The 139,054-nt window shown below is 39.7% G+C and overlaps 1 protein-coding gene and 1 long non-coding RNA gene across 2 annotated transcripts; both read right to left on the reverse strand.

Annotated features, from left to right (window-relative positions):
- Positions 1-35,749: 35,749 nt before the first annotated feature.
- LOC121848142 lies at positions 35,750-115,667 on the reverse strand. The gene is made up of 3 exons (XR_006084871.1): positions 115,583-115,667; positions 41,686-41,757; positions 35,750-36,324 (listed from the first exon to the last, which is right to left on the reverse strand). It is a non-coding gene; the product is annotated as an uncharacterized LOC121848142 (long non-coding RNA).
- A 9,100-nt stretch (positions 115,668-124,767) lies between these two features.
- On the reverse strand, positions 124,768-130,408 carry irx1b (iroquois homeobox 1b). The gene is made up of 4 exons (XM_007902990.2): positions 130,018-130,408; positions 126,004-126,973; positions 125,636-125,705; positions 124,768-125,277 (listed from the first exon to the last, which is right to left on the reverse strand). Exons 1-4 carry the CDS (start codon positions 130,243-130,245, stop codon positions 125,223-125,225), a joined length of 1,323 nt encoding a protein of 440 aa, XP_007901181.1. The 5' UTR covers positions 130,246-130,408; the 3' UTR covers positions 124,768-125,222.
- Between the last annotated feature and the right edge of the window lie 8,646 nt (positions 130,409-139,054).

Consider the following 139,054-nt stretch of genomic DNA (forward strand, 5'->3'; position numbering starts at 1 on the left):
AAGGATAACTAGATACTTGATTAGAAACAATATAACGTATAGCAAAAGGGATGACATTCAAATTAAAAGATCTGCCAAGATCTAATAAGCTGAGAGAACAGGCTCTATGGACTGAATGATCTGCTCCTGTTCCTATTTCTCTATCTTCCTAATATTCTATCATGATATATTTTTTCTTAAACAATCACGTTTGTGATTGTACTTTATGGAGAAGAGAGACATTATAAAGTCAAAGGAAGTTCAGGAGAGAAGTTTGTCCTCTTCTCTCCTGAACATGTGTTGAGGAACCAATATTTCCTGAAGATCCTCACAAACAAGTGGAGAGAGACCATATGAATGTATTGAATGTGGAAAGAGCACATGTCAGGCTATCACCGAGGTGTGTGGCTGCTGGAGAGAATAACAGAATGGCACAGTGAGATACGAGCCCTCTGAAACAAGCTGTGGCTTCCAGTATCGGAGTTCACGTCACTAAAGTAGTGTGGAGTCCTGTAGCTCAGTGGTTAGAGCACTCGCTTTGTAAGCGAGAGACCTGAGTTCAATTCCAGGCAGAGCGAAACCTTGGGCAAGTTTCCTTACTCCACAGGCCTAATAATAATCCCTCCAAAAACAATAATAAAAATTGGTCATTTTCAATCTACGACTGTTTGTGGGACATTGCTGTGCGCAATTGGCTGCCGCGTTCGCCCACAAATATAAAGTCAATTCACTTTAGAGTGTGTTCTGTGAAGCGCTTTGAGACGTCCTCCCGACGTGTAAAGAGCTATATCAAATGCAAGGATTATTATTATTATTATTATTATTATTATTATTATAAAGGGGGATAAGAGTTGAGAAATAGTTTAGAGTAGGAGGGGGGAAGAGGCCAGAGAGTGAAAACCCAAAGACAAAGACATCTGGAGAAGTGGTTCTGTGGCAACTTTGTGACAGGTCAGATGACAATCTGACTGGTGTTAAGTCAGTAAGATTGATAATTACAGCGATGTGCGTACCGAAATTCACAATCTTTCATTTCTTTAGTTTCTATTAACACTAAAGAGAATCAGGAAACACTAGGGTTTACTATACCATTTAAAATTGAAAGAATGCCATCTTGAGCTGATCATGCCATGAATTTTCTCTAGCTTAAGCCTTTCCATAGCACTAGAATTTGAGCATTGACTCCAACCCTGATTGAAAAGAATTTGCCTGTAGTCTCTCCTCAGGCAATGTACTGGATTCCGCAACATGCTCACAGCAATCCTATCTCTGCTCAGGGGCATATGCAGTATGGTCAATAGTCTTTCTTATTTTTTTTAGATTTTAATAACCTTTCTTGAGTGGGTAAAAGCACTGTTGCTTTATAGTTCAAAACTAACATAAATGTTAGTTAGCCCTGATCAATCTTAACCCGCCAAAAAGTATTTCTTGTATATTTCTTACCTTTAACAATATTGCTATTGACATGAATTCCTGTTCCCTTGTTCTTGAAGATGCCATGAAAGCAAACAAGTGAACGATCTTTGGGAATGTAAACCTCCACAGTTCAGACTGAATTACACAAAGGTCCATTAACGACAAAAACATTTAATTGCGTTTCCCTTCTGGCATTCAGATTTTCTAAATAACTTTAACTATTCTTCCATTTCCTATTTTCATTCCAGTAGAATTTTCTCTTGAGCATATTTGGCGCTGCACTACTTTAGTCACACCCAGCACATTTGTATTAAAATCTTCAATTTACTGGACAAAATTCAAGCTATTTTTCCTATAAATAACACAGATCAATCTGGCTTAATCAATTCAGATGTAGATCCCCTCAGTATAACAGTAAGGATGCCTGTGGCTACAATTGAGTCTGATCTTAAAACGGTAATAGATCTTCATAGCTGATAACAGAATTTAGTGGCCCCCATCAGAATAAACGTTTAGCTTATTATTAATCATATTATTTATGGCTAAACTAGAAAAATAGGAATAGTCAGTAAGAAAATCGGAAATGTACATTTCTTGCAGGAGCAATAGAATTCATTAATGTAAGATTAATTAATATACAGACTTCTGACTTTATCACCTGAAGAATACATTTCTAATAATTTATAATCAATATGGGTGTATTTTTCCATTATGAGCTCATATCATCAACATCTATAAATTTAGGGACAAGTGAAGAATAAGATTTCTCATCCATTGGGTTCGTAAATGTATTGACTCCTTGAAAATTACCTTTATATATACATATGTTTATGTATGTAACAAAACAATGGATTTAACATTTCATCTCTTAGTGAATTCTTAAGGTTACAGATTTGCACAGTTATCTTAAGGTAACTGTCTACTGCCTTACACAGAAAAGGCATGCAACATCAGTTTCATTGTGAAAGTGACTAAAGTGAACAATGAAGTTGCAATAGTTGGATGCTGCACAAATGGTATGAAAAATAAAAATAAATAAAATAAATAGTAATAATGGCAGAAAATAAAGACACTCTCCTTTTATGAACATCTAACTTGTATTACAAAACACACATGTCTAGTTCTCTTTTGTAAATGCGGAAGACAAATTTGTGACTAAGGCACAATAGTTAAACTTGGATGTTATGTTGTTGTTATACTTGGATACAAAGTGACCTACATAATGTCACAGCAATAATGAAAATTGTACAATGACTTTACTGTATTCACTTTGACAGGTTGCAGGCTGTGAGCAACCCACAATAGCCTTCCAGGCAGCCAGCAGCAATGGGTTGGGAACCATCTGTATCTATTGAAATGCTCTTCGTTTCAGATTCCACACGTGCACCAAGACCCTCTGCACCAAAACAAAAGTATTCTCTCTGAATCAATATGATCCAGTCATTTTGGGCTGATCCTTTTTAACATGTTGGAGATAAGGTTATTATGTTAGAACTATGGGATAAACAAAGACAACACAAAACTATTTATAAATTAGAAACACAAATAGTGATTCTAATAATTTTGCCAATCCAAGGCATATCCAACTGCAACAGCAATCATAAATCCAAAATAGATGAAATAGATGATGTGGAGTCCTGTAGCTCAGTGGTTAGAGCACTCGCTTTGCAAGCGAGAGACCTGAGTTCAATTCCAGGCAGGGCGAAACCTTGGGCAAGTTTCCTTACTCCACACACCTAATAATAATCCCTCCAAAAACAAAAAACAATAATAAATTGGTCATTTTCAATCTACGACTGTTTGTGGGACATTGCTGTGCGCAATTGGCTGCCGCGTTCGCCCACAAATATACAGTCAATTCACTTTACAGTGTGTTCTGTGAAGCGCTTTGGGACGTCCTCCTGACATGAAAAGTGCTATATCAAATGCAAGGATTATTATTATTTTTTATATATTCCAGGAATTTGTGCACAGCAATATCCCACACAGCCAATGAAATGAATGACTGATTTGTTATATTTGGGGGATTGTTGACCAGTGCACTGGAAGAAAATCCTTTCTCTTTTCGAATTCTGCCATCTGAAGATGCAGACAGAGGCCTCAATTTAACATCTCACCCGAAAGATGGTACCTCCAATAATGCAGCATGCCCCAGCACTACGCTGGAGTGTCAGCCTAAACTGTGAGTTCAAAGTCCCATGTGCGGCTTGAACACACAACTTTCTGACTCAGGTGTTGAGTTTACTGAGTTACCAACTGAGTCGGGCTGACACCCAAGATGAAGACAATCTCTTCAGTTGAATCAGATGCCTATGGCTGGAAAGTTGTAGTCTCCCTCCTGAGATTACATAGAAAAAAATTCAATTTTAAAAAGAAGAATATGAAAGGATAAAGGGAAAGAGCAGGGAATTTGGAGGAGAATGGTTAGCTGCTGTGGATAAGTTAGCATCAATTTAAGCTTGAAGGCTAAATGACCTGTGCTGTAATTTCTATGATTCCATGATTAAGTAGTTACAAAACAAGACATTTTGTGAGCTTGTTAATAACATGTATCACTATATGCCAGCTTCATTAAGCAACCAGGCATTTAAAAGAGTTAATGTAGCTTTCGATCGCTTTGACAAAGAAGATTTCATTAAGTTTGTTGAAGGTTCTAGGAGGTGGGTTTTTGCACTACAAAGCTTGGAGTCAATATTTATAGTCTTTGTGCATTAGTACACAAACAATGAGCGAGCTACATCAATAATTCCATTGACAAATTAAACTTTTCATTATTCTTTCAGAGCAGTGATGCAGTGAGGCTCAATCAATGTTTCCAGCAGTGTTTGGTATAAGCTTTCCCTTTTTGCAAAAATAATCATCAGAGATACCTGAGGCCTGAAATTCCACCTAGTCTTAGTCTGTAAAACTAATTTATCCTAAAATGTAAGATTAGAGAATTGGGAAAAAATCTTAAAATCAGTCTTAAATTGGAAAGTTGGTTTCTTTGTAAGAAATACAGAAAAAATACTTTTTAAATTAAGCCTAATTTAATAATTTTCCACAATTCTACACAAATTGAATTTTAGGACAACAACAACTTGCATTTATGTAGCACCCTTCACAGTGTCTTGGAGGGTTTGACAAAATGGTTTTATAGGCTAAGACTTGATGGATTTCAGGCATTAAGTAAATTTTGACAATCTGTCTTGTAAAACGAAACAGCATTTGGGAGGTGATCCTTCAATCCTACCAAGCACCGGAATGTCATGCAAGAGCATTACCAAACCTCCAGATGCAGATGGCACTGTTAAGCTAAATGTCCACTAACAAACTGATATTCAGGACTGATGTGCAGAGAAACATATCATATACTCCATTGTAACTAATATAGATTATACCAGGTTTCAGTGGAGACACATTGCAGAGTGGAAAGCCTGGAAACAATTACAAAAACAATTACAAATGTGGTGGTAGTGTTTGCTCTTCTGGCAAAATAAATCTGGTTTGTTGTAAATGACACAGTCACTACATTTTATATTGAATCCTGTGACTCGCTATGAGACATCCTCCTGACCTGAAAGGTGCTATGTCAAACACAAAGATTTTTTATTTATTTATATATGAAGTGTGTGAATGCACAGGAGGTTACTCATTGACCCCATTAACCTGGTTGAGTCCTCTTACCCTACATTCTTTTCTGCTCCCCACCCCATAGACTATTTACTAAATCGCCCACTCCTTCCACCACAGCCCCTCCCTACACTCCTTTCCTCAATTACTCTTCGCTTCCTCCCAACCACCATGTTCCAGATAAAGCCCATCATCTGCTGCCTCGACCCACTCTCCACCCAGTTACTGATCATTCAACTCCCCCTCCTCTCCCCGCTGCTGGTTGACACAGTTAACCAGCCGCTCTCCTCAGGTTCTGCTCCTCTACCCTTAAATCATTGTTATCACTCCCCTCTTCAAAAAAAACCCACCCTTGACCCCTCCAACCTCACAAATTACCATCCCATTTCCAACCTGCCCTTCCTTGCTAAAGCTCTAGAACGTGTTGTCGCTAACCAACTTTGCTCTCACCTCTCCCTCTATTCCCTCCTCAAGCCCCTCCAGCCTGGTGTATGCCCTGCCCACAGCACAGAGATGGCACTTGTCAAGGTCACAAATGACATCCTCTCTCTCTGTGACCAGGGTTTCTTCTGACTCCTCATCCACCTGGACGTCTTGGCCGCTTCCCGACACAGTCGATTACGCTATCCTCATCCACCACCTCTCCCCCCTCATCCACCTTAATGGGGACGCATTAGCCTGGTTCGAGTCCTACTTAACAAACAGCTTTCACTTTATCTCTTCAAATGGTTTAAACGATAATAATTATCCTTGCGTTTGATTTAGCGCTTTATCACATCCTCGAGACATCTCAAAGTACTTCACAGAACATACCGCAAAGTGAACTGAAGTTAAACCTTGTGGCTTCATTCTATAGTTTCTCCTCCCACTCCAGCCCAGTCACCCAGGTCTTCATCCATGGTCACTCCTTTTCCTCATCTATGTGCTCCATGCTGGTAATGTTATCCACTTACACGGGTTAAACATCCACATGTATGCGGATGACACACAAATCTACTTCTCCTCCTCCAGCTATGACTCCAGGTCCGCTGATATTCTCTCAACTTATCTGGTGAACATCAGGGCCTGGATGAGCAAAACATCCTACAAAGTGTTTCTAGTATTTATATTTGCTCAGCTGCCTCTACCCATCCACTACACACGCCCCATCTTCCCCTCACACCCAGGCCCCTACCCATCCCTCCCTCCACACCTTAGAACCTGTCTCCCACTCCTATCTCACCACCACTATAACCCGCATGAAACTGACCATCTCTCCCTCGACCCCATCCCTACCCCTCTCATTACCTTCCAGCTCCTCCTCCTCGCCCCTCTACTCACAAACATCATGAACCTCCCCCTGTCCACTAGTACCATTCCCACCCCTTTAAAAACAGCCGTCATCACTCCTATCCTTAAAAAAATCACCCTGGACCCATTCCTGCTCTCAAACTACCTCCCCATCTCCAACCTCCCCAAGGTCTTGGAATGAGTTGTTGCTTCCCAGCTTCGCTCTTTCCTCTCCTGCCACTTCTTTCATGAACCCCTCCAAAACAGGTTTCCGCCCTCAGCACAGAAGCAGCCCATCCTGTCCATTTGCAACCAGGGCTCCCTCTGCCTCCTCATCCTCCTTGACCTCTCTGCTGCCTTCTATACCATTGACCACTCTATCCTCATCCACTGCCTCTCCTCTCACCTCAACTTTCACAGTTCTGTCCTTGAATGGTTCAGATCGTACCTCTCACATCACATCCACTTCATCTCCACAAATAGTTTCTCCTCTAGCCACCACACTGTCTCTTGCGGCGTTACTCAGTTGTGTGTCATCCACATACATGTGGATGACATGCAATTGTACCTCTCTGCCTCCACCCTTGACTCCAGGACCACTGCTGTCATGACAGAATGTCTGTCAGGCATCAAATGCTGGATGAGAGCTAACTTTCTACAGTTGAACTTCAACAAGACCGAGGCTCTTCTGATTGGTTCCCGTCAGTGCCTCCACACCTCAGGCACCGACAGCATCACCATCCATGGTTGCACACTCCACCTTGCTGAGCCAGTCCGGAACATTGGCGTCTTGTTTGACCCTCAACTATACTTTCTACCCCACATCCGATCCATGACCTGCTCTGCCTTCCCCCACCTCTGCAACATTGCCCGGCTCCACCACTGTCTCACACCGCAGGCCGCCAAAACCCTCATACTCGTATTCATAACATCCAGGTTGACTATATAACTCGTTGCTTGTCGGCCTCCCCAACTCCTCCCTCCATAGGCTGCAGGTCATCCAGAACTCTGTAGCTCGTGTCCTCTCCCGCACCAGGCTCCGTGAACTTATCACCCCACTCGCCCCTCCATGGCCTTCCTCCCCCTACCTCTGTGACCACCTAACACCTTACTAGTCTGCCCACTCCCTCTGCTCAGTGGGCTCCGGCCTGCTTCACTTCCCCTATCTCACCCGCCCCACCATTGGCAGGCATGCTTTCTGGTATTAGTTGTGGTATCAAAACCAATTTGAGAAATACTTTAAACCAAAAAAGTCAATTGACTAATATTCACTTTAATACAAATAATGGTTCATATCTTATACTTGTTAATGCAAAGGGTTGACTACCATAATAGAGATACAGCAACGCAATGCCTCACTTAAAGGGGCAACTCTTAAATTCATTATGCTTGTTAAACTTTTGTGTCAAGTGATACTTAGGTAAATACACAGTTTGAAGCAAACTGTAGTTGCCTGCAGAGAATGTTTATTTTTTGCCTGCTTTATAGTTCCATATGCTGGACTTCCATTTTTCTGCACTGCTGAGTGTTTTCAGGCTATTGTGTTGATTTTAGACCTTGTTAATGAAAGAATAGGTTTTTAATCTTAACATGGATTTTTTCAGAATCATTCCTCTTGGTGAGAAAGTTAAACAACCCTGAAACCTAATGCAATTTTTCACACTAAGAATATGTGAAAGAAATTGTTGATCAATGAGATATGGCCTTTCTATGGATTTTGAAGTTCAATGTGATAAAATAAGAAATGCAGCTGAATAATTAAGGTTGGTCGAGCATTTGCCTTCTAATGACTGGTCATTACCGGATTACAACAAAACAGTTAACGAACAACGATCAAGCATTTATTAAATCATATGAATGTCATTTCTGACAAATCAATGGGCAGAAGTCAGCCTTTGACTGATGCATTATGTTTAACTCTGAAAATGGAAATTATCGTGTGCTGTTCCCTTTACCTAAAGGAATGTGTTGTAACTTATTCCTGACCTCTGCTTCCATAGATACAAGATGCTAAAAAGAACTTTTCCTTGGGTTCCGCCCTATCACAAAAATATCTCAAACTCCCTTTGGACCATGGTGTTATGACTTCAAATTTACCTTTGGCCTTAGTTGTGGGACCAGAAAGAGTCTGGGATGAGCATAACTGTCCAAATGAAGGCCTATTAAAATAATAAAAAGAAAATAACTCTGAATTGATAAATTAAATCTAACCAAAACCACATTGAAAAAGCATCCCAATCCATTTCTGCCAATGTGCTGGGCATATAATAAAATTTGTTAAAAATGTTACGGTGAAGAAGTCTGAGGTGAGTGTTCACATCGCTCCTGGGTAACTCTCAACATTTGGTATCAATCTCAGTTCTTGTATCTGTAGCCTATCCATCCTGTGAAATCTTTGTTGAAAAATTGCTACAATCTGATATGAGTTTTGGAAATCTGAACACAAAGTGATCTGTGTTGTTATATTTGTTTTTAAAGCTCTAGAGTTGAGGCTTAAGGCCCCTCTAAATATGCCCTTCAAAGCATAATATATGAGAGAAAAATGACCACCTGGGATGATTGGGTGCTGGTAAGTTAGTTGACATTCTATTCATTTCAGGATCCTGAGTTTATATCCAACTAAGATAGACAAGATGAAAAGTTTCCTTCTTCTAGCTGCAAAATTATGCAATTGGCACAATTGCAAATATTTCATGTTAGGTGCAATTTCACAATACAAAAATGTCCATAATTCAACAGTGATGAAAAATACAATTCTGTGGATTTTACTGTTAAGTGAAGTGACTGTATATTTTGTGGGCGAACGTAGCAGCCAATTTGTGAGCAATTTTATTTGGAGGATTGCTGACCAGGACATTTGGAGCCATTCACTTCTCTTTTCGAATAGAGCCATGGGAAATATTAAAGTCCACCTGAACAGGTAGCTGGGACCTTGGTTAAACATCTCATCCATCTCCAACAATGCAGCACACCCCAGCACTGAATTGTCATCCTAGCCTGTGAGCTCAAAGTCCCAATGTGAAAGTTGCATGCGCACATAAGCCACATGGGTGGCTGGACAGGAGAAATCAGTATGGTAAGCTGGGCCACTCTTTTGAGGTTGACTTTGCACTCCATCACTCCATTCTATATTGTTAACGTTTCTCTCTTTGTTGAACAAAGAAAAGCATAAAATAGATAAATATAATAAAAATTGTTCCATTTCCAAAACAATAATCAATAATTCATAGAAAAGATAATTCACTTAATAACCTTCATCCTGCATCAGAAATAAATTAAGAGGGACTTCTGGTGACTTAGATGGGACTCACTTAGGTAAAAAGGCAAAAATTATGTTCAATGTTATTATACTCCTTCAATCTGAGGTAAATATAATGATCAGATGCTTAAGAGAAAATGAATGACAATCATGGGTGAAAATGATTTTGATAATGCACCTGTTTCCAGCTGAATCCAAACATCAGAATTAAAAACACAATCGTAATGTAGAGCCATAGAAAGTTACTGATCAGGCCAGGCTATTCAACACATCAATTGTGCTGGTGTTTTTCTTCACTTAAACCAATCTAATCCTGCCTTCCTGCACACTCCCTATAGGGTTTATTGTACCTTTTTTTGAAGCATTTATCTAATTCTCTTTTCAAGGGAGTTAAGATGTTTACAGAGTTTCTGGTTTACACCACAGCTTCGGTCACTGAGGCATAAGGATGTTGTCCAGACCCTAGAGGCAGTTCAGAGGAAAGCAGTGAGGATGAATCCTTTTGTTAGATGAATGCACTATGAGCAATGATTAGACAAGCTAACGGCTCTTCATTCTTGAAAGGAGATGTCTCAGAGGAGATCTTGTTGAGGCGTATAGGATTTTAAATGCAATTGTGAAAGTAACTCAGACAATACTTTCAAATGGACTGAGACAGCAGAACAAGAGGTCAGAGGTTTAGGTTGAAAATAGCAATTTCAGTACAAACACCAGAAAGTATATATTTACCCAGACTGTAATTAATGATTGGAACAGGATACCATTGGAAGGAATTACCAGTTCCAATCGTTGATTCCCAGTTAGAGGGGTGATTTAAGCCAAGACACTGGATTTGAAGCTGTGGTGCGAGGATGTTAGGGTAGGTATTCTGATAGGATGAGATCAGATGGACCAAACGGTCTTCTTCATCCAAATTTCTCTTGTGATTTTGTGATTTGATTCCAATATAATTAAATCTGAAGTTCTAATCTAATTCTACCCTCCTTGAAGGGCTGGGGTGGGGTGGTGGTAAGCAGAGTCTTTTTGGAGCTAAACAGAGTTCACTCATTCTGCTGAGCCATGTTCGTCAGGCAATGTAACTAAACCTCCTCGTTGATAACATATTATATCCAGCTTTGATCTTTTGATGCATCCGTACATCCGTGTTTATGTTGTCATCCTGCAGAAAGATTAATTCTGAGCTGGGTGCTCAGTATTTATGTACAGTTTAATGGAACACTAAAAATACAGTTGATTCCATTCTTCTCCCATCTTAAAAGTATATTCAAATCTTGTTTGAAGTGTGTGCTTTTGTTTCTTTAGAACAGTCAGCATTCCCATCTAGAGCCAAAGACGTTCTTTAGAAGAGAACCAAAACTGTCACATCTGTGTCTCTCTGATTATCACAGAAAGACTAAGAAGTTCTCTAAACCATTGAATGCACACAGCTTTAAGTAAGAAAGGGGTTTTTGAAAGAAAAACATAAAACACAAATCTTGTCAGCAAGGCAAGTTCTTTAGTATATCTGCTCTCATATCATTTTGGATGTTTAATACTCACAGTCCTGTTATTTTGTTATCCTCACAAAATATACAGTCAATTCACTTTACAGTATATTCTGTGAAGCGCTTTGAGACATTACGAAGACGTGATAAGGTACTATATCAAATGCAAAGGTTATTATTATTATCCTCAAATAGTTCCAAACTACAGGATTATTGCTGGGATTATTCTCCTTGGAGGAGAGAAGGCTAAGAGGAGACTTAATTGAAGTTTTCAAAATTATGAGGGGATTCAATTGGGTGAACAAGGAGAAACTATTTCCAATGGCAGGTGGGTTCGTAACCTGAGGACACCAATTTAAAGTAGTTATTGAAAGAACCAGAGGGAAGGTGAGGAGGAATTTTTTCACACAGCGAGTTGTTTGGATCTGGAATGCATTGCCTCAAAGGGTGGTGGAAGCCAATTTGATAACTTTTAAGAGAGAAGTAGATAATTATTTGGAGAGGACAAGTTTGCAGGGGAGAGTGCGGGGGAGTGAGATCGATTCGGGTAGCTCTTTTCAAAGAGCTATCAGACAAGATGGGCCGAATAATCTCCTTCTGTACTATATAATTCTATGATTCTATGTTTCAGTGGTTCTAAAATCTATTGACCTTAGCATCCTAAAAACAGTTATAATAATAATTATTATCCTTGCATTTGATATAGTGCCTTATCATTGAGACATCTCAAAATACTTCACAGAATATATTGTAAAGTGGATTACACTTTATTTTGCGTGCAAAATCTGGGACTTTGCTGTGCACAGCCAATTGAGCACAGCAGAGTCCCACAAAGATTCATGAATTGAGTGCAACATTTTTTTTTGGAGGGATTATTACCCCTGGAAAGCGATACCCGAATCGCAGAAAGACTAACAAGTTCTCTAAACCATTGAAAGCACACAGTTTTAAGTAAGAAAGGTTTTCTTTTCAAGAAAGACATAAAACACAAATCTTGTCAGAAAGGCAAGACTGCTAGTTAACCAGAGGGCTATTGAATAAGGAAACTTACCCAACGTTTCGGCCTGCTCGGGAAGTGAACCCAGATCCTCTTGGTTGTGAGGCAAGTGCTCTGACCACTATGCTACAGGCTCCACAGTTCCAGAAAAGGTTCACCTTTGTTCATATCACTGTGAATAATAATTCTTACATCTAGCATATCGCCTTTCACGTCGTGAAGCCGTCCCAAACTGCTTTGAGGATATATTCTAAAAGGCAGGGACAGTGTGATTTGTGTGATTTGTGGGTGAACATAGCAGCCAATTTGTGCTCAGTAAGGTCGCACAAACAGCCATGAAGTGAATAATCACTATCATTTGGGGATTGTTGGCCAGGACAAGAGGAGAAATTCTTTTCGCTTTTTGACTTTAGTTGCGATTATCTGTCTTAAATAGATACAGTAGGTCTTATAGAATATTTTACATCATAAAAGGCTGCCATTTGATCAAACGCCTCAATCATTTTGCTCAATCTATCTGATTGGAAGCTATCTTCTGTGATCTTTCTCCTACTCTTTCTCCTTACTATTTGTCTCTTCTAAGCATTGCCATGAGTCAGCTTCTACAGCCATTGTGTTAAATCATTCTCTATTTGTTCATGTGTATGTTGCGCTTAGATGAGCATATTCACTGTGTCCAGAGAATTAAGATCAAAACCAGAACTTGTTGCTCCTGAGCTCGGTATCTGTTTATGTTCTAATGCAAATCTGTATCTTTCTGGAGATCTGTCCCCTAAAGAATCAAGTCATAGTTCAGAAGAATTTCACCCTCCTTCAGCAAACATGTGACTTTCAATTAGACAGTGCACACAACTTTGTTTAAATGATAGAAATGTTTCTTGCTTTATTGCTGAGTCTCTTTCGCTACAGTAACCTACAGCACTGTACTGTCTGTGATGCTGGAGCAAACACAGGTGCTTCTCTGTAGTTCTTTTGTTAGAGTGGAAGACAGAATACTTCACGGTGGAACTCTATCCTATGAAGATTAACACTGCATTCATCTATTTTCCCTTCTGCTCCCTTAAAGAAGGCTTGGAAAAACTTGTCTGAGAACGTCATCTTTGGAGTTTGTCCCCTTTGGAGAGGAGACATCAAATCAATGGCTCACAGTTGCTGACATACTTCAAAGCTGGTACTATATCTTTAAGCTTCCATTTCCAGGTCTCATAGTCAGGTTCTGATAGACAGTCATTGTACTTTTAGCTTCTCTTGACTGGAAAGGTGACAGATAATTAAAAATGGCCAGCCAGGGACAGATTGCAGAGTGGTCAAGCATACACCAGGTAGCTCCATCATCAAAGAGAAGCCAAATGTGATGAGAGAAGATATTCTGTCTAGGGAGAAAAAAACTTCTGGAAAGATTAATTTTTCTTCACTCATATATTCATATATCTTACAGATCTTTATTTTTCATGATTATTTTTAACCACATTCTCGCATGGGCCCCTCCACTCAGCCAGTGTCAGGGGTCCATTCACAACATTGAGGACCAAATATATTGTCTCTCTCATTGTTCCTTTTTATATTTTTGCCATAATTTCTGATAATAATATAATAATAATAATCCTTGCATTTGACATAGCGCTTTTCACGTCGGGAGGACGTCCCAAAGCGCTTCACAGAACACACTGTAAAGTGAATTGACTATATTTGTGGGCGAATGCGGCAGCCAATTGCACACAGCAATGTCCCACAAACAGTCGTGGATTGAAAATGACCAATTTATTATTGTTTTTGGTTTTGGAGGGATTATTACTAGGCGTGTGGAGTAAGGAAACTTGCCCAAGGTTTCGCCTGGAATTGAACTCAGGTCTCTCACTTGCAAAGCGAGTGCTCTAACCACTGAGCTACGGGACTCCACAAAGACTCCATAAGACTATCAACCTTCTTGTCAAATATATATAAATATATAATGTCACAACATTTGCTAATTATCAAAAAGAGATTCTTCCACCAGTGTCTGATTTAAAAGTCACCGTTGAAAATCGATTGGGTAAAACATTAAAGAAGGAACTTGCATTTGTATTGCTCTTCTCATGTTGAAATGTCTCAAACTGCTTCACAAGTAATTATTGTCAAGTGTAGTGACTATTATTATAGGTAAACCCGGCAGCACTTTGCACTAGCAAGGTCCTGCAAACAGCCATGAGGTGAATGATCAATTAATCTGGAAGACTGATGTACTTTGATGAATTCCATTTATGTCAGGTGCTGAATAGTTTTATTTTTCAAGTGAGACTATCATCTGAGAAACAAGCTTGAAGAGAAAGTATTGAGACTGACAGAATGAGGGAGTGAACCTGACGCAGAGTTAAAATGGCTAGATTGAACCAGCTTCCTGGGCTAATAATGATTCTGTTTCCCAATGCAGATTACCCTGCCTTGCTCTGGTGGTCTCACTAATTCCTCTTTGCCGAGCTCAATACAAAATGGAAACAGAACTCTTGAGTTGAGACAAAAAAAATCAGAAAAGTTAACAGAAAAGCACAGACGAAACGAAACGGATGTTAAAATTAATATTTACATGTAATATGTAAGGCAAGCCAGATAAAGAGGTATCCTCATTAAAAAGGTAATTCCAATTTTTTGAAAGATTAATTTGGTTCTTTTGGAATTATCAGGGTGAAAAATGTGGTACATGACACCACACTTTCACCCCATTTTGTTTTTATTTATTATTAGCGTTCCAATTGAAGAACTAACATATCATGTCAGAAAATAAACTGCGAAGAATATTGGAAACAGGCAGCGCAAACCATAGATTTCACCCTGATGCTCAGATACAGACCAGAGTCGTTATGCTGATGCACAATGTTGTTTTTACTTACAATTTAATATTTGGGTAAAACTGAGAGTTGTGCCAGCCCTGCACTCAAGAGCACTTAAAACAATCTCACAAGCTTCGGTGACTTCAACAGCAGCATTTACATGATAAAATAACTCCATTTGGGGGCTCAGTAGGATAGGAGAATAAAATAAAGTGACACAAGGGTTCAGGTATACATCTTCATTAAATCCAAGTTATATTGTAGAGTCCCATAGCATAGTGGTTAGCTAGCTCGACTTGCAAGAGAGGACCCGGGTAGGGGAGTTAAGTACGTTTCCTTACTTCACGTGCCTCTGTTTACCTAGCAGTGAGTAAGAACCCGGTTGTTAATCAATTGGAGGATCACTTTCCGGGGGTGATGATCCCTCAAAAAAAATGTGGTCACTCAATCCACAACTGTTTGTGGGACACTGATGTGCGCAATTGTCTGCCATATTCTGTGTATTTCCCCCCACAAAATACACAGCCAATTCACTTTACAACGTGATAAGGTGTTATATCAAATGCAAGGATTATTTTAATATCATTGTATTTTAAGTGAAGTTTAAAAGCAAGAATATTCAAACAAAACAAGGGTATTTTTCTCTTATTGTTAGGCTTGCCATGAATCAATCTCTTGGAGCTGATAACAACCCCCCACCCCCCACAATGTTTGCAGCATAACCTGCATTAAATTGAGGCAACACAATGCTTTTGAATGATAATGTGCAGCACCTGCCTTTGGCACCACTGAAATCTGTTATACATCAGTGTTTAAATGCTTATTGCACATAAGACCTGTTCTGTCTCTGGAGCATCAGAAACTGCATTACTTTGAATTACAAAAATCAAAAGTTTATGCGAACCATTCCCCCACGAGGGTTCAGCATTTTTTTATGTCATAATCTCTCTATTATCCCCCACAAGCCTTATAACCATTAAGTTATTGAAATTTTTCAACAGATGTCATTTTAAGATGAATGTTTGCACTCTGCTGTATGCCGCGAATGGAATTTTGGTGTAACTACTTTGATTTAAACTGTCATAAGGTGAATTTTCAAGCTGTATAAATACAATGTCTGTTTTCTCCTTCTTAACCCTTAAATATCAGCCATTGTTAACATTTATAAGTTTCTGATTCCTTCATACGCTAAGTGAGTCGGTGTGCATGTGCAGTGCGTGTATAATAAAAATTACTCAGTAATTTTCAAACAAGAATAACATAAACCAGTTTTCAGAAACGTATTAAAATTTCTCTTGATGCTTGCTTGCAGAAGAGTTAGACTGAGGGAGTTGCAGACATTTGAAGGGAGTACAGACTGAAATGTTTTACTTCTGACATAGAGTCCTTAGTGCAGTGAGGTTTCATCTCTAATGGGATGCTGGGTCAGTTCCCCAGGGCTATTACAGAGACCTTTGAAACTTCAAAATATGATTCTTTTTCCTAAGAAGTGCCCAAAGCTGATTATTAACCAAGATTCATAAATTCTTTGGGTGACGTTTGAATTAGTTTCATAAATTCAATCCATGATGGAACACAGTTCCTCTGTCTCCCCCTCCCCCTTCCCCATAACAGTTTATTATAGAAAGGGAGGGTGCTGCAGTCAGAGTTGGATGATAAATAGACTGATTTCTCTAAATTCTGCAGGTCTGTCATCTGGGAGGCAAAACTCAAACCAGTGGGTGGGTAATAAAGGAAAATGCAGTGTTTATATCATTCACTGGCATCCACACTTCCTCAACCTTTTCTAATCCATCTTAGATACGGGTAGGTTCCATGTAAACAATCTGCGATTCTTGGTATCACCTTGACAGTTCATACCAGCAGCTATTTATATTGAAAACAAGTTGACTGGAGCTGTATAATTTATATTAATATCATTCCGTAATTTAATGTTTTCATCAGCCATTTCCAATTATGTCTTTACATGTCTGGAATAATATAAATTACTGAAGAGATGAGCCAAGAAGACAGTGCTTTGTGAAGCCTTTAATCTTCATTTACATCCTGCGACTTACTCCACAATTAATGTAACTAATTAAGGTATTGTGCCAGTGGAACTAGAAATGGATGACATGTTAACACTGATTCATGTATTTTATTGACATTTTACTCTGTAATTTCAACACTATTGACAGATTTACCAATTTAATCCCAGAAGACTACACAAAAAGGTGAGCTCTACATGTGAAAAAAGTGTTACTTTTGTCATTCCATAAAATATGCCTATTCACTAATGCTTGTGTGCTAACTGCCTAGTCTGACATTTTTCATCCATTCTTACGATTTGCATGTTCGTCTTTAAGGAATACCTTCAGAGCCGATGACCTCCATATTATTCTACAATGTGCTGTCATTGTTAAGTGTCTTTATTGCTTTCTTTCTCCTGTGGGAAAAAGAAATCCGTGAAGACACTTAACAATGGGTCAAAGCGAACAGAACAAGGGGTAGCCATGGTCAAGCGATGCATTCCATAGGAACATAGGAATTAGGAGCAGGAGTAGGCCATTGAGCCCCTCGAGCCTGCCCCACCATTCAATAAGATTATGGCTCATCTTCTAACCTAACTCCATCCCTGACCTATCCTCATATCCCTTAATTCAAGATCCTCATCCTCACCTACAAAGCCATTCACGGCCTTGTTCCCTCAACAACAACAAGATTCCATTTATAGAGCGCCTTTCACGTCGGGAGGATGTCCCAAGGCGCTGTACAGTTGGGTCAGGACCCGAGCAGGGGGGAAATGGTCAGGGTGAGGGGAGGGAAGGGAGGGAGGGAGCGAGGAGGGGGTAGAGAGTCGTGCCTCTCCGACCTATTATCCTCCTACTTACCTGCCCATACCCTCCATTCCTCTGGCTCCGGTCTGCTCCACATCCCCCAACCGCCCTACCATCATTGGACGGGCCTTCAGCCTCTCAGCCCCTAGGCTCTGGAACTCCATCCCCCAGTGCCTTCGCCGCCTCCTCCCTTTCCTCCTTCAAGGCCGGTCTCAAGACCTTTCTCTTCGACCGTGCCTTCAGCTCCCCTCTCGACTCCCTGCTCCCCTCTGAACACTAACACTATCTTGTCTCTCCCCCTCTAGAAAATGATCTGCTTTTCTGTTTTTACTACCTACGTGAATAACTTCACACTTCCCCACATTATATTCCATCTGCCACCTTCTTGCCCACTCACCTAGCCTATCTATATCCCTTTGCAATCTTTTTGTATCATCCTCAGAGCTTACTCTCCCACCTATCTTAGTATCATCCGCGAATTTAGATATTTTAAGTTATATGTCCTCATCTAGATCATTGATATAGAGTGTAAATAGTTGAGGCCCAAGCACTGATGCTTGTGGCACTCCACTAGTCACATCTTGCCAATCTGAGAAGGACCCGTTTATCCCTACTCTCTATTTTCTTCCCATTATTACTCTTCGATCCATGCTAATATATTGCCTTTAATTCCGTGGGCCCTAATCTTGTGTAGCAGCATTTTATTTGGCACCTTGTCGAATGCTTTCTGAAAATCTAAATATACTACATCTACTGGTTCCCCCCTATCTAACCTGCTAGTGGCATCCTCAAAAAATTGTAAAAGATTTGTTAAGCATGACTTCTCTTTTGTAAAGCCATGTTGACATTGTCTAATCATGTTATGGTCTTCTAAGTATCCCACGACGACGTCCCTAATTAAGGATTCTAGAATTTTCCCTACTACCGATGTCAGATTGACTGGTCTATAGTTCCCTATCTTCTCTTTCCCACCCTTCTTAAATAGTGGTGTTACGTTTGTGATCTTCCAATCAATGGGAACCGTTCCAGAATCCAGAGAATTTTGGAAGATCAAAAACAAGGCATCCACTATCTCAGCAGCTACCTCTTTTAAAACCCCAGGATGCAGGCCATCAGGTCCAGGGGATTTGTCATTTTTCAATCCCAACAGTTTCCCTAGTACTAATTCTTTACTGATGTTAATTTTCCTAAATTGCTCACTAACATTAGCTTCTTGGTTCCCCTCTATTTTTGGTAAGCTTTCAGTATCTTCTAAAATGAAGACAGAAGCAAAGTATTTGTTTAATGACTCTCCCATATCTTTAATATCATGTGCCTTTTGCTGGTCAATAATAATAAAAATAATCCTTGCATTTAATATAGCGCCTCATCACATTTTGAGACATCTCAAAGCTCTTCGCAGAATATACTGTGAAGTGAATTAACTGTATATTTTGTGGTTCAAACTCGGCAGCCAATTGTACACAGCAGTTTCCCACAAACAGTTGTGAATTGAGTGACCAAATGATGATTGATCCGCCAATCAACTAACAACCAGGTCCCTACTTACTGCTAGGTAAACAGGGGCATGTGCAGTAAGGAAACTTTCTCAACACCCAGCTCCTCTCGCTTGTGAAGAAAAAGCTCTAACCACTAAGCTACAGGACTCCACAAATGTACCTGGATGGTTTGAATATCAGAGGCCTGAAATTTTAATTAGTCTTAACTTTTAAAATTATTTTAAAGTCACATTTGTCCCCCGCCTTGCCCTCCCCACCATTGGCAGGAGGGGCTTCAACCATTCTGCCCCCACCTCTGGAATTCCATCCTGCAGTCCTCCTCCCTTGTCTTCTTCAAGACCCATCTCAAGATCTTCCTCTTCAACCTTGCCTTCAATCACCCTCCTTGCCCCCTGCCCACCACCCTCCCCGATCCCGACCCCCAGCTTGGGACTGAAACATTGATTGTCTAGCACCTTGGGATGTCCTCCCGATGTGAAAGGCACTGTACAAATATGATTTTGTTGTTTTTGTTTGTTTGTGCAGAATTTAGGAAGATTTTTTAATCCGTTTTTAGTTTTGATTAGGTTCGTTGTTACGAAATGAGAAAGTAGAGCTTCCAAATCAAGACTGAATGTAAGAATAAGAGATCTCTCTGTGCTTTCTTAATTTTCAAGGCTAAATAGCACTGAAACAAACAGACCTAATAATATATGTGGAGACCATTCATTTCACAGACTCTTCGGTAGCGGAGGTGAAAGAAAATTATACAAAAATGAGTGCTGTGGAAAATGTGTTCTATGTACTAAATTAGCCTCATCTTATACTCCGAGTATGATGTCAGCTTGCAATGGGAAACGCACATTGATACCGCTGCTTTAAACTTGTCAAGTTACTTCCACTTCTGTGACATCAAAGGATTGATATCACCTCCCTCTCCATTTCTAGATCTGCAGAATGTCAGCCACTGCGTGCTATCAGTGTCACATCACATAATGACAGGGTTATCAATCCAAGAAAGTGCTTTTCCATGACATTAAGATATGCATGCCATCACTCACCATTTGAATGGCAACTTGATACCTCAAAGTTTGGCATGTGGGAAGACTAAATCATTTTTCTAAGCAAACGTCTAATTATCGATTAGAAGTCTCCAAAAAGTCTTGATATTTTGCGGAACAGAATCGGTGAATTAAGGACCAATTCAGAGATATCAGCAATTTATTTTAGAACTATGGGGAACACAACACATACTTAATTTTCTCCCTATTATTTATCTTCTGATTCCAGAGCCACAAAGTTCACATCTTATTGTTGAATGTGTGTAAAGATGATCAAACATCACCAGGTTCTTCATATATCAAATGCAAGAAGAATCCTCTGCCTCATGGAAATCCATATTGTGGGAGTTAGTCTGCTGACAATGTATATCACTCTTAAAATAAATTTGGCCTTTGCACACTTACTAACACCTACATTATTGCGATAGCTAGTACAAATAGAAGGCTAAAATATCCCTTTAGCATTTGTATCAGGCGCATGCACCTCTTCATTGATGCAAATTATCATTCAATTTGTGTTATTCTCAACCATCCTAAATTCAATGCCAATGTTAGTGTATTTCATTCACCAAATTCAAGAAGAACTTTTAAATGCCTATAATGTCTATAATGTCAAAATGCTTCAGGTATAGTGGCATTTTGTGAGAATTCAGTATCAGAATTTTACTTTGACTTTCTACAAAAGTCTAACATTATTTATTCTGTGTTGGTGTAAATATATTTACTTGTTAAAGTTTTGTAATGCAAAGGCATGTTTCAGTTTCTGTAGAAATTGCCTTACAATGTGCATCCTTGTTTAACAACAGTGTGCTCCAGTGTAGTCAAGGTCTTTTTGTTATGTCTCTTCACAGCTACATGTCAGCATGCAAACACTACAAGTGTTATGAGATGAAGACCTTAAATAACTAGTTACACATCACTGAAAAATCTCTCCTCTTGGTTGCAAACTTACACTGCGAGGCAGGCACTGAAAGTATTTTTTATTAGTGGTTGACAAGCATGTACACTCATCAAGATGGAAAGTGCTGACAGATATCAAACATTAACCTAGTTCCAGTCTGTTTATCTTATGCCCAAGTACCCCATCACCATCAAGCCCAGTCATTAGTTGTACAAAAAGTGATCTAATAATAATAATCATTGCATTTTTTATAGTGCCTTATCACGTCATTGAGACATCTCAAAGTGCTTCACAGGATATATTGTAAAGTGGATTGATTGCGTATTTTCTGGGAGAAATGCAGCAGATAGTTGCATACAGCAATGTCCCACAAACAGCCATGGGACTGTTTTAAGAGACTAATTTTATTTTGGGGAACTGTTGGCCAGGATATTGGGAGAAACTCCATTCTCTTTTAGAATAGTGCCATGGGTCTTTAACATCCACCAGAACAGGCAGACGGGACCTCGTCACCTCTGACAATGCAACACCCCCACAGCACTGCAATGGACTGTCAACTTAGACAACCTGATTCCAAGACATGAGGCTTGAACCTTCTGACTCAGAGGTGAGAGCACTACAACTGTGTTAGGCTGTCATACAAACCAATGCCCCCAGAAAGCGATGTGCCAATCGACTGACAACCAGGTTCCTACTCACTGCCTATGGTTTCACCCTGCCTGGGAAATGAACCCGCTTACAAGGCGAGTGCAATATCCACTACGTTGCAGGACTCCTATGTGATATTATGTAAAAATATCAAACCTTTGATTTTAGTGCGTATATGTTGATATATTGCACTGTATTTAAGTTTAGAATAAAATGTAGCTGTATATAATTATATAAGTGGTTTGAGCACCAGCCTCGCAAGCGAGAGATCTGGCTTTGATTTTCAGCAAGTCAAAATTTTGGGAGAGTTTCCTTATTCCATCCACATGCTTCTGTTTACCTAGCAGCAAGCAGGAACCGGTTGTTAGTTGATTGTCGGATCACTTTTCTGGGGGTAATAATTCCTTTGTGAGACACTGCTGTGCACAATTGGCTGCCACTTTTCGCACACAAAATACACAGTAAATTCACTTTACAGTATATTCTGTGAAACACTTTCAAACGTCTCGAAGACGTGACAAGGCACTATATCAAATGCAAGGATTATTATTGCTATAATTATCAATAAACGTAAATGACAAAATGCACCCAGCAAAGAAGACTCAAGAATTAGGATTTTGGGAGGGATTTATTGTATTTTCTTTTCTCATCACTTTCTTCTCCTGTCTAACACAAGCTGTTCAGCTGTTCACCATTTGTTACGTTATTCATTTCTTTCTTTATACAGTTTCTTTGTTTCATTTTTAATGTCTTTTTTTTACCCCCTTCCTCCACTCTTTCCTTTCATTCCTCTGTTTCTCGCTGAAACATTTTTGGTTTCTTGTAGTGTGCTCTTCCCTTTGTCATATATAGTCCCATGAACTTGGTTCCCATTTTTGGATCAGTATATGAAACTAATTATATAAATCACAAAAGCTTTACAAAAGCACTGTGTGGTTCCACTCTGTGCGGGATGCAGTTATCTTACTGATCACACAGTCCAGACAAACAGCATCATTCTAACTGTTCTTTGATTATTATTATTTTCAGGGTTTTTTTTGTTCTTGTTTCATCTCTCTGCTTGCCTTTGTTGTGATCTTTTATCTTTCCAGCATGCTCCTTTCTTATCTTCCCTTACCTTTTCAGAAAGCACCAAGCAGAACCTATTACACTAGACTCAAAGGACCCCACTAAGTTTCAGGTTCTGTGTGGTGCCCAGACTGAGCAAGATCTGTTGCTTCATTGCACACATCCAATCTGCCACATTAAGTGCAGGCCAAGATATAATTTGTAATTGAAATGCATTTGTGATATCACACAGTCCTGAATGCATTAAAATGCGAGTTAATTAAGATTCACAAGATTAATAGTAAAATATCTATTAATAGCTCTATTAATAAAACGCGATGCAGACTCATGTGCATAAATATGAATGATTTAGTGCACATTTGAATAACAATGGCAACACAGCAGAAGCAGCCATATCTAAAGAGGATCTAGGCAAAAGGTGCAAAATAACAGGACACAACACAAAGATATAATGTAACTCAGTAAAATGTTGAAACCACAGAGGATGGTGAGAATGTGAAATTTGCTGCCAGAAGCCACAGTTAAAAGCAAAAAATATCAATGCATTTAAGAGACAACTCGGGTATACATGAGGGAAAAAGGACATTGCTGTGTGCAAATTGGCCACCTTGTTTCCTGCAAATAAAGCTGTCACTGCACTTTACAGTTTATATTCTGAAGCGTTTGAGACATCCTCCTGATGTGAAAGGCATTATATTAAATGCAAGGATTGTTATTACTATTGTTATAAGAGGTGTATGGGGAGGGGATTAAGGGGGGTAGAACTTTGTGTGGAGTCTGAACAGCAGCATGGACTATTTGGGCCAAATGATCTGTTTCAGTGCCATAGATTCTAAGGAATTCTATGAAATACCCTGGACACTCATAGAGCTGTTCAGCACAACTGATCCATTCGGGAAAGCTCTGATTCGGCATCCTTGGAATTTCATAGTAATTGAATAATCCAATGTGTGGAGGAGTTTTTGGCTGGCTTCCACCCTGTTGCTAAGATTTGAAGCCTTCAGACTGATGAAAAACACTAATAATAATTTGAATAATGCTATACTGCTTAAGTTTCTTTGGATAAAAAAGCTGCTCAAATGTTTATTTACTATAAATAATTCGAGACATGGTTTAAGCTTGTAACAACTTGTCGTTTTTTCATTATTTTCACTGGCTTTAAGTCAGTTTGATCGAAAGTTTGTTGCAAAGAAAAAAATTGTTGCAACATGAAGAAGGAGTTAAGAATAAAAGAGGCACATTTCTTGATTTTTTTAATAACCTGTTCATAGATTTAGGTGGAATGTCCCTCTCTACAAACCAAAAGATCACACTGGCATTATACTGTTTCTTTATTTGTTTCACCCCTTCTCTTCTGGAGGCAGGGAAAATTCCATTCAGCTCCTATTAACCTTGCAAGCCAAAGACCTAATGGGTAGGGTGGTCCTAGCTGCATAAGCAGTGGGAAAGCTTGCCAGACGGTGCCCTGGATGGCAAGCTATGCAGTTTTAGCTGGTTAGACTCCAGCAGTTCTCCAACACACATTCTGGGATACCCAAGCTTTGGCTCTTGCCAACCTGCGCCTAATGCTTTCTGGAATTAGGTAAGCAGGATGCGTCCTTCCAGGGAGAGAATGTGCATTCCATTCCATTAAACATCTCAGGTGTTTTTATGTGCAAGTGGAATGCATGTAATTCTTTGTTTGGTTTGGATACTCTTAACCATGGTGATGGGTTTCAGCACGTGTCAGAGACGGGTTGGCCGACCCCAAAAAATTACCTCTTCCCCTCCTGAAAGATGCTGGGGATTTTCCTCACCGGTGCTGGGCAGTCCTCCAGTACCTAGCTCAAGTAAATCTTTGTTGCATGCAAGTCTGCACATTGAGTGTTGGAAAATATTTAACTGTGTAGGGTTGGGGGGGTGGGGGTTGGGAAGGGGGTGCTACAGAGGGAATCCTGCCCTCACTTGAAGCCTGCACATGTGTACTTCCCAGCAGCGTTCACTTGGCGATCAGGAGCACAAACATTATCTTGAGTTTACCAAGCCTAGACAAATTGACTTTCCAAATCTCAGTGCCATAGTCTGACTGCAACTGAGCACTGGGAGAGCATCCTTGAGGAATGCAATGAAAGATTCAGGCTCCACTTTCGAAGCTTTAAACCCTTCCCTCAGGTGTGATGTTGACTGTTCAGTATAAATATATTGGAACCTTGACAAGATATCGAAGGACACTTTTACAGCTAATGAGCTTCCAGCTGTTTAATCAGAGATACAGCACCTGAATATTTCTGTATACCTGTGACACTTACTTCAAAGCCTTCAATCTGAATTACTTCAAAGGCATTGCTCCGATTAGCATAGAAATGTTTGCAATTTACCAAAAAAAGCTCTCTTTCCCTCCCCCTCTGTAGATATGATACAGGAGAGGTGTAAACAACAAGAATGGTTTCTGTAGCGAACTGCTTTATCACAGAGGGTACAGAATATAGACAACAGTCTTTTAAAGCGAGCTGAAAAATCCAAGTGAGAACTGGGTCAATTTTTTCTGAAAGAAGAACCTTGGTGAATGAAAAGTGTTGTCTGGTACTCTTCTGCATGTCCCTCACCCCTTTTTCTCCACAATTGACAGCCGTGCTTTCAGCCACTTTGCTCTAAATCTCTGGAACTCCTTGACTCAATCCTTCCATCGTGTCCCTCTTTGCCGGTCTTCAAATAACACCTGAAGACTTTCCTCTTTGACCGTGCTTTCAGTCACCTCTGCTCTCTTTCCAGCTCAGAGTCAAACTACACCGCTTTTAAGCACTCTGAGACGCTACCCATGTGAAGGGCACTATATAAATGCAAGTTGTTGTTCAAACTTTTAGACCAACCATGTGGACTGCAACAGTCGTTGCTGGTCCTATGCATTCCCACATTCCTATGTAGCCAACCTATGAGACCAAGTGTTTTAAAATATCTATAGAAAGTTCGATTCAAGCATATAATGTAGGAATCAGTGATGACAAATTTATGGGCTAACCTTGGAAGTCAATATACTGCTTTTTGTTGGGGGCATGGGAGGATTTGGTCAGCCCGGCACCTGTTACATATGAAATGCATTGTCGTGGGCAAAATCATCCAAACAAACCACTGAGACTTCCATTTATGCATTGAAATCTGCGTGTCTGAAATGTGTGTACATTATCCGGAGCAAGATGCACCCTGCTCACCTAAAATCCAAGATAGCATTAGGCACAGGTTGACAAGAGACAAGGCTTGGGGAACCCAAAGTGTACTTCTCTGGCTTATGTGGCCTGGCAGGGAATGTGTCAATTCACAAATTATGACTACCATCATGCTGTCTAATTTTGCCTACATAATACATAATCTCTACACTTTACAGTAAATCCTGTGAATCCTGCCCTAACCGAATGAATATCCAAGTGTTTCAACCTATCAAATTCTACCCTTTTCAGCTTGTTTCTATTGTGTTGGTAGAGAGAGAGCCTACTGACATCTATAATATTTCCCAATGCACAATGCTGTATAATACTTTTGCTGTCTCTCTTTGTTTGGTTAAACTGAATAAATCATAAATTTAAATATCAGATAAACAAAAGAAATGGATGTCAGGTTATTCTGCTTTTGAAAGCTTTAAAGCGTTTCCACTTTTATAATCCAAGCAAAGTAGGGAACAGAATTGACAGATTAGTCTGATGTTACAACTCGGAATAATCCCCCAAATTCTCCATTCTCTGTGGTAAACAGGCAGTGTAATGTTAAACTTTAGACATGTTTTGTGTGTAGTTCACACAATTAGCCAAAAATATCCTTGAGTGCTTTTGCATCAATTACATTGAATAGATTGTGTGGCAAAATACCAATTTATCATACTTTGTTCACAAGCAGGTGTCAAAGCCAAATGGGTGTGATGTCTAGAATTACAGCATTACTGTACAGACACACATCACAATTAAAAATAGGACAAGGTTAACAAACTGTTATTTGTTCAGCTTTAATTGTCATTCCTCATCTTAGATTCTCTTCATCCACCCATATATTGTCCACCACATACCTCTGCAAATGTGAGCTCTTCCCTGAGGCAACAGGCACAATGGAACTGCATACCTCTAAGGTTTAGATGACACTCGACAGTATGGCTGGTTTGGAAGCATATGGAAGGGAAGAGCTATAATAATAATAATAATCCTTGCATTTGATATAGCGCTTTTCACATCTTCTAGATATCTCAAAGCACTTCACAGAATATACTGTAAAGTGAATTGACTGTATATTTGTGGGCAAAATGTGGCAACCAATTGCGCACAGCAGCCTCCCACAAACAGTCGTGGATTGAGTGACCAAATTATTATTTTATTTTTGTCTTGAGGGATTATTATCAAGCATATGGTATACCTGATTTGAAAGGACTAAGGTAGGTTTAGTAGATTGGAGGTATATTCCCCAGAGCACAGGAGGTTATGGGTAATTTGAGGCAAAAAGTGGCAGCCAATTGCACACAGCAGTGTCCCACAAACAGTCGTGGATTGAGTGACCAAATTATTATTGTTTTTTTTTAGGGATTATTATCCCCAGAAAAGCGGGGATAATAATCGATTAACAACTGGGGTCCTACTTACTGCTAGGTAAATAAAGGTGTGTGGAGTAAGAAAACTGCTCAACATTTCTCCATACTGGGAATAGAACCCAGGATTCTAGCTTGCAAGGCGAGTGCTCTAATTACTGAGCTACAGGATTCAGTGAGCTGCAGGACTCGTATAAGGATGACTCACATTCAAGTTAAGTCTCTCACGTATGTAGGCTTGTCTCAAAGTGAAGTACTCCATGCTCCAGCTGGTATGAAAGTCTCAGCCCACAGTCATATTAGAAATTCCAGGGATATTTCAATGTGTCAGATATTATTACATCTGCTGTCAACACTCCATCTGCACAAAACCTCAGAACAGTAAAATGTATATTTTATTAACATCACCTGAGACGTTCCAGTTACTAATTACAAGTACTACTTCATTTACATATATTTTTCGGTATATCTGACATAATTATAATAGGTGTTATAAGAAACATTGAAGTGCAAAGCTTATCTATATAAAATATGTATTGACTGGGTGATTTCCTGGTAATGAACTGCAGATTAACACTTGATAAACTTGGGCAGCTTCATTACACATTGGAATCCGCAATGGTTCATTGTACATCACAAGGGCTGCAATTTTGTCAAGTTAAATTATGGGGAAAATCATAAATTAGTCATGGAAAAATGTTAGACGGCATGGAAGTTGTAGCAAAACATCACAAATTTCAGACGTGAGTTTTACTATTTTTGTTTTGGTCAGTCGAGAGTTTTACACATGCGCAAACCTCTTGCTGTGCTTTAGAGTCTCCAGTTCCAGCCATTGGGAACTCACAGAAGCAGTGTTTCTGTTTGCCAGTTCAAGAGTGTAAAATTTCTCCCCCGAGGGGGATGGGGGGATGGGGGGTGGAAGAACGCAAGGAGGGGGAGATGAAAAAGTGGGCCAGATCACACTTACCCCTGGAGAACACAAATGCAGGTTAACATAAGGGCAGACATCAGGGACCTCACATTTTGCATGGGGCATTGCTGGAATTGAAGCACACAGCTTGCCAGTACAAGGTACTGCTCACTAAGCCCACCAGAAACCTGTCTAAACTCTGCTCTCTTTCCAAATAACATGTCACCATGGAGCCAGCTCAGCCCCTTTGAAACCCCCACTAACCTCCTCCCATGGAGGTTACTCGCAAGTTGACCTAATATTTTTCCAGTTATTTCTACAATGTTTGAAAGTATATGTAGTTACAGGAAATATAACTCTCAGTAGATTTTCCAACCATGTAATGAATGTAAAATATTGAAACAATTAGGGTAGTAAATACTCCTCACGCTCTCCACACATCTCTCAACTCTATTCCCCCAATTCCTAGCCCCTATACCTTTCAGTCTCCTTTCTATCACAGTTTTTGGGATGCTGGCCTTCTCTGTGAAAGTTTTATTTGAAAATATAGCTATCATCTTTGTTCAAGAAGGGAGTGGGAAAATCATACATTTATTTATTGATTTGGAGCCAGAATTTGAACCTGTCTTCCTGGATACTGGCTGGGTTAAGATGGAATCTATTTTAGTTGATGCAATACCCATGCTCCATGATAGGAACCTATCAGAAGCTTTAAGATCAGGAGAAGAGATTAGTAATACAAATAAATCAAACCTGGGTAAAAGCACCCTCATCCACATAGATTAGAAAGTGCAATACAGTAAAATAACAGGCACACAGAGCTACAACACTCTGTGATGAAAATAATAATAATAAAAATGAAAATTATATATTTTGCTTGCTCAATATTTTTTAAAAAATGAATCTTAATTTGAAAGCTTGTTTTTTGTAAAACTGTTGAAAATCAGATTCCAAATTAAAATTGTAATTAACAATTTTCCAGAATTTTGCGTGATATTAAACTTTAAGGCGAAGTGGTCTTATAGGGTAAGACAAGGTGGAATTTGAGTGCTATACCAGATTCCTTTAGACTTAGTGATGCTTTAATACTGTGACTCACTCGAGGGGCTCAGGTGACGGGATAAACTGTTCAAGTTTCAATGTCACGGTTCGTCACATCATCAGAATCCTCAACTATATCATCAGCCTGTACCACAGTCCTAGTCAGAGTCCATTCCCAAGGTCATATGCACTTGAAGGTACACAATAGGGATACAATATTTAACCAAATGGAGGACCTATTGGGATAAAGCATTTTTCAGTTCAAGCATTATGCCTCCTTTGTATTCATTCACAACATACCCATTATATCTCTCTTATAATTTGTTTATGCCATAAGTATGATACACAATGGAAAAGATCACAATATAAATTCAGATGAAGATGGCCCTTTGGCCTACCTGATCTCAAAATACTCACCTTAGTGTCCTCCCATCACAACATCAGCAGTTTTTTAAATGAGTCCAGCACCCTGGCCTCAACCATCCTTGCTGGTAACATGTTCCAGTTGTTATTTACCCTCTGTGTAAAAAATATGTTCCTGGTATTTGTCCTGGCATTGCCCTTTGCAACTTTAAATCAATGTCTTCTTGTTCAATTATCAGTCCACATCCATACCCTATCAAGCTCTCTTTGCAAACATTCTCTGCTTTGCTGCTTCCTCTGATTCCACAATTCACCCCAAACCAGTGTCAACTACAACAACAACAACAACCTCAAAATGACAATAGTGTAGTGCCTTTCACATCGGGAGGACATCCCAAGGTGACAGGCATTCAGAATATTGGACCCGAGCTGAGGATCGGGATCAGGGTGGGTGGAGGGCAATGGGGGAAGCATCGTGATCGAAAATGTGGATCGAAGAGGAGGGTCTTGAAATAGGTCTTGAAGGAGGCAAGGGAGGGAGCAAGGCAGTGGGAGAGCGGGATGGAGTTCGAGAGGGTGGGGGTAGAGTGGTAGAAGGCCTGTCCGCCAATAGTGGGGTGAGCGAAGCGTAGGACGTGAAGCAGGCCAAGCCCGCTGAGCGGATGGAGCGGGCAAGATAGTAGGGGGTTAGGAGGTCGCAGAGGTAGGGGGGAGCAAGACCATGGAGGGCTTTGAAGGTGAGGACCAAGATCTTGAACTCTATCCTCTGTGTGATGGGAAGCCAGTGGAGTTGGGCGAGGATGGGCGTGATAGGGTCACGGAGCCTGGTGCAGGAGAGGATATGGGCTGCAAAGTTCTGGATAATTTGCAGCCTACGGAGGGAGGAGTTGGGGAGGCTGACAAGCAAAGAGTTTGCATAGTCAAGCCTCGATGTAAGGAAAGCGTGTATGAGGGTCTCGGCGGCCTGCAGTGTGAGACAGTGGCAGAGCCGGGCTATGTTCCGGAGGTGGGGGAAGGCAGAGCGGATCATGGCATGGATGTGGGGTAGAAAGAATAGTTGGGGGTCAAACAAGACACCAAAGTTCCGGACTGGCTTAGTAAGGTGGACCATGGATGGTGACACTGTCAGCGCCTGAGGTGTGGAGGTGCTGACGAGAGCCAATCAGGAGAGCCTCAGTCTTGTTCACATTGAACTGAAGAAAGTTAGCTCTCACCAGAACTTGATGTCTGACAGACATACTGTCAGGACAGCAGTGCTCCTGGATTCAAGGGTGGAGGCAGAGAGATAGAGTTGTGTGTCATCCACATACATTGACTCCATGTCTGCGGATGATGTCATCAAGAGGGAGCATATAGATATTGAAGAGGAGGGGAGCCCTGAGGAATGCCGCACAAGATAGTGTGGTGGCTAGAAGAGAAACCATTTGTGGAGATGAAATGGAGGTGGTGTGAGATGTACGATCTGAACCAGTCAAGGACAGAACCGTGACGGTTGAGGTGAGAAGAGAGGTGGTGGATGAGCTCAACGTTGTCGAAGGCAGCAGAGAGGTCAATTAGGTCGAGAAGGCAGAGGGAGCCCTGGTCGCAGTTGGACAGAATGTCATTTGTCACTTTGACCAGGGCTGTTTCTGTGCTGTGGGCAGTGTACCTATTTTACACTGCATCTGCAAATCCAGGTCATTAATATATACAAAAATAAAATAAATACAATAACAACTTGCATTTATATGGCGGCCTTCGCTGGGGAACATTGCAAAGCACTTGGTTTGCTGAATACAATGGAAATGTGGAAATGCTGGAAACCAATTCCATTGGCATGAGTGTCATGAGGGAGGACAAGTACATCTGCTGCACATCTGGGTACACTTAATGCACTCAAATATTGAATATATTGCTAAGTTAAGTCCCATTGATGATTTTGATTCAGCAATGAGCTGAAGCTGAATAAACCAGAGTACTTTTGTTTGATACAATCCAATCTGTCAGCTATTTAGCCCTGTGGGGTTATCAAACCTCGTAGTAGCATTGTGAGGTTTAAAAAAATGCTTGCTTTTTCATCCCATCCACATGATGTACATGGTATGAGGCTTAGTGGTTAGAGTAATTGTCTCGCAAGCGAGAGACCTGGGTTTGATTCCTGGGCAGGTCAAAATGTTGGACAAGTTTCCTTACTCCACACACCTCTGTTTATTTAGCACTAAGTAGGAACCTAGTTGTTAATCAATTGGCGGATCGCTTTTCCAGGGGTAATAATTCCTTAAAAGTAACCTTTTTTAAAAATGTTGTCACTCCATCCACGACTGTTTGCGGGACACTGCTGTGTGCTGTCATGTTTTGCCCACAAAATATACAGTCAATTCACTTTACAGTATATTCTGTGAAGCGCTTTGAGATGTCTCAAAGACATAATAAGGCTCTATAGAAAAATGCAAGGTTTATTATTAATATATTATTATTAGGCATCAGTGGCCAAAATGATAGCAGTTAGCAGCAATAATAAAGCTTTGAAGTTAGAATTTCAATGGGAAATTCCAAAATGGTTTGAAAATTAAAAAGATATAATAATCCTTGCTATTTGTTTTTCTTTCAAATCGGGAAGACATTTCCAAACACTTCACAGGTTTTGCTGCAAAGTATTTTGTAGATGAACGTGACAGCCAATTTTCTAAAGCAATGCCCAGACAACCATGAAATGAACAATAATAATTCCTACATTTCATATAACGCCTTATCATGTCGTTGAGACGTCTCAAGGCGCTTCACAGAATATATTGTAAAGTGGTTTGACTGAGTGTTTTGTGTGCGAAAAGCGATAGCCAATTGCATACAGCAGTGTCCACAAAGTGACCAATTTTTTTTGAGGGATTATTACTCCTCAAAAAAAAGTGATCTGCCTGTCGACTAACAACTGGATAATAACAACCAAATACTCAACTTTATCTAGGGTGAATTTGTTGGCCGTTTTGTCTCTGTTTGGGGGTCAATTTCTTTCACAAGGAATCTGAGTTGTTGAAATTGAAGCTTAGTCCACCAACTGGAAGTATGTCACCCTGATCCGATAGAACTGTTCCGATGGCATTTAATTTTTCAGAGCAGTTACCGCGATCAACTGGAATGCAAAGGGGCCTTCTTCTTCTGAACCAATCTTATGATCTTGTCAATGCTAACAGAATTCCTCATTAATAAAACCTGTTAAGAAATGCCACAAAATTACAGAGTGAACAATGTCTGGAACGATGTCTGTTGAAACTTGTAACACAGAGTTCAGACGACTCCACAAAGGTGCTCAGGCTTCATCTTGTGGTTTAAGACATGCTACAGCTTCAAAACTGCTTCATAGAAACATAAACTCCAGATTGGCAGAAAAATAAAGTTCAAATGATATTTGAGATTTCAGGCTTTTTTCGTGTAGCAATAATTGAAAATAAAATGAGTAAATGCATCAATATATTACTAACGCAGTGCAGAGGGTCAACATACCCAGTGATGCATATTTTGATAATGCGCACTTCCTGTTTGGCAACACAAAGTCAAGTTTAATCTATTTTTTTGTTATCATTTCCAGTAAAGATCTGCGAGCTGATCTCACCTCTGTATGTACTTCTGCTAAATTTCTAATGATTAGTCACGGTTTTGGCCATTGAGATGGAGTGACTTCCAAAAGGTCAAAGGGTTAAATGCTGTTTGATTAAAAATGGACAATACGACAAGCACTGTTTGGGGACGGTTGCGGATCAGACGGGAACTTGGGGGAAAAACAAGAAGCCTGCAATGATTTCTCATCTGACTGTCCTTTAAAAAAAATCTTTTATATATATAAAATAAATGCAAGGATTATTATTATATATATTTTCTCTCTGGCAACAGTTTTGCTACTGTTTATCAAGGCAAAGCAAATCCAATTAGCCTGTGGCCTGCCTACCAACCTTTTTAACCTCCTTAGCTGTGAGAAACTCAGCCGCTCCTGCCAATATCTCATTTCTGTGGCAGCAGATAAGATCAGCTTGAGATATTCAATGGTTTCACTTCAGCTTCATCATAATGATCGTTTCTTAACCGCTGTCGCTGGATCTTATTTTCTCTCATTTACTACATGAAATGGGACAGTAGCTCCCAGCCCAATGGTTTGCTGGAACAAACACAGATCAGGCCTTCATACCATCTGACAGCAGGGACTGATTTTTCTTATCACAGCTTGTCCACAAAGGCATAGGCTGGGTTGGGATTATTAACATTCCTCGACGAGATGTGTCAGGACTATTTCTGTCAGAGAGACAGATTGAGCCTTTCACTCAGTCCCAGGAATGAGTGACACATGGCCTGACCGGCAAGACAACATTGTTATTCGAGTTAAGAAATCAATTTGTATCAAATGTACACTGTAATTTATTTGTTGGCTTTGAAGGAAACCTTGCTGAGATAAATGGAAATGGACTTCTTTTACCAAGCTGATATAGTTCTTGTGAAGCTACAGATAGTTACAGTCAGAGGAAAGTGACAAACATGTTTAAAGTTTCGCAGTGATCTTTAAATCTCAAAAAGAACACCTTGTTGGACATGATAGAACACTTTTTACCTTTTCCACTATCTGACAGAAAGCTGCTGCGACACACCGCTTTAGTATTTTTGCTGACATTTTCTTTATCGCCGGCATCTGTCTGGAAAGGATATGCGCTTCCTTTTGTCAGCCCCAGTGCAAACAGGGAAGCTGGAGAACCAGGATGGACTTTCATGTAACCAGAACCTTAAGTTCCTACCAATTTTAGAAAGAAGCACAAGAAATATTCATCAAAAATATAGTCATGTTTATACAAAATAAAGTGTGCATATATTTGCCAGCTTAGATATATTATAGCCCAGAGTGCTGTGTACTCTTCTGGTTACCCCTCTCTCCCCATATTTGTCGTTGGATTACTTGTTTTTTACTTTTTATCACATCTTTTAAATGTAGTCCAGACAGAACAAACATTGCTTAAGTTTTCATCTAATGTGACACTTTACAGTCTGTATTACACCCAAACTGTGTTAGAGTTTATTTCTTTTCTCATTATTTCAAGTTGCTCGACCTCCTTTGCTGGACTGCATAGACGGCTCTTTCAAGACTGTCAAAAGGTAAAAAATCTCGACAGCATTCCTGCCAGCGTTTAATCCAGACCACTGCCCTATGTAATGCAGCTGTAATATTCTATATCAATAAAGCTTCCCTCTGTGATATTCTGTTCAGTTCACAGAGCTCCCTCTGTACTGCACTCCACTGCTCAGGCTGTGTTCGGCTATGCTCTTGCTACTGTCCCGTGAAAGATTGCATTCAGTTTGGATCAGTGCAACCAGCCATGTTTACAGTTACTGGTGTTCAGAATCAGCTTCTGCATTGGGTGATATTGAAAGCTGCTTGACACGTTACATACTGACAGTAAACAAGGGACCAAGACATACTTTTTGTGATCAAATGTTTGGACACATTTGCAGTGTGTATGTGTGTATATGTGTGCGTGTGTATAAAAGGCTAATTCCCCTGAATGTTTTGATTCAGAGTATATTGTCGGTCAGCTTGAGAGCCCTATTTCTGTTTTGCCTGTATATTTGGGTGATATGCATGTAAACATACGCAATATTACACCTTTTTGTTTTGGTCAGCAGTATCTGACATGTGGAAATCCATCATAGTATCCAAATCAAACAGTGACAGTTCAACACATATGTGTGAAAATTGTCTGAATGTAAATGCACACTCTCTACCTGGAGGCCTGACCCTGCTTAATCCTTGCATTTTGAGCTTTGATAATAGTACCTTTCTTGTTGAGAGGAATCTCAAAGCACTTCACAGGATTTCCTTCAAAGTGTAGTAACTGCATTTTGCAAGCAAACCTGCTTGCCTAATCGCAGAGAGTATTACATGCATGGTTGAGAAGCCAGGGCTTGGAGATTCCACATTGTGATGGAGTTTAAGCAGCTAAACATTGTGAATGAACAGTGGAATCCTTCTCACTGCATGTCCAGCTCGAACTATCTTAGCTGTTAAGGCTTTTCTTGCAGAGGTAATAGAGGAATCCCTGCTCTTTCAAGACTTGCTGACATGTACCACCTGTAATGCCCTTTATTTGCAGATTCTTTACATCAAGTTCCTTTTGGTGAAATTTACAAAGATAATTGAGATCCAACCTTGTTGTAAGAATGTCAGAAAGAATGGATCACAAATTGTCATTGAGCCATCAAGCTCACAAATTCCACAGACTGTTGACATATGCCTGTCAGTTTCTCCTGTGTCAGCATCAGGCAAAGTTACCTAAGACTCCCTCTTAATCTCAGAACTCAAGTTGCCAGGACCAATTGCCCCCCTGAGCTAAGCCTCCTACTCCTGTCTCTCCACACCCTTGCAGTCACTACTGATATTGTGAACCTGCTGAGAATTGTCCAGGTTTGCAAATCCTTTTCACATCCTTAATGGCTTCTTGTTCTTTTCACGAAGGATTTAAACTGTTCGGTTGCTAGGATAGAATTGATTGTAGGTTCAGTCTGAGGCTGGATTGCTGTTGGTGCTGTCACTTCCCATTGAAAGCATGGTCTACGTATGGCCAGCACATCCAGGCAGCAATTATCACCTTGTTGTTCTTGTTGAACCAGGATCACGGCCTTGTTCTCAAAATGGCTACGTTTCTCCCGTCAGATTTTCTGCAAGAGAACACTGAAAAACTTAATTTTTCATCCAATAACAATACGATGCAAAAAATGATACATCACCACTGTCCAAACCCCTCTAGCACCCCGACAGAACAATTGATAATCAGCACATTGACTGGTCACTTATTTTCAATAATGTGTGAAATTGCACCATTAGCACATCACACAATCCAATTTTCATCGCAAATCATGTTTTCAACTGTTTCTTCCACTTCATATTTATAAGGTATTGCTTACTGAACAGTTGAAACAAAACTTTAAAAATGTAAGTGTGAACAATGTTCACACTTACATTTTTAAGTGTGTTGTTTCATAACAGATATGCTTTATAATCAATGTGTTGTTTCATAACAAATATGTTTTATAATCTGTTCTCAATCTCTTATGAAACTTTACGTTCCTTTAAAAGTTGTAGGAATGTATCAAACCTTCAGTTCGGGTTAAAGTGCTTTAATGTATATATGGCTTGCTTCAATAATTCCATACTTTCCATCAGTTTTATTTTATAAACCTATTACTTACTGGTTTCACATTATTACCAAACCATCAACAAATGTATTACAATGTGCAGCAATTTCTAATGTGATTTGTTTCAAAAAGGCATCTGCCTGTGGAACTGGTCTTGTAACTGGAAGTATGTTATGGCCCCAAATCTACCCAAATCTACCCAAATCTACCATTCCAAAAGTATGCTAAATTTACTATTTACATTTATATAGTGCCTTTCACATCTGGAGGACATCTCAAAGCGGGGCAGAATGGCCAAAAGCTTTCCCGCCGGCAGTGGAACAGATAGGTTGGGGGACATGAAAACAGGCAAATGTCACCGAGGGAACGTCTAGGTTGGCAGAGTTGTAGGAGGTATATGTTGTCAGAGCACCTGCAATTCAGCATGTCTTTCAATTTCCTTAATAAAGGACTGCCATTAGAAATTACAGGTATGAGACCTTGTTTTCAAGTCAATATTGAGACAATTACATGTTTAATGTTTCATTTTTCAGTGTGTAATCTGAATTTAAACATATTACAGCTAATAAACTCCTCTGATCGGATATTCCTGACCTAAATTCCATTGCTATGTAACATTTCTTCCGAAACCTGCAATAAATGTGCAGAAAGATCTGCGTGGATCGCACAGTCACTATTCAAAGCCGTTAATCCTGGTGTGTGTTGTTGATGAGCATTATGAGTTTCATTTGTAATCAATTAAAGCATTTCATTATGTTTAGCAAATGTCTTTCTCTCATTTTCAGAAGCACACATTCCAGGGATACTTAAGCAAGTTGGAATTTATATAATAATAATCTTTACATGTGATATAGCGGTTTTCATAGTGGGAGGACCTCTCAAAGAGCTTGACAGGATATCTGTAAAGTATAGTGACTGTGTATTTTATATGTCAATTGCGGCAGCCAATATGCTCACAGAAATTGTGGACTGGATTCAGAATAAATTGTTATTTTTATTTTTATTCTGTTGTTTTCCTTTCAACAATTCCACATTTCCTCTTTTCATTCTAGTTTTCATTAAGAGCTCAGAATGGGCCCCATAGTGTTAATATCTACTTCACTCTCCAGTCCACTCCAGCCTAGTGAATATCCAGCCTTGATAAATATCCCACAATCTGATATGCATTTACACCAGTCTGTTGCAAAATATGGCAATGTGATGTATGCTTATACCATTTATAGCAAACTGATGTGATTGTTCTGCTTTCCGCGGAGTACAATCAGATAGAAAAGTTGGGATTTATCACTGTGGACTGGATTCAGAATAAACAGGTCGGCTGTATTTATGCTCAGGTCCTGTCTGCCAGTTAGTTACAGATTCTCAGCACACATAAATTTGCAGCTGCGATGTAAACAGGGCTTCAGGCTCTCAGCCTCTACAGCTCTTTTGATGTCTGCAAGGTGCTTATAAGGAAATGCTGGAAGGACACTTGGAAGTTTCTGTCTGAAAAAAAACATGCTTCCGAGAGGAGTGATATGAAAAAGATGCTGAATAATCCACAGTTAATAAAGAAGTTCCCTGCGGTAAGTATCCAAATGTGCTTACACGGGTTAAAGAGTTAAAAGCATTATGTCTGTCACAAAGTTTTATGTATTTGTTTTGATAAAAATAAGTTTTTAGATGTGAAGTCATTTTTCATGGTCCCTAGGAATATTGCTGTCAAACAGTGCAATGTTTTTTAAGTGCTGTCATCATCTACAGAGTTTAAAATGTATAATAACTGTTTGAAACATTGCAGTGGGACTGTGTTATTCTCAGAGGAGATTTAGCCTAATACACTTTTGATGGTATTGGAATCAGCCTTTGAAGACCGACAAAGAGCTACTGATTTAAACAGTTCATATCACTACGCAATAAACAAAAGCAGATGAGTGCATGTTTTTTACTAGCAGAAGTATATTTAGATATTTTCAGTGTGCTATTAATAGAACATCAACTTCTTGCTGTGCAACTTGTTTAAAGGCAGCCAACACCCATCTGGTAATTAAACTAATTTAGGTAGCGATACGCCCAGCCTTAAAGGGTCACATGAGGCCCAGACTACATACAAATCACACCTTTCAGCAAATCTTTCCTGGTACACAAAATAGAGATGCTTTTGGTATGCTTGTCAGAATTTGCTTGGACATATGAAGGTGGCGAGACATAAATGGACTTTGGCAGTCTGGGGGCCGGGTCTAGCACCAGGGTAAATTGCCTGTCTGCATTCTCATCCAGCAATTGACTGTGCTTAGAGATTAGCAGTGATCCAAGAAAATATAAACTAACACTTCTGGAAGTGAAACTTTGGAGAATGATTGTTGTGTACATAAAATACCTTAGCGCTGAGGTGAAGTCGCTGCGTGGGAGGTGACCGACTTGATTGCCGTATTTTAAATGGAACTTGCAGCTAAGTGATCATAATCATTGTAATTATGATTAATACTTACATTATACAACGTGAAATAAATACATGTTGTGTATAGTAAGTATTAGTCATAATGAGAATGCAAATAAGAAATGTGTCTGTCCAACGTCTGGGCACCTACTTTCCAATGTGTCTATGTGCAGCCCATTTCACATGCTAAATTGTGTGAGAACTTCTATAATATTCGTGGAGTCCTGTAGTTCAGTGGTTAGAGCACCCACTTTCAAACGAGACACCCAGGTTCAATTTCAAAACCTTGGGCAAGTTTCCTTACTCCACACGCCTGATAATAATCCCTCAAAAAAAACAATGATAAATTGGTCATTTCAATCCACAACTGTTTGTGGGGCACTGCTGTGCGCAATTGGCTGCCACATTTCTCCCACAAATACACAGTCAATTCACTTTGCAGTCTATTCTGTGAAGCGCTCTGAGGTGTCTAGAAGACGTGAAAAGTGCTATATCAAATGCAAAGATTATTATTATTATATTATTATTATAATAAGATGTTGTACAAAAAACACTATGCAAATGATTGTCTATTGGCATTCAGCACGGCTGAACTGGAATAGTCTCTGCGGATAATTAGTAAACACTGCTGTAGAAACTCCATGAAGCCATTCAAAATGGTACAAGACACTTTAATATCTGGTCTTGGTTGAGCAGGCTGCAGTACAAAAAGTAATACCAAACTGAGATGTTCGCAAAGCAATAGTTCTTGTCTCACTGCTTTCCTGAAATGCTGCTTTCCAGCTGCTTTTGGTAAACCCTGGCCATAAATGGCATTTGTCCTTAGATGTAAAACCATTGCTGGGACTTTGAACTCATATATTCTAGGCTGGACACTCCAGTTCAGTGCTGGGGGTGTATCGCATTGTTGGAGGTACCGTTCTTCTGCTAAGATGTTAAACCCAGACTGCTGGTTCATGTGCTGTTAAAGATCCTATGGCAATAATCGAAAAGATATGGTAGTTTCCCCCAGTGTCCTGGCAAACAATCCTCCAAATAAAACTGGCTATTCACTTTGTGTCTGTTTGTGGGACAATGCTGTGTACAAATTGGCTGCCGTGTTCACTCCACTTCACAGTAAATCATGTGAAACGCATTGAGACGTCCTCCCAGTGTAAAAAATGCTATACCAAATGCCAATGATTATTATTATTATAATTATTATCATTACTGTATTCAAGCTTGTGCTAACTTTTGAAAAAGGCAGTCGCCACCTTAATTTTAAAGCAAATTTTCCACAGAGTCCTCTGGACCAATTTTCAATGGGGTGAAAGTTGTAACCTGTGGTGTATTAATTATCACAAATTCCAATCTATTAACAATTTAAGATGTGCCCCTCCCCTATTAATTCAGTCTCAACCCTCAGTCTCACTGCATTGGGAATTTCTGGACGGTAATCACAGGATTGGATTTGGGGTTAGCGGGATCCTGGTTTGCACTGAATTTTGAGTGATTCCCCTAATCAACACTAGGTAGGTAGCAAGTCAGCAAAACAAATGTGCACCACAGTTGTCTTTTGCCTAACCATTGTAATGGGAGTGGTTACACCCAATGGATTAGCTGATATCTTTTGTTAGCAATAGGGCAGACTTTTCAACAGTGCCACAATTAAAACCAGTGTTAAATAGTCACATCATCATTAGCCTATAAAATACAATCACAGCACTCAACAGTAAATCCTGTGAAGTGTTTGAGATGTTTCGATGACATGATAAGGTGCAATATGAAATTCAAAGATTATTGTCATTATTATTATTATACATTGCAATCCTTTCTTGGTGAAATTGTTTAATAAGCATTTGAATCATAAAAAAGGGGTTTCCATTCCAATAGAGTTTCTGTTTTTACAGGCTCGATGGGCTGAATGGCCTTCTCCAGTTCCTGCCAATGTTTTTTTTAATTTCAGTTAGGTAAATAACAGCCACAGGAAACAAATCATGATTTAGCTTTAGGAAACATTTCATATATTTAAGTATTTTTAGCTAAAAAAACAAAATTAAGTTGATTAAAATATAAAATAAACATATTTGGGTTCCAAATTAGTGTATTGCATATAGTTAATAATTAAATAATTTAGGAGTAAGAGAACTGTTGTTCAACAACAACTTGCATTTAAATAGCATCCTTCACATGGGGTAGCATCCCAGAGCGCTTGTCAGAGCAATATGTCCAATTTTGAGAATTACAAGCCTGGGATTCTGTCTTATCACTTCTAGAATTGTTGTTGTGGAAATAATGACAGAATAACACAATCCTGCTTAAAATCCAAGCTTATCCTTTAATATTTCACCCACAAAATACACAGTCAATTCACTTTACAATATATTTCGTGAAGCATTTTGAGATGTCTCAACGACGTGATCAGGTGCTATATTAAATGCAAGGATTATTATTTAACAGATCAACTTTAAGATCCTTGCCCTTACCTTCAAATGCTTCCATCGCCTTGACCCACCTTGTCTCTAGAGTCTCCTGCGAGTTAGGAGAGAAACAAGCAACTGCAGAAACAAACAAAAAGGATCACAATCAAAACAATAATAATAAATTATATAAATATAAATAAGCAAAATAAACAAAATAAGTAAAAATAATTTAAAGAGGCGAGAAATAAGAAAGAGCCTTGCAGTCAAGTCACAAGCAGAGCAGAACAGCAGCAAACCAGGGAGATGGAGCACAGCAAGATTCAAAAAGCATAGAAAAATATGAGTTAATTCAAAGTCAATAGCAAAAAAGGTAGAAGATCAAAGAGGGAAACACAGTAAATTCAATTGTTATATTCAATGCGTTATTATTTTATGTATAGGGTGTATTGGTGGAGCATTTCCTTGGTGGTATTCCTGGCGTAAAAATCCTCGGATCAAATAAGATCACAGTTGAATTGTATCCACATGTGCTTCTGTGTTTTCTCACTCCTCCACACAGAATGAGAACATTTATATCCAGATCCATATTCCTATAGTCTTAACTTTATATCCAGTAAAATTGTGTGATGCATCTGGGGGATGAATGATCCTATTATTCCATCATATATAGTGGTTTCCAATGATGGGTCCTGCAAATTATAGCATAGATTTCACAAAAATATTTAATTATCTCAACGAATGCATTTACAGTTCTGATAAAGTGCAAAAACAAAGTAATTTTGTACTTTGTAATAAAGTGTTCTCTGAAACAACCATCAATACATGGTTTGTTGCAACATGTTGTAATTTCTCTCCTGTATTGTGGTTTCTACACTACGAGCACATACTTGCACAAAATGGCAGCTAAACTATCCAAATATTTGTCTAAAAATTTCTACTTTAATCCCTGCAGTAACCCTTCAAGTACTTGTCATAAGATATGCCGTGCTGTGGGCAGTTCATGTTTATTAAACAGAGCAAGGATTCATTTCATCTTCAGGAGACTGATATGAAAGGTTTCATGCAGATTGCATTTTGTTGCTAACTACCACAGTGCAGTTTGCTTGCAGCTTGAAGCAGCTCCGTCTTCAAATGCAGTAGCAACAGTATAGCGGCTGGTGAAAATCATTTAACTCCATGTGCCGCCTTTGAAAAAGCATCTACAAAGATAAATTGACTGGTGCATTCAGTAAAATTGTATTGCCAAATGGTTCAAAGAAGCAGAAGAATAGATCTCACAGTGCATCCTGTACTGATTTCAAGAACTAGCGTTAAATACAATCACATCCAGAATGCCTGTGCAAAGCAATTGTATATGGAAAGGGCTTTGTCACCAAGCAAAATATATAGGAAGATTTAAATAAAGATGTGGGTGTGTGTTCAAATCACCTGCGCTAGCATGATGATATTAATCTAATTGAAGATATTGGGGTTGAAAAATTGCTTGTTGGTGAATATAGGCGTAAATGGCACCTCAACGCTGGGTAAAAAAACCTACAAGATCTAAAAATAATTCAAACCTATTTGTACTGTGCATAAAAAATTACATTTGGGGGCGGTGGTCAATGGTTTGGTGTTTAAGCTGAGTTTGGGAAGTGCTTGAAAAATGGCAACAGCCATTCATGGAATGGATGCTATTGAATAATGAACGCTAATGTAGCCTACAGGAGCCAGTGGACCAGCATTAATTTCAACTTCTGCTTTGCTCCTGAAGTTGTAAAATTTGATAACAAATTTGTCATAGGTAAAATTGCTATCCCAATCACTAGTTGAGTCCTGTAGCTCAGTGGTTAGAGCGCTCGTCTTGCAAGCGCTGGGTTCAATTCCAGGCAGGGCGAAACCTTGGGCAAGTTTTCTTATTCCACACGCCTAATAATAATCCCTCCAAAACAAATCAATAATGAAATTGGTCATTTTCAATCCACGACTGTTTGTGGGACACTGCTGTGCGCAATTGGCTGCCGCGTTTCGCCCACAAAAATACAGTCAATTCACTTTACAGCATATTCGGTGAAGCACTTTGAGATGTCTAGAAGACCTGAAAAGCACTATATCAAATGCAAGGATTATTATTATTAGTAGTAAAGATTGTTTTGTGATTGGCGTTTTACTTTCTGACTGCATTTCCTGTCCTTCTGATCATAACCACCAGTGACAATTATCACATCAGATAATACAACTCCCTTCTCCCAAAAACCAATCTGTTTGAGCAAAGAATAAATAGGATAGAGGCTTTAGTCATTACCCAGTTTCTTCTTTATTGTGAAGGCATCACTACAGAAACTGCATGTCACCAGTTGAGATAATATGTAACCAGAGTTCTCTCTTACATATTTTACGACTCTAAAACAATGGATCCATTGTCAGTATCATTTTGGAGGCGAGTTTCAATGTCACTATTTCTACGTATGAAAATTTATCACTGTTTACTGCATCCAAAAATTGTAGCATCGCTGTGCACATGGGACAGCAAGCAACTGTGCAGCAAAGCCTTGCATTCACAACCTCCAGAGAAGAAGCAACCTCAGCAACAGAATATTTACACACAAAGTCTTTGGTAACCATTATTTAACACTAATTTCTCTTCTCACTGTGTAATTGTGGACACTTATGTCAATAAGTTTTTTCTGCGTTTGGCCCATAAAATACAGTCAATTGAGTTTACAGTACATTCTGTGAAATGCTTTAAGATGTCTTAATCATGTGATAAGGAGCTTTATCAAATGCAAGGATTATTATCGTTATTATTATACACCCTGAAGGATAACATTTTTGTTTCTGGAGTGGTAACTTGATCCTTTTTTACATTAGTAATTGTCTTGCTTTCCACAGAAGTCCTAAAACATGTGTTTCACCAATAACCCTTCCTCGGGCATCATGATAGAGCTTTAATGTCATCAGCAGCTTCACCTACACTCATTCTATACACAGTCACTGCACTTTATAGTATATTCAATGTTGTTTTGAGACATCTTCCAATGTGAAAGGTGTTATATCAAATATAAGGATAATTATCATTATTATTATCTTGGCTCACCTATTGTGGGGAAGATTTTCTCTTTGAAAAGCAAGTGCAGGCACAATCAGAGCACTGCAAAGGCTCTTTGACTGCAGTGAGTCTGAAATCTACACTGATGTATTGATTGTCTGTTATACAAGAATATAAGCATTGAATAATTTGCTGCCATCAGGTTTGAGGCAGTGCAAGTTCCTGAGAATTGACTCCATAATTATCAAACAGGTCTGAGCCGAAGTCTCATGTTGCACCCTAATCACCCTAATCCGTGATGTCCAAATGAACATTCAAAAGCTGCAGGACTTCTGCAAAAAGGGGATAGGAAAAGATTGTATCGAGTCTTGCGACGTGAAAGGTCCTATACAAATCTAATTTGCTGTTGTTGTTGTTGTTGATAATTTAACAATGCTGCAAAATGGATACCACAACTAATAAATCCTTTTAGTTACCTCTTACCACACACACCTTCAACTTGGGTCCTTGTAGCAGCCCTTTACAAGACTGTAGTGCTGCAGTTACAGCACACTGGGCCATCATTGATAGACTTCCCTTTGAACTCTCTCTTTGTATTTGTAGTGCTCTGCAAATCTGCATTTCATAGTTTTAAGGCTGTCAATTTTGTTTTATTAATAACAGCTTGGAAGTTTGTTTAGTGGAATGAAATCCAAATTAACAAAGATTCCATGGTTCAACGGTTCCAGCACTGTGAGCAAGAAGTGGAAAAGCACCAAGTTGGCCCTGTTATCAGGAAGGTAATTTATGGCATTGTAATGATTGTGTAGCAATCTTATACTTACTTGGAAGTTTTGTCCTCTCACAATATACATTGCCTGTTTTTACGATACATACGGTACCGGAATCACATCATTTCAGCCCACAGGACCTCCGTATCCACACAATACATGTTTCTAGTGGGCTTCCCAAGGATTGGTAGAAATTTCTAACAGGATTCCTTAAATACTTCCAATGGACAAATGGTGCAGTTAGTGTTGTTACCAGAATTCTGTCATATAACATGATACAGAGTGAAGCTTATTGAAACAGGCCTCAGTGAGTTAGTTGATAATGGACATGCAATGTGGTGATATTTCCAGGAGCCCATGGGGATATTGGCTTAAAATGGTCAGCGTGCAACAAAATCCATGTGTAATGCTCTTCAGGGAGCTCAAAGTCCAATTGAAGAGTACATGGGGGTAAGATGTAACAGTCTTCCCTGTGGAACACAATAGTTCCATTTACCCTTTCAGTGCCTTTCCTCCCTTTAGGGAGTTCAAAAGCCTCTTATGTTTAAGCTGAATAAAATATTTTCAAATCAGCCCGGTGCCGCAATGTTACTCTTTAAACAGATTTAACTGTGCAAAATTGTATGTAGTTTCAAGCAAGCAAACATCAGTTCTGTATCCAGTTCCAGCTGATTTGAATTACACTGATCCAAATAACATTACTTTCGTCACATAAATGGAACGCTGGTATCTTCAGTGTGGATAGCTTATCCCAGATATTCATTCGAAAAGAAAACAAAACCTAAGACAGTTTGTTCAAACATGAGGCTATGTGAAAACTTTTTTATATGACAAGGCCATTAATGTCCAGTGCATCACTGCAGGAAAATGATTTAAATCATCCCATTTGTTCCTATTGGATCCTAAGCTACTTCAGATCTTTCCTTCTTATGGACAAATACTTGTATTGTCAATTTCAGGTAGAATTGTTAACATTTATAAAAAAAAGATGCATTAAAAACAATCTTTAAATACGCATGAAGGCTGTGGAAGGAAACAATCCTTCATTTTTTTGGTCAAATAAAAGCCTTGATCAGCCTTTTTCTTGAGCTACTGTACTGCAGTGATTGGCAGTACATTAAATGGGGCTTTGTGTCAGCCACAGATTGGCTCCAGAATAACCAGGATGTCGGATTACATCCTGCAGACTTAGTGACTCCACACAGCCCCTATGATAAATTTTGCAATATTTGGGGGAAAATTTATATTGAGCCTAGATTTAACCTTTTATGATGTTATTCGCCAAGTAAAATGTCCATCAACTGACCTAGTATATTAGATAACCAGAACTAAATGAACTCCTTTGTAAGAAAGCAGCACCAATTTCAAACACAAAAGCTGTACAAGTAATGTGGGGCTGCCTGGGTGGACCGAATGTGTGAATTCTACCTCTGTGTTAAGTGGACATCAGTAAATGAAAACTCACGACTCAATGAAAGGGAATAAAATTCATTGAAGGTAATATAAATACTGATAGAGTTACTGAATGCTTAATGGTGTTCGAATAATGATAGGTTTATACTGCTTAACCTCAAATTTAACCCTTTTTTTTCAAATGCAGAATGTACTGAGCAATGCTGTATAATCTAAGTACACCATTAGCAGCTTACAAACAGTAGTAAAAGCATAACCACATCTCAATTGTTTTCAATTCTGAAATATTTCACCTTTGTGGTGAAATTTGCAGCGTTTCACAATGCATTTGATGTGATAATTGTATGAAGAACTTTTAGATGTCCTGTTGCCTTGAAAGCGCTATAAAATTGTGAAATGGTATTGTTGCATTCATTGTTTAGATTCAGCATTATTTCAATGAGCATATGATAACCACCTAACAAACATATTAAACGTCTGCCGTTATTATGCTTATTTTATGTTGCTCTGAACGTACAATTATATTTTTCCAAATAGATTGATAAATCTAAACTCCAAATAAAACAATGATAATAATAATAATCTTAACATTTTATATAATGCCTTTCACATTGTGAGGATGTGTCAAAGTGCTTCACAGGATTTACTGTAAAGTGAAGTGACTTTGCATTTTTTGGGCGAATATAGACTTCCAAGCTTAGCATCAGTCCATAATGGTGCAAAGAATCAGCACAAAGACACCCAAATTTGAGAAAATTGAGACATGCAGAGAGCTTTTCATTCTTGCAGTGTGATGAAGAGCATCCATTATTGCTGCAGTAATTCTACACGATTTGCTTTGAATAAAGTCTTGGCGCTTGGTGTGCTTTCTTTGGACAGAAATACATGGTTAACCGACTAGCAAAAAGGAAAACAAGCAAGCAATTGTTTGTCCAAAATATTATTCAGAGATAAAATTGTCACATGAATTTGGATTTGACAGATTTTTTATCTATGCCATAGCTGATGTGGTGGAATGTCAATAGTTTATTGGAAAATATGAGGGTGTGCCTGAACCTCAACACCACCAAGCTGCAAGCTACCTCTACAATGGGCCCCAGTTCACAAAATCCCGCAGTGGTCAATAAACTATTTGTAGCGCTCTGTTTATTTTTTTATTTTATAAGCTCCTTTTGTAGCTGTAGGGATTATTTTCTTTCTGATGCTGAATGATGTCTCAGTGACCAGGCCTGACTGACACTGAAGAGATCCCTACATGCACACATTCTCTGGGTGATACAGTATAATGTTTTGTAGACCTAAGTCTGCTGCCATTGTTTTCAATGGGAAAAGCATAATTTGTGCCTTGCTCTCTGTGGGCTTATAAATTGCCCGTCCCTTTGGTCTAGTGAATCAGTGCATGCAACTTTCTGTACACAGAAATATGAAAAGCATGAAAGGTTGAGCAACAGACTAACCTTCATCCAAGTATCACTTTCCAGCCTCGCTGTGTTTGGCCATTATTGTATTACGTACCTTATAGAAGTGGGTCTTGTTTCACCCTCTCACTATTCTGACTGTCGATGAACGGATCTTTCAAACTGAGCTTCCAGGCAAATTCTTCAGTAGCCTAATAGAAACTGTTACAAACTCTTCTTGTCGAGAGTTACAGGCCCTTCTCTGTTGGCAGCTTGTTCTAAATTTGATGCCTGCTTAGGCTAGACTATGCTGCTGCACCTCATGCAACTGTCAAGTGAAGCCTTGAATTTTGACCTCTCACTGTCCAGAACCCTTTATCTTCTTAGTTGAAAAAAAACATTGACCTTGGTTTCTATAAAGAACCCTTTTTTCCCCTTTTTGCACATTTCATTTCTGAAAAGAGAATTCTCTCACAGGCTGCCACACACCTCACGTCTGGAGTGTTAAAGTTTCAAGAGGAGCTGCAGTTCCACCTCTGTATCCCATTTATTTTTATTATTTTATTTGGCGTTCATTTGTTTTTGTAGTATATGCAGTAAAGCTGCTGGCAGAAAATGGACACTGCAAATACTAAGCTCTTTGCATTCCACTTGCGCTGAATGTGGCAGCAAGTTGTCTGTGGTGTGGTACATCAGCAGAATCATTTTCAAGCATTGTGATGAGCCTGAACAATTATAACTGGTGGTAATTGTGATTTGATATAACCATTATCTCATCAAGACAAACTAATAGTGTTTTGAAGACAATATAAAATAGATTGATGAATCCATTTTACAGGAAAATATTGTATGGTTCAAGTAACCCAGCAGTTCCTTTGTAAGAATTATGTTTTAACACATTACTCTTTTTTTAAGCATTTTCTATCTAAAATGCAAACCCAGCCTTGGGCAAACCAGATCAGGATGAAAAGAAGAGGTAATTTTCAACAGCATAGCTACCAGAGAAAGGTGATCCATTTCAGTCAAATAAATGTCTTACTTTGTGATCAAACAAGCCCGAAATTCCACCCAGTCTTAATCTGTAAAACCATTCTGTTTTAAAATTTAAGATCACACAGACTTGTGGGAAATTCTTAAATTCTGTCTTAATTTGGAAATCTGTCCTTTTGTAAGATCCGTGGAGAAACAGTTACTAAATTAGGACCAAATTTAAGAATTTTCCACAAATCCGCACAATTAAAATTTTTAAGACAAAATGGCTTTATATGGACCGAAATTAGATGGAATTTCGGGCCCATTGAGTCACCTAATAATAATAATAATCCTTGCATTTGATATAGCATTTTTCACATCTTCCAGACGTCTCAAAGCCCTTCACAGAATATACTATAAAGTGAATTGACCGAATATTTGTGGGCAAAAGTTCTATTAACTTGTAAATTGGCCTTAAGTGACACACCAATGATTTAAGCAAATGCATGTATGTGAAGCAATCTGTTTGTAAACAGTACACTCAGGTAGGATTAGGATCAATTTAGATTTAGGTTGCTTTCTCCCTTTTTTTGCGAGAAACGATATTTCATATTGCTAAAATTCATGATATTATAAAAGAGAAAGAAGTTGACAGCCTGTCACCATGTTGTGATCTGTACTGCCCAGACTTAATGGCATCATGCATTACTGAGGGGATTTCCATGTTTACTTATTTAACATCAGTAATGTCTATGTATTATCAGGAAAAAAGATTACACATTACCCTCCTACACACAGACTCCTGTCATATGGGCATTGGATGCTCTGGAGGCTACTCCTATTTTAATGTTATTACCAGCAATAATCATTGTGTGGCTTCTCAAGCCAAGCACTGAAGCAGCATGTTGAGGACTTTGCTAAACCGCTCACAAACTTTACAAGTACTGACGATAGACAGCGAGGTCTCCTTCTGTTAAGCTTGTTAGGAAACTGATACTAAAAATCGTGGTCTCCGTGACTGCATAGATAGATAGAGCCCATAAATCTAGCTGAAGTCACACACAATATTCACGTGAAGAAGGTAATGCTCTTTTAAGCTGCCTTCCTTGTGCGGCTCCTCTCTCTGTATTCATTGCTTTGATGTACATTGCTAGGCTGTAATGGATGTTTTTACTGTGCCCAGCGGGCTGGTAGCTTAAGGAAATCTTTAGGTTTTGCTGGAAAAATAAGTGCTGTGCTCCCAATTAAAATGCAGTTCTCCCCCGTCACAGTATATCTCAGCTTTGGATAATTGTATTTTACTTATGAACATCAGGTTTATATTTCCCAGGAAACCAAAAGGTTTTTTTTTATGAATCTAATCTTACTTTGATAACTGGAAGAATCGTGTTTTAAAATCACGCTCTTCAAATATCACTGAGGCAAACCATGCTGGAAAACAATTTAACACATTGAAACAAATTTACGAATATGGGAGAAACTGGTATTATTTTTGGTTGTGAGGGAGTATTTCTTCTGTCACTTCATTTGGTTGGTTTTGTTTTTTTCTCCTTTATCTGGGCAGCTGCCGTGCGCTTTAAGTCATTTCATTGATTTCTTCAACTCGTTCCATACATCACTAATAACTTTTATTTCCTGTTACTTTACAGTGTTTCTCTAAAGTCAGTACTCTGCAATATCTCTGAGAGCGTCTGGTAGGTTAATTCCTACAACTTGCTTGATCTGTGTATATCAAGCTTATCTACGAACACAGTAACAATGATTTATATTAAAAAAGGAAAAAAAAGACATGCGATCAGAGAGAAAAAAAACAATACATGATTAGACAGGTAGTTTGCATCTCCTTGAAGATGCAGGATTGATGTCTGTTTCCTCTTGGTAATGCGGCCTGATTATTCAATCTGCATTGCTTTCTTACACAATTCCTATTGCTTTCTTGCCCATCATTAGGCTTTTTCTGTATTAGCCTGAGGTTATTTATAGCTTTGTATAGACATAGAAGAGGTTTGTCACAACACAGAGGAAAGAATCAAAAACAAATGAGCTTGGATGGATTTGCCAAAATCAATAGTAGTTTTGTATGTTGCAGTGTAAAATTCAAACAGCTGGATAAATCATTACATTCTGTTGTGTCAAAAGCTGATGTGGCAGTAGAGTATGAAGTCCCTTTCTTCAGGTGTCTTGATTTCTCAGGCTTTAAAGCTGAGTTTTGGGTTCAAAAGCTCTTTGAATCGTTTTTCTTTCTTTAGCAAAACATATTGTTTAGATGTAGCGCTAGTGTTTGTCAACAGCCAGCTGCACAAAGGTTATGTGAAAGGATATTCCTTGGATTTTTCAAGAGAAAGCCTGACTAAGAACTGTTGCATGCTCTTCTCTGAGAACTAACAAGAGGGAAGTTTGTTTTTCAAACAGTGCAAACATATTTAATTATTTATATTTTACTTCGGTGAAATTACTTATATAAAGAAATCTGTTAAATGCTTGTTTCACCAAAACTGAAATGCTGATACGTATCTGTTTGCAGTCAAAAAAATCTATTGATATTTTAATCTTAAGTCTTCTTTCTATGAATATGAAAATGTGCTCTGAATCTCCCAAAATGGTATTTCCATTTGATGTTATTAATAGATTATAAAACATTAAAATGCACATTTTTTTTATTTCCTCTTCCAGGCACTTTCCTTCACATGAAACAAAAATCCAGAATCTTGCACATCAAAGTAATCCACTTTTATTGACTTCTGCACTGGTGTCAGAGGTTAGAACATGCTCTCAGAAAGAAGAATTTTACAAAACAAAAGAACTGTAAATAAAGGGCAGGAAAAAAGTGCCATATTTATTGTATTTAATCAATCCTAGTGTAACCTTTGATGGCCAAGAATGTGGACATGTTTTTTTTCAAATCTGCAGAAATTTGAAAATCTAAATTTTGGACTGCTTTCGGTTCACTGTATAACCAGCTTCTAAATTAATTTTAAATTGTTTTCTTGTTTCTCTGAAGAGTCATGAGATGGGAAAAGTGGGTGGAGGGGGATGTGGTGGGTGGGGGTGGATGGGGCGTATAAAATGACCCTGTTCAACTTTTCTCCTTACGCTCTCCTTTCCAGCCTGCTCTGTGTCATATGTACTCCATCATCAGGCTCAAACTCCAGGCAAGGTTCTCAGGTAATGAGTCTTTATTACAATCCTTCCAAATTACACCAGCGGTGAGATGAAGTAAGATTTTGGCAGGGCAACAGATGTAAACTGTTGAAACATGTTTCTAATTCCTGAAGCATTGTGCAGCCAAAACGGCATCATCGAGTAAGGCATGACTAAAGTGCCTTGTTTTGGGGAATCTAGGCAGGCAGGGTTTGAATCTTATTCTGCTTCAAGCTCTTCTTTAACCCACACACTAAAGTTGCACTTAATAGCCATTCTAGCACACTGAACGATACCTACTCATCTCAGTACAAGAATTTTAGAGAGTGATGTGCTTATATCTCCTCAGATTATTATATGTAACCAATGGACACCTGAGCCAGGCAGATATGGACACACACAGTTCAAGCAGGTTTATTTCCTCAGGGGGGATAATCTCAACAACCCCAACAGTGACACACCACACTCCTTGTCATGATAGAGTCCCAGAGAGTGCAGGCACCTAGGTTCATCATTGGAGTCCTGCAACCCTCTTACAATCATTGGCTCTCACAGTCCTCCTGCTCTACACTCTGCCAACCTGCCTGGCCAACCATGAGGCCAAGGCCTCAGACTTATTTTTCCTGGGCCAAGATAGAAAGAGGAGAGATTTAATGCTGTTATAGGGTCCAACCCCCCCATCCCAGCCCCTGGGACAGCCCGTCATAACTGACTTCATCACATCCAGTTCTGAGTTTGTTACAATATATGCGTGAAAGGCATTATATAAATGTAATTTTGTTGTTGTTGTTATAATAATAATCCTTGCAGTAGTAATAGTGCATTTATCACATCATCGAGATGTATCAAAGTATTTCACAGGATTTTACTGTAAAGTGTTGTGACTGTGTGTCTTGTGGGTGAACACAGCAACCAATTTGTGCACAGCAATGTCCCACAAATAGTTATGGAGTTAATGATCAATTTTACTTGGTGAATTGTTGTGCAGGACACAGAAAAATAAACTGGCCATAAAATCAGAAATAAAATGTTGGTTATCCATAATCAGTTAATCGGCATCTTAAAGAAAAATGGGTTAGCATTTTGGGTGTGATCATTTATCATAACAGATGAAAAGTTTTATCCCAAAAGTTGACCTGTTTTCCCTTAACAGACATTGATTAACCTCCTGTGGATTGCTGGCATTTCTGTTTTACTATGCTCTGTGGATCTACTGTGTTTTTTCAAAAAATAATTCTCCTTTTAAGTTGGATAAACAAGCCCCAGCCTCATGTCTTGAAAGGAAAAAAATGTACTCATGAAAAGGAGTTTGTGGCAGACATCATACTTAATAAGCAAGAGTGCAAGTGGTTCAATAAAAGTGTTGATGTCTGTTTACTCTGCCTCAAACCACACTGCTTTATCTCAGCATGTTACAGGACTCTTTTATTATCACTTTCAATTTGTCAGCCTGAAAAGTGACAATCAGAACTGACATTAAGAGGGCTTTGCTTTAGTATGTCTACAGGTTAGAGATTACCTCGGGGAAGTAATCAAGAAACATAATATTTATATATAAAAATGCAATCACATGAAAATGTGGAGGTTTTTCAGAACTGGTTGTTACAATTTTATAGACAATAATTGCTTTGCGAATGCAAACAGTCTTGACTCGTTGAAGTACCTCCTTCCAGGCTTGTTCCATTAATTCACTCTGAATTTACAATATTTAAAGTGGACAAGCAAATACATAACCTTATTGGATTAAAGTGTACAAACTTGTATTAAGAGAACTGAGCACTGCAAATAACAACCAAGAATTTCAAAATAATAAGTCTAATTTGTAACAGAGGTCATTAATATCGACTGCAAAGGGTGAAAATTGCATTACATGACCTTAGCTTTCGTACAGGGATTGGATAGTTGGTGATGTAAATGGTTTAATGCCAAAACATTAATGTAGAAAAGTTATGATTTGTGTTAGTCTCTGAATGGCTCCAAGATTCATAGTTCCACAGTTGCCAATCAGAAGCCATTCTCAGATCAACAGGAACAGGAGTCCATTCAGCCCATTAAGCTTGTTTCACTGGTTCATTTACTGGATCCCAGTAAAATATTGTACAATTTTGCTGTTCCTGTTGATATCTCTACTGTCTAGGTATCTGTCTATCTCTCTTTCAAACATCCCTTTTGTTTCCTTCTCTACAGCTTTCTTGGACAGAACATTCCATTCCGCTGTGTGAGGAAATGCTGCCTGAACTCAATGCTCACTGTCTAGTTCTGATTTTAAGGCGAGGCCCATTTGTAATTCATCCCTCCACCAGAAGGAAGAGTCGTCAATTCCTTTCATTATTTAAATATCTCAGTCAAATTACCCATAACCTCCTGTGCTCTGAGGAATATACCTCCAATCTACTGAACCTACCTTAGTCCTTTCAAACTAGGCACTCCACACGCCTGATAATAATCCCTTAAGAAAAAAAATAATAATTTGGTCACTCAATTCACAACTGTTTGTGGGACCCTACTGTGGGCAATTGACTGCCACATTTCGCCCACAAACATACAATAAATTCACTTTGCAGTATATTCTGTGAAGTGTTTTGAGACATCTAGAAGACGCGAAAAAGTGCTATATCAAATGCAAGGACTCTTCTTATTATTAGGTATTACTTTAGTGAACAACAACAACAACAAAATTACATTTGTACAGCGCCTTTCATTTCAGACAGAGTTATGGACCCGAGCTGAGGGTCGGGGTGGGGGAGGGTGGAGGGCAAGGGGGGAAGCAGGGAGATCAAAAGCACGGTCGTAGAGGGGGGTCTTGAGGTGGGTCTTGAAGGTGGCAAGGGAGTGGGTGAGACGGAGGGACTGGGGGATGGAGTTCCAGAGGGTGGGTGCAGAGTGGCAGAAGGTCCGCCCACCGATAGTGGGGTGAGCAAGGCGGAGGACGTGAAGCAGGCCGGAGCCCACTGAACGGAGGGAGCGAACAGGGTGGTAGAGGTTAGGAGGTTGGTGAGGTAGGGAGGAGCAAAACCGTGGAGGGCTTTGAAGGTGAGGACCAGGATCTTGAACTGTATCCTCTGTGTGATGGGAAGCCAGTGGAGTTGGGCAAGGATGGGGGTGATAGGGCCACGGAGCTGAGTTGGGAGAGGGCACGGGCTGCAGAGTTCTGGATGATCTGCAGCCTGTGGAGGAAGGAGTTGGGGAGGCCAACAAGCAATGAGTTTGCATAGTCAAGCCTCGATGTAATGAAGGCGTGTATGAGGGTTTCGGGGGCCTGCGGTGTGAGACAGTGTCGGAACCGGGCGACATTGCGGAGGTGGGGGAAGGCAGAGCGGATCATGGCGCAGATGTGGGGTAGAAAGGATAGTTGAGGATGAAACAAGATTCCAACGTTCTGGACTGGCTTAGTAAGGTGGAGTGTGCAGCTGTGCAACCATGGATGGTGATGCTGTCAGCACCTGAGATGAGGAGATGCTAATGGGAGCCAATCAGGAGAGCCTCGGTCCTGTTGACGTTCAACTGAAGAAAGTTAGCTCTCATCCAGGACTTGATGTCTGACAGACATTCTGTCAGGAACGCAATGGACCTGGAATCAAGGGTGGAGGCAGAGAGGTAGAGTTGGGTGCCATCAGCATACATGTGGAAGTTGACCCCATGTCTGTGGATGATGTCACCAAGAGGGAGCATACAGATGCAGAAGAGGAGGGGACCAAGGACAGAGCCCTGAGGAACGCCGCACGAGACGGTCTGGGGGCTAGAGGAGAAGCTGTTTGAGGAGATGAAATGCAGGCGGTGTGAGAGGTACAATCTGAGGGCTGATGCTGTCCTGCTGATCACTCGATCCTGGTCTCTGCGTGCAGGTCTTGGCTGCCACCCCGACCCAAGCATCCCCCTCCACTCTAAATGTCTCTCCTCCCACCCCCACTCTATGTCTCTCATCCGATCCCCGTCTACCCGCTACTCCCCCTCTGTCCATCTCTCCCGCCGTCCTCCCGCCTTCTCTCTCTCCTCGACCCTATCACCACTTCCCTCTGCTCCAGCCTGGGCATCCTCCGCCGGGCCCATCGTGGTTCACGGCACTGGCTGTCACAAAGCAGCAACCCCACATGTACAATCATTCTCTCCCTCCGCTCAAACCGCCTCCTTAAGGCAAATCTCCTTAAGGCAAACCCAACATCCCCCTCCCTCATACGTACCTTCCCCAACTCTCCACACACACTACTCTCCACAACCATCTCTCCTGTACACCCCAAAATCCTCTCCGCATCATTCTCTCCTCCATCCCCTCCCTCCTGCAAACCCGCCCGCATTTCCCTCCAAAACGTCAGTTCCCTCTCAAATAAAGCCCTCACCATCTATGACCTCATCCTGGATGAGCACCTTGACATTCTTGGGCTCACCGAAACCTGGCTCTACCCCAATGACCCCATCCCTCTAGTGGAAGCCTCCTCTCCAGGCTACACCTTCCACCACACCCCCCATCCAAACCAACGTGGCAGCCGGGGTGGCCTTCATCTCCAAAGCCTGCCTTGGTCTTACCCTCTACTCTGGCTGCTTCCCCTCCTTCGAGCACCTCATCCTCTTCCACCACTCTCTCCCATTGAAAATCCTCCTTGTCTACTGCCCCCTTAAGCCTCCCGGCTCCTTCCACACAGACATCTCTACTCTCCTCTCTTCCCTGTCCCTCTGCTCCGAGCGCCTGCTTATAATGGGCAATTTTAACCTCCACCTAAACTCCCCTTGCACTACTTCTGCCGACTTCACTGCCTTCCTCTCCTCCCTAAACCTCACCCTTCATATAACTTCATCCACCCACAACCATGGTCATGCCCTTGACCTCGTTATCACCCATAGCCTTGACATTTCTGACCTCAGCATAGTGGACAAGGCCATCTCAGACCACTTCCTCATCTCCTTCTCCTCCCACATCCCTCTTTCCTCCACCAAGCCCTCAACCATCCTCTGCCACCCTTGTGAGACCCTCACAAAGGCCCTTGCATCATCAAACATCCTATCCCTCTGGCCTTCCACCCGCGGAGATCCTGAAGCAGCCGTCCAGCTGTTCCATGATTGCCTCTCCTCCACCTTCAACTCCCTTGTCTCCCTGAAATCCAGGACCATCTCCAAACCCACCCGATCCCCCTGGTACAACAATCATCTCTGCCGCCTAAAAACCCAACCAGGCTGCTCGAGCGCAGATGGCAGAAAACTGGCCTGACAGTCCACCGCCAACTGTGGCTTGAGCATCTCCACAGCTACCACCATTCCTTGACATGCGCAAAAATGGCCTTCTACTCCAATATCATCTTGGAGACAAAAAACAACCCTAAAATCCTTTTTTCCACCAACCACTACCTCCTCCATGCTTCCCCTCAGGCCTCCTCAATCTTCATATCAAATACCAAGTGTGAGGAGGTCATGGACTTTTTCTCATCTAAAATTCACAACATCCGCCAGGCAGCCTCATCCACCTGCCTCTTGTCACCCACCACCAGCCCCTCTCTGTCACCCTCACCCTCCCCATCATCTGCTCCTACCACCACCCCCATCCTACATTCCTTCCACCCCATCTCTCCCTCCTCCCTCTCACCCACAATCACCTCCATGAAACCCACCACCTGCTGCCTCGACCCCACCCCTCCCCACTAACTTGCTGGTCACCCAGCTCCCCCTCCTCTTCCCACTACTGGCTGACGTCATCAACCAGTCCCTCTCTTCCAGATCAGTCCCTGCCCTCCTCAAGACTGCTGTCATCACCTCCTTCCTCAAGAAACCTTCCCTAGATCCCTCAAACTCCAGCCACTAACGTCACATTTCTAATTCGCCCTTTCTCGCAAAAAGTCCTAGGACGCGTTGTTGCCAATCAAATTCGCGCACACCTCTCCTCTCACTCCCTCTTCGAACCCCTCCAGTCCGGTTTCCGCTCTGCCCACAGTACAGAGACTGCACTTGTGAAAATCACAAACGATACCCTCTCTAACTGTGACCAGGGCTCCCTCTGCCTCCTTATCCTTCTGGACCTCTACGCGGCGTTCGACACAGTTGATCACACCATCCTCCTCCACCGCCTTTCCTCCGTCATCCACCTCAGTGGGACCGCACTCACCTGGTTCAAGTCCTACCTCACAAACTGCCAGCAGTACATCTGCACAAATGGCTTCTCCTCCCTCTCTCACCCGGTTACCTGCGGGGTACCCCAAGGATCCATCCTTGGCCTCCTCCTCTTTCTGATCTACATGTTCTCTCTTGGGGATATCATCCGTAGACATTGGGTACATTTCCACATGTACGCGGACGACACCCTACTCTATTTTTCCACCTCTCTTTGCAACCCCCAGGCCCCTGATGTTCTGTCAGCCTGCATGTCAGATCTCAAGGGCTGGATGAGCGCAAATTTCCTTCAGCTGAACATTGACAAGACGGAAGCCATAATCTTTGGCTCTCGTCAATGTCTAAAATCTCACAGCTCTCACCTCCTCCACCTATCCGATCTCCCCCTAAAACTCTCCGAACCCGTACGCAACCTTGGCGTCAGGTTCGACCCCCAATTATCCTTCCTCTCCCACATCCAGTCCCTCACCAGCACCGCTTTCTTCCACCTCCGACGCATCGCCCACCTCCCCCAATACCTCTCTCCGAAAGCCGCTGAAACCCTAGTCCATGCCTTTGTCACCTCTCGGCTGGACTGTTCTAATGCCCTCCTCACCGGTCTCCCATCCACTACCTCACCCTTGTCTTCAAATCCCTCCACTCTTCTGCACACCCCCTACCTCTCTGACCTCCTCTCTCCTCAAAACAGTGCTCATTGCCTTCGTTCCTCCGGGTATGGCCTCCTCCTTGTCCCCCGAATCCTCCGCTCCACCCTCGGCAGCCTTGCCTTCAGCCACTATGCCCCAAGGCTCTGGAATTCCCTTCCTCACTCTCTTCGCCTTGTTCCCTCTCTTCCTATTTTCAGGTCTCTGTTGAAGACCTTTCTCTTCAACCTCGCCTTTGGTTACCTTCCTCCTCCTCCCCCTGGCTCGGCACCAGGATCCGTTACTTTAAAGTGCTCTGAGATGCCATCCGACATGGAGGGCACTATATAAATCCAAGTTGTTGTTGTAAATCCAAGTTGTTGTTGAACCAATCAAGGACAGCGCCGTGGAGGTTGAGGTGAGAGGAGAGGCAGTGAATGAGGATAGAGTGGTCGAGTGATGAGCTATTGCTGGACATCCTCTAAGGCTAATGTATAATTGGTTACACAAATATACAATCACTGCACTTTTTAGTGGAATACTTTGAAGTACATGAGATGTTTCATTGATGTGCTGCAGTGCAATATCAAAATCAAAGTCTATTATTTGTGTTATAACCTCTCTAAGATTGGATGCCCACAACTGATCATAGTACTAAAAATGATGTCTGGCTAGCCCTCTGCATAACTGTAGAAGCACCTCATTACTGTTATATTTCTTAATTCTTTCTATTTTTTTCCCCTGATGGTGAATGGATATAATTCTCCCAATTCTGTGGAGTTCTTCACCAATGCTACATCAGCAGGTTACCAGGAAGTGATTCAGGCAGCAAATTAGTTTATTTAAAAACAGCTTGATGGTGTCATGAGAAGATGGAAGTGTGGATATTCTGGAAGGATGAGATCAAATTGTCCAAAAGGCCTGCTTCATATAACTTCTGTTGTGATCTTGTGACCTTGTGAACATCATCATCTTTTTCCAATGAGCCATAAATAGACACTGTCGGTGGCTTCTCAAAATAACATAATTTCAGATGTCTAATAAAAACACAAAAAAAACATGGATATTTCAGGCCCTCTGTATTGGTTGAACATGACCACCATACCCTGAAGAAATCTTGCACTAATTTACAGAAATTTGGATGTATTTTAACAATCATTCCAATTTACTCTCCAAATTGAGTTGTTGATCTTAATTTATGGAGTCCTGTAGCTCTGTGGTTAGAGCACTCACCTTGCAAGCTTGACACCTGGCTTCAATTCCAGTCAGGGCGAAACCTTGGGCAAGTTTCCTTACTCCACACTCCTAATAATAATCCCTCCAAAAAACAAAACAATAATAAATTGGTCAGTTTCAATCCACGACTGTTTGTGGGACACTGCTGTGTGCAATTGGCTGCCACGTTTCGCCCACAAATAGTCAATTCACTTTACAGCATATTCCGTGAAGCGCTTTGAGATGTTTAGAAAACATTAAAAGCGCTATAATAGCGTGGAGTCCTGTAGCTCAGTGGTTAGAGCACTCGCTTTGCAAGCGAGAGACCTGAGTTCAATTCCAGACAGGGCGAAACCTTGGGCAAGTTTCCTTACTCCACACAGAGCCTAATAATAATCCCTCCAAAACCAAAACAATAATAAATTGGTCATTTTCAATCTACGACTGTTTGTGGGACATTGCTGTGCGCAATTGGCTGCCGCGTTCGCCACAAACACACAGTCAATTCACTTTACAGTGTGTTCTGTGAAGCGCTTTGGGACATTCTCCCGACGTGAAAAGCGTTATATCAAATGCAAGGATTATTATTATTATTATTATAATTATTATTATATCAGATGCAATGATTATTATTATTTTCATTATTATTATTGAAGTAGGTATCAAATATTATGGAATTTCTACCTGCAAGTTGCAATAGAGAAGTTGTGCTGGAACTGTGCCAGACTGACTCATTGGAACCCCATCCCAGCTCACCCAACCGTTGAGATGGATTTGGACAGCAGACATGGTCATTAGTTATTGACTGGCTTTGTTGACCTCATTTATCAATGATGTACAAATTACCTCCAGTAATAATTAACATATCACATATCACAATTTCCATCTCTTTCTCTTTGATGGATCAGAGGATGCCTGTATTTGACCTCCATGGAGAACTAGTAAATTATTTTGGATGAATAGCAAAGTACCAACTTCTAATCTATTTGAAATAAGCATAGAATCTTGCTTACATTTTTACAATGTAAAAACAAATATTCTTACTTGTCATAAAGCCAGAGCTTAGACTGATGAACATGAAACAGCCCAAATATGGAAAATAGCCAATGGCCCAACTCTCTTAGTCATGAAACAATATGTTGTTGTTATCTTTTTATTGGGTCTTTATAATGCCATACAAAATAAAAATTTCTATTTTTAGATTGACCCCAAAATACTTGACAATCCTGTACTCAGAAGATTCAGGAGTGAGATGATTCAGTATGATTACACCTTAGTGTAACAAGCTTTGCCTATATCAGACTCACTGCAGCCAACTTCTAACTTCTGGCCTTGTTTCTGACTAGTACTTCACTAAAGATGAGTTATAAGAAGTTTTCAGACTTCAATAAGTATCATTCCAGATAATAATGATAATTTATCCATTTAATTGAATAACCAATTTTCCCACCATTGGCGGGAGAGTCTTCAGCCACTCTGCCCCCAACCTCTGGAATTCCATACCCCAGTCACTCCGCCTCGCCCCCTCCTTAGCCTCCTTCAAGTCCCGTCTCAAGACCCTCCTCTTTGAGCATGCCATTGGCCACCCCGCTTCCTCTCCCCTCCCTTACCCCCGCAACCCCAGCTCGGGTCTGAAATGCTGTGCTCTGTCCAGCGCCTTGGACATCCTCCCGACGTGAAAGGCGCTATACAAATGTAATCTTGTTGTTGTTGTTAATGTGAGTTTGTACTAGATTACATTGATTGAAACTAGTGGTTAACCTGTAACAATGTTCTGCTTTTTGGCAGAAGTGGTTCCAATAGGATTAAAATATATCTATTCAAATTGTTCGCTTGGTTCAGTTGGTAGCCCTCTCATGTTTGAGTCAAAAGGTTGTTGGTTCAAACCCCACATTGGGACTTTGACTCATAGTCCAAGCTGACACTAGATGAACACTGCATTGTTAGAGATAATCTTTTTCACAAAAGCCGATAAACCAAGCTCCCATCTTCCTATTCAGGTTGACATTAAAGATCCCATAGCATTATTCAACAAGAGAAGGGAGTATCTTCTAGTATCATGGCCAACAATTCTTCAGATAAAATTGGTTATTCACTTGAGGGCTGTTTGAGGGACATTGCTATATGCAAGTTGAATGCTGCATTCACCTACAAAATATACAGTCACTATACTTTATCGTAAAATCCGATAAAGCACACTGAAATGTCGTGATGAGTGGTAAGGTATTATACCAACTGCAAGGAACATTATTATATATTAAGACAAGGTAACAATGCATGTTGTAAAAGATTAAAGTGTCTGCTGATAGAGATAATTATGTAATGCAGAGATGTTTCCAAAGCATGAGGTTGTATGAAATGCAATAATGAAACTGGGTAAGTAGTGAGAAGCACTGCTCTGATTCTGTAGAGCAAATTAATTGCATATTCTTATTTCATTCTTAATTAAGGACACTGAGACACTATATTGCATTAAGAGAGCTACAAAAATATAAATTGCTGGCATTGTTTGTGTAATAAACTTTCACACTTCATCCCAACTTGAGTATCATAAAGTAAATGTGTCCAAATCAGCAAGTGTTTGGTCATTATGAACTTGACCCACAGCATAAGATGTGGCTGTAAATTCCCACTTAATTTTGACTCCTGCTCAATTTCTATCCTGGCTCTGCCTCCTCCTCCCATCATTTTCAGCTCTTGGGCTAGAAACTAAATTAAGAGATGGGGGAGTCTTTTGAAAAATCATGTGTACAGTCCAGGTTCTGTTAGTGTCTATGCAGTTGCAGTGCTTCCTGTTTCCTCTGTTTTACAGCTTGGGGCATGTTCTTGTAGCACCTATTTTACAGTCAGATGCCTATTCTACAGTATGTGCTTTATACATGGACAACATCAGGATCTTATGAAATTCTAGTCCTTGATTGCAAGTGAACACATTGGATATTTGATTTATTAAGTCTGCCACCACACAAACACAACCACCGAAGACTGAAAGAGGCTTGTGGCTTTCTTCCATTTGTATTTATTCTATGCTGCTGCAGACTGGCCAGCAACCATTCTGGATAAACAATTTCATTTCTCTTGGTTAACACTTGCATGTACAAACCACAACCCAGATGAGTTTCATCATTTTCACTGGATCATCATGTACTGGCTTGCCTGCTCACCAGACTTCACACCTGTTCCTGCCACAAGCTGCAGATTATTCAGAATTCTGCAGCTCATGTACTCTCACGTACAAAGCTCCATGAGGCGATCATTCTCATCCTCGCTGGGCTTCACTGGATCCCCATCTCCAAAAGGATCAAGCTTTAGATCCTTGTCATCACTGTCAAAACCTTCCACATCTTGCTCCTCCCCATTAACGTCTTACAAACCTTCCCGCACTCTCTGCTCGGCGGGCACGAGTTCACTCTATAGCCCTAGCCCTGAGCACCCCACCACCTGCGATCAGGCCTTCAGTCTTTCTGCCCCCACCCTCTGGAAAACCATCCTGGAATCCCTTAGCTTTGCCCCTCCCTTGCCTCCTTCAAGGGCTGTCTTAAGATCTTCCTCTTTGACCGTGCCTTCGGTCATCCTCCCACCCCTATCACTTTTGTACCCACCCATCTTGATTCCAACCCCCAGCTTGGGTGCAAACCATTGACAATCAGTGTCATCCCAACATGAAATGCAATTTATTGGTGGTGTTGATTGGTTGTCTCACATGAGTCAATTCATCTCTCAATAGGTGAAGAGGCTAGGAAATGTGTGTGTGTGGGGGCAGGGACAGTGTCAAGAAAGGATACACATTGGCACTCATGTCTTATCCTTTTTGAAACTGTCCCTCTGGAGGGTAATCACAGAGGTCAACCAACAATTAGCAGCAAAGGAATCAATGATCTTTATCCAGACAATTTTCATAGGCCAAAATATGGAGATGGGTGGAAGTAGAACAGAAATCGAAACAGTAGAAGAAATACTAAATCTACAAGTAGAGCATTTGGTTATTTTATTTATGGATCCAAAAAATTCTGAGTTTGAACTGTGAAGAATGTATTGTGTCCAGTGCCTAAATCCCATGAACATTGACTGAAACATGAAAGGCTGCTCTTAACCATTGCTTCTGGATGGGAAGTGCTGGATTTACAGAAATGTGTTATTATTTTTGTGGCCATCGTTCTTCCAGATGGTTAACACATCAACTTATAAAAGCTTTTACCCTGCATGAAAAACATAACAAACTCATTTTCAAGGCATTGAGTCTTCCTCTCTGACAAAACAGACTGATACAATATGTACCAGACACTGTGAAGTGCAGTATATCCTCATTGGATCATTCTCGTCTTAGTTCCTATTCCACTGTTCTGGCAAAGATCATAAGTACATTTTACATACAATTTTAACGACCTTGCTCAAAGGTAACCATCAACAGCTGGCAATGTTTTAGCACAAAACTTCACAGACTTACAAGATCCTGATTTCCAATAGAAAGGGTAAAATATGTGTTTGAAATTTACAGGTAGGGAGAGGCCAAAAAGTCTTGGACATTTTCTCCATGAACTTTTCCAAATACCTTTTCTTGGTAAATGTTGTGTTCTTAAAGATGAGTATGAGGGGAGGGGGGGTGGGGAGGGTGGGAGGTGAGGAAGGGGGTGGAGAGAGTGAGGGGGGAAGGGGGAAGGGTGTCATTAGAACTCAGCTGCTTACAAGGGGACATGCTTGGAAATAAAATGCGGAAATCGATTCAATTCTCTGTGGCAGCCTTGGTAGACTGGTAGGACTTGGAAGGACAAACTACTCACCAGAAGCAGTGATTCTTCCCACTCAGCTCCTGCGAACCGTTCAAGTCGAAGTCCTAACAAGTACACAGTGGTCCTAGCTAAGAAAGAACAGGAAGCTTGACAGATAGTTTCGCAGGACAGAAGCTTGCTTTCCATAGCAATTTATGTAGTTTAAGTTAGGTAAACTTGAACAATATTCTAATGCACACTCTCAAGTCCTAAAGACTCGCTATTGCCAACTTGTGCCTAGTACTCTCAAGAATTAGATAAGTAGATTGTGTCTCTCCAGGGAGAGACTGCACATTCCATTCCAGACACAGGGAAGCATACAGAAATGTAATTATCAGTCTGGTTTGGATACTCTTAAGTGGTGATGGGTTTCTGGCTGACCAAAAATGAATAAAGACAAGAGATTCTCGTGTTGGGAAATGGAACATTTTTCACCCACCTCCAGCATCCGTAAGTCAGGTATAGCAATGGCTATATTCAGACAAAAACTCCTTCTATCCCTGTGCCTCAGATTCAATTTTAAAAGAGCAATAAAAACATATTAATTGGATTTGATATATCACCTTATTGCATCAAAATGTCTCAAACCAATTCATACATTGGGGTCCTATACATGCTATTCTCAACTAAAAGTTAGAATTTGTGCACCAAATCCAAGTATGTGAATATTGCAACTGAGTGAGATGAAATGGTGTTATGAAGACAAACTTGACAGCAACTTAACTAAAACAGCAATGAACAAAAATGTGTGAATCTACTTTTTGGTGAAATGGATGGGGGAGGAATACTGACCATCAAACCATGAGAGCTCCCTGCTTTTCTTCACATCATAGGATCTTCAACATCCATCTGAATCAACAGAAAGGGTCTTTATCTGCCATCTCATCCAAGGTATAGGGGTGTCAGCCTAGATTGTGAGTTCAAGCTTGAATCTATACTTTTCTTACTTGAGGTGACAATGCTACCAATTGAGGCAAACTGACAGAATGCGCATCCTATATTGTAACAAGTGTGTCTCTTTTCCATTTGTCATAGCAGCCATCCACTGGCCTCTTTGAGAGAGACTGACAATTTACTGCTGAATTAAGGGTTTCTTTGTACTGTGATCTCACACATACAAACACTGGGTCAGGTTTCTCTAAAAAACTAATTTTCCAGAGCACTCTTATTGTCCACAGATAGGGCAGATTTTCATCCAACCAGTCTGGCCTCAATCTGAGCTCAGGTCGTAAAGTTTTCTATGGAATATCATAGACAATACCTTTTGCTCTGGTTTGTTACTCATACAAGTAGCACGAATAACATACCATCAAAACCCTGTGACTGCAGCTTAACTGATTGGCATTCGACTGCAGCACATTCACCAAGCAAACAAAGGGTTTAAAATGAATCCTATTCATGAATTTTTGATGGTGGGATAGGGCGGAATGGTGGAGTGGGGGTGGGGAGAAGTGGAATGGAAGTGAAGATAATCTTTGGAAGTGTGCAGTACCTGAGGCAACCTGTGAGAGTCACAAGTATCAAACTAAACAGAACGTCAGGGAAAATGAAAAGCAGGAAACAATGCACAGTTTAGGTATGTTTGAAATAGATTCCTGGAAAACACACAAGGACAAACCAAGACTGCACAGCCTGGAGCTTTTGAGCATATTCAGATTGACTAGACATTCTTTTTTTAAAAAGAACACATGTGGGCTCAGTAACTGAGACAGCCTGAAACATGTGCACTGAAGGCCTTTCTTCCACATGGTTTATGAAAATCCAACTCGCTTTGAAATCTGGATGAAGGGCTTATTCTAACAAAAAGAACCTGGCTTTTTCAGTGAACAAAATACTTGTGTAAAGCCCAAAGAAGTATGAATTTGAAAGATAAATAATATGGCAGATCCATGCGAATAAGATACAATAGCAGTGAACTTCATTTCAGGTCTAATCTTTAGAAACATCTCTGGGGGTATCACTACCAAAGTTTAGATTCCACAATACCTTTGTGAGATAACACTAAATCAAATAGATCTGAAAAAATGAAGGGTCCATAGTTGTAGCCTGAATTGTGACTGGAAGCCCATCACTGAGGCAAACTTGGGAGCTAATAATGCTATCTTCAGTATATTGTTGCTCAGCTATTCGATTCAGTACAAAAACAAGTAAAAAAGCTTCCGTTGACATGAAGGAGATTCATTCAGGATTGAGATACTTTGTCTCCTGATCAAATCTGCTTCAGCTGATTGGAAGTTTTTTTTATATATGTTTATTGTACTGGTCTGAAGAGTTGAGCAACAATATACAGAAGATGGTGCAAAGCATGCCTGGTACTCCCCATTGCACTTGGATCTGTAGAACCACCACACTTAAGGCACATGTCCGTCAAATAGCAGATGAGGAAATTCTGAAGCTTGGGATGATAGTCGCTGGAAGGAGTTACCTGGAGTAAAGGTTTGTGAACACATGTTCATATATCTAAGGCTTGAAATCCAACTTGATTGGTACATAGAGAGAGGTAACCAGCTGCTGCTCAAATACTGCACATTTAATTAGTGAGTAAGAATATGTCTCCGAGCTGTGGGCAGGAAGATGGTGGGAATGCTCTCATCATTTCATGCCGAGATGTGCTGCAGGGAGTTCCTGCATCCACTTAGTGAAGGCTCAAACTTGTGTTTTTGTACATCAAATGACCAACTAATGATTATACTCCTCGGGGGGAAGTTAAGCAGGGCTTCAATGGAACTGAACTGGCTCTAATAATAATAATAATAATAATAATCCTTGCATTTGATATAGCGCTTTTCACGTCAGGAGGACGTCCCAAAGCGCTTCACAGAACACACTGTAAAGTGAATTGACTGTATATTTGTGGGCGAACGCGGCAGCCAATTGCGCACAGCAATGTCCCACAAACAGTCGTAGATTGAAAATGACCTATTTAATTATTGTTTTGGGTTTTTTGGAGGGATTATTATTAGGCGTGTGGAGTAAGGAAACTTGCCCAAGGTTTCGCCCTCTGCCTGGAATTGAACTCAGGTCTCTCACTTGCAAAGCGAGTGCTCTAACCACTGAGCTACAGGAATGGAGGGACTCATCCTATTTAAATAAGGTGGACAGCAGGTTAATAATAATAATAATCCTCGCATTTGATATAGCGCTTTTCACGTCGGGAGGACGTCTCAAAGCGCTTCACAGAACACACTGTAAAGTGAATTGACTGTATATTTGTGGGCGAACGCGGCAGCCAATTGCGCACAGCAATGTCCCAAAAACAGCCGTAGATTGAAAATGACTAATTTATTATTGTTTTTGGTTTTGGAGGGATTATCATTAGGCTCTGTGTGGAGTAAGGAAACTTGCCCAAGGTTTCGCCCTCTGCCTGGGATTGAACTCAGGTCTGTCGCTTGCAAAGCGAGTGCTCTAACCACTGAGCTACAGGACTCCACTGAGCTACAGGTTGGCAAGAGCCCAAGGATTAAGGACCCCGGAATATGCAACAAAGAAAATTAAATAAAGTTAAATCAAATAATGGTTAAAAAAAATAAAATGTTCTGAGGTGCGAAGGGCAGCGAATAGGTGCAAGTTGTTGTAACTAGCGAGAGAGATTGGTCATTAAATGAGCGGACATCAATAGTCTCTTTCTGTCTCTTAAGTGACATGCCTGGCAACAGAATGTAACCTGAATGAGCAACAATATACTGAAGATGGTGCAGAGCATGCCTTCATACTCACCTGTAAATCAAGTAAATCCTCTGTGATAGTCTTGGTAGTCTAGTTCCTAAAGAAGGCAGGTCCAAAATACTACAGGCACTGTTGATGACAGATCAGCCAGCCTATCTCATTGACAGGACTTGGAAGGACAGAATAGGGGTTACTGAGGGCAGGGATTCTTCTTACTCAGCTCCTGTTAACCCTGCAAGCCAAAGATCTAACGGGTAGGATGGTTCTAGCTGGACAAACAGTGGGAATCTTACAAGACAATGCTTTCAATTGGCAAGCTATGCAGTTTTAGCTGGTTAGACTTCAGCAGTACACTAACACAAACTCTGGGTTCCCCAAGACTTGGCTCTTGCTACCTTGTAGATTGAGTCAAGATCCTCGTCCTCAGCTTGAAAGCCCTCTCGGTTGTGTCTCCCCTTATGTCTACACTTGGATGGCAATCGACTGCTCCACGTCCTCCCAACTGCCCACTCCATCAGCGTTCAGCCCTTCTGCCCCCACCCTCTGGACTTCACCTTGGAGCCACTCGGTCTTATCCCCTTGCCCCCTCCCTTGCTTCCTTCAAGGCCAGTCTCAATAATTTCCTCTTCAACTGTGCCTTTGGTCATCTTTCCTCCCCCACACCACTTGCCCTCCACCGCTCGTGATTTCAAACCCCAACTCAGGTGCAAACCCTTCACTGCCCAGCAATTTGGGAGGTCCGTTGACGTGCAAGGCACTCTATAAATGCAACTTGTTGCTGTTGTTGTTGTTAATACTTTCTGGAATTATGTAAGCAGGGTGTGACCCTCCATGAAAAGCATTTCATTCTGAACACTGGGATTTCCATGTTAGGTGGGAAACATGGAACTCTCAATCTATTTTGGATATTTTTAAGCATGATGATGGGTTTCCACATGCGTCAGACACCTGACTGACTAAAAAAAAATATGCTGAAGATATGTCCCCGGCATCCACGGAATTTGACAAATACTTTCATGAGTGAGACTAACTAGAAGATTATTGATGATGAAGACATGAGTTATGACCTGCTCACGTGGAGCTGCTTAATATATCATGGCAGTCCACAACAATTTGAACACAGGTGGTAAGCTATAAAATGAATAAAAATGTAATTTTGTTTAGATTTTGTGTTGTTTTCAGAACTCAAGAAAGTAAATTGAAACTGTTTTGCGCTTCACTTCGGCATTGTGATGCTATACCTACAAAGCTGTGACTACTACTAATTTCCCAATGTTTCCATATAAAAGTCCTATAATATATAATGGAAATGATATCTCAATTTCTAATGCTTTTGAAATAGCTTCACAATGCAAGAAAGCTACAACATTAAAGTAGACCATTTTGTTCATCATGTCTGTGATGGTGCTGGTTTCCCTCCTGGAGTTGTCTACTCTAATCCCGTTTCAGTGTTCTTTGCCCATAGAGTTACCAGTTCTAATCCCTCCCTCATGTCTCATCTGATCCTATTCCACTGCTCTTTACCTAAAATATTTTATTGCATCAATTTTACCCAATTCCCTTTCAAAATCATGTTCTGGAGTCAGCTTCAAGAAATGTTGATGGCAAACTATTCCACATTCTAACAACCCTGTGCTTTGCAGCAGGAAAATTCCCGATCAAATTGAAACACTTTTAATTCCTGATACACAACATTTTTGTGTACCATCAGAGTTGATCTGAAACTTCCGAGGAGTATTCTTCATACTCACTTGTAAATTTACCAACCTTGGCTAAAATCCCATTATAAATCTTACCGCCAAGGATCAGTAAATTCACTGACAATGGAGAAAAATATTCAGCTCGTGTCTCCAACCTTGAAGCTATCTTACAGAACAGTGATGAGAAGCAGGAGATCACCGAATTCTTGAATGAGAGGGAGCCAGGGAACAACAGGGAAAATAATTCTCACTATGCTAGGTCACAGCAGGAAAGCTTTTAGTTGTCCTTGGATTATACACAGTGCATTCCCTGTACAAATCCAGCAAACATTGAGGAAAATGGAAGCTACACCAATCTAATGATGACCTTGCAGCAGCCTTTTATTTAAGGAGCTGCTGGAGAAGATCATGTGATTGTGCGTGAGCACGTGCATGTGTGTGTGTGTGTGTGGTGGGGGGTGGGATTAGAACTGCTCAATCATATCATTAACAATGTCTATGCTCGCACTGTATATATTCGAGTCACAGCAGAAAAATATTGCATGCTATACCATTTGCCTACAAAATGCACAGTCACTACACTTTGTGAGGTTCTTTGATCAGTCCTCCCAACATGAAAGGTGCTTTATCAAATGCAAAGATTATTTTTTATTTTATAATTAGGCTGGGTTCAGTTGACAAAGCAGATTGGCTCCCTGTACTCCAGTGTCTCACACAGAAAAAGTGCCTTGAGACGTAAAGGGTGTCTCTTCCAGTTTACATCCCAAGATATTTATTCCTATGTGAGGTACTATTTACAGTACCATTTGTCCCTCAAGCACTTGTTAGTCCCTTTTTTCTCTCTTCATCCACACAACTGTTGAAACTGATTTGAAATTGCTTTGCAAGGAGGCTGAGGAATGGTCTGCATTTACCCAGCTAGCGACACACACAGAGCTCGGCTGCACTGCACTGAATACTGTATTTTTATTGCTATTGAACAGCCAGATCTGCAACCGCCCCTCCAATAGCAATACAACCGTTTCTCAAAAATCGAATGGTTCTCATAAGTTCTAGCCAACAATCATCCAGAATAATTGATCATTCACCACATGGCTATTAGTGGGACCTCACCAGTGCAAATAATTATCATGTTTGCCTTCAAAAAACAGTCACTGCTCTTGATAGTAATTACCTCTGAAGCACTTTGAGACATTTGAATGAGATAAGGCGCTATAAAAATGCAAATCGTTGCTAAACTATGCACACTTATTTTCGATTGCAAGTTTTGTCAAACGTTGCAAGTTGATTTATGCCGGATTGTTTTTAGTCTATTTGTATTGTTATCACTTGGTGTGTATAGGGTTCGTGGAGTACATTACATAACTAATGAGAATAAGCAGTGTAATATATTTCTGCTGGAACTGGTCTTCTAATAAATAAAGCAATTTTTGTTCAGCGATCACCACCTCTGGCGTAAAACATTTTAGGGGTGAATCTTAGAAGGGCTTTAAATTTAGGAACCTTTGCAAAATCACATTCTAAACTCACACCGTTGAGGCCCATGAATTCTCAAATCAGCAGAGAATAAGATGTTCCTAGACTCTGAGGCCCTTAAGTTTACTGACCTTTGGAGAATCACCATCTATATTATTAAATTTGCATTGGAATTTGTGAACCAGCATTAATGCTACCCAAAGTACCCTTAATACCACATTGTCATTTTCTGCATCGCTGCAAGTATGAATAAAAATTTACAGCACTCTGAATATAAGCTCCAAAGTCATTAATTCGCAGATTGCCTCTTGACTTGCAAGATAAATTCAGTTGGTTATCAACTAGTTCTTCAGTCTGATAAAAAAAACTTTGGGGTGAAAAAATGTGGCATTTCATAATATTATAATAATCCTTTTATACGGCATCTTTCATGTCAGGAAGACGTCTCAAAGCACTTCACAGGTCCAACAACATATTGTAGTTGAACATTTAATAATTATTGAACGTGATATATGATCTGTTCGTGATGATTCATTATTCCATCTATTTCTAAAGATCACCTGTGGGTGTGAACATCCCCATGTCCTCAGCACAATGGTTGGGCCTGGATATTTCTTTGCTCTGTTACTGCTACCAATTACAGTGATCAGTGTTTGAAAGCAGCTAAAACAGGAGACTGACATAAGTCAACTGATATCCTGTGAAAGCAGCACTCAAACCCTCCCTCTGGGGTAAAATAGAAAGGTCGGGCCCACAAAGTGTGACGATAGACTTTGGACAACATTATTGTGCCGACATCAGGGGAAGAGATGTTCACTCTCACAAACAGTTTCCAAGAAAGGATGGAAAAGTGCAAGGGTTTGTAACAGTCGGAGATGATTATCAAATCTATTATTAAACATCAGATTGTCACCTCTTTATTAGGATCATCTCCCTCATTGATCAGTCATGGGCCTTTGGCTCCATTTGGATTGTACTCCTTGAAATAGTGGGCTGTATACATGGGTTCTTGTTGTGCTCTATCTCTATCTGACAAAAAAATTTCACCATCACTGAGAGAATTAAAAATTAAGTCAGAATGCCACAAAGTTATAACTGGATCATAAAAGTGTCATATAGACAAAATGATCTCAATGGTGTCAAACATTTATAATAATAATCCTTGTATTCGTTATATATATATCATATCTTTGAGACGTCTCACAGCGTTTCACAGAATATACTGTATAGTGAATTTACTGTACATATTTTGTGGGTGAAACAGGTGCAACACCTAACGGTAACCAGAAGTGAATCAAACTGGACCATGGCAATTGCACAACGATAAATCTAGATCCACATTTTCAGTTACTATTTGCATTTCAACATCACTATTAGAGCCTCTCATTGTGAATCACTACATATTAGATCCCACTATCACCCAGTGTCACTGTACATTAAATCTATCAGTGTGTTTAAAGGAATCTAAACCCATTGCTAAAGTTATTCCTTTGCTTATCCATTTTCCTAAGCATGTATTTGCTATAAATGTTTCTCAGCTGTTTCTTATTATGCACACAACACTCTCCTACTTAGGCCACTAGTTCTGTTTATAACCATACACCGCAGTAATACCAGTCCAACACAAATAATGTCAACAATCTGTCACTCACCCAAAGGTAAGTGAAAAGCCTCGAAAAGAAGAGGGAGTTAGCCAATATGGGCCTAAATAAAATTGATCATTCATTTCATAGCTGTTTGTAGGATATGGCTATGCGAAAATTGGCTACAAAGTTCGCACACAAACCACACAGTCACTATACTTTGCAGTATATCATGTGAAGTGCTTTGAGATGTCCTCCCCAAGTGAAAGGCACTATACCACATGTAAGCATTATTATTATGTCAGTACAGTTCAAATCACTCCATAGAGGTATTTTTGGTGTGGTTTTCGTTGATGGGTTAGCCAGACCAATAACACTGCCAAGTTACACATGAATGGATGTTACTTTTCTTAGTATCTTTCAACTTCCTAAAACAGCTACTTTCTGCAAGAATTTTTGATATTTTGTTTACCAGATATTTTGTCAAGCCATTTCGTAATAGTCTTATTAACAGTCTCAGTTACACCAATGATTGTAGAAACTACTGTGTTATACTGTCACATACACCTGCATTTAATTTGTAGATCAATGTATTTCCTGATCTTCTGTAGTTCCTTATTTCTTACTTTGTAATCACTTGGGATAGCCACATCAATAATAATGCATGTACAATCTTGTTGGCTTTTTATGATGATATATTTTGATGTTATAGGTGACTATTCTATCTATGTATTTGAGAGTCCCAGATTTTTGCGATGTTATTTTTCGGTGTCACTTTTGCTGGTTGATGTTCATACCAGTTGGTCTTTACATCAATATCAAAGTGTTTACAAATTGTCCAATAATATATTTAGCTGCATTATTAAGTCAAATCAGATACTGTGATTGTGCTAGGGCTGGACATGATGACAATATGTAATCTACTGTTTCTGATGCTTGGTGACATGTTCAGCGTTTTCGATCAATGTTTCTCTTTAAGATCCTTATTTTCATAATAACGGGTAGTAATTGCTTATTCTTGTGCTGATATTATCAGAATTTCTGATATGGCATTCAGATCCTGTTAGTCAACCAGTTGAAGCTTTTACTCAAATCTAGACCTTGTTCTTTCATTTCTCTTGGAAGTTGACCATGGAAAATGTCTCCTATTCGTTTTTTCTACTAGATATCATTTCCTTACTTTCTTTTTACTATTAAAATCTTAAAAGAGAAAGCTGGAGAATTCTTCAATTCAGTCTTCATTTGAAATGTTTTCCTGTTTTCCTATTCTAAAACAGTAGGATTTGGAGCCTAAAATGTTTACAGTTCAGTATCATACTGGGAAGTGCATTTAGCCTCTGAGCCATTGGGTGCAAACTTACTTCCAATTATTAAACCAGGGACATTGGGGAACGTTTTTCAATGTATTCCTGTACTTTGATGGTGGGGGAAGTCCATAAAATGTTCCTATGCTGTTCTTGCAGACTTTTTCGCCACTTTATATTTGGCCCTTTCTTATGCGTGTCTCAGATTGTGATTCAAAAGGATTGCAATTTTAGGCTGTTTGAGTGCAGAACCTAGTTTACTGAAAAACTCTTCCTTAGAGCTTTATTAGTGGAGTCCTGTAGCTCAGTGGTGAGAGCACTCGCCTTGCAAGCGAGACACCTGCATCAATTCCCGGCAGGGCGAAACTTTGGGTAAGTTTCCTTACTCCACACGCCTAATAATAATCCCTCCAAAACAAAACAATAATAAATTGGTCATTTTAAATCCACGACTGTTTGTGGGACATTGCTGTGCGCAATTGGTTGCCGCGTTTCGCCCACAAATATACAGTCAATTCACTTTACAGCATATTCTGTGAAGCGCTTTAAGAAGTTGAGAAGACATGAAAAGCACTATATCAAGTGCAAGGATTATTATTATTATTATGATGTACAATATACTTATATCCTGGAGTGTGCTGGAAGCTGGGAGTCAACAGGCAAAGAAAGCATTTCCGTTATAGCACAACATTCGACGAGTTTAAAAGCAACTTTCAAGAACAAGTGGATTATTATTTAGGAGTAGTTAAAGAAATTGGCGCTGGGAAGCTGAGTGATTGTGGTGACAGTTCAAACAGTTAGGCTGTTGCTCAGAGCAGACCAGGTTTGCAGAATGACAGGAGCCTGCATGTCTGTTTTGATTGAAGGCAATGAGCAAATGAAACTAAGCTGAAGTGAACCGAAATGGCAGGGTGAACTGAATATGTTGAATGGTCTCCTCTTCTTATACCTTTTTACACTCTCATACATTGTGACTCCAGCCAGTTGCCAGGACCTGCTGATGACTCAATATAGGAACAGGAGTAAACCAGAGATTTTGTCTCAGTCACTAGACATCTTCCAAGGCCATTGTATTCTTCCTCAGTCCAAAACTGAACACAATACTCTAAATGAGATCTAACGATCTAAGTTTCCATTCATCTTAAGGAGATGGATGGTCCACTTCATATTTTCTCACCATAGCCTTGTGAGGAGATACATATACAAAAAAATTATTGTATTTTACAACATATATATGTATACAAAATCTTTCATGTCAGAAGGATATCTTCATACTTGCGGATTGATGCGTCCGTTTTTCAACTTATTGCAACCCGCTCCCCAAATAACCATACTTTATGCATATTTTAATCTAAAGATTGGCTTGATTGGGAACACTCGCTCTCTGAGTCAAAAGATTGTTGGTTCAACCTCCACGTTGCGAATTCCAACTCACATCTTAGGCTGACACTTCAAAGCAGCGCTGAGGGTTGGCTGCATTGTGTGGACATGCCTTCAATGAGACGAGACATTAAACTGAGGTCCTATCTGTCTATTCATATGAATGTTAAAGATTGCAAGCCACCACCTGAGAATAGAACTGAGTTTCTCCCAATGTTCTATTCAACAATCCCCAGATAAAATAAACTTGTAATTTCCTTCAGGGCTGTTTGTTGGACATTGCTGTTCACCAATTGGCTGCTGCATTCAGTTATACATTTTGGTCACTATACTTTACAGTAAATCCCATCAAGTGCTTTGAGATATTTTGACATTATCATATATCAAATACAAGGCTTGATATATTGTTTAATTGTTAGCTCCCTCTTCTTTGGAAGAAGCTCCCCTCTTTTATTCAAACAGGCCAGACAGATGGAACCTTAGTTAAGCGCTCTGGGACGCTGTCATACATGAGGGGTGCTATATAAATACAAGTTGTTGTTGTTAGTTTCACATCTCATCTGAAACATGATACTTCTGACAGTTTAGCATTGCACTGGAGTGTCAGCCTAGATTATGAGCTCAAGTGCCGACGTGAAACTTGAACACACAACTTTCTGTTCTAGAGGCAAGAGTGCTACCAACTGAGCTGAGCTGACACTTTGATAACCTACAGTAAATACTTCAAGTAAAGTCTGACAAATTTGAGTTTCTGTCTACTTTGAGGAGGTTGCTCGCTTCCACTTCAAATCTCCTTACTATATATTTTTTTACAAATGTGCTCATGAACAAAATAGCTGCTTAACGAAATAACTCAATGAAACAGGATCTTCCATCTGTGGAACTTAAAAAGAAACAGCGGGAAGGATATTAACCAATATAATGAAGGATACCTTCTGAAGGGCTATCCATTGAAAATGCGGAAACAGCCTTCAACAACAGGTGAGAAATGATATGGTGAAACGTCGATCATATCCATTTTCATCTGTCTCCACCAAGGGTCATTTGTATCATCACATGGTGCCTATTGTCAAATCCATGTAGGGCAATAGGTTGAGGCCTGGACTGTTTGTCAGCTTAAGTGTGGCTAATTTATTTGAAAATGTTTGCTTATATTAGAGACAACTATCAGAACAGAGTGGCAGAATACAGTTGTAATATTTTATGGCTCTGACCTACAACAATTTTCTTCTGGGGGTGTGGGGTTATGTTATCTTGTGCAGCTGTTAACCATTAACATTATCTTCCAGATGCTTCTTGTGTGCACATTCACAGATCCCACGGATTTAAATATCACCGTTGTCTGTGGAAAAGTGTGATCAAATCCACAACTACCCCTCACTTGCACAAAGTACCATCCAAGAGAATATCATCTGTCTGCAAAACACACAGTTATTACATTTTGGAGTAAATACAGTGGAGGACTTGAGATGTCCAGAATGATATCTGGATTGAAGTGTCTTAGTTATGAAGACAGAATGGGCAAATGAGTGCTACACATCCTTGAACAGAGGAGGTTGAGGGGTTATCTGATAAAGCTGTTCAAGATAATATAATGAATTGACAGAATGGAAAGGACATTCTTTCTCATGATTGCAGATTTCAGAACAAGAGGACATAATCTGTTAAAAGTAAACTCAGTAAACATTTCTTTACTCAGAGATGTGGGATTGTGGATTTCACTTCCTCAAAGGACTGTTGATGCAGATTTGTCGGAATGTTTAAAAGGGAAGTAGGTAATTACTTGGCTTGTAATGGTATCAGAGGGTGTGGAGAAAAGACAGGCAATTTGGATTGATTTACACATCAGCCACAATCTAGGAAAATGGTGGATCAGACACGACAACTAAATTATCTTCTCCTATTCCTGTGTTCCTAAATGAATCATCTCATGGATCCTTGGTTCTCTGCATTGAAGATCTCTCCTTTACACTACTCCCACACAGAATAGGAGTGAATCACTCACAAATCATCCCACTCCTGCTTTTACAAGCATTAGGGACTCAACATAAGATGCAGTCAAGCAAAGCATTGGTAGACCTCATGTCAACAACACCTCTGCGTTATCGCATGGCCCTGCACAAGGGACAATGAACATCACCTCTGCAGACTTTAGTGGTTCAATTTTTGTTCCTATGACAAAGATCTACAATTCAGTGACAGAAATGGGACACTGGCTTAGCTCAACCATTGCTCAGTGAAACAGCATTCAAAACGCTGCCACCGGGAGTTGAGGAAAAGAAATGGACCAGTTAAACAGGAATCAAAGATCGTAGGGAAAACTTAAGTGGGGAAAGATATTGAGGAAACAGCCTTCGAACTGAGCCATTGTACTGAATATTAATAATAATCCTTCCATTGCATATAGCCTCTTTCATGTCTGGATGATGTCTTAAAGTACCTCACAGGATTGACTCAAAGTGTAATGACTGTGAGTCTTGCAATAAATAAATAAAATAATCCTTGCATTTGATGTAGCACTTTTCATGTCTTCTCGACTTTCATGTCCCAAAGCACTTCACAAAATATATTGTAAAGTGAATTGACTGTATATTTGTGGATGAAACGCAGCAGCCAATTGTGCACAACAGTGTCCCACAAACAGTCGTGGATTGAAGTAACCAATTTTATTTTTTTTTCTTGAGGGATTAACATCAGGAGTGTGGAGTAAGGAAACTTGCCCAAGGTCTCACCCTGTCAGGAATCGAACCCGGGTCTCTTGCTTGTGAGGTGAATGCACTAACCACTGAGCTACAGGACTCCGGACTTGTCAGGGCTGCAGACTATATGACTTCTCAGGGAACTTGGCAGCCAATTTGCATTCAGCAATATCCCATAAACAACCATTGTGCTGTTGAATCAATGATCAATTTATTTGGTGGATTGTTGGCCGGAAGTCATGGAAGCAAGTATTCACACCCAAACCTATCGATAGCTATAGATATGTTTGGATCAACCTTTTTGGCAAAGTAACAATTAGCATCAGTGATAACTATAATTTTAAATGTTGTATTTTTCAACTCAATAAATCAACCCAATTGGTAAATGACTGCAGCTCTCTCTGGAGCAGGGGCATAGCTACATAACAGTAACAACAACTTGCATTTATATAGCACCCGTCATGCATGGTAGTGTCCCAGAGTGCTTACATAACAGCTTGCTTACACAGTTGTAGTTTCCTCACTGCTCCTGACACCCCTTACATATCCCAACATGGTCTACAACGTGAATTGAAAAATGTCTGAATTTTTTAAAATTTATACCATATTAAATTTCTGTGCTTTCAGTTAATAATCACAGTAAAACGTCTGACAGATACATCAAGGGAAAAGGTTCATTCAATAATTTACTGTGAGCCACAAGCATGTAATAGCAACAATTAGTAGCTGTTTTCATCCATATTTCCCACATTCTGTCATACCAATTCACTGTGGTCCTACGTTTTTGGTTATTGATGAGACTAATTTTGTGAGAGCCTGGGGATGCTGATGTCCCAGACCAGAGTGAGGGAAACTACTCATTCGTCATCACATGAATTTCTCAGCAGACAAAAATACGCTCAGTACCCCCTCCTCCCCAAGGAATAATAAATCTAAAGAGTTTCCTATTTTGGACAAGAGTGCGGAGGTGAAAAGTGACTTTCAATCAAAGCGTGAGTTGTACGAACTGGTGTATTTACCCACTGTTTTAGTTCTCTGTCTCTTGAGACTTGCTTGGAAGGTAATCAGCTCCAGACATGCTCATTCTATTCTGCCCTTTTTTTCACTGTTACTTTCATCTGCGCAAACTCTATGAAAAACAGCAAGCTGTTTTTTTTCCATCTAGAACTGAGACAGCAGGTTCCCATTTGGACTAAGGGCAGATCAAATCAGATTACAGCGTTTTCATAGTGTGATACTACAGAACGCAAACTGTAGCCCAGTAACACTCATTGCCTCATGGAGATAGATGAAAGCAGACCCACTTCAGATGCCTCCTCGAGAAAAAAAACTATTTGTTTTTGCTAGCAAACATCACACAGTCAGAATAGGTCACCAGAGTGGTGGAGGGATAGATGAGCAGCACTCTCGAAGAGAGATTTGAAAGGACTTTGTGTTCAAACATATTTCTATCTGTATTGATATATGATCGGAAGACCTTTGAATTTCTTTGCCAGTCATAAAGGTCAGTGTCTAAGTGATCACAGAGCCACCCCCTTCTACAGTGAGCATTCAATATCTGATAAGACAGGGGATGTATTGCACATCAGAGGCTGACCAGTTAACACTCTCTGTTGCAGCGTTCATGTAGGAAGCTCTATAAAGCTTCGCCCTATGGTGTAAATTGTGCACTTGGTGTCCTGGTTAGAGCCTAGCTTTGCTCAGCTGTGGAATTAGCAACTTTGGCTGCGCTGGAAGACCCAGGAGCCCTAAAGATTTTCTCAGCAGTGTTTCCTGAGGAGACAAAAATCAATTCTCTCTGCCCTGCTAAAGTGCTGCATAATACAGTAGACAGCGCTTCACAAGTTATTGTGATTGTCATGGTGGGCGAAGAACAACAGCAAGGTCGCATGCTGTAAAGCTAGAACTCCAGTTGATTTTGTGAGCCAATTCTATGCACACTGCCTGCCACAAACCAAACTGCCAGCATTTTGACAGCTTTGATCCATATTTTAAAAGATGTGGTGCACCAACTAAAGTCATCTTGGAGTTAAAAGAGAAGACAGCATACAAACCTTTAGCCCCAGTGAATTGATGCCACTTATACCTGAAATTTAAGAAAGGGAAACAAACTATGCTCAGCTATTTTATTCTAGTCAAAATTCTGGAGATTTAAAAAATAATATTAATGGTCTTATAGTGATTCCTGACTGTGAATGAAAGAATAATAAATAAATCAAGTGGAAAAGAAGTCTTCAGTATTAATTATTCTTTAATTTATATTATATAATACAACTATTGGAACAATTGTTTGGTACAAGTTGTTGTATCAAAGCTAGGCTGTGATGCCCCTCCATGGTCAACTCAGCACCAACTGCTTAATCCTTCATGAGGACCTGGATTAAACAGCTGATGCTGAATAAACATCATCACAAGATGTCAAGTAAAGCTCAGCCAACTTCGCTGAAGGTAGATGTCCGTCATATAGCTGATGAGGATACTGAGGCTTGGGGCAACAGCTGCTAGAAGATGTTATCTGGAGTCCGAGTTTTTGAGTACATGTTTATACATGCAGGGCTTGGAATCCACCTTGATTAGTTCCAGAGAGATAAGCAGCTGCTGCTCAAGCTCTGCACCTCCAACTGGTGAATCATCATTGAGTGGGAGGGGATGTGTGTCCGAGCTGTGGGCAGGAAGATGGTGTGGTGTCAATGCTCTCATACATTTCATACTGGGTTGTGTTGTCCACCAGGAAGCTCACTAGGAGTTCCTGATACCCAGCATCCACCTCGTGAGAGCTCAAATCTGCACTTGTAAGATGTCAAACAACCATTTAATAATTGTCCTCTGTGGGGGGGGGGAAGTGGGGCCTCCTTGGAGGTGAACTGGCTCTACGATGATGTGTTTATCAATGGAGTGCTAGAATCAAGCGAATCCTGTGTATTCGTCTCTTTAGCCCAATTCCTGAGCCAGGCAGGCCCTCAGTACTTAAGTGCATTGCTGATGACAGCACAGCCATCCTGGCTCATCGGCAGGACCTGAAAGGGCAGACTAGTCATTGGCTTGCAGGGTCTCTTCCCACTCAACTCCTGTTAACCCTGCAAGCCAAAACCCTAACGGGGAGGATGGGCTTAGCTGCACAAGCAGTGAGAAAGCTTGTCAGACAGAGTTCTCAATGGCAGACTGTGCAGGTTTAGCTGGTTAGACTCCAAAAATATCCAACGCACATTCTGGAGTCCCCCAAGCCTTGTTTCTTGTTAACATGCGCTTAATACTGTCCAGAATTAGGTAAGCAGAATGCGTCCCTCCAGGGAAAGAGGGTGCATTCCATTCCAAACAGCCATGCAGTGAATGACCGACTCAACAGGAGGATTTTAAAGGGGGAAAGGTAGATTTTTGGAAAGTAAGGGTATTAAGAGATACCCGGAAATATAGGGAAATGGGATTAACTATTTTCCATGATATAATAAAATAGAGCAATAGGATCAGTGGGCTGAATGGCCACCTAATATTCCCACGTTCAGAAGAGGAGGTGATAAAAAGGGAGTAAATTGGCAGAAAAAATTGTTTATGTGCTCCTGGGATTTGGGGTATTATTTGTGGAATGCAACTGCTCAGATTTTTTTCTTCTGTCTGGAAATTTTCTCCACTGCTCTTATTCACTGTATTGTGGATAACCATGTTGTGCAGATAGTGTGCCACAAAGTATTAATGTTACTTACTACACCGTACAGAGTTTTGCACAAATATATGCAATGGTAGTGACAATTTCAAGCCTCATGTAAGGTTTTTAACCCATAGCCCAGATGATACTCTAATGCAGTACTCATGATGCTGCATTACCAGAAGTGCTATCCTTTGAATGAGGGATGAAGCCAAGGTCTGACATTATTTGAAAAAAAATAGAAGCTTCTCCTGGTCCCCTGGCCAACAGTCATCTAGATAAATTGTTTAGTCACTTCATGGCAGTTTCTAGGACATTACTCTGCGCAAATGTCTGCTATTTTAAGCACTCTGATGATCCAGATATCAGCTATAAAGGCTAAGAAGCTTATTTCTTGCCTACGGTCATCTCCCCTTTCTCCCCAGCTTGGCATAAAACTATGCGAGTGTCCAGGACTCTGAGAAATTACCTCGTGTGAAGCGCTCTGATAATTGTAAGTTGTTGTTGTTGATTTCAGATAATACTAATCTCTGAGGTCTAGACATGGCCAAACCCAGTCATGTGCATGTGGTTATTTTTGTACTGATCCAAAAATACAAACATTAAGTGGTGTAATTCCAGTGGATATATACCTACATTAGTCAAGCAGTTCATCAAAGGAATATCTATTTGAACATATAAATGATATGCTGAGATTTATTGTTTTATATTTTAAAAAAAAGTCACATCTTGGTACCACTTCAACAGAAAGAACAAAGCATTGATTTTATATTTCTGAATTGTTCCCATTAACGCTTATGTTTAAAAATGGGTTTCACGTGCTGAGGAAATGCCTTCACACTTTGTGCAATCTCTCAAACACATCTGTCACTAATATTACACTGCAGTCTGTTAATCTGCTCTTCCGCTGTCTCCCATCATGTTCAACCTATCTGCCAGAAATTCCAGTTATATATATTTGACCCATATGGATGAATTCTATTATTTAATCTATTTTACAATTCAAAATAAGAATTCACCAGGCCTTCCTGTTTTCACTGGATGTACAGATTACTGTAATTCTATCCTGCAATTTCAGTTCTGAGGCTCAGTCACAGTTGTTTAATCGCACACTGAATCTACGAGCAGACATTCAGCTCAAATATTGGTGAGCATTTTAAGTTTCACAGGACTTAGGGTTAGGTAATGCTGCTGGTGAAATCATGTTGCTACTAGTTTAGGAGTCAAACCTACCAGAAAGACAACAGTGCACAAATATAGTGTCTGAAAATACATTGGATATGATTTGTGCTATTGTATGTTTGCAGTTTGACAAGCAAAAAGTCCATGGAAATGACATCTAGTTGCTTTTCCAGTCATGCGCATTTGTTAGGTTCTGTAATAACGCAATGGTGTGCCTTAAGTAAACCCACCCATCGTTTTTTCCTATGTATATCTCCCTCCAGAATCATTAATAAAAATTTTGTCAAAGTGGTGTGTATGTTGTTGCACACTTCCTCATTTGCATAATCGATAATTTATTCAAGTGCTGGTCCTGGATTTACTTTCCTGGCTCATCTCCCTCATTTCCCATAACTATTGCATGCATACAGGGACTTGAAAGGAAAAAAATGTTTTAATCATTTGCTACAGAACAAATTGAAACTTTTAGCTCAGTGAGACATTAAGACCATAAATATTTGAACTATACACAAATATTTTAACATTTGAAGAGAAAATTTCACACTTGGGTTCGGTACTCCATTCTGCGGGTTGAGGGAAGTCAGTTGAAGTGTGTGGTTGAAGCGAAGATTGAGCAAAGATGTTGTTTTGGTTGTCATTGTGGCTCATTTGGTAGCATTCTTGCCTCTGAGTCACAAGGTTGTGGGCTCAAGCCCCACGGCAGAACATTGTGGGCGTTTCGCCCACAAAATGCACAGTCAATTCACTTTACAGTATATCCTTGAAGTGCTTTGAGATTTCTCGATGACGTGATAAGGCACTATATCAAATGCAAGGATTATTATTATTATTATTGAACTCACAAGTCTAGGCTGACAATCCAATGTAATGCTGGGGGGTGTGCTGCTTTGTTGAAGGTGCTTTGATGTTAAACTGAGGTGCTGTCTGCCTGTTCAGGTGGACATTCAAATGCATCACCCTATAATCCTTCATGGCTGTTTGTGGCACATTGTTGTGTGTAAATTGGCTGCCACCTAGAAAATACATAGTCACTACCCTTTACATTATATCCTGTGAAGCACTTTGAGACATCCTCCTGACCTGAAAGGCACTATAACAAATGCAAAGATTATTATGACTATTATTACTGCTAATCAGAAGTAAGGCTCCAGTGTTAGCGTGTTCATATTTTGTAATGTTTAAAATACTAATGAATGAGTTCCAGAAGTCATAATGTAAACTAGTTTCCATAACAAATTAATAACGCTGAATTAATACTGCCGGGAGCGAGTTGTTTTGTTTCTAGTGCATTGCAATTTGGAGCAAAAATCCCGATATATATTTGGAATCATTGAATCATAGACAAAAGGAAGGTACTCAGTCTATCATCTCTGTACTGCTGCCCCACTGGGCCCATTATCTTTAATCCCATTCGCCCTGCTCTGCACTTTCTCTAAATTTAATATTATTTTTCCTTAAATATTTATCATGATTGCATGGCATTAATTCCATTTTAAATGCTGTTATAGATTTGAAATTTCAAACCATTCATGGTAAGGTATTTCACATTCTAACAGCCCTTGTGTGTAAAATTTCTTCTAACCTCTCTTTTCCCCTCTGACAATGATCCTCGATTTATGCCCTGTTGTGAATCAATGGAAATGGTCTCCCTTTATTCTATAAAGACCATTTACAACCCTGCAAACTTCTATTAAATCTTCCATTAATTGTCTCTGTTCCAGCAAAAACTTTCCCAACTTTTCAAATTACTCTATATAACCTATGTAACCTCTCATCCTGCTTTCTTCCTACTCCACATATTATCAGAGCCAATAAAAGCACTTCACAGTCCTGCATATACACTTTTTAGCACCTGCACAGAACCTTGGAACCATATTTTTAAGTTATTAAAGAGCTCCAATCTTTGTACCTTGTGAATAGAAATGCAGGCTACAAATAATATGGTTTATGAAACAGAATAGTGCAGTGGTGTGGAGCATGCTCAATATACCAGTGTCAAAATAAACCTGAATCTTTTCTTCTTTCAGAAGCCATAGTTATATTTTAAAGATCTGATTGATGATTCCTCTTTTGACCTTCATCCTCTTGTCCACTTTAACTAATTGTATCATGTATCGACTCAGTTGGTAGTGTTTGTAGCATTGGATCGGAAAGTTGCATGTTTGAGCCATTCATTACCTTTGGCATTACAATGCAGTTGCTGCTGTCTGTCAGATGATTGTTTAAACCAAGGTTTTAGCAGCTGGTGGTTCAGGTGACAGTTAAAGATTTCATGACACAATTTTGAAGAAATATGCTAATATTCCTCCCTCTTTCAAAATCATGTAAAATGAAGATTAATAGTTCATTCATCGCACTCGCTCATTGTTTGTGGAAAGTTACTGGTGCAGATTAGCAGATTAGTCATATAAGAGTCAAAGTGATTAACTGTATCAAGTGCTTTGACATGATAAGACGTTATCAAAATGAAGTGTTAATATATGATTTGAAAGAATTTTCACTAACTGAAAGTTTGTTTCCTCATGGTCTAGACATTTATGATAGTGTTTTATTTCAATGCAACTCACAATAAATTACAAGGTATATTCATTGACTTCTGTATCCTATGCAAAATTGAACAGGCTATTCATGGAAAACAACCTGACTTTCAATTGTGGCTTGATCCCAAAGATGTGAAGCTATAGTACTCCAAAATTACTGACACATACTGGTAAATATCTAAAATATTGACAAAAATAATGGCTATAATAGATGCCAAAATATTGCGCTCTAACAGCTGGGAACGGCTGCCAGTATACAATCGAATCTGCTTAATGTTGTACTCTGTCAGACCAGACAAAATTATAACAATATATATAGATTTTAGATTCATAGATTTTAGATTCATAGAATGTTATGGCACAGAAGGAGGCCATTCGGCCCATCGAGTCTGTGTCGGCTCTTTGACAGAGCAAGTCACTTTCACTAACCCCAATCACCAGCTTTCTCCCCATAACCCTGCAAACCCGTCTTCCCCAGATACCTGTCCAGTTCCCTCTTAAAACCTGTTATCGAATTGGACTTCACTACCCTTTCAGGCAGATCATTCCAAATTTGAACAACTCGCTGAGTGAAAACATTTCTTCTAACCTCCCCTCTGCTTCTTTTGGTAGATATCTTAAGACTGTGACCATGGGTCACAGACACACCTACCAGCGGAAACAGCTTTTCCCTATCTCGCCTGTCGAAACCTTTCCTGATCTTGAAGACCTCTATCAGGTCCCTCGTAACCTTCTCTGCTCTAATGGGAAAAGTCCTAACTTCTCCAGCCTGTCCTCATAGCTAAGGTTCCCCATTCCTGGTATCATTCTCGTGAATCTCCTCTGCACCCTTTCCAGTGCCTTAATGTGTTTCCTGAAGTAAGGTGCCCAGAACTGGACACAGTTGAGGCCTAACCAGTGTTTTGTATAGATTAACCATAACCTCCCTACTCTTATACTCTATGCCCCTACTAATAAAGCTCAGTACACCAAATGCCTTTTTTACTGCCTTATCTACCTGCCCGCTACCTTTAATGATTCGCTCACTTGAACACCCAGATCTCTCTGTACGTTCATCGCCCTTAAGGTTGAGCTACCAAGTCTATATTGCCTCCTATCATTTTTCCTACCTAAGTGTATCACCTCACACTTATGTACTTATGTACTATAACAACTAGGGGAACTTCACTTATAATCACTTGCAAACACTTCCAGACAGTTCTGAAACATTTACAATTTCCACGATAAGAAATAAAACATTAAAAATCCAATGTTTTTATTTAATTTCACTGTAATAAGGGTGTTTGTTTAATAAAATAAGTCATTTTTGACTGAATAACATTATGTTGAACATAACAATAGGCAATTTAACATTATGCAAACTCAACTGTACGGTTTCTTCATCTTCTTGCCATGAGGAAGAAAGCACTTTCCTTCCCTTATAATAATATTCCTTGCATTTGACATAGTGCCTTATTCTGACAAATCCAGGAGTCCTGTAGCTCAGTGGTTAGAGCACTGGCCTTGCAAGTGAGACACCTGGGTTCAATTCCAGGCAGGGCGAAACCTTGGGCAAGTTTCCTTACTCCACACTCCTAATAATAATCCCTCCAAAATCAAAAAAAAATAATAAATTGGTCATTTTCAATCTACGACTGTTTGTGGGACATTGCTGTGCGCAACTGGCTGCCGCGTTTGCCCACAAATATACAATCAATTCACTTTACAGTGTATTCTGTGAAGCGCTTTGGGACGTCCTCCCGACGTGAAAAGCGCTATATCAAATGCAAGGATTATTATTATTATTATTATTATTACGTCTTCGAGACATCTCAAAGCACTTCACAGAATATACTGCAAAGTGAATTGACTGTATCTTTTATCAGCGAAACCCGGCAGCCAATTGCTCACAGCAGTGACTCACAAACAGTCATGGATTGAGTGACCAATTTATTATTAATTTTTTGAAGGAATTATTACACCCAGAAAGTGATCCGCCAATCGACTAACAACCGGGTTCCTTATTACTGCGAGGTAAACAGAGACGTGTTGAGTAAGGAAACTTGCCCAACATTTCGCCCTACCCGGGAATCAAACCTGGGTCTCTCGCTTATGAAGCGAGTGCTTTAACCACTGAACTACAGGACTCCGTATTGATTGTGTAGTAATTGAGTAAAGGAGGTTAGCTTTCAGGGTATCCAATTAATCCATGTATATCTCTGCAGGTTCAACAAACGAAGGTGCCTAAAGTCAGCACTAAAATCTTCATTTGTGGTCAGCAGCTCCTTGAGGGATTCCTCCTGCAGTTAGTTGCACTAGCTCCTTAACTGTGAAGTCGTGCTTGGATCTGGAAATCTGTGAGACCTTTGCTGACCTGGATTTGTCAGAATTTATATTATGCATTGAATAATAATTTGCACAACTCGAGGAAGGGAGCAAAAAAAGAATGATGGGCAGCATTCCGAGTTATCTGATAACTTTTGCACCACCAAGGATGTCAGTTCTGCTCTTGCAACAAGGATACCTTATCATTGTCAACAAGGGAACCCTGGCATCCTGATATGACATAATGGGATTACTCTAATCCACACTGGATATCAATGGGACAAGAAGACTAAGTGCCTTCCTTCAAGAGATGGAAAGTAAAACAGTTTTTTGACGAAAGTAATGAATAGTCACTTCAACAAGTTTCCTTTTTACTGCATCTTAAGGCCTTCACTTGGCTGTTGAGTCTATTCTTGGGGCTGAAACTGCAACTGACAAATGTTTAAAAAAAAAGTTAAAAGGTCACAGGCAAGAAATGTGCCGATTGTAATTTTTCTTCTTCACACACCTTAATAGAGAGTTTTGGCTCGATTTAAAACAGTTCTGACTTCCAACTGATCGATTGCAATTGAATGTTTGAACTGTTTTCCATTAAATCATTGAAAGAGAATCAGCAGGAAGAGAAGCTAATTCATTGATTAAAACCAGAAGAAATAAAACTGACTGAAAGTAACAAGGGCCTATGAAGAAAGGAGTGAGAAGTGATTCAGTGATAGCAGCTAAGCTCTAACCGGAGGCTTCTTTTGGTGATCATATGTAAGTGATTTTTGAAGAGGTGCCAGATGCAGTGTTGATGATTGTGTAGCACAGTGATTTATATATGTGGTAAATATGGAAAATTACTCAAGGCTCAGCCGGGAAAATAGGTCAAGGAGATACAAATTTCAAACAAGAAAGAACAAATATTACAAAAAGCATTTTTGATCAAAGAGCAATAAAGGAACAATCTCCTAGATTGATCAAAATAAGCAAAACCTAATGACATTCAGAGAGAAACAAAATTATAGAATCCTACAGCACAGAATGAGGTCATTCTGCCCATCGTGCCAGTGTCAGCTCTTTAAAAAAGCTATCCAATCAGTCTCACTTCCCTGCTCTTTCACCAAGCTGTGCAAATGTTTCAATTTTCCTAGCTGTAAAATATCGAGGTACCTTAAAAAATATTAGTAGTGAAGGGATAAATCTCAGTCCCTCAATTATTAGCCTTTCACTCATCTTGACTTTTTTGCTGTTGATTTGGTGCAGAGAGAGGGTTGAACAACAACAACAACAACATTACATTTGTATAGCGTCTTTCACATCGGGACGATGTCCCAAGGTGCTGAACAGTCAGTGTTACGGACCCAAACTGGGGGTCGGGATTGGGGAGGATGGAGGGTAGGGGGGGAAGCAGGGTGATCAAAAGCACGGTCAAAGAGGAGGGTCTTGAGATGGGTCTTGAAGGATACGAGGGAGGGGGCGAGGCGGAGGGACTGCGGGATGGAGTTTCAGAGGGTAGGGGCAGAGTGGCAGAAGGCCTGCCCGCTAATGGTGGACGTGAAGCAGACCGGAGCCTGCTGAGCGAAGGGAGGGGACAGGATGGTAGAAAGTTAGGGGGTTGCAGAGGTAGGGGGGAGCAAGGTCATGGAGGGTGAGGACCAGGATCTTGAACTGTATCCTCTGAGTGATGGGAAGTCATTGGAGTTGGGCGAGGATGGGGGTGATAGCGTCACGGAGCCTGGTGCGGGAGAGGATACGGGCTGCAGAGTTCTGGATGATCTGCAGCCTATGGAGGGAGGAGTCGGGGAGGCCGACAAGCAAGGAATTTGCATAATCAAGCCTCGATGTAATGAATATGTGTATGAGGGTTTCGGCTACATGCAGTGTGAGACAATGGCAGAACCGGGTGATATTGTGGAGGTGGGGTAAGGCAGAGCAGGTCATGGCAAGGATGTGGGGTAGAAAGCATAGTTGAGGGTCAAATAAGATGGCAAGATTCTGGACTGGCTTAATAAGGTGGAGTGTGCCTCCATTGATGGTGATCCTGTCAGTGCCTGAGGTGTTTAAATCACAGGTTTAAAGATTATCTGTTGACTGGGATATCCTCTTTTTTTCTGTCTGTAGAGATCTTACTCATTGGAAGAGATATCATTTTGGGCCCTCTTTGAAGCTCTGACATTATAGCTAACTTCCTCCACATGGTTCCTGGGGTCTTACTACCTATGCTTTAGATCCCCAATGCCCTGGGCCAGAGGGAAACTAAATATACCTTAGTTACAATATCCTGCTAAATATTGTTTTTTTGATTAGGAGGCAGCTTGTTCTTTCACATGCCAAAAAAGCTTTTCCTCATGTTTTCATGTTTTTGAACTGGTTCCATCAGAATATCAGTTCCTTCCTCAATGAAATTAGTTTTATAGCATCTGGAGCTGACATTTCCTTAGCTGTGTCTGTACTTTTATTTATTTGATTCAATCTCTCAGATTTGCTTCAATTTCATTTGATATCTGATTTGTTTTTCTCAAAATCCAAAGCACTTGTGGGAAAAAAATCAACCTGGCTTATTATTTACTTTATTTATGGAACATTTCAGAATGTCCAGAATTTGGCAAATTGTTCAATAGAGCCTTAATTTAGAACTTTTAAAACCCATTTCAAAGATGAAGCTGAATTTAAGAATTTATCAAATTCCGGAGGTGTTGAAATAGAAATATAGAAATAGGAGTAGACCATTCAAACCCTCAAGCCTGTTCCACCGTTCTATAAGATCATGGCTGATCTGTACCTCAACTCCAATTACCCGCCATTGCCCCGATCCCTTGATATTCTGATTTAACAAACATCTATCCATGTCAGTCTTGAAAATGTGAATGGATCCAGCATCCACAGCCTTTTGGGGGAGAGAGTTCCAGATTTCCACCTTTTGGGTGAAAAGCTGCCTCCTAATTTCACTCCTAAATGGCTTAGCTCTAATTTTAAGATTATGCCCCCTTGTTCTGTATTCCCCACCAGAGGAGATAGTTTCTCTGTATGTACCCTATCGAATCCCTTTATTATTTTAAAAAACTCAACCAGATCATCCCTCAACCTTCTAAACTCAAGGAAATAGAGACCAAGTTAATGCAACCTTTCCTCATAATTTATCCCTTTAAGCCTTGGTATCATTTTGGTGAATCTGTGCTGCAACCCATCCAGAGCCAATATATCCTGCTTGAGGTGCGGAGTCCAAAACTAAATGCAGTACTCCAGAAGGGGTCTGACCAAGGCTCTATATAGTTCCTCTCCTTTATATTCCATTCCCCTTGAGGTAAAGGCCAACAGCCCATTAGCCTTTTTGATAACCTTTTGTACCTGTGACCTTGTTGTTAGTGATTTGTGTACATGGACACACAAATCCTTTTGCTCTTACACAGCTCTTAGTTTCTCATCATTTTGAAAATATTCTATTTTGCTATTTTTGGATCCATAGTGTATGACCTCACAGTTTCCCACATTAAATTCTATTTGCCACAGTATTGCCCACTCACTTAATTTGTCTAAGCCCCTTTGTAACTTCCTGTTCCCATCTACACAATTTACTGTGCCTGCTAACTTTGTGTTATCTGTAAATTTTGATATGAAACTCTCATCCAAGTCATTTATATACATATATATGGCAAAAAGCTGATGCCCCAATACAGAACCCTGGGGAACAACACTTGTCATATCCCGCCAATCAGGAACATTCCTTATATCCCTCCTCTCTGTTTCCTGCTTCCCAACCAATTATTAAGCCACTTTGCAAGGTTACCTCCAATTCCATGCACCTTAATTTTGCTAATAAGCTCTTGTGCAGAATCTTATCAAATGCCTTCTGAAAGTTCATGTCAACAACATCCATAGACACTTTCCTAACCATCATGTTAGTGACCTCCTCAAAAAATTCAATACATTTTTCACACATGACCTTTTCACAAATCAACGCTGACTCTCTTTGATTAGCTTAGACTTATCCAAGTGCTCAGTCACTCTGTCCCTGATGAGAGATTTTAGTACCTTCCCCAAAACTGAAGTTAAGCTGACAGGTTTGTAGTTACCTGGTTTCTCCTTCCCTTCTTAAAAAATGGAGTGACATTTGCTATTTTCCATTTGCACAATTCCTGAATATAGCAAGCTTTGGAAAATTATGACTAACACATCTGCAATTTCCTCCCCTATTGATTTCTAATTGTAATAACCTTGAAACTTTAAGCATCAAATTTTGAGGCAATGGTCTTAAGCTTCAGACCATAAGAATATTTGGACTTTGCCCATTGACAGCTCGTATTATGCATCCTCACTGATGCAAGTTAATCTTTACCGCTTCACACCCTAAAAACAATCAAAATATAAATTTTCAATTAAAGGCCAAATTTCGATTACTCAAAAATGGAAATATTAAAATCTTAATTGCTGTAAAAAAAATCAGTTGAAACTAATAATGATTAAAACCCAAATATAAAGAGTGCAGTGACAAACAACATCAACAGCAAATTACATTGATAGAAACGTAATTTATTGAATTTTTATAGAAAAAATCATCTGTTTACTATTCACTTCCAGCTGTCATTAAATTGTGCTATTGGAAGCACACTGGCTTTTCGTGAGAAAGATAGTAATATGGCATCCTTGCCTGAGTAGACAGAGTAATATGCTGGAGCATGTACTTTACAGATATAAAACAGTAAACTTTTCTGTCGGTGCAGTAGGAATAGAGTATAATTTGTGAATAAAGTATTCACAAAGTTGCTGGGTGTCAGCCTATCTTAGTTGGTAGTACGATATCTTTAGCCGGGATATGGGACTAGGGATAAGATCTACATAAGACAAACCTAGAGTGTAAACACCAGTTGGACTCCATGGGCCAAATGTTCTGTTTCTGAGCCAGACCATCAATGCATCTATGAATCTATTGCCTGTGGAAGGACTTTAAACTCATAGTCTATGCTGACACTCCAATAAAATGCAATGCTAGCAGAGTGTTGCATTGTCACAGGTGTCATCCTTCTGATAAGATATTAAACCAAGGTCCCATCTGTCTGTTTTGGTAGATGTTTAAAATTACATGGCAGTATTTGAAAAAAGAAAGCAGTTTCACACGGCGTCTGGGACAACAAACCCCCACATAAAATTGGTCATTGTCTTCATAGCTGTTTGTGGGACAGTGTTGTGTGCAAATTGGCTGCCCAACATTCACCTACAAAGTAAACAGTCACTAACCTTTAGTAAAAGTAAAATCCTGTGAAAGACTTTGAGACATTTCAAAGCCATGATAAGGTGCTATAGCAGATTTAAGGATTATTATTATCTGAATCATTCAATCTGGGTGATGTTTCCACATTAATCCAAATAATCCCAGTTTGGATTATCCCGATTAGTTTATCATCAGTGTTCTGATACAAAAATGATAACCTACACTGACATGTGATTACATTGAAAATACTGGTCCAGAGTGAGCCCAATTTCTTCTCCCTTTGCATCCGGCACTTTATTCGAAACACAATCATACAGGATTTGAAATGAAAACTTTTCTATTTTTTACTCATACACCTTGGTGCAATGGAGAAAAAGAATGTACTGTAGCAACAATTTTACTTTACAAGAACCAAACAAAATACTTGCAAAGTGTTTATCCTTCTTTAAATGAAATATTTGTTTCTGAAAATAATAAATGTACTAATGTGAGATTCCCATCTCATTTGAAACAGGATTAGTAACTTTACACCAATCTTCCTGAATTTTCATAGTTCTACTTTTGAACAATAGCAAAAACAGTGAACAGGAGGAATTTAAAGTGTGGAACTACCCAATCAATGCTTGAATACAGTATTTCAAACTATCGCCATTGGTTTATAGCTCTGATTTTGGAAGGACTGGAAATCAAATCCAATTACAACCTTTTTTTTAATCTGAGTGCAAATGTAAATGCTACTTGTATTTTAGCACTAATAAAAATGCAGTAATATACAATCACTATTTGATATAGTGGTTATAACAACTTTGAGTATCAAGAAAGTGCTTTAAAGATATTTACTTTATGTGTGTGAGCACATAACACAGCAGCAAAATTGTACACAGCACAGTCCCATAAATAGCCATGAAGTGAATGCCTAAATTATCTAGATAATTGCTGACGGGGACCCTGGGTGAAACACTTCTCTTTTTAAATAGCAGCATGGATCTTTACTGTATGCCTAAATCTCAGTTTAAAATCTCCACTAAAGGACAGCATCTCCAGCAACGCAGTGCTCCCCCAGGTATTGCACTGGAGCAGCAGCCTGCATTATCAGTTCTAGTTCCAACATGAAGTTTGTACCCACAACAATCTGACCCAGAGATACGAGTGCTACCAATTGAACCAAGTTAACACCTTAGCAGTGTTATAATATTCTCAGAAGTATAAAAATAGAAAGAAACAACACCAGATGATTTGATATAATTACATTTGTTAGCTTGGCTCAATTGGTAACACTTTCACTTCTGAGTTAAAGGTTGTGGGTTTAAGCTTCTCATTGGGATTCTGAACTCACAGACTGGGCTGTCACTTTAATATAATAACTGGGCAACTTATCTATATATGTGTGAACGGTTACTTTTGAAAAGAGGAGCTTCTCCCAATGTCATTGGACTTCAATCCCTGAGATAAAATCCCTGAGGAATCCTATAGCTCTGTAGTTAGAGCACTCGCCTTGCAAGCGAGAGATCTGGGATCGATTCCCAGTAGGGTAAAACGTTAAGCAAGTTTCCTTACTCCACACACCTGATAATAATCCCTCAAGAAAAAAAAAAATTGGTCACTTCAATCCACGACTGTTTGTGGGACACTGCTGTGCGCAATTGGCTATCGCATTTTACCCACAAATATACAATCAATTCACTTTACAGAATATTCTGTGAAGCGCTTTAAGATGTCTAGAAGACGTGAAAAGCGCTATATCAAATGCAAGGATTATTATTATAAAATTGGTTAAGAACTTCATAGTTGTTTGTGTTGTGCGCTGTCAATCACTCTGGGACAATACCCTGTGTGAGTGGCGCTATATAAATGCAAGTTGTTGTTGCGGGACTTTGCTGTGCAAAAATGTAGTTGCTGTGTTCACCTGCAAACAGGCAGATACAACACCTTTCAGTAAATCCTGTGAAGTCCTTTGAGACATTTTGATGATATGAAAAGGCACTATATCAAATGCAACGTTTAGTCTGATTTAGGCAACAAAATTCTTCAACAAGCTAGAGTCAAATATATTTAAAAATGCAGTTTCATTTTATATTCTGCAGCAGTTTCTTCCAATCCTTCCAGGGAGACAGTAAAGGCGAAGCAATAATAAACTGAAAGGTATGTTCATAGATTTGTTGTACTTTGATCATGTTTCTACTTGAAAAATCAATAAAATATGGAAACAGAGCTTGGAATTTGGCCTAAAAGTTATTTTATCTAAATTAGGGTTCTTAAAGCACATTTTATAAAGGAATCCCTTTTGTGCAATGCTTGGAGAAATCAATATTTATGAAATTGTCCAAACACTGAAGATACAGAAACTCAATCATTCCTCATTTTTTTAATTAATGAAGGAAGGGACTCACATACTCCCAAAAGAAAGATGGTTATCATATATTTCATCTTATCGCCAGTCACGATCATCCATACATGATTGCAGGAGTCAAGCACATCAGGAAATATTTTAGCACTTGAGTATTTCTTACAGTGATCCTGCTGTGCACATAACTTCTCACAAATATATAGACAAGTTACTTTGGATGTCAAAATCCTTCAGCATGCCTGCCTCCAGAGACTACTTGGTATGAAAACGATCCAACGCTGTCACTTTGTAAATGTATTCTTCAACATGATGGTATCACTTTGACAAAAAATCACCAATATTCATGCAGTACAGTGAACCCTGGTGAATTGTGATTGTCTTAATGCAGTAGTGTATTTTAATGGGCTATCAAGACCAACAGGAGGACAAACAGTGCTTACCTGTTGGATTAAAGATGCAGATGTACATTTTTTACAATGTGGATATTTGCTGTTTGCAATATTTTCTTGCAATCTGCAATGCTCAGTTCAGGAAAATTATACAGTATAATCATAATCCTTGCATTTGAAATAGTGCCTTTTACGTTGGGAAGATATCTAAAGCACTTCTCAGGTCTATTGTAAAGTGTAGTGACTGTGTATTTTGTGGGAAAAATACAGTAAGAAATTACTGACAGTAGCACACCTGCTGGTCATTCAAAACCCTGTGGTGATACAGTGATCTAATCCTCAGGAATCTCTTTACTTTCCTCTCAGTGATTAATTTTACATTATTAACAATACCTTCTATTGTACAGTCATATGCTGACAGCTTGGTTTGGTTGGTAACCCTCTCACCTCTATCTGAGTATATTAATAATAATCCTTGCATTTGATATAGCGCCTTATCATGTCTTCTAGATGTCTCAAAGCGTTCACAGAATATACTGTAAAGTGAATTTACTGTATATTTTGTGGGCAAAACGTGGCAGCCAATTGGATACAGCAGTGTCCCACAAACAGTCGTGAATTGAATGGCGAAATTATTATTGTGTTTTTTTGAGGGATTATTATCCCCGGAAAAGCGATCTGCCAATCGACCAACAACCGGGTTCCTACTTACTGCTAGGTAAACAGAGGCATGTGGAGTAAGGAAACTTGCCTAACTTTTGCCCTGCTGGGAATAGAACCCAGGTCTCTCGCTTGCAAGGAGGGGAGTGCTCTAACCACTGAGCTACAGGACTCCACATGATGTGCGTTCAAACCTCATGTCAAGACTTGGATTCATAGTCTGGGTAGATGCTTCATTCAGTATTGGAAGAGTGTTGCATTGTTGAACAACAACAACAAATTGAATTTATATAGCACTTTTCATGTTAGGAGGATGTCCCAAGGTGTTAGATAATCGGGAGTTTGTACCCAAGCTGGGGGTTCGATTTGGGTGGGAGCTAAGGGGTTAGGGGTGGGGGTAGTAAGAAGGTGTGATCAAAGAGGAAGGCCTTGAGATAGACCTTGAAGGAGGCAAGGAAAGTGGCGAGGCAAAGGGACTCCAGGATGGAGTTCCAGAGAGTGGAGAATATAGGGCCAAAACCTGAGCACTGATTGATGTGGGGCGGGAAGAGCAGACACGTGAAGCAGTACAGTGCCTGACGAGCAGAGGGAGCTGGTTGGTAGGGTTTTAGAAGGTGTGGTCCTTCAAGTGGGTCATTAAACTAAGGCCTGTCTGTATTCAGGTAGATAATAAAGATGCCATGGCAGTATTGAAAAGAAAAGTGAGTTTCTGTTGATGTTCTGGCCAACAACAGCTTCAGATAAATTAATCATTCATCTTATGACTGTTATGTGGGACATTGCTGTTTATAAAATGTCACTGCACAGGACTGTAATGACCATCAAGCTTGAAATATTACGGATATTTTAAGAATACAAGTTCTTAATTTATTCAGTACTTGTGTGCAATTGTGCTGCCGTGTTTGGCTACGAAATACACAATCCCCTTTCGCAGTAAATCTTGGAAAGTGCTTTGAGACACCTTTCTGATGTAATCAGGGGCTATACCAAATGCAAGGATTATTATTATTATTACTTTTATTTAACTCATTTGCAGGAATGTAATTGCCAAGGTGAAACAATGTTGTGATATTATCCTTCGTGAAAAGTGCTATATAAATACAAGTCGTCATTCTTGATGCCTTTGTTGCAGTCTTTCTGCATTCCCAAACGATAATGGAATTAGCCAGTGAAGAGATAAATGGCATTAGTAATGGATAACAACAGGATTAGCATTAGAAGGCGTACCTTTAAGATTATATAGCTTCAAGATGGATCCAGGTTTAGAAACACTTTTTTTCCCTCACTTCATAGTTAATGCGTGGTACAGGTCCCCCTACCTCCAAGAGTAGGTAGAGTTAATACTGTCTCCATTAACAACTTGGAAATATTTGATAAGTACTGAGCTTGAGCACTGGAGATATTACAATAAATATAGATTGCGAGGAACATCAATTCATGGGACACAATGATTTCCTTGCTCTGGGATGGGGTAGAATTATAAATGTTATGGATGTTTTGCTTTATTACCTTTGGTATTCAGTGAGTATTTGTGCAGAACATGGTTTGTGAAAAGAGTGGCCGTGATGGACCAAATGCCCTTTACTTGATCCATGTTTCTCATGTTTTTATTAACACATGGAATTCCAGGTATAACCAGCTGATAAAAGTTGGAAGTTAAGTTAATGAAATAGGTAAAGTACTCCTTCAAAACTACTTATTTCAATGTTGTTTGGAGTCCAGCTGGAAAGCTAACATTCCGTTAGGAGCCTGAAAAATATCTTATGGTTTTAGTCATGACCACCATTGTCTTAAATTTAATATTGTGCAGAATTTTAGAAAATTATTCAATTTAGTCTTAATTTCTTAAAAGACCAATGAAAACATGGTTTCTAACTTGAGAATTTTTCTAAATTTTGCAGTATTAAACTGTTAAGGTAATAGTGCTGAAGGCTACAACTGTGAGAATATTTGGAACTCTAGCATGCAATGGATTTAAACTAATAACTAGGACTCAAAATCTACATCAGGTTAACCCATGCTTCGCCTTGCACACTGCCAAGGTTTGCTGTTGTGTTTGCCCATACTCCCTGCGGCCTGGCATGATTTCTACTCAAGGTAATAAGTGAGGTAATACCAGCAGTTTAGTGTTTTCCTTTGGCTACTAATTCTTTTACACAAGTGTTTGCCCTTAAGACACAAATCAATTGGCAAATTGACTGCTCAAAGCAAAGTCAAGTCATACAGACCAGCCTGGGCGTTTTCAGATTTTATCCTTAATTTATTCTAAGTTGATTTTAGCTGGGGCAGCAGCAGGGGTGCTACAATTATGTCAATGGTTCAGTATTCCAAGGTGAAACAATTTTGTCGGGAGTCACACAAATTGTCCATAGAAAGCAAACAGAACACACTTGTACCTGGAGCACTCAGGAATTACAGAGTGGGTGCCCTTATGTAGTTCAAGCACTCTGGGATGCTAACCTGCACGAGGACGCTATATAAATGCAAGTTGTTTATTTTCTGTAAAACTGTAGACATTCCCTTGTATCCTCAACAGACATTTTATTTTGTTGTGTTATGAAAACATCAACTAAAATGTAATTTCTGTAATTCCTAATGACATGAAAAGAAAACAACTGGGATCACAATCAACAATGTTATGTTCTGCTATCCAATAGATATGGACAATATGGATGTTGTTCAGATTTTGAAATTATTTTACAATGGTTTGTTCCCTTTTCTAGATGAAGGAGGAATAAAATAAATGGATGTGCAGAACCAGAAGACAAAGATCGTAGTGCAGACATCTGTGAGTAAAGCTGATACAACAAATTAAAGAGTCTACTTAGACTTAACGTTTCACAGATTGAATGGCCTGCTTTTGTTACTATATTCCTCTGTCATTAGAGCACATTTCCTCCTTATAATCGTATTGCTCTTTTCAACATATCTCTTGCCTGTGTGAAATATCTTGTAACATCAATGTGTCATTTTAAAAAGAAATTTCAGTGGATCCTCATAGAAACATAAACTATGTGTAGATAATCACGTTGGCCTCTACAGTTATTGCATAACAACGATTAAATTAACCAACATTTATATTTCTCAGTTTATATCTATATAAAATTTAACCTACATATTTTTATCCAGTTTAGTAAAAATATAAATGTTTATAATTGTTGGCTGAGCAGAGTTGAATATTGTTAAAAATGTGCAGACCTGCTTTGCTGTCCCGATAGCAATGTGTAAACAATATTTGTAATGCCAACAGCCAACAGCAAAAAAGTTCCATTTGCAACTGGAACTTTAATTTAACTTGCTTTTCTTTGTTCAGTATAAACTCTAAACAATAAGAACCTGGGAACTAATTTGTCAGTCCAACTAACTGTATTCAATTCCAATCAGTGCAGTTGCACAGGGTCATTCTCTGTTTCTTAAGTAAACAGAGTTGAATTGAATTATTTGTAGTAGATCAAGATGGACACACTTGTACTGATAGCACAACAGCAGGATCAATTGTTTTAGTGCATGCAGTAATTAATTGAGCACAATTCTATATCCCATTAAGAGGACTGACTATGAAGTCAACTGTAGTACTATATATGTATTCAGAGAAAGCATGGTTTCTAATGATGAAAGTGTGAGGTTATTTGAAGAACTTAGAACAGCGTTTATACTGGATGTAGGCAGGAAAATGAATGGTACATTTCCAAAAGTGAAGATAGAGAGATGGATTGAATAACCAGTTTTAAAATTATCAAAGTTATTATACATGTACCAGATTGACCTTCATAAAATTGAATACAGAGACAGCTTTGCTTTGAATTTAAAAAAAATGCTATACTGATGCATTGCTTGTTCAGATTCAGACTGAGACCTGGTAAAATGTTGCTTATGTCAGGAATTTCCCAAAAAATTACTCATATCAGGTTTGCATCAAAATTGATTTTACTATAAGTGGTTAAGAAAGTACTGAAGAGTCAGTGAATTTCACCAGCACCCACAATTCGATATTGTAAGGCAAGCTAACAAAAAAAGGAAGGATGACTTTAAAAGAACTGAAACCTCATGTAAAGTCCAGCTGTCAGTACAGACTGACTTTGGTAAATGGATCAGGTAGTGAGCTTGTCAGGCAGGTCAGGGTGACTTAGATAGAAAGGCAGGCAAGGATCCCAACAGCTTGGTGATAATTCAAACAGCAGAGTCTTCCCGGCTAACTAACATCTGCCAGACTGTTGGCCAAGAAGCTGTCAGAAACTGTCAGAAACAAATACTCTTCAGACAGAAATTTATCAGCCAGTGTCTTCTCATCTTTTTCATGAGGCTAGCTGGATTCTGAAGACTAGCGTCCTGAAGCTCTTGCTTTTAAGGATTAATAAAGATGTTTAGAAGCTGAACTGCTGTGAGATTTTTAATTATTCCCCATAGTACTGCCCCAGCATCTGCTGACATTTAGCCCTGACCTTCCAAATTCTCAGTAAATATTAATATATCAACTCAAACAGGGGCTGGTTTTATTGGTTCACAGAGCTCATAGAGATTCACCACAACTGTGAAAAATAATGTGCAGTACTGAGGAAGAACAACTCCTTTGATATCACCTTCTGTTGCACACATGTGCTGTGAGCATCAACAAAATGGAAATTCTGTAACTTTGCCACAGCTGTAGAGTGACACTTCAGATGCCTTTGCTTTCCTTTGTGGGGCCTGCTGGAATAATCTCAATACCGCAGTGGCATGAGATCAAAAACCCTCCGATTTCATTATCTGACACACTGGAAATTTTCATAGAGGACAATCTCCCATCTGATAAGCTCCCATTTATTTAATGCTGCCCCAAACAATGGCACTATTAATAAAGTCCAAAAATAAAATGTTCAGTGGATCTCCAATTACTTTCAGCACTGAAACATTTACTATAATAACTCTACTGTTTCTTTCAATAAAAATATGAGGAGATTGTAAGTATTTCATTGCTGTCTCCCTCTCTTCCATTCAAAATGTTCTCTCCCCTCAACCTCTGAAGCAAATAAAGTTCAAGAAAATATCACTCAATAAAACATTATAAGGTTCATCCCCCATTTCAAATAAGAAATAACACTAGGCTTTCCTGCTGCCTGAACAACAATGGTACTGATGTTGGGCAAGGACAAATGACTGAATTCATCGCTATTATTAAATTATGGTTGAGTATTTGTTATTATTATGTACGTCTTAGCAATTTGCCTTTCCTGACATCCTGCCAACAAGTCTGAGTAGGAGCAAAGGAAAGGTTCCATGTTTGAATGGATACCCACTTTATCAAGTTTTTATTTCTTTTTCTCACTGACTTCCTCTCCTGCCTTCCTTTCCTAAATCCATTGACCCTTTCTCCTCTTGTACTGTGGTCCAATTCCATGGGCATCGGACACTTTTTGAGATCTCAACAAAGTGGTCATTATTCATGTGTGAGTTAACATTGAATACCAGTAGAATATTTATCCATTGACTGTACAGACCTGAAGATTCAATTAGGCCCCTAGTGTGTCCTGAATTAAGGGCCAACTCCCTGAAGCCCAATTTTGCCCAATGTCCTCAGATGCATATTGCCAGCTAACTGGACATCGATAAAGAATGTGAACAATGGCTGAGCTCAGCTCCAACCTTGGTTGCTGATTATAATTATAGGTTCTCTAGTGCTGCCTGGCTGATATCAGCTAACTCAGCACAGACCAGGGATCTAACCTTGAAACTCCTGATCAACTACTAAATGGATAAACTGACTAAACAATCAGGACAACTCCCATTATGGATTTAACAACAGATTAGTGACAATCTCTTTTAATCTGATATAAAATTGGTCATTCACTCCATGGCTCTCTGCAGAACATTGCTGTGCATAAATTGGCTGCTGCATTCACTCACGGTGTCCAAAGCGTAAAAACCTTGAGCTTGTTAATGGATTTCTAAATGTGTCAGACACCCAGATGACCAAAAAAAAGTTCCTAGATTTGTTTTAAATCAGCCTCGTAACTTAACCAGGAAACTTGCAGATCAGCAGTGCACACAGGTTTCCAGTAATACTTAATTCAGGCCAACTGTGGTGATTCTGCTGAATTTAAGTACATTTTAGTTCACTGTTTCTTACTTTAGAATGGGACATAGTTTGGTAGTTTGATTGTTACTGACCTTATTCCCAAAATGAAATCTGCAACCATCCTTTTTTTATATTGAAACTTTCCAGTGTGACTGCAGGGATTTTTTTTGTCTCTCTGAGTATCAGAGTATGTGTATATATACTTAATATTCAGTATATTCATTTCATACACATATATACTGTGTGTGTATATATAAAGGTCTTTGCTGTAATATATCTGTTTTGCATGTTTTGTGTTTTATTTTTGCAAAGCGCCACGCAGATGTGCTGTTGTAGGATAACGGAAAAGGAAATGAAAGTGGCAGTACAAACCTTAAGATGGGTTCACATTGCCCCAAGGCATTTTGTTCAAAGCTTCATATGGGTGTTGGGCACTTGGAGACTTAACGGATGAATTCTCTGCATTGACCTGCCCGATTGTGAAACAAGCGTGCTTCTAGAAATGATTCCTAACCTTTCTGCTGCTATTTTTCAATTATTTTTCATAATTTTTAGCTTACCAATTCTGATATGTTCCTTACGAAAAATATCAAAGGAGAAATGCACTCATCTGAAATATAGTATGGTCTTAAATATTATAAAGGACAATCCCCTTTTCCTCTTGTTTTTTCATTATTTGTCAGAGACAGACTGGGAATAGATACAGAATCCCCTGCAGTGATATTATAAGGTTCCATCTGAGCGGTGTCTTGAATGGAGACAGTGAGCTGTGGACTGCCCTCGTGTCATTGTATAATCTCACTGTAACAAACATCATATTCAGCGACACTTCCGAGGCAACTTTAATGTATGAAAAAACAAAAAGGAAGGCATGAACTTAAAAAAAAATCAGTAAGTGTACAGATGTTAAGCAATAATTTAGATGAGCATAGGATATCTTTAATTTCACAATTTTTTAAAATATCATCCAAGACTGCTTTTCAAAGGACAAGTGTCATATTAGGAACAACAATAACAAAAACAACTTGCATTTATATAGCCCCCTTCAGAACAAGGAAGAAACACCCCAACAGTGATTTTGTTGAGAATAAGATCTAGATGATCATGACTGATGATTGTAATTCTAAATTAGGACTAAAACATTAGACTCATCCCAGGGAATTATGTGTCTGTGTATGTCGCATGATACATTTTACTACACGGAAGTGTGTACTATTGTTTAATATGGTCAAACTGCCTCATATCTCCGGCTCCACCTCTCTTCCCATCGCTTTCCGCAATGCCTTGAGAGTTCCGGATTCATAAGCAAATCTAAAATCTACTATATATAAATGTAGTACATAAATAAAAAAATCATAAAAACTGGACTCCACAACTTTCTAAAGAGGCTACACTAACGTTATCCTGTATTTCAATTGTAAAAAAAAGTAAAAGTTTGCATAATTTTCATTTCTTGCTTATACCATTTTTATATTTCCTGTACATTATTCCCTGGGGTATAATTATAACAGAACACTTCACCATCTCACTCCAGCATGTTTTGCCACACCCTGCAGGGAGGTAAAGCAAATGTAATGAAACACTGATATCTTATTCAGCGGTTCAAAATGTATTGTGTATTCCTGATTTCCTCAGTGCATCACTTAAACTTTCTTGATTTAGAAATGTTTTGGTGCCAGTTGTAACTAGTGAATGAGGTTTTGTAAGGCAGTACAGTTTAAATTGCCATGGGCTTTCTGACAGGATCCTTTCATAGGAGCTTTAAACAGGGTCTCCTTCTGGTAATTGAAACTGCGTCAGAGCGACCCACAGGAACTCTACTCCGGAAGTACATCGTGTCGGAGCAGGATTCCCATGGGTTAGAGCATGATTCCCAAGAGTCATCTTGACATGGTTATGGTTACGGACAGGAATCCCAACTTGTGATTCAAGAGATATTATTGAAGAATCCTATTCTAAAACGTCATATTTTAGAACACAATATCCACTTTTATTATCATTTGCAGACCATGTTTTCATGCAAATGCACTTTATTGCCTTTTTTCTTTTCAGGTTTAACTGTGCATCAAGGATCATGAAAAGATGCTCATCAGGGAATTTTCTCAAGCCATTAATTGTGGTTATTATTCAAGGTAATCATTTTTTATTGATTCCTTCAGAACCTGTAAAACTAGTGAGAAAGAAAACTTACAAATGAAAATCAATCAAGTACAGATCATACAAGTGAAAGAATAAGTGTTCGGAGGGGCTGGAGTTTAAGAACCTTCTATGTTATCTCAATGTTCTCACATAACATATTTGTGAACAAATATCCCTGCCTGTTGCTATTCTTGTCATCTGCAAGTTAACCAATCCAAAACAATTCATGCATTATTTCCCCTTTTCAATTGGAGAAACAGCCTTTAGAATAAAATGACTGAATAATTTTACAACATGACTAGTCCCGGATGCTTGCCAAAGACAAACAGATCGTCCTGGAGTTGTTAACTTCTCCTCCTTGACACTTCTATGAATGGCAACCGTAAAATGTAATAACATATGCCCAAATTCAAAGCTGTTGCATCCAACAGCATGCCTCCTCACAGACGTTTCTTATACACACTCCCCATACACACTCCTCATAGACACTCCTCAAACACATTCCTAATGGCACACTCCTTACACATACTCCTCCTTGCATAAACTCCTCATGCACAATTCTCCTCATTAAAAGAGTTTTGCAACACAGGTCTGGGAATCCATTGTTAAGTTAGTGGGGTTGATGAAGGAATTTAGAGAGTAAAATAACAGTCAGTTTAAAATCCTAGTGCAATTTCAGAGGTGGCCCTTATTTGTGGCATAAATAAAATTGACTATCACTGTGGAAATCTTAATTGGTCATAATATTGGGTGGCGTTCAAACCACCATTTGTTTGTTTTAGCATTTCGGTCTTAGACTGTTTGAGACAAGTGCTGATTTGCAGATGGCACATTTTGGCATAAACATGCTATATTCTACAACAACAACAACAACAACTTGCATTTATATAGCGCCCTCCACACCGAACAGCGTCTCAGAGCGCTTTACAGTTTCGGATCCTGGGATCGAGCCGGGGGAGGGGGGGGAAGGTGACCAAAGGCACGGTCGAAAACAAAGGTCTTCAGCAGATATTGTATTATTGGATGGGAGCAACAAGATAGTTTAAGTGCCCCCTGATGCTACCCACATGAAGGGCGCTATATAAGTACAAGTTGTTCTTGTTTTGAAAGCAGATAGGATGGAGTGAAACGTATTTTTGCCCACAAATGCAATCAATTCACAATCAATTTTCTTTGCAGTATCTCACTCGAGTGCTTTGAGATGTCTCAATGAAATAATAAGGCACTATATCAAATAAAAGGATTATTACTATTATGAGTTAATATGATAATAAGAATCATATTTGGTATAGAGCCTTTTGTAGGATATGCTGTAATGTGGAGTGACTGTATTTTTTGTGGGTGAATATCTTGGGAACATTAAGCCTGACAAAATTAACAACCTCAGAAACATATAATAGTGCAAAAATAAAATGCAGCTTGACTGAAAGAGGTGTAGTCCCACATTTATGCTTCAAATATTCTCCTGACATCTTTAGAACCGGTTATCCTCTATCTTCACAATTTAATCACAACATTTTGGCTGTAAAACAAAATTGATGCAGCAGAGTGGAGAGGCTGAGACCTGCAGTTGACAAATATGTTCTGAAGGTACTTTGTGGACTGTGGTATAGATCCCTATCCTCTTCACTGATTAGCTTAGCAGTTGTAGCTATCAGCTGAAAAAAGAGTGATACATTTTGTTTTCAAAATTTTGCTTTATTGATGTTCGTAGGACACTTCACAAATATTCTGGAAGTTGATAATATACATACAGAGTGGAAATAGGAGCCAAAATAATTTGCAATTTTCCATTATTCAACACTACACATTGCATTTCTTTCTTACATTACTCTACTCTTTTTCAGTCTGAACTTTACCAACAAGCACAACTCACTGAATGAGAGAAACAGATTGTTTTTATTTCCTATTGAATCAATCAACTAGTTGAAACATATTAAATTAATGTAACTGAAGATTAAGAATGACTGAAAAATTTAGGCTGAAGATTTAAACAGAAGTCACTACAAAATATCAATCCTAAACAAGTCTTTGGAATTAAATTCAAAATTTAATTTTATCTTCAGGTCTGGTTTAATTTTGGTTTTAAGATTTTTCCTTCAATGTGATATAGTAGATGTCATTTTGTTTTAGAATCTGCATGTTTGTAGAAAATATTTGTATTGAGGTTAGAACTCCGTAGGTTAATAATATTTCCAAATGTTTTTCATGAATTCAATTCTTCAATACAAACTCTACAAATGCAAGACTTATTGCAGCAGATAGTATCAGCAAATCTTCTAATGTGAAGCAAAGGTGGAAGTTTTCTACTAAACTAGGTAACTATACTAATGTGATGCCAAAACAATGTTTGCCAATATAAGTCACTGTTTGCTTTAGACCACATTTTAACAATGCAAATACAATACCAAAAGCTTTCTGTAATCATCTGATCTATTTTTTTGACATGTGATTGATGGGGGAAGGCAGGAGTGAATGCAGTCCACCACCACCGTGTTCTATATTTATACAATGTCCTTGGGAGTATTGAGAAGAACATCTTATTCTGTACATAAGAAGGAGAGATTTGGTTGAATTGAGGGCCTTCTTCATCATATAGATAATCATAAACACTCCATGTTAAACATTGACCAGCTGTAATAATATTGTGCATGTTATTCTTCAATTGACTTTTTGGATAGAGATGGGAATTGCTCCAATTGCTTCCATTCCTTGTAACCTCCCTTTACACAGTAAACCATTCTTTCTTTGAAAATATATCAAGCCTTTTCTGCAGTTACAGAGTATAGAATGAGCTGGAGAAGTATGAGACACGTAATGCAAAGATTCTTTGTGGTGTGTGTTTGTATTTTTAGATGATTTGGATCAACAGTAAAATACAGGAATCCTTATCTCCAATGATTTGTTACTTACTGTGAAGGTAAAACTGTCACCCATTTATTAAATTATTATACATGATCTTCAGATGTGGCCACCTACCCTCTTCTTCTCTCTTTGGGGAAACATGGATACCTTTCAAGCCAATGTAAAATCAATTACAATTCCATAGGCCTGAAAATGCATATAGTCTTTGCCTGTGACACCATTTTGTCTTAAAGTTAAAGATCACACAGAAGTGTAGAAAATGCTTAAATTCATTTTTAATTTGGATGCCAGTTCTTCTTAATAACTATGGAAAATCAGCTTTCAAATTAAGACTAAATTTAAGAATTTTCTACAATTCTGTGTAATTGAAATTGCAATGATGGATAGAATTATTGTCCCTGTTTTTCTAATGTCTTTGTACTTCCAATAACTTCTTCATTTGATGATAAAAAAATACCTCGAAGAATCTACACTTCTGACAAATTACTACACTTTGCAATATTTCTTGCCATAATTTTTAAACACTCCTGCGAGAAGGGCAGTATATAAAGCAAGTTGTTGTTGTAATTGCTTGGAAAATGAATCTTGTTGGAAATTTCACCAATTATATGAGATCCGGGAGTAAATAGCCTCAAAGAGATTGGGTTGACACAGTTGTGGTTGGTTACTAGAAGGAGTGCCCATTTCTTCAACTCGAATTCTTTATAATAATAATAATCCTTGCATTTGATATAGCGCTTTTCACGTCGGAAGGACGTCCCAAAGCGCTTCACAGAACACACTGTAAAGTGAATTGACTGTATATTTGTGGGCGAACGCGGCAGCCAATTGCGCACAGCAATGTCCCACAAACAGTCATAGATTGAAAATGACCAATTTTTTTTTATTATTGTTTTTGGTTTTGGAGGGATTGTTATTAGGCGTGTGGAGTAAGGAAACTTGCCCAAGGTTTCGCCCTGCCTGGAATTGAACTCAGGTCTCTCGCTTGCAAAGCGAGTGCTCTAACCACGGAGCTACAGGACTCCACAAATGTAGGAATGATGTTAACAAGTTTGGAAATATGAAAATATAACAGGCTTTCTCCTCCTGGTCTCTCTTCAGCACCTTCTACTAGTTGTGTGCACATGTAGCAGCTGAGTGGGAAGAGGATAGGCTTGGCTCTGACACAGTCTACAGTCAAGTGACCTGCTGACACTTCCTGCCAAGGCTCACGCATGAACAATGTTCACTTGGGTGGGGAACTGGAAGACAACCAGCACCTATACCTCAGCAAGAGGAGTTCAGACCAGGAGGAGGGAGGCATCTGCCAGTGAGGAGGACAATTGGAAAAATGTTAGTGGACACACTAAATTTATGTATGAAAATGACAACTTGGATCCAACTATATAATCTATCTTTTTCAGTTGACTATTAGTCAGGTGGATTCTTGCTGAATTAGGAAACAAATATCTTGCGACCCTGAATCAGCATTGCTCTCCAGGATGTCCTTGAACCTTTCTGGCACACCATTCTTCCAGCTGGCTCACTGGGGGTATTGTACAGCATCTGGACTAACAGGCAATGATCAGACATCTTTTTATGAAGCTATTATATGAAATAAACTTCTGGCAAAGGAAGAAAGCCTGGAAATTACAGTCACATTCATTTATATCTCAATGTGCAGTGAGAACACTCCTGATTATACCCCTGAAGTGCTGCATTTTCTGATTGTCATTCCTGCTTTGTGCTCACCTGGGTGTAAGCTGTTTATGGTAGGGCTGGTTATTGGTAGGTAGTTATCAGAAAATAGTGGTGATAATTTGTCAATTTTTATACATATAAATTGAATACCAACTTCTTCACCCAAGCATCAGAGACTTCAAATTTTAATCAAAGTTTCGGCTGGCAATCTTCAAATTTTCTAATACTGAGTGAAAGGAATCAGTGTTTGAAACTTACGAACTTGACCTTAATGCTATACATTCATGAATCCAAAGACTAAGAAAGAATAAAAGTGAAAATGTTGAGGTTTCTTAACAAATTTGATACCAGATTGTTTTACCCCTACCGTTTCTAGGTATAAACTCTTTATGGGAATAATAGTAATCCTTACATTTGATATAGCACCTTATCGCATCAGAAGAACATCTCAAAGGATTTACAGTGAAATGGAGTGACTGTGTATTTGGAGGCAAACTCAACTGCACAATTTCACACAGCAGTGTCCCACAAACAGCTATGAAACAAATGACCAATTTTGTTCAGGGGCCAAAATTGGCCAGGACATCAAGAGAAACTTCCTTCTCTGGAAACAACAACCACAAATTACATTAGTATAAAGTCTTTGACGTCAGGAGGACGTCCCAAAAGCACTAGATATTCGGGGATTTAAACCCGAGCACAGGGTTGGGATCAGGAGGAATGGAGGCAGGGACAGTAAGGGTGGGAGATTGGCCGAAGGCACGGCCAAAGGGGGAGGGCCTTGAAGGCGGCAAGCAAGGGAACAAGATCAAGAGACTGTGAGATAGAGTTCCAAAGGCTGAGGGCAGAGAGGTTGAAGGCCCAACCGGCAACAGTAGGATGGGCTGGGTGGGGGACGCGGAACAGGCCGGCGCCTGCTGAGCAGAAGGAACAGACCAATTGATATGAAAAAAGATAAGCTAGGGCTTTGAGCTCAATGCAACATGGTCCAGCGAACATTTAAGTCCTTCCTGTAACACTGAAGAGTGTACATGCCAAGACTTTTTATTCAAGATCAAAATCTGACCCCATCACAGATTCATTATATGAGAATTTCAGGGAAGAACTGAGTGTGCCACAAGGCAGAAATGTAGCTTTTATGGTGCTGTGCTGGTGCTGTGTGGAAATATATTTTCTTGCCTTTAAGCAGTCTGGAAGTATTTGGAGGGCCTTGGCCATCTGTGCCTTACCCTTACCAAGGTTATTACCCATATACTACTGTTCACCCGCATTGATTTGGAAAAACTAGGAATGAATCACCTTTCAAGCAGGTTCAGGGAGTAACATTATATCAAATACAATAAATCTGATGGCATCATTAAACAATACTCAAAAGTGCAAAGGAGACAATAAGTTGAACACAAAAGGACATTATGCATAATTACACGCTGTATAAGATCATTCACTGCTGTGAATTAAAAGTGCTTCAAAATGTATTAAATTACTATCCGAACTCAGCTCACTGAACTGAAAAATGCCTGATGGCAGAAAGCCTCTCAAATCTGTCACTGAGGTTTAATGTTCTTTTCCTGAGGAAACCGACACACTTTAAATATTATATCATTTACATTCCTTTTGATTATGACAAACAATACAAAATACATGTTAGTTTTGTTAGGACACATTATGTTAATCAAATCGAGTTGTCCCAGAGAAAGGCTGAAATTGTTTTGAGTCTGCTGATGCAAATGCCTTGCAGTACCTAACAAGGTTATGAGTATTAAATAAGATTGCACTCTGACCTTATAACTGCCCACCTGATTTTATCACCACCTTTAATTGCTTTCAATATATTACCACTATAATTAATTTTGCCTGAAAACATCGCAAAGGACAATGCGAGGGGCATTGGTTCTGTTAAGTGCCACATTTTCACTGTTTACTCAAAGGAACCTATCCTGTGGGAAGTCACATTGAGGGACTCTAGATCCAAACACCATCCAGTAGCATCCACCCATGTAGATTCCTGCAGGGATGAAACAAAACATGGAGGACATTGGCCTGAATTAATTCTCGTACTGCTGACTGTGAGATTTTGTGCCCAGTTTTTATTTTGCCTGTTTAACAAGACAAAATATTGAAATAACAGGGATAGGTAACAGTAATGTTGGTTTCATTGTGTGGGTGTAAATATTTTTGACTTTCTGTGGATAATTCATTAATCTTAATCATGGCTATTTATCGAATACAATTTATACGATACCAGAAAGAATTAGGATCAGGGCTATATGCATGATTTTTATCTCATAAGGTCTTAAGCTCAGACCCGAACTTGCTGGTCCCAATAACCATTGGGGGTCAGGTATAGATGCTCCCTTCAAAGAGGGAAGAAAGGTTTGGGGAACGTCTGCAGCAAATCCTAGCTAGAGTACCTGGCTCACAAGTGAGGTGACTGAGGTTTAACAGCAAGCAGTCAGCCCGCATTCTTGGATGAGCCTGAATACCACACATATCACTGGCAGACCAACAGGGACAGGCAAAAACTAGACGGTACTTAAAATGGAGGGAAATAAAAAATAGTCTTTTCCTCAATAACTCACAAGCTCCTGCGATTTGCTTATGAATTATGTTAATTAGATATATAATTTACATATGTAAATTCCGTTAATAGGTTATCAGGCTTCCACTATTACTCAAAAACTGTAAGTTCTAATTTCATGAAAGTTGGAAAGTACATATTTTACACTATGAGGGATAATGCATCAATTATTTATGAACTTTAATTTACATTTTGTAAATTAAATGTATTATAAAATATACATTCAGCTCAAAGATTGAAAAAAATATATTTTGCACAAGCAAAAGTACCAGAATTCTTTTCTTTCTTTGGAAAAGTTAGTTAAATGACCAAGGCCCATAGTATAGGATATACCAAGGTTCAAAAAAATAGGAGAGTGGGCAAGAAGCAGTGGTTAATCAAGCCTGGGTTTTGAAAATATGTTTTGTAGGAACAAGGGAAAACTAAGGGAAGTAAGGAGTTCCATGGTAAGGTTTTCCAATATTATTTTATTTAAAATTTGTTTCACTTTACATGAAATATATTCAAAAAATATATTTGTAAATTAACACATTAATAATGGGGAAATAAATGCTCCCATGTCTAAATTATATAAATGGACCTTTACAAACAATCTTCCTAGATGCATAAACTAATATTTAGAAAATATACAGATTTTTGTGTGTTGTGTGTATTATATGAATTGAGTCCTCTCCTTTATTTTTGCACCCTTAATGTCCATAGAAATGATGAGGGGAGGGGAATAATATTGCCAACTACCACAGATGTATTGACAGATGTTGATTTATCATCTAATAGCTATCAGCAGAAAGTTTATTATTTTTTAACTGGGCAAGTGAACAATTAAGTGTTACTCAATGTAATTGTGTATCCCACAAATTGACCATATGGTGCTTACTGGCAGCAATGAGAGTTTAAGAAAGTACGAAATGAGAAAAGGCCAGCCATTCGACACATCAAACTTGTAATATTCCACAGAAAATGTACCCTTTGCACATGCCGTCTAATCCTCTGTTATCTTATGGGGAAAGCTCTGCATTGGTACTCAATGATCTTTAAGATTTTCAAGCAAAAACTCTAAACCAATGCCCATTCATTCTAAACCAATGACCATTCATTCTCCATTTCTGCCTGGCCTCCTTCCCTCAATAGAGAAAATTCCCTCTCTACCAGCCCAGCAGAGGGTGCCCAAACTGCACACAATATTTTAAATGTGGCTTCACCAATGATCTACACAAACTTAGAATAATTTATTTTAACTTATAATCAATGAGCGCACAGTTCCAACTTAATATTTAATTAATTTACTTGATTATCTTTTGTTGCCTTCGCAGGAAAGAGAAAGATGTCTTGAGTAGCAACAAGGAATATTTGAGCGTGTGTTCACCTCTTCCAACCATTGTTTATTCATCATTTAATTACAGACCCAAAGTAATTTTAGTCATTTGTTATTATTCTCATAACATTAATATCTTGAAAAATACTGTAATAACCTGTTCCTATTTTGTGTTTTTAATCAAAGTTTTCATCCCTTTTCCATCACTTAGTCATGGATCAAAAGAATTTGATGGCGATAGGTCAGATACCAACTAGTTTAGGCAGGATGCAGAATGAAGTGAATATGAAGAATAAGTGAAAGCATATCAAACAAACAATATCTTTGCAAAAACTTAGCATGAAGGCCTAGGATAAAATTCCTATTCAACTCACAATATTCTTTTTTAGCAATTAAAATACCATATACCAACAAAGCAGTAGCATAAATCTTATGGCAAGAAATCAATTGACTAAAGATAACTATAAGTGCACTGATTTCCGGAGCTTGAATCTTGAAGGTCAGATTTAATGAACAAATGTATTGTTAGTTGTCTTATTTATTATTATCATTGATATAACACCCCACCCAATTATGCTGTGCTCTAAATAATATTCTTGCATTTGATATAGCTGCTTATCACCTCATGATTTACTGTAAGATGTAGTGTCTGTGGATTTGTAGATGGAAGTACCGGTTTCTGGAACATTGCTGTGAGCAAATAGTCTATTTGTGCATAGCAATGTCCTGGAAACAGCCTTGAAATGAATGACTAATTTTAATTGGGGATTGTTAGCCAGGACTCTGGGAAAAACTCCCTTTGCTTTGTGAATAGTGCCAGGGGATCTTTAATGTCCACCTGAACAGACAGATGGGGTCTCAGTTTAACATCTCATCCAATAGACTGTACCTCCGATAATGCTTCTGTTATAAAATCTCTGAACCTTGGTTCATTCCTGAGCTTTTTTATGCTGTCATAGAATTTATATTTCACGCACATCATAATATGCAAATTATTTGTCACAGGGAATGTATGGTAATAAGTAGAGACATTATTTATGAAGTAACATTTTTAGGACAATAATATTAATACTTTTTAAACTGATGAATTACGGCAAACACCACCATGAAATGTATACCCCAGTTACATTACATATTATTCCCGCATTGGCTGTAGACTTCTGTTTCTATACAATTCAAAATAGGAACATATAGCATGGGAGGAGGCTATTTGACTCATCAAGCTAAAATGATGTTAGCTCATCCCACTGGATCTAACTACAGTACTCTAATCACAATCCCCAACTCTTTTCTTGTACTCTTTTATATTTTTTTTATATTGTGATTAGCCACAATTTTGGTTTGACAGGTGTTGCTTGATTTCTCAGTCCTGCTCCTGAATCAAAACAAATAACTGCAGTATAAAGCAAAGGAGTTAAATTCTACTTTGGCCTAAATTGACTCTATCAATAGAGAATTACTTGTAATAATTTAGCAAATTCATAAATGCAGCCTTGATTTTGAAAACAATTTTCAATAAGTTGTTTTAAAACTATAGAATAATTGCTTTAAAGATAAGACTGAATTCACCAATTTGCCAAATTCTGGACACTCTGAAATAATACGTAAATAGAGTAAAGCTAGAATCAATGGAATTTCTATCCACATGTTTGTAAGTTTGCAGTTAATGCAAAACAAACCTTTAACTTTAAACAATCATGTATTCACCTTCATGCATGTTAATATTGACAGAAAACTAGACACCCTCATAGCTCTTTCATTATCTTTCAAAAGTAACCAGCATAGTTTTGTTGATCTCTACACATACACTCAATTCTACATCCATGGAGAACTCCCTTACCTGGACTCAACATTCTGATCCTCAGTGAACAGTGTTGCTACCACAGTTGCATTTTCTCGCTCTATCTTTACTCCACTTACAGGCACCAGATCGAATTGGTGCCTGTGGAAAAAACTAGACAATTTGACTAGTCAGGCAAAGGTCAGTAAAGATATTAAATTAAGTGTGTAATTATCCAATGGAATTTCTATTTACATAATATCAACAAATCGTATAGTATAACGTGCATGAATAATGATGAATGATATTAAACTACCTATTTGGTGCAGAAGTTGATTTATGCTGGAATTGGCATGTACTACATTTGGCACTAAACAAGTGTTACAATCTTTGCCCTGATGTAGAAGTACACTGATTCATCTGGAATATGTGTCCCTTTACCAATTTGTATCAACCCCTCAAAAATGAGTGTCTGACTGTGCATTCATGTTGTGCAGACTCCAGTATAACAGTTGGAATTGACACAATGAGAATGAACTCCAGTCAATCTCTTCAACAGCACGAGACACTAGATGCATGCCAGCACTTGGACTTTTAAGTGTGCCTTACTGACGGAAGCAAGTCCTGCACACTGGAAGCCAAAAATTCTGAACTTGCAAAACCATTTTGTCTTACAGTTTAAAACTGTGCAGAATTGTGAAAAGTCTTAAGTTGGAAGCCGGTTTTTCACTATTTTTAAAACAATCTGTAGAAAAACAGCTTCAAAGTTAAGAATGAACTTACGATTTTTTAAAATTCTGCAAAATTTAACTTTTTAAAAAGAGTGGGCTTAATGTTAAAACTAACTGTTCAGGGCTCTAGTTTCCTCTTGGGAGCACTTCTGCCTGTGAGCAAGTTTGAATGTCTATGTGTACAGTGTCGGTGGATGTGCTGTTGGCATCACAAAGCAAGAGTTTTAAGTAGAACCTAGCCTTAAGGTTTCATTATTTAAAGTCACTTCACTCCCATAGCACTGAAACTGTTAAGCTGTTACTGCAGTAACAAACTCAAATTAATCCTTTCTTTTAGCGTACAGGCTTTTAGAAACATATGACATCATCTTTGGCTTTATCTGGGAGTGAGGCCCTATTTTGTGTCTCACTTGTGACCAAGAAAATAAAGAGACATAATTGTTATGAGCCACATATATCATTACTTAAAAAATGATCTTTTTAATGAGTGCATTAACCCAGCTTTAGTTGGTAAAGGAGCTGAATTATAATAATTCTTCAGCCATCATGGAACATCTATGTTTACAATAAATGCAGTGGAAGATACCTCACACTTTTAACTTGTTATAAATGGACCTGAATTGAATTGTAAATCTATTTTTGTCGATAACCATTGGAATAATTGTTCTCCTCAGTGTTGTGAGTATATTTGATGAAAACATTACAAAGACGTAACTCCATTTACAGAGTTCAGCTGCTCTAAGATGATTGTATGCAACACATGCTTTGTGCCATTCTCAACTTAACCCCCGTCCATTCCGCCCACTTATTTTTCTTTTACAAAATAATCTCCAAAGAAGTTTGTAAGGCCCCCATGATATATCAAGAGCAGTTTGGGCTTTTTGGATGGGGGAGATCAACTTTTATATTTTTGCAGCTTTCACGTTGCAGTTAGCTTTGAAATAAGATGCACCTAAATACAGCTGAAAGTTGTATCAAGCATTTGTGGGTGTGCCTACTGAACTCTGTGACTTGCTGTTCCCAGCTGGGCTATGCTATTGTGCAGATATTCACCCAATGCACTCATGAAACTGGATAAATGGATTAGTGGATCAGAGACACCGCCAGCACCTTCAAAAGAAAGGCAGCAGCTTACAAAAGGGATGACATTTGTGTACCAGGGCAGAGGGTGTGTGAATGCTCTGCTTCTGCCAAATTGACAAGACAGTGATAAACTTTTAACAGTAGCTACCTCATTCTGTTCTATTTCTCCATCCAAATGAAAGATTTCTCATTGAAGGAGAGGTGTTTGCAGCTTGTGTTGGACCTTCAGTAGCAAGGAATGATCCATTGCATATGAACAATAAGTTCACATATATGTTTCATTGTCTATCAACTAGCAACAAACCTTTAACATTTAAATGTTTATTTTTAAATGACTTTTGTTACCTAACATAAAAATAGCCACAATGCAAAAACAACCCTACATATACAAGAAAGTTGTATTTAAAAAGGAAAGTAAATCTAGGATTGGGAGAGAATAGCAGACCATATAACAATCATGCTTTACCCAATATTGAATTATAGGCAATCAAACATCCACCAAGGTTATTATGTGATCCACAGTATTTTTAGTTCATTTCACGTAAAGAAATATAATGTGACAATATTACAATATTGTGTTTCATATTTGTATAAATGCAATTAATTCAATATAGAATTTTTCACATTAAAAAACAACTTATCTATAAACAGGGAACATCAGTTTAAAATACATTGCATTTTCAAATAAATAATAAGATTGTGCTCAGTACTATTGGTTACATCTTTATTTATCTTTATTGCTATTTCAATGACTGATCTAATGGGAAAACAACTTCCTTCACTACATAAATATTCAGTAGTGTGAAAGGTCATTCTAGAGTGGCTCAGTTAAGTGCCCATAAATATTCCTGCAATATTGGCATGACTATACCAACAGCCAAACTAATATTTTAGTTTATCTCTTTTAGATTTGTATGCATCATGTCTAAGCTGCCTTTTAAAAAAGAATTATTATTGTAGCTTCCTCAAATGCTTTCAATTCTACAATTTACTTACATTTCTTTGTAAATTGTAATTATTGTCTGCTTGTTGGTCGAGTTCGCTAAATATTCATTGTATATATTCCCTTGCTCATAAATGCATGCATTTGATTATATTTCAAGTTCCTAATTGTTGTACCTCAATGACATTTTTTTTAAAGCATCAGCTATATATCTTGTGTATTGGCTATTTTGTAATAACTGTAACATTTTTTCACAAATTAAAAGATTGTGCAATATTCCTAATTTCTGTTGATCAGTTAAAATGAATACATCATCATTTGTGGAAATTCTTTCACAGGTAAAATCGTTTGCATAACCGATGCCATTAAAGGCCCACATAAAAACTGCAAGTGCCCAAGGTTTCTGGAACAGAGTGTCCAGGTAATTCTGGATCTAGTAATAAGATGACAGGCTCTTTTGCCTTCAAGCATTTTCAACTGGGAGATTTTTCACTTTCTGATAATGCCCTTTTATCAACATTAAAACACTTATCTTTTAACCACACACATTTTTTCCATTGTTTCTGTGTGGTCCTGCCCTCACTTATTCCCTTTCAACTTAATCCATTTTTTATGTATGTGCACTGCCTTTTATTTGACAGTGTAAGTTATTATTATTCGCTACTTTTCCACCACTGAGCCAATGCTGTCGAATGTGTGTGCAAGACAGAAAGAAAGAGGAGTCACACATACGCGTACACCCAAACCTGTTACTGGGGTTATTCGGTTAAGACATTAATATCATTTATGCATAAAAGAGTTACCCTACTTCTAATTATTGTTAATATTAATAATTTAAAGCATTAAATAGCCAGCCTCCCCGAGGCAAGATACAGCTATTATGCGTGTATATTATCTTTGTTTCCACATTTAGGGTGATGCAATTGATAATGACTCACTGTGCGTTTGTTAGGATTATTAATAATGATGTATGTGTATGTGTTTATTGCAGCGTCATGGAATGACTAATATAGTGTTGCATTAATGGTTGTTATCTAATCTTTGCCATTCCCCCACATGCTTGCGGGCAGCATTAGAATGCCTCTGCAAGGGATAGAATAATGAGGGATTCAACCGTGATTATTGCTCATTAGACACTTCACTGTACGTTTATTACTAAATGAATAATTGTATCCATATAAAAACCTCAGTGTTTTAGCTTACGGCCAAAAACAAGTCAGTAAACTCACGCTGGCTTGCAACAATGCAAATAAATGTGACACCAGGAGGTTATTTTATACCACACTGTCTCGCAAGAGATTTCCTTTTTTTTATTATAAAAAAAATAAAAACCGAAAGGCGAAAAAGAAACAAATTTGATTTTGTCCGAGTGTATTGGTTTCAGTGAACGACTCTTAATGGCTCTGGCTATAATATTGAACTAATCGGGCTGTTTTATTAATAATCATTCATCAGTTGTTTAAGTAAGAGGCTGTTTGACATTTCAATGTTGGGCATGACTGCAGGGACTTCTTTCGAGTCATTTAACAGGACGATTGGAACTTTATAGCGTATGATTCATAGAGTCTTATAGTACACAGGAGCCGCCGTGCATGTTACATTAATCAGTGTCAGGGCAGTAAAACACAGATATGAATATGAATTCGCCACTTTCGGCACCAGATAAATGTGCTTTGTGAATAATTGATCACTGCTTAAAAAAGGAGGGGGGGGGGGAAAGATGAGACACGCAGGAGTCTAAAACCCTTTACTCAGGGAAAAAAAAAAGCTCACTCACTGTGACCCTGCTTTGCATCTCTTTCCTCTCCAGTGTTTAGCAAGAAAACAAACTGCCGGCTTCGCTCGCTTTCCGGGATAGTCGCACAGATCTCCCTTTTTTTTTTGAAAAATAAAGCAAAGATTTGAAAGTTATGAGAAAGTTGCATTGTTGCAATAACGCGATTTAGCACTAAGTTTGCTTTCAACGCAATTGCAAAGGACAAGTTTCGAAATGGTGCGTGCATATATGTTATTGTCCTTGTTCTATTATGGTGCACATGGGTCCGAGCTCCCTTTAAGTGAGTAGCCTCCAGCCTCTTTACTTGACAGGGCAGCCGAATTCCTCTGCACTAGTCGAAACACATTTTTCTCACATGACGCGCCAATATTTCCCTAACATTTTAACCACTATAAAGTGGCAAACAACCATTTACTGCGGAGCTCAGTGAGTGGACTCATGAAATAGTAGCGTTGAGCAATACCGCGCTGTAGCTGCCTTACCTCTTCACAAAAGCTTGGTTAAATTATGAGCTCCCAAATAGTTGCCCGGTGAATATCTGCAAGACACAAAACTGTGCAAAAAAAACAACAACAATTTACTGGCTTCCGATTACTTTGTACAACGATAAGAAAAGTCCGTAGCACCATTTTTGCAGCAACCTACGCAATTTGGATGAATCCTGTCGCATTGAAAATATTGTCGGATTGAACCTTGCATGTGTGTTTTTTTTTGGTGAGAGAGTAAAGTTATTAATGGATAGCGATCTCAACGTCTAAATGCTGAGTGAAGCCCTGTGAGACGAGGTGACCCATCAGCCAGCAATACAGGAGGCTGCGAGCTGCACACACCGACTTCTCCATTTCTAACCAACTCACTCACTCACTCATCTCACAAATTCCTTCACACGCATCCTTTTACTTTCTGATTTATTCATACTAAAGTCAGCGGTAATATTTTATTCACAAACTCCATTAGAGGGGGGGCGGGGGGGGGGGAGAGATGATGTGGAATCACTGAAGAAATCCTGACCAGAACAATAAAATCCTCTTTGGACTGGTGTTAACTATTCCAGATTTAAATGAACAATTTCCCACATGTCATAATCAATTACTGTTTTCCTCCCTTTTTTTTCACACAGTGCTAGCTTTGTTTCACCGTTGCCTGTTCTTTGCTTGGGCTTCTCCATATAATTAAAACATTCCCTAACAGAGTGGAGGAGAGCAGGACTGAACTCGCAACATTTAGCCACCTCACTTTAAACGCGTTAGTAGAAAACTGCAACAGATTTCCACGTCTAGATTTCCTAAAAATGTTCAGCTATTTTCAAAACAAAGGACGGGCTCGCATTCAAGCCACATTTTAGGTCTGATATAATGTCTGCAGTCCATCTGTAGCGAACAACTTTTCACACAATGCCTCATCCCTCTTTGCTGCGCTTTACACAAAATGCACATTCAACACTTGTCGAGGAATTGTCGCTTTTGTATCTTCACCCGCGACGCCTGCAAAATTAAGAACATAATAATAATAATAATAATAATAAGAGTTTTTTTTTGTTGTTGTTGTAAAGTGTGCACACTTGTGCTGTCTTTTGCAGCACCTGCTCGGATGGATTTATGGGAAGTAACAAGCAACGTGCAGCAACCAGCCCCGAGGTTTGCTGCCTGTCTGAGCTGTGCTCACTCACTCTCAATGGGGCTGCAACAAAGTGCAGCAAAATGACAGGACCAGAGGATTACAGAGCTGGAAAAAGTAAATGGAAAGAGAGTGAGAGTGAGACCAAATAAACACGGGCATTTTTTGTTTTGTTTTCGTTCGGGACGTGAAGGTTTAAAGGCTGCTCTCATTGGCCCTGTTTAATTTCTGTGTGTTACACGAGTTCGATGGAAGATGAAAGAATTTAAGGGAATGTCAGGAAATGTGCAGGGCAGTGCGGGGAGACACGGAATAAATTCACAAAGGGTGTTCCGCAGACTTCAAACGGAACTTCCTGGCTGCTTCGTTTGAAGCGAATCAAATTCTAAATCTTGTTTTAAATATATAAGCTGTATTCCTGATTCCAGTCCAAATCAAGCTAATACAATCTCACCAGTACCCGTTTTCAAAAGCCCCGGACCAAGTCTTTCTGATCTATTCCAAATAGCTCACCGTTTTAAGAGCTTGCCATTTGCACCCTGAAGCAATTTTTTAAATGGCATTTTAATAATGTTTTTTTTTAAATAAAATGATTTGCACAGTTCCATTCTATACTTTTTTTCTGCTATAAAGTCTACATTTTGCAGGTATTGCTCCTTATAGTTTTTAACATTGCGTGTTTTGATTTATCTGAAGGGCACTCATCCAAAAATGAAACCCGTCTTCTTATTAGAAAATAAGACGACTCGTACACATTTAAACACGTCCGCACTTTGAACCAAAATATAAATCATTCGAGAATCGTGATTTGAGCAAAGGTGGGGTGGGGGGGGGGGGGGGGGGGGGGGGGGTGGGTGGGGGATATGATGGCGAAGTAAAGGAAAAAAACACAATTATGTTAAATTGCACAGATTAAGTGAAAGAAAAAAAAACATGTTGCGTCAAAGGGAGAGAGCCTGGTTCGCAAAAAGGTAGACAGTCATGATGAAATTGTTTTGGAAGACAGTAAACGATGTGGATGCAGACGGGAGGGTGTTTCGATAAAGTGACTTATATTGTTGTGGGCGTGAGATGAGCCTGTGGCTTTCAGTTCTTTTTCAGGCTGGGGTGAATGTGTGAAAACAAGCCTGTGAAGCCGCTGCGGATAGGAGCTCTCTTGCACAGCATGAAGTCTGTATTGCCCTGACTTGTGAGTGAGTGAGTGAGTGAGTGAGTGAGTGAGTGTGTGTGTGTGTCTGTGTGAATGCACTCTCCTTGGCTCTGACCATAGGCGGGAACCACAATAAAACTGTGGCTCTCGGATACTGCATTTCGTGTTGAATAATGTGTAAAATAACAACAAAACTTGGAAGTGTTAGAATATTCTATGTTGTATATTTCTATAATTCAAAGGTATCCATTTCCTTATTTCTTGTCCAGAAGTAAGGAAATGGATACCTTTGACTTATAGTTTAAGTGTAACTAAACGACCCCCACCCCCACCTCTATAATTCCATGCAAATGTACGAGGATAATACTCAGAATATTATCAAGTGTGTAAGTGAACCTTTTGACCGTGTCCTCCAAGTCTCGCGAAGTGTGTAACTCGGAATGCACTACGTCGGGTTATGTCTGAAGACAGTGAGGTGTAGGTTTACGAGTCCTCTCTCTGTCTCTCTTCCCCCAAGCGCTGTGGGACGGAGTCAGTCAGTGAAGCAGCAGTGTGTGTGTGTGTGTGTGTGTGTGTGTCTGTCTGTCTGCAGAAAGTTCCCTTCAGCTCCAGTGGCGTCCATAGAGGGAGCTGCAGCCTTACAGTTTGCTCTCTCTCTCTCTCTCTCAGTGTGTGTGTGTCTCTCTCAGCCAATTCAGCAGTACACATGCACCCCGCACGCCACGTCTAAATTAACAACCCCCTCTCCAGAAAGGACACTTTCCTTTCAACGTGGAGTCAAACTTCGTTTGAGCCAACAACTGCGGGAGTGGCCCTCCGAAAATCTCAGACTGAACAAAATACTTTCGTGCAACGTGTGCGTTTTTTTTTTTCGCTTTTCCCCCCCCCCCCCCCTTAAAAAAAATCCAAGAAACCACCCAAGCACGGTTCTTACCAGCTGAGCATCAAGCGATACATACGGTTGATATTATTGTCATTCCACTTACAAATGAAAATAATGTCAGGATCCGTTCTGACTGGATGTCAGAGGTCATTTTAAAGAGTTACCATTTTAAACGTACTCCAGAAACGTATTTAACGTCTCACGTCTTTAATATCTGACATATGTAACATATTTACTTTGATTCCATTTTTTTTTGAAGATCCGAACAACATCACTTAAATACATTTATAACCACTTCAGCTCCAGTTAAATGACCAAAGACTTTACTCCGGTTTAAAACACATGTCGTCGATTGTTTTAATTAAATAATCTGTCACAGTCCGACAGACATTCTGTTAAATACTATATTTAAAAACGCGTCGTATAAAGACATCAGAATCAAATATAATCTGTTTTTTCCCGTATACAAATGGCAAACGGTGTTTTCTGCATATAGTGCCTTAATACTACTAATAATGTAACCGTATCTTTCTAAAGGAAACACCCATCTTGTGCTTTCGGCAGCAGGAAAGTGTTATTCCCAGTGATCTGAGATCAGCCAAACTCTCAATCAATACGTGGTGCCTGATGCTTTGTTAATATTTTATTTCACAGTTGCTATTACTTCCGATCCGTGATGAGCTTTTTTTTTCTGTTTGGACACAGCCTTCCATATTATTTTTTAATTGCTTTAGCAGCTGCTTGCTTCATAGAGCGCCCCTTCTCCACCAGGAGAAACCATCTGTCGAGTAAGTAGCACCTTAAAGGTCACTGATTGGTTTCATAGGGGAACAGGAGAATAAACACTGGGACATTTACATTGCGGAAATCTCACAAAAGTAGCTCGCAACTATATTTGCCTTCTCTTCTCCCCCCACCCCTTTCTCTGTCCATAACTAGAGTTTTAAATAAAATAACAGCTTACAGCAGCAATAGAACGGATTATAAAAATACACTCAGGCAGAGTTTTTCTCCCCCCCCCCCTCTTTTTTTTCCCCCCCTAAAGAATAACGTTCTTTTTTAAAAAAAAACCTGTAAAATGCGACTTTTTTTTTGGAAAAATTAATAAAACGTCATGTCAGGTTACGTGGAGATTGGATTTCTTTTCTAATTTCTTTTAGTTTATTAGACAAAAATATATGAATTTTAACAAGTTCTGCTCACGCGCTTATTTACAATTATAATCACTGTATATACATAGAAACACAGGACGTGGGAAAATAATCACCAAAACGGATAATAATCGCGCCAGGGAAAAAAAAATCAATTAGAATAACACGTGCTGATATGTTACAATGTCAAATAAATCGTTACATAATTGTCAAGTTTTTGAAAGGATCTTGCATTGCCCGACACTGACGACAGAAGACCAGAGTGAATTCGCTCTTCTGCTTTTCTTCAATTTCTTCCCTTATTTCGTTTTTTTTTCTCTCTCCTTCTCTCTTTCTCCTTTGATCCGCCCCCCAAAAAAACTTCCTCAGATGGAGGGAATGGCCGCTAAAACTCTGGTTCCGTCTTGCTGGGGCCGTGAGCTAAACACACAGACACACACACACACACACACACACACCGCACACACATAAACATTTCAGTGTTCAGTCACATGAAGACATTGAGCAAACACATTGATATGGCAGACAGTCTGCACTATATAAGACCATTCAGAGCTAGTAAAAACTAGATCATATTGTCAAATGCATAAGTGTCAACAAATAACCCTGGCCAACTAATTAACCTTTACACTAATGAAATGTGTGCTAGCCACGTTTTTTTTAAAAAAGCGAGTTTATATACATCCTTGCGAGAATTATTTTCTTGTTTCCTTTTTTTTAAAAATGAACCTGACAAGAAGAAGAAGAAGAAGAAGAAGAAGATGAAAAAAAAACTCACCTTTCTTTTACGGGCTGAAATGATATGTTTAGCTGCTGTGATGGTGATTCACCAGGAAGATTTTCTCTCTCTGCAAAAATAAAATGACGTGCTTGAACAGACTCACTTTTTTTAATCTCTGGGAAGAAAAAAATCACCTTTTTGTTTTAAAGTAAAAATGCGTATTTAGAAATACGCTTATTCGTATTTTAAAGTTAAGTTAGTTACATTTGCTGGATCCGACAGAAGTATCCCAAGCGAGGGGGAGGCGAATATATCAACCACAACAACAACTTGGATTTATATAACGCCCTCCACGCCGGATGGCGTCTCAGAGCGCTTAATAATAGCAACGCAAAACTCACTGGAGGGTTGTGAGTGTAAAATACCTGTGTGTTTTGGGCTGTGGATCTCTGTTGGTTTTTCACTGCTGACTGTCCCCAGGGCTGCTGTTAGCACAGAGGGGTGTTGCTGCTGGGGCTGGGGATGTTGCGAATGATGGTGATGATTTACGCCCAGAAAAGACCTCACGTTTAGCAAAGAGTTCTGCCCCAGGAAAGCGCCGTTTGTCCAGTTGTGGAACTTGCTAATCTGACAGGTATACAGTCCGTGGTTGGAGAGGAAAGCTGGGTGCTGGATGGTGGAGGGCGTGTGGCTGGTCTGTGAAGGTTTCTGAGCACTGTCAGGGCTGGTCGCAGTCTCTGCCAAGGACCAGATTTTGGGTTTGCTATGATTTGGGATTAGCACATTCCCCTGCCCTAGAGATACCCCCCTGGTGTTATTGCTTTCAGCAGCACTGCCATCCACTCGGTCCGTCTCTGCTTTATTACCATCAGATCCCGGATCAAGCCCGCTCTCCAAATCCGCTTTCCCCCCTTCACAATTGGGGTTCAGCTTTTCTTCCTCTTCCCCGTTGCTTTGCTCCTCGTCGTTCTCGTCGATTTTATCGATGTCGATGCTTTCCAAGTCGATCTCCTCATCCTCCTCCTTTTTCTCGCTCTCTCCCTCCGTGTCGCTCCCGAACAGGTTGCCGTCCTCCTCTTTACTCCGGTTGCCCCAGGTCATCTTGTTCTCCTTCTTGAGTCTTCTCCTGGCGTTGGCGAACCAGGTGGAGACCTGGGTCAGGGTCATCTTGGTGATGATGGCCAGCATGATCTTCTCCCCTTTGGTGGGGTAAGGGTTCTTCCTGTGCTCGTTTAGCCAGGCTTTCAGGGTGCTGGTGCTCTCCCGAGTGGCGTTCTTGGGTCGGGCTGGGTCTCCGTATTGAAACTGTCCATAAGGGTAATAGGCAGGAGCTGTGTGCGCTGTGAATGCAGCTGCGTGAACTCCAGGATTATCCTTCAATTCGTACTGCGACCCCTGCAAAAGGGACACACAGAGAGACAGAAAGAGAGAGAGAGAGAGAGAGAGAGAGAGAGAGAGAGAGAGAGAGAGAGAGAGAGAGAGAAAGAGAGAGGGCAAATAAAAGGGGAAAATGTTAATATAACATCACTTTCGTATCCCATTTTAGTACAACTGCACCGCGCGTTCAAAATACACTCTACAAACAGTATGTGAGGTAAGATGTCACGCACTAAAAAGTTGAGGGCAGGAAGCCCTGAAACTTTTGCATAGTTTGAGTGGAAACGAAAGGGTTAACGGCGAGGTTCATCTATAACCCCCACCTCCCCCCATCCCCCCCAAAAAAAATTAGCCCCTCTAACGCCGAAACAAAAGGAAATAAGATTAATGATACACTTATGACAAACATAATTTTAATGTCTTTAAATGGAAGCTGAACACACGTCCACACACGCACAGAGAGATAAACTCAGCTGCGGATTCACCACCAGCAGGGAGACCGCTTCCATCGGGGCACACAGGGGTCTGGCGCAAAGGCATGAAATTATAAATGTCTGAACCATTCAGAATTAGTTCACAGAGAACCGCTGATTCTTGGACTCGGGTCCCCCACGTTATTGTTACAGCATGGTCTGGATATTTCAAAGTAATATCATACACCTTTTTAATTGTGATTTAAATGTTTGTAGTGGAAACAACAAAAGTTCCTAGAGTATCTCTGTCTTGAAATCTTTTATTCAGATCTTCGCACTAGAAAGGCAATAAAGGGAAACAAAAGAAAGTTGAGACGTCCTTTTATAGGCCATTTATAATTCATAAGTCCCACGGCTCCTGTGCACAGTTTTTAAAAATCTCATTCGTGCAAATTACTTTTTTTTAAATATTACACTACATATTTAGGGTGAGAAAAAGTGTACAACTGGAAATATACAGATGCAATTCTCCAGTAGTCTATTTCTATAGAAAGATACAACCTAAAATAAACCTTATGTGGCCACACTTTGAACAGTCCACCTCTTTTCTACGCCTGTAATGTTAAAATGCAGGTTGAAAGTTGTGTTCCAGGCACTTTTTTTGCTTCTTGGAAAGCTATTTCGCGTCGAATTAAAAGTTGGAAACATTACATCATCTAATTCCCGCTCACATAGTCCCGCAATGTAAACACTAAAACAGAATGTGTCTCCTTCCTGGAGGGTTTATTCTAAAATCGAAACACGTTTGGTAATCTACAGTGGAGTCAGCATCGCAAATGCAATAAATTTTAATCTTTTTGGCATTCCGTTCAATTAAGCTTCAAGTCTCCAAACCCTTTGCTCCCTCTAAAAAAAACATCAGAGCCCTAGAAAGAGTGCGACCACAGTCCTAAATAGGCCAACTTTATTTATCCACTAGATATTCGTTTGAATTTCCGTTTATATCTTCATATTATTTGTATGAAACGTGTTATAAGTCTGTGTATGTGCACAAAAGCCTTTATCGAAAGCAATTATGGACAATCTAAGCGCTTTTAGAAGCCGGCATTAATTTATATTCAATGAAGGTGCACGTTATCTGCTGTTAGGAGAGTGAATGAGCCGCTGGATCATTATCAAGAAAACAGGAAATCTTTCTAACTAACCACAGGATCAGTGACTATCATTCAATATTTTTTATAGATAACTGTCGAGTGTGATCTCGAAATTCGCCCTCTATTTATCCTGTCTCGATCTGAGATTATTGCATTTCCACAGCTGCAAATCTATTCAAAATCCTCCTTTCCCAGAGGCATTTCCATGACCAAGATCACCGAATTGTTTGCCAGTTGTACTTGTCTGCAGGAGAGTGCGACCCAAATCCTTGCCGCCCTAAAGCGAATGCATTGCATTCGTGTGTGTGGTGAAGGATTCAGAATGAAGCAACTGTTCCACGTAAACTTTCGAGGTAATAAAAAATCGATAGCGATTCGATAAAGCTGCAAAACTTTTTGGATTTGCTTCCATTGAGATTTAAATGCCAGTGGGAGCACACGTAATAAAACTAAAGCGAGCCCTTTTTTTTTTGGGGGGGGGGGGGGGGGGGGGGTGGGAAATATCGCGTTGCAAAGCACACAGCACAAACCCCCCCAACTTGTGCGAGGTGGTTTCTTGTCAGTCTGACAGGTTAAAACAAAGCCCCGCATCTAATTGCGGATTGTAAAACTCCAGAGATGAGCCGCAGCTCACACGACAACTTTTGAGTTACTTTATCTGAAAACGGCTGGAGAAACGCAGTGCATATAACACACGGACAAACTAAAGGGGAGGGGGTGGGGTGGGGTGGGGAGGGGGGGTGGGGTTGGGGGCTGAGGCTCTGTGGCAGTCGATGCATAATAAGCCGCAGAGCTAACTGCGAACGGCATATGTATATACATAAATGAATCCCGAATAAAATAAAATAAATCCTCCCCCACCCCCCACCCCCCAAAAAAAATAAACTAGTGTCTGACATGTTGCTGTGAGGTTGGAAAGATGGCTGAACCAGAGCGCAGTGTCAAACTTTGCGAAGCTGCTTTTTAATTGTGTCCTCGCACAACGTTGGTACTCGGATTCACAGGGCGGCTGCAGATAATGCTTATTAAACTTTTCACATCTTATTGCATGTCATCCATTGCAGAGAGGGAGAGAAGGAGGGAGGGAGGGGGGGAGGGAGGGAGAGGTGGGGAGAGGGGAACAGAAGGGACGCTGATAAAATCCTGTCTGTGAACGATGCGGCCGGGGATCAAAACACCAGCGACCGCGCGGCGCTTCGGTGAAGTGTTAATTATTACGGGTTGGGTTTTTTTTCCCCCAAAAAAATACAATAAAAATCTAACTTTTACCGTCTTGTGGGCGTTGCATGTTTGTGAGGATCCGCCGAAAATACATGATGGTTTTTTTTTAAAAAAATCAAACTTTAGCTGCGAGTAAGGAGTGTTCTTGTAATATTTAACCGCACGCATATATAAATATATATTATATATATATACACACTGCATATTTATGTTGATGTGCACCTTCTCGTAAGGATGGTCCATGCAAGTGTTGTAAAAGAATGATCGCACTTACCATTTGGGAGAACATGGTGAGGTCGGTGGTGTAGGGGAGGAAAGCGCTGTAGTTCTGGGCTGTGTAAGGGTTTGCATACATTCCCAACACCGAGGTTACAGCGGCAGCGGCGGGGTTAGCCCCGAGCTCGGCTCCTCGGGAAGACGCGAGCACTGCCTGCCGATCGGCAGCATACACAGCCTGGCTAGCGTTCAGATACTGAGGGTACCCCAGCTGAGGGAAGGCCATCTCCTCAAACGGATCTCCCTTCACCAAACTCAAAAGCACAGAGAAGGCAAAGTGACAGGATACAAAACTCGCTTCCGATCGCTTCCAAATCTCGCCTCTTTTTGTCCTGCCTGCAGAATCTCCCTGTAAGCGATCTGATCGCCAATTCAACTCCAACTGATGTGTCTGCCCATAGGTCCTGGCAGATCCGTAGATATCATTTGAAGTTGATGCTTTGACTGACAGGTCACTTTAGCGGCAAGCCCCTCCTAGTTTAGAGCATGTGGTTTCGCACGGTTGGGCCACTTTGTGTTGTGGTGTGTTAAATGTTTTGCATTCGGATCTATTCAGTGAAGCACCCACTGGTGTATGACAACCTGTCTACATGATTTTACAGCTGTCCAACATTGTTTTTTTTTTTCCCCCCCTTCTTAAACCTTTCTGTGTCCCTTTTTGTACAACCTCTGGGGTTTTTTTTTCCTACCCCCCCCAATAAAACAAGTGGTAGTAACGCGCACCAGTCAAGGACTGTATGCAGGCATGCGTGCGTGTGTGTAATCAGCACCAATAGACAGATCCAACATCGTACAAAGCAGAAGAAATTGACTTTAAAATGCAAAACAAAAGCCCCCCCCCAAAAAAAAAACCACGATGCACTTATCAATTCATCTGAACACCAGAAAACCGATGCGTTTGAAAATAACGATTGGTCGAGTTAACCAGTCGGATGCAAGTACCAGGAAAATAATAAATACTAAACAATTAATTATTCATATTCTGTTAAACAGATCGGGCCTCCTGTAGGTCCGATTTTACCAGCAATTATGAGGATTGTATTTTATTTGTTGGGACTGTTTTGGGCATTTGTTATTTTTGCAGTCGTATTTCTTACAGACTTCTCCTGCCTTTTTGTTTCCAATATACCCTTTTAAATAAATAGTGGCAAAAAGAGTTAACAAAGTTATGTTGGGGCCACGCGTTCCGGGATACTTTCCATTCGCCCGTTTCCCCCTATCAATGTGTATCTGCCATTTTTCAGGGCTGCTGAGGAAAACGAGCTTTTTTTTTCTTTTTTGTGGGGGGGGAAAAAAATCACACCAGGAAACTGACAGCAAGTGCTTGCGGAATGCGAAGATGGGTGCGAATTTTGAAATAGTTGCACATTTAATTGATTTGTTTTGTTATCTGCGTTGAATGAGAGCTGGTCTCTCGGCGCTTTGTCATACAGACAGATACCAACCTCAGTGTCACTTGCTTCAAGAGAACACCGACTTTCTCAGAGTTCACCAGACTTCAATCCAAGAGATCAGAACAATTTGGGTACAGTTTGTATGTGTTCAGTGTCATTAAAAAAAATCCCTTTCCCTGAAAATTGAAGGGTAACCACTTCATAAGATATTGTTCTCTCGTTTAAAAAAAACCAAGCGATATCATCCATTTGATATGTAACATGCCGACCTGTACGTACCGATGTGTAATGTTATATTTGCGGAAAATGACAAATTCGCATTGCAATGTGAATTACTGTAATTACTGTGTAAATATTGTTACTGTGCCTAAGAATATTTCATATTTAGATTTTGAAAATAGCTCCGTTGTATTTTATCAGCATTCTGATGTTTCCGGGTGATGGATGCAAGTGATCGAAGCGGGGCATCGCCTCCTGCTTCACTGCGCTGCACATTGATCCGGCGTTTGGTGGCTCCAGATTGGATTTCTTGTCGGGTTCAGATGCGTCCCTCGCAGTTTTGGCTCTCATCACAGCTCCAGACCTGACGCCCATACGTAACGTCTCGCCAACATCTCTACAGAGCTGGATGCCCGCGTATTTTCTAAGTTCCAGACTGCAAAAACCTATCCACCAAACACATATGCATACTGTACACACACACACACACACAAACTGTTCAAAAGCTAAACACCCCCCCTCTCTCTCGCTCTGTGTAGTGTAATAGTACTTTAACCCCCATTGATCAGAATGAATCACCTTACAGTTCTCCCCATATGGAAAAAGAGTTTACGACATTGATGTTAATTGCAAAATTTGTGAGGAAATTTAATTTGTGTGCAATGCAAATTACTTTGTTTTTTTATGTCGGGAAATTTTGTTTTCTATTTTTAACTGGGGTTTGGCAGCCTATATCTGAACGGTCTTATTAGTTCAAATGAATGATAGCAGAAGGGATTGGAAGTTTTTTTTTAAAAAAGAGACTTGATCTCCGTTGGCAATCTGCCAGAGGTGTATTTATGTGGGAATAAAAATTAAAGCGTAGCATAGCAGCAACATTTTATGAATTTCTATTGAAGAATTGCAACGAGCTGGAAGCCAATAAGGCCATATCAAATAAAATAGCGTCTGCTTCTTTGAGGTGGATGAATGTGTGTGTTGCTAATTTGTAAAAGTTTGCAAAATTGTAAGTTCAGCTGGCAGTGCAAAGAGATTTTTTTTAAAAATCTTTGAAAATTTTAATCTAGATATGATATAGATGGGTATTATTTCGCTACCACCATAAGCATTGCACCAACGGTCTCTTAAAAAAGTTCAAGATGTTTAATAGTTTTAGCCAAATATAATGACAGTCCTATACGGAGAACAACGCCACCTTTACTTAACAGGTTATATAAAGTATACGGCGGTATCATCACATCATTAATTGAAAAGATAAATTGGATTGAAGCAATTATGAGTCGTTCAAATAACTGAAGGCGTTAATAGAGAGAGGGGGAGAGAGAGAGAGAGAGAGATAGCAAGACTGAGGAAATCTGCTTAAATGATGTGCGGCTGGAGAGGGCAGTGATGGTAATCAGCGGAACACATCAGTAGCTGTGGGGACTGAGCTGATAACTTGTTGGGAATGATTCTTTGGGGCTGGAGATGACAATGATAAACCGTTCAGGTCTCGGAGGCTGCGATGACAGTGATGGGGACTGGAAAGACCTCAAGCTGCGGATAGCAGAACAACATCCTGGGCAGGACGATGGCTGGGGAAAGGTAACTATGACAACTTGTTTAACACTGTTCACGTTGGAGAGCACAATACTACAAAAAAAACTGGTTTGTATTCAAATTAGTGTAGATGGTAATGACCACGAGGAAAGCCAAGGACGGATTTCATGATGGCGCATTAAAGAGCCTTTCATCTGGCACTAAATTAAATATTTCTAAGCAATGGATGGCGCACAGTGTGGGCCAGTGGTGACACGGACCTATTTAGTGTCAGGATAATGCGGGTTATTTCACGGCCAGTAATACTGAATTCAATAGGTAACGCACTGTGTGTGGTGCTGCGGATCGCCCGAGATAAGAAAAAGGTTGGTGTCGGATGCGGCGCTGGAATGAGGTCGACGCCGGTAAGTTTGCGACGGTGCTGCGAATACTGCGTAATCGGGATCTCAAACGGTAAACGGGGGCAGAGGTGGCGTTGGAGCCACAACATGTGGCCGCCGTGAGGACGCGCCGACTCTGCGTTTGGGCGTGAGATGGTCGTGCGAGTCCTGTCTGGTAACAGCGCTGCTCTTCGGTGCAACCAGGTGACTTCGTGGGCGACCGGCACCCCAGTGGCCAGACGCCAGTCCCTTCTTGCCACGTGTGCTATCCGTGAACGCTTGTCGCCGTCTCCGGCCTCAAAAGCCCTGATTTATGACCCTTGTTAAACACTCATTATTGTTTCACACCTTTGCAGGAGTCGGTGGAGAACAGAAGCGGTGTGTGTGTGTGTGACAGCTCACAACAAACATTTACAAAGGGCGAGCGCTCAATCTCTTCGGACTTGAATGCACTTTTTTTTTATACACACACACACACACACACAGACACACACAGCAAATGCCTCTGAAACGAACTTCCCTCGAAATTGTTTCCCCTCTCCCAAGACTTTGCTGCCACTCTCCCCAATGACGGTGCCCTCGCTCTCTGTTGATTTCGGATTCATGTCTGGTGTTCGATGCCAATGATTGCAGAGTGCTGGGCTGGTGGGGGGGACTCGGCATTGGTTACACTCTGTCCAGTTAGTTGAGATCTCAAGTTTGCTTTAAGATCTCGGGGTAGTTTGCACTGTCGTGCCAGAAAGCGCAGAACACGGGAACGTTAACCAGTCTGTATTAAATGGAAGAACTTGTATTTATCCAGGTGACGATAAGTACTGTGCAGCAGGGCATCGCTTTAAAGTACTTGTGCAAATCTCTCTGCGTTCGCCTCTGGCGCAATAAGGAAAGTTGAGCTCGGTTCGGGCGTTTTTTTTTTGTTGGCAAAAAAAGTTAGCACATGCGTTTGAAATTATACGTTTCGATAGACCTTTGGAAGAAAAGTCCCAACGATTTCAGTAACAATTAAGGATTTGTAGTTATTTGCAAACTCTAAGCGCCCCTCCTCAGCCAATCTTGCGGCACCAAAGTGGAGCATGGAGTTATTTAATTACCAACAGTCATGTGAGCTTGCTTTTCCTCTTCAGGTTTGTAATTCAGCGTCACTGTAATTTGGCTTGGGGGGCGTCGGCACAATTGTTTTTTTTTGCCAGCTGCAGTTTCTACTTGTATTTATTCTTTCATTGTCTTGGAGGGTCCAGCCCATGATTTTTTTTTTGAAAAAAAATTAGTTTGCGCTTGGTAACACGTGCAATCAATTCAGTCTGAAAGAGGTGCATTGTAAATTCCTACACTACAGGTGTACTTGCTATGTATCTGATTGCTTTGGAGCACTCTGCACTCAGTTCTCACAAATGAAACCAGTGAATGCAATTCAGACAGACTGTCAACTCCAAACAGCCAGGAGGTTGGAGATCAAAGACCTGAGTGGGAGTCTATACTCTTCAGATTACCTTTTACGCTTTTTTCTCCTAATTCTATTATAAGACTTCTAACAAGTTGCACATTCTAATGCACACACAGTCCCAATCCCCCCACACCCCCTTGTCCGTCAAAATTGGTAATCGGAAACCTTCATCTAGATTTTTTTTCCAAAAAAATGAACCGAATTTAACGTGAAAATGCGACTCTTCTCTGCTTAGCACATCCAATTTCATCAGGTTTCCCCAAGTATTTAGAGAATTCAATACAGTGCCTTTAAGTTAAATGGGAGCAAACAGTAAACACCAAACGCTTTGTTTAATGACGACTTTATTGGGTCCATTCAATTCTCAAAATGATTACAGATTACTCAATCTGCTGGCTGTTTTAATTGGCAATGAGTTTTTTTTTCCTGCACTGATTCAGATTTATTTAATTCAGACTTAGACAACACGAAGTGAAGATGCAATACCACCCTAACAATACACCATCGCGACTAGCCGCACCATTTTCACCCAAATTAGACTTTTTAAATATATGTATATATATATATATACAAACACACACTAGAAAGTATAACGGCGGAGAATAGAAACTCTATTCTCGGATCCCCATGCATGAGTTATATATTTGGCCTTTCGGGGAGTATAGTCAGAGCAAAACATCACAGCAACATTCTTGATGTAGCTGACTGTACTAATTTACTGCTCTTATAAAATATTGTCTTCTGTGATGCATCCATGTGTGGCTGATCTGCTGGAAATTTATCGCCCTTTTCTATGATAAATCTCGCTGACTCCCAAGATTTGGTACAATAAAAACGCTAGTCCGCCGAAGCGAATTTCCGAGGAATTATTCTTTCAGGTAAAACATTAAATATTAAGCAGCCAATCTTCTTTAAACGTATTGCGAGCTGGCGTTTGAGAGGACTCTGGCAGTGAGGAACATCAAACCGGTCAAAGTGAAGCTGACATTGTGTCGCCTTCGTTAGGTAATTTTTTTTATTAATATTACGCAGTGATGCGATTCTGATAGTGTGTAGGTCACTGGCTCTCTGCGAGCAACGCTTCTGTTATATATGGTGTATATCACCCTCTTCCCAGTACACACACACACACATTTTCTGCGGTGTAAATTCCTACACGTTTTAATGCGATCATTTATAAGTGTGAAGAGCAGGATTTGAGGCGCTTCAAACAAAATGTCAACATACTGTGTACGGGGGGAAGGGATGGGGGGGGGGGGGGGGGGATTTTATCTATATAATCCCTGGACTATCTGGAGAGCTCGTGAAACAAAGCTGACTGATCTGATAAAATAATGAGGTGTTTTTAATGGACGAGAAACGTTTCCCAATGACACTGGTATCTGATTCGAAGGGAACCAGATGTGTAGAGTGGGGGTGGGCTGCATACAGATGATTTAAATATTTTATTACAATGGGTATTTAATATGGCATTGATGAATTCTACAGTGGGCAAACTACAATTTCACATTACTACTAAAAAAAAATACAAATCAATACAATAATACAATATACATGTGTGTATGTGTGTGTGTGTATATGTGTGTGTGTTAAAAATACAATTGGCATTTGGCCAAGGAGAGACGGGCGGGGAATCTGGCTTCTGTCTAATGAAGCAGCCAGTTAAATATAAACAGACAATCGTTGAAAGACACATGTATCCGCAAGGTGGTACTGCTTTCACCAACATTACATAGATGTGCGGATGGAGCTCAAATTCGACAGGTAGCAGTCGGTTGGTCAGGGCTGACGAACGGATATGGAGAAATAGATTGGCAATACCCAAGAGAGACGTCAGAGGATTGCTATATGTGGCATAACTTTTTTTGCGCTTCTCACTTGAACAAACGCGTGTTTGGAAATGCAACTATTTTAATTGATTGATTCAAATGTTGCAATGAAAAAATAGAGTACTGTGTAGCAATGTAATGCCCCCCCCCCCCCCCCCCCCCCCCACACACACACACACACAGGGTAAACACGTAAACAGTGTTTCACTAGAACGGATAAGTTATTTCATTTGGTGCGATATGATTGATAAGGCGCCGAGAATAATACTGTATGTGCAAAATGTGTGTTAAACCCCGATTCATGATGTATTATTATTAGCTGTTGTAGTAGCAGAACAGGCAAATCCACCTTTGCACGTATAGTCGAGAAAATTCTCTTTAGCAAGTGGAGAGACTTGTGAGTTGAAATTACTGGGACCACAGGGAGTCACAGTTGCAGTGGTGAGGAGACAGGATCTGGAATTTCCAGGAACATAAACTCCCCACCATTTTTCTCTTAAGTCTGAAGACGGTTTAGGGTGGGAGGACTTTTGTTTTGCTGTGAGTAGGGTCAATTTTTCGCCTTCTAGCACTAAATACAGTAAGATGACGCACATCCGTGTCTTTTGCACGGGATGAATGGTGGTGAGGTCGTTTCTATTACAACTGGATCAACTAACACGTGTAAACCGTCAATTGCAAACCGTTTGACCCTCAAACCCCATGTATTTTCCCCTTTGCCTTTGGACAGTGCACTGCACTACTTAACATTATAAGTCAATACTGTATATTTGTGTTCTTCATATGTTTTTCAGTTGGTAATAGTTGCTTCATTTAGGGGGATCTATAATCCTACGATTGTAACAGTCTCATTGTATTGCGACATATCATAATACTCTCTCGGTTGTTTAACTGCTCCATTAACTCAATAAGTCAGTTGACCGCTTTCAAAAACTTAGTTATCAAAAGGCTCATTTTACTTACGATTGAGTTAATTATTGAATTAGTTATTGATTGTAATTCTATTCGACGTACTGTCACGTCTTAATATCTAAGTAACACTGAATCTTATTTCTGCTTGCAGTGGGAGATATTAATTTAAACGACTGAAGCACGTTACATGATGCATTTATTATTTGATTTGATAGTTTTTGACATTTAGCCTGCGGCATCTACAGTATTGTCTTTTTTTGCAGGCGATGAATAACATTGTTTGCAACTACTAAATTTGTGCAGGTGGTTTGAAATCTGACATATGTTTAAATAATTTTATCTTTAGGTCAACGTTATGCTGCACAGCTCGACGCATCTCTGATGGTAACAAACTGCACAAGGAATCCAACAGGGAGTTCATCTCATTTTTCAGCTTCTGAGAGGGTGAAGTGGTGAATTTATTGGCTGAATTATAAAAAAAAGTTGTTTTTTTTTTGCAATGAGATTGATGCGCGGGTGTAATCACAGTATAAAACTTGACTTGAGTCCTGCATTGTCAATGGGTGAGTCGCCAACCTTTGCTCTGGGCTGCTAAAATGTCACCAAGGAGCATTGCCAGTCAGTTAAGAGCAGCAGAACAAATCAGATTTGAGCCCGACTCAAACATGTAATGAATGAACTGAAATGCTGAGAGCTGGTCTGACAGATTGATTCTTTTGTACAGCCAGCCTGATTGCAACCCACCTAGGTATGATGCCTCCTATTCCACTCACAGTCCCTTTTAAAAAGGGACATGAGGTGTCCAGTGTCAGGTTTTTTTTTTAAAAAAAGCTATCTACCTACCTCCCAGAAGGAGGGGGGGCTGGGGGTGGGGGAGAGCAACAGATGTCCCCCGAATGGAGGCTTTTCCAAAATAAATTCAAGCAGAAATGACAAAGAACTACCGTGGCTTTCGCTAACAACTAGAAGCTGGGGGCAATCTGGGGAAATGTGTGACCAAAAAAAATCCCCATATCAAATGTAAATTATTCCTGAACAATCCTTCCTGATGCAGTTAAGTTTGATTCATAAGGCCAGCCTTCTTAAGAATTTAATAAGATCAGTTTTTTTTAGTGCATGAAGATTAGCGGGCAAACATATTGGTGCCATCAGAAAGATACACAGTTAATGGTTAAATAAATCCAGATTTCAGTAAACAGGGTGGAACAGTTGTTGAATTGTTTGTGACTTTAGACATGATAGATTCGTGCATACTAGATTGCCTTCTCTTTCCACGGGCGATTGATCCTAGTCGAAACCCGCTGTTTTAATGTTGTTA

Source organism: Callorhinchus milii, unplaced genomic scaffold, assembly GCF_018977255.1.
Source record: "Callorhinchus milii isolate IMCB2004 unplaced genomic scaffold, IMCB_Cmil_1.0 Scaffold2, whole genome shotgun sequence".
In the NCBI taxonomy this organism is placed as follows: Eukaryota; Metazoa; Chordata; class Chondrichthyes; order Chimaeriformes; family Callorhinchidae; genus Callorhinchus; species Callorhinchus milii.

Excerpts from the sequence above, each read along its gene's own strand:
- irx1b (XM_007902990.2), bottom strand. The coding sequence starts at position 130,245 with ATGGCCTTCCCTCAGCTGGGGTACCCTCAGTATCTGAACGCTAGCCAG. Across the intron at positions 125,706-126,003 it reads CCACAGCCCAAAACACACAG|AGAGAGAAAATCTTCCTGGT; the intron begins GTATTTTACACT and ends TTATTTTTGCAG. Across the intron at positions 125,278-125,635 it reads TTTCAGCCCGTAAAAGAAAG|CTCACGGCCCCAGCAAGACG; the intron begins GTGAGTTTTTTT and ends CTGTGTGTTTAG.